This window comes from Toxotes jaculatrix, chromosome 15, assembly GCF_017976425.1.
Source record: "Toxotes jaculatrix isolate fToxJac2 chromosome 15, fToxJac2.pri, whole genome shotgun sequence".
In the NCBI taxonomy this organism is placed as follows: domain Eukaryota; kingdom Metazoa; phylum Chordata; class Actinopteri; family Toxotidae; genus Toxotes; species Toxotes jaculatrix.
The window spans coordinates 22,346,630-22,471,732 of NC_054408.1; the positions used below are offsets into that span (position 1 = coordinate 22,346,630).

At 40.9% G+C, this 125,103-nt stretch overlaps 5 protein-coding genes across 13 annotated transcripts; 1 reads left to right on the forward strand and 4 right to left on the reverse strand.

Moving 5' to 3' along the window:
* Positions 1-341: 341 nt before the first annotated feature.
* LOC121194661 (nck-associated protein 5-like) lies at positions 342-60,517 on the reverse strand. Of its 5 annotated transcripts, none has more exons than XM_041057631.1 (14): positions 59,748-60,517; positions 47,303-47,438; positions 38,804-38,894; positions 36,246-36,401; positions 32,084-32,152; positions 30,548-30,586; positions 29,159-29,278; positions 17,842-18,018; positions 14,772-17,695; positions 14,303-14,417; positions 12,991-13,060; positions 8,424-8,810; positions 5,377-5,472; positions 342-3,899 (listed from the first exon to the last, which is right to left on the reverse strand). In XM_041057631.1, coding segments are annotated over exons 2-14 (4,275 nt in total). In that variant the 5' UTR covers positions 47,332-47,438; positions 59,748-60,517; the 3' UTR covers positions 342-3,897. The 5 variants fall into 5 exon arrangements, 4 of the variants coding, with proteins under 4 accessions (XP_040913565.1, XP_040913564.1, XP_040913566.1 ...); XM_041057630.1 differs by having other exon boundaries at positions 12,991-13,066; XR_005895399.1 differs by lacking the exons at positions 342-3,899; positions 5,377-5,472 and adding exons at positions 10,224-10,263; positions 12,720-12,758 and having other exon boundaries at positions 8,692-8,810; positions 12,991-13,066.
* A 439-nt stretch (positions 60,518-60,956) lies between these two features.
* ftcdnl1 (formiminotransferase cyclodeaminase N-terminal like 1) lies at positions 60,957-69,282 on the reverse strand. 4 transcript variants are annotated; one of them, XM_041058109.1, is made up of 7 exons: positions 69,158-69,281; positions 68,279-68,430; positions 66,987-67,105; positions 65,963-66,058; positions 65,333-65,488; positions 64,424-64,612; positions 60,957-64,006 (listed from the first exon to the last, which is right to left on the reverse strand). In XM_041058109.1, the coding sequence occupies exons 3-7, from the start codon at positions 67,099-67,101 to the stop codon at positions 63,570-63,572; spliced, it is 993 nt and encodes a 330-aa protein (XP_040914043.1). In that variant the 5' UTR covers positions 67,102-67,105; positions 68,279-68,430; positions 69,158-69,281; the 3' UTR covers positions 60,957-63,569. The 4 variants fall into 4 exon arrangements, with proteins under 4 accessions (XP_040914043.1, XP_040914044.1, XP_040914042.1 ...); XM_041058110.1 differs by lacking the exon at positions 69,158-69,281 and adding an exon at positions 68,851-68,957; XM_041058108.1 differs by lacking the exon at positions 68,279-68,430 and having other exon boundaries at positions 69,158-69,282.
* Positions 68,808-74,212, forward strand: c15h2orf69 (chromosome 15 C2orf69 homolog). Its single transcript, XM_041058112.1, has 3 exons — positions 68,808-69,395; positions 71,001-71,239; positions 71,437-74,212. Exons 1-3 carry the CDS (start codon positions 69,096-69,098, stop codon positions 71,912-71,914), a joined length of 1,017 nt encoding a protein of 338 aa, XP_040914046.1. The 5' UTR covers positions 68,808-69,095; the 3' UTR covers positions 71,915-74,212.
* A 2,173-nt stretch (positions 74,213-76,385) lies between these two features.
* stk17b (serine/threonine kinase 17b (apoptosis-inducing)) lies at positions 76,386-85,073 on the reverse strand. 2 transcript variants are annotated; one of them, XM_041058106.1, is made up of 8 exons: positions 84,933-85,073; positions 84,498-84,680; positions 80,878-81,090; positions 79,818-79,956; positions 78,993-79,119; positions 78,628-78,676; positions 77,975-78,154; positions 76,386-77,847 (listed from the first exon to the last, which is right to left on the reverse strand). In XM_041058106.1, exons 2-8 carry the CDS (start codon positions 84,617-84,619, stop codon positions 77,610-77,612), a joined length of 1,068 nt encoding a protein of 355 aa, XP_040914040.1. In that variant the 5' UTR covers positions 84,620-84,680; positions 84,933-85,073; the 3' UTR covers positions 76,386-77,609. The 2 variants fall into 2 exon arrangements, with proteins under 2 accessions (XP_040914040.1, XP_040914041.1); XM_041058107.1 differs by having other exon boundaries at positions 84,895-85,041.
* A 3,579-nt stretch (positions 85,074-88,652) lies between these two features.
* hecw2a (HECT, C2 and WW domain containing E3 ubiquitin protein ligase 2a) lies at positions 88,653-112,084 on the reverse strand. Its single transcript, XM_041056991.1, has 29 exons — positions 111,706-112,084; positions 107,967-108,074; positions 107,643-107,737; positions 106,910-106,976; positions 106,150-106,319; positions 105,885-106,024; positions 105,560-105,660; positions 104,613-105,460; positions 103,088-103,388; positions 102,873-102,965; positions 101,960-102,110; positions 101,390-101,496; positions 101,037-101,161; positions 100,128-100,313; positions 99,784-99,918; positions 98,104-98,206; positions 97,913-98,009; positions 97,591-97,674; positions 97,357-97,439; positions 96,191-96,311; positions 95,210-95,323; positions 94,728-94,880; positions 94,117-94,215; positions 92,934-93,063; positions 92,674-92,820; positions 91,647-91,761; positions 90,659-90,744; positions 90,292-90,404; positions 88,653-89,479 (listed from the first exon to the last, which is right to left on the reverse strand). The coding sequence occupies exons 1-29, from the start codon at positions 112,082-112,084 to the stop codon at positions 89,368-89,370; spliced, it is 4,563 nt and encodes a 1,520-aa protein (XP_040912925.1). The 3' UTR covers positions 88,653-89,367.
* Between the last annotated feature and the right edge of the window lie 13,019 nt (positions 112,085-125,103).

Sequence of the window (125,103 nt, forward strand, 5' to 3'; positions counted from 1 at the left end):
CTTCTTCATTTGTGTTTGGTTTTTCATTTCACCTTTCATCTGACAGCAGTGTTGACTGCCCAGCTGGAGTTTGCCTCCAGTGTGAGAAGCCCTGGTCCAGTGCCGCTCGCATGTTGGTTGGTATTCTGCAAGTTGTTTACTTTATGAAAACAAATATCACTTGTTGTTGTCACAGAGCTGGAGAAGTTATTTGGACTCTCTGTTCATGTAGAGATGCCTCTATAGTGCTTCCATCTTTCATACTGGCAAGCACGTAGGTTGGGTTGGAGCCTGGAGTTGACACTCACACTGAGAGGAAACTGTCTCAGTCAGTCAAATACAACGAACCATGAGGCAGCATCCCTGATGTACTATAAGTATTGAAATAGTTTATTTTTTTCTTTCTTCTTTGACATAAAGCAAATAATATTAGTAATATACAATTCTCAATTCGCACTGCTAAGGTGACTGTCACACAAGAACATCACTGTTATTATTGGCTTCTGGGAAAAAAAACATCTAGAAGGAGAATTACTGTAATAGTGAGTAACAATATGTGCAATAAATGGTAAATTACACTCTTTAGTGCTGAGTACAAATACAGGTCATTAGAGTAAATGTTAGAAAAATACAATACTCTTGTGAGAGAGACTCTCCTCATTATGTGAGTCATTTTAAAAACACAGACACCATGCTCCATCTACCTGTATCATTACAGCCAATCTGTTCCCTGATCCATTAACACCTCGCTTCACCTGTGTACGCTACATATTTCATTTAATAAGACCTGTGTGTTGTTATTGGCATAAACACCACTGCAATTTTACAAATATTACCTCACATATACATGTAGCAAGTGAGCAAAGATTTAAAGAAGAGGTAAATACAGTAAGATGACTAAGATAACATGACTAATGGTATTGTGCAACATGACAGTGCTTTATAGTTCTACATCACATGTAAACTGTCTGTAGTGTTTTAAAAGAATATGGCTATAGTCAGCATGACAAGTCTGATATGTAGATTTAGTTGCATTCATTTTCTGTATATGTGATTAGCTCAGAGCAGTGTTTGGCAAATATGCATTTTGGCAAATATCTACACATGAAAGGTCGGGAGCTGACACAGGTGGTGGTGGTGGGGGGGGGGGGGGGGGGGGGGGGGGGGGGGGGTATCGCAAAGCAGCTAAGACGGGATGCATTCATGACACCAAAAACATTACTATAAAGGACACAGCTTACATAATAGAAAGAGAAACTGAGCAACTATGGTGCGATATCTTACAGTTAAATGTACAGACAAAAACACACAAGAGGACAGGTAAATATCCTTAAACCATTACAGTGAAATCTGCTGGAAGTGGTTGTACATGTTGATCCACAGCATCTATCAGAGACAATAAATGGTATTTTCCCTGAGCTAGCACAACAATGTCCACTATGTGACTACCAGTTGCTTTATAACTAAGGTTACATGCAAAACTCACTCCTTCCTTTGTCTTGATGTCATAACTGTGGAAAAAATGCAAAAAAAAGAAAAAACCTGAATGCAGTTCACATATGAAGAGTTTCATGGAGGAGATTCACTATTTTTAAAAAAAAATGCAACAACCATTTAAAATAACTGAAGGCGTGAAAGTTAGTCTCACTATAGATGATTCTGCTTACAAAGTAGTGACAGATTTAGTGCAATAGTTCCAATATTTAACAGTGCACATCAAGTTTCACACATCAGTGTTTTCCACCTCTTGCGAAGAAACTCTGATGGATATGATGACGGATATCAGATTCATATGATGCATTTTGTGATTAGAATAAGCCAGAGGGTGGTTGCATGCAAGTTTATATTAACACTGTGACAATTAAAAAAAAAGTTTCCAACAAGTTAGTGCACACTTTAAGGAGTCACATTACTTAGTCAGGTATAGAGCTCATGAATGGCAATCAGTAGTAAGTGCTGTACAGAAGGTATTTTCAGGATGGAAATTATCGTTTGTAATCTGGAGATTGAGGTTCCATCTGAATTCAATCTTCACATTAACATTTATTAAAATATTTGCAGACTGTAAATGAAGGAGCTACATAACCTTTGTTCTGCAGGATTTTAGTGGAGGTTTTGCATCTGCATCATTAATCTCCAGTAGTGACCACAGCTGGAACCATTATGGAGGCCTGGCAGCAAACTGGCTGTGCTTGTGAAAAGTTATTTAAATGTATAAACCTGCATTAATGAGTGTTTTTGATAATAAAAGGGAGTCAAATGAAACACTGGGAAATGCTGTAATGTGGAAATGGAAATCAAATAGATTTAACACCCAGCTCTGCAGGGCTAAAGAGCGTTTTAGCTTCTTCTGGCTCATTGTTTTGGTCGTACAATCATCACAGAAAGATTAGCCCATTGTACTCTAACTGCCTGCATCAAAGGACCAAGTTACAAAGTGGCTGGTTCATGTAGTCAAACATCTAGCAAGCCAAAGACCTAACACTGTTTCTCAAGAGTGTGGTGGTCTCTTAAGGTGGAGACCAAAAGAGAGAGAATACTGGAATCATTAAGTGGCCAGAAACAAATCAGGATGCTAATGATGCTCTGTATCGGCTAGATATGAAAGTAGGTAATTGTTTGATAATATATAAGCTTTTTATAAAGCTATAGTATGTTGGGTAAGTTTTTGCCATTGTATTTTGTAATTTTACTGAACCCTAATGGCCAAACTCAACAAATCTTTAACCCCTAGATTTAAAAAACAGATATGTATGAAAGAGTTTGTTGTAGTGTGTCTAGTACTGACAATTCTACCTACACTGCTTCCTCAGAGCAAAGTTTCAATGAACTTTCAATTAAGTTTTTTTTAAGTATCTCTGTTCGTCCATTTCTGCAGCATGGTGGAAGAATTAACTCACAAGTGCATCTGATAAAGACTAAGACTGATTACATTTTAAGGCTTATGATAACAAGATAGACACAGCTTCTAAAACCACAACATGGATCATGAAGGATGTTGTGATGTTGTGATGGGTTATATTAGGCTGCAGTTTAAAACTCTTTTGTAGTAACAAGATTTTTTTTTGGATTCCAATTGTGGAATTCATACTAACTTCAACAAAGTGTTATGTTGTTATGAGAAAAGTTTCCTGTAATGACCAACCACACTGTGACAATAAAAAAAAAGTTTCCAACAAGTTAGTGCACACTTTTCTGGAGTCACATTACTCAGTCAGGTATAGAGCTCATGAATGGCAATCAGTAGTAAGTGCTGTACAGAAGGTATTTTCAGGTGCAGATGATATGTGTGAGTTAATATGTCTCTGATTACATTCACTGGTAACATTTTACTGGAAGAAACATCATGTTGTTGTACCACAGCAGAAAGTTGTAGTGTTGTGTGGTTAGGATTACAAAACACAGGTTTATCACCAGAGACCAGGGTTTGTGTCCTGTGCTTCAAGTCAGCATGGACTTGTGTAACAAAGATGTATGTTTTACTTGGGATATTTTGGGCTGCTGCTTTATTGTAGCTTGAGGTCAGTTAGCTTAGCGAGTTAATGTCTAATGTCAATGCCTTAGATGTGTTTATAAGATGTTGATGATTACATGTCTGTGTAACTCTAGTGATGCTGCAGGGTTGTACATTTACAAACTGAATCAGTTATTCACAGCCGATGCCAATGAGCTGTAAACCTCCGAAATGGCTGCCAGAGGGTTCATCACAACACCTGAAAGGCTACTGAGTATCTCAACACCACACCGAGCACAGGTGGAAGCCCACAATGCCAAGCTTGCTTGTTGTGCAGTTCTGAGTGTTTCATCCTCTTACACAGACACAGTGTCCAAACTGTGGGATTTGGGATCCTCCATGTGAGTTAGAGAGATAAATCCAACTGATTCCTCGCTTCAGGTTGACTCATTCAGGTTCAGAAACTCTGAAATGGAAGAAGAGGAGTAGAGCAGAGTGAGCTGCCGCAGCATTGTGCCATGCAAATAATGTCCAAAAGGAAAAATGCCATTTAAAGTAACATACTCTTATAAATGATTACCATAATGCAAGATTTAGAAAGTGCTATTGAAGGTAATTTATAATCACACAGATTGTGGTGTCTCTGGTTAAGAGATGCTCAGTAAAGTAGAATGTGTGTGTTTATTTCCCCAGAAACTGTTAAATCTCATTACGGTACAATTCTTCAACATGTGGGCCAAGAACATGTGCATACACAACCAGTTTTATAGAAGGGAAAGTCACCATTTATGATGATTATAACAATACTGAAGTATTGTTGGAAGTACATTTAACATGTATGAGTTTCAGTCATAGTAAAATCATGGTTTAAATGCAAACTGAACTGACAGTTTATGAATTTGATCACACTGAGCAGGGATGACATTCACAGAAAGTTACATCACTTTCCTGCTTAAGTCAGTTAAAAGGACACTGGGTCTGATTCATAGTGTATAGATAGTCACTGTGAATACTGTACATATTTTATAAGGCTGTACACATTGTTAAACATTTATATTTATTAAAGTCTTGTATAGAGTATTAATATAATCACGAGGCAAGCAAAGACAGCATCTTAATGTGCACTCTTGTGCACATTAAGATGCTGTGGCTATTTTTTCAACCAACAGGCATATCTTATGATCTACCACACACACACACACGCCTCCGTTGTAAATGCCAGCGTTAATGTACTATAGTAAGATGCAAATGATGTTTGGGAAACTTGTGTTAGTCAAGTGTTTAGTCACCACCATTAAGCTTGCTTTCTGCTCAGTGGGGATGGAAATGAGTTTTTACACTTAAGTATATCATTTTAAGAGCAGTTCTGAGGCAAACTGTGTTTTTACTATGAGAAAATTGTTGTACTTTTCCCCACCTTTATACCACCACCGCTACAGTGACAGGTTTGAAAAGCATATTCAACAGGGCCACTGGAAGAAGAGTCTACATGTGTTTTAAAATCTGAATAAAAACTGAACTGCTGAAAAAGGATGAAATGTCATGTGAATCTGAGTACAGTATTCTTTCATATTTTCCGAGGTTGGAGCTCCAAGTTAATTATGCGGAAAATTCTTCATTTCTTTTAATGGTACAATAACACTGTGAATTAATTTAGTCTGGAATTACAGAAAATTTATGCCATTTAGTCAGTAAAAAGGGTCACTTTGACTCTCAGAGACGATAACATTAAAAATAATTCAGCTAGTTTTTTTTTTTAATTACTATCCTAGCAGGGGAATTCTGTGTTTAACACTGACTAATGAAGTCAGAGGATGAAAATGTGAATGTGGAAAAACACACTGTTGCTGATGATAAGTGGGCACAGATTATGACACGTTTTTTTTGCCAACAGCTTTCCCAGCTGTGTCCCTTCCATAAATCTGTTGTCCACTGTGTCTTACAGTTGGCAAGCTGAAGCCTCGTCTGCTCTTTCTGTTGGCTCGGGGTGGCTCTTGTTTTCGATTTGATATAGGTTAACTTCTTTGGTTCCATTCCACCTGGAAAAAGCACACAAAGAAACTCATTTCAGAGGTTTGTCAGCAGTTGGACTTAATTCTCTCTCCTGTCAAGAAAGAGAGTCCATCCCCAACATGATGAGTGAGGAGAACAGAGTGATACTGACGTCTTCAAAGAGAGCAAGATTATCGCTCTGAATTCAGAGTGGCAGGAGATGTGAGTGACACTAAAGAAGCAGAGACTGGCATCTTGAAAGATGACAAATCTATAATTCTAACAACCACCTCATCGAACTAAAACAGTGTGCAAATAAATCCAGGGTTTAGTTTTCCAGAAACAGAGTCAAACAGCCAAAAGTCCGCACTTTTTTTTTTCTTTTCTTTTCTTCTCTCTCTCTTTTTTTTAGAAGTCCCTCAGGAGACAAATATTTAAATATGCATTTCGCCAGCATTCAGTCTGATGCAAGATTAACAATCTGTGCTGTTTGTGGGTCTCAGTGTCTGTCAAACTCTTTTCCAAAGTAACCCAACAACTCGGTGAAACATGTCTGACCATTAACTAAACCCTCCCCTGACTCCTCCATATTGAAGCAGTAGGAAGGTATGTATCCAAAGCTAATGACCACTTCATTAGCTAAATAACTGCATTTTGTGGGGTTACATGTTGTGTTAGAAAATAAGCCCCATTCACAGTAACACATCTATCGTGTTGTATGTCTCCATTGTGTGAGAGTTGGCCCTGGACACCACTATTGTCAGCAGCTCTGCTCTGCTCTTTATTGTATTTGGGGAAAGTTCAGATTCCTGCAACCCCAACTGAAATCTTTACATGAGATAGTTACACTGGAAAGTCAGCCAGAAATGTTTTTTTCTGGTGAAGCTAACTTACTTAGCTAATCAAATCCGAAAGCAACAGTTCTCATTTCAGCCTGCTAAATTGATGGCTAGAAATGAGACACATGCTCCTGTCTCCATTTGTCACTGTCTGAAATCAAGGACACATTGTTTTCAAAAATGGCTGCAAATTGCAAATGCTAAATCTGCTGCTGTTATTACTGTAAAATGATTACAGTGAGGTCCAAAACTCTGAGACCATGTTCCATTCTCAGACATTTGGACCCCACTGTGCCATGTGAGGATGGAAAGCTTGTCACGTGTAAAGCAACAGGGGGGACAGGACTTAACAAAGGCTGAACACGTTGTATGTCAATTTCAATTAACGTCAATCAAGAGATTCAGCTGCTTTAACTGGGCACCAGCCTCCTTAGTGTATATGTTTCATCTCCCCATAATAGTCCTTCTGAAACTGGAGATGTAAATGAATATTATGTGACTGCTGGAGAACCCTGAAAACATGACTCATTAAAAGCCACCAAAAACACATCACACAAAGTGCATCTTTCCTCCTGACACTGAAAATGAGTCTTTTTCTTTGGCACCTGCCGTGTGATTAGCATATATATATATATATATATATATATATATAAAATTTCGCTCTCCTTCAGTTTTGCTCATGCTCTTGTGAAAATAAGCAGAGAACATAAGGAAAACATGAGTGGAGTTTCATGAAATGCATTTCCTCTTGAGAATGCAGCTTCTCCATCTCCATGAAGTGCTCCTTGGATAGATGGATGAATAATGAATTACTCAAGCAAGATTTTCATTGGATAGGCTTTAAAAAAAAAAAAACTGAGTGAGTGATAGATGGAAAGAATGAAGCCTGAAGCCTGTTCTTTACTGTAGCTTATCCAGCAATATCTGATTTCTGTCTGGACTTTTCTTTCAAAACATTAGAAAAAATCCATCTTCATAGTAAAACTTAAACGCCCTACCTCACATGTGTGTCAACCAGTGAATTGATTAAATTATATCATATTACTACTACAATTTGGAGCTCATCCAATCAGTGAAGTTCAATATGATGAAGGTTCCTTCCCAACCAGAGCTACACAAAATACAACTGTGGCCACAAAAAGTACTCACCCAAATATATCACATGTATCTTAGCACTGGACTTCAAAATGCCACATTTGATGAACCCTAAAGTTAAATTTAACTCCTGTAATAACCTCCAGTATGAACACATTTGTTTGCAAGTGCAACGTTTAAGTGACTTAAGAGAAGATGTCTCTTTCAGAAATGTTCTCACACTGACAGACCTGTCGTACGAGTCATGTACAGATATTCTACCTTTGTCCACAAGTTAAAAATTGTAAAGTCTTAATCTGACTACATTTTGGGGTTTAAACACGTTACCAAAATGAAAAATCCAGTATTACCATAGACTGTGCCACTCCACTCTGCTCTTCTTCTTCACTGGAATACAAGATAAAAAAAAAATGCTTCAACTTTTCTCTTAAGGTTCGCTACATCAGCAACCTACAGTTAAATGCGTTGCTCGCTCATTTCAATTTGCATGACTTTTCTTAGTATCTAACTTCTTGTCAGACCATGCCTTTTTTATACCTGCAGCACTACAGCTCTGCACTGACACTTTCTTAACACTAATACTTAATACTGTAATTCTTTTGAGTCCCCTATGACCACACTGACACTGGTACATCTGTCAACATTTTCCTTTGCTGACGTCCAACAACAGGAATTCAAATGCAGTGGTGTGGTTCTTGTTAAACTTGGATAACATTTCTGTGAATGAAACTTGGCCCCGAATGTAACGAAACAGATAGAATTCAGGGGTGCTGAATATGCAAATGATCTAACACACACATAGACATACAGATGGCATTCATTAAGTTGAAACACAGAGTTTACAGCAAGTTTGTACATTTAAGAGAGTTAGTTGGATGTGACTTGGACCACACATATGAGCAAACCTTGCAGAAAAAAGAAAGAAAGATTTACAAAGAGCTCTAAAGTCCTTGCATGAGGCCCAGTGAGTCTACAGCACTAAAAAGAGAAAACCCTGCTAACATCATCGTTAGTGCTGCCAAAGATCCTTCTTCTTAGTGAAGCTTTTTGTGGCTGTACTATACCTTGTGGTGGTCTGGGGAGTCTGCTCTGGGTATCACGCACATTGGCAGAGGTCACAATGGGTTCAGACTGGGGTTGAATGGGCTGGAGGAAGGCCACAGTAGGGAAAGGCACTGACTGGATATGGGTCATGGAGGAGTCGGACAGGGAGCTTGGCACCCCTGCATGGCTGCTGTCCTTAAAGCCGGAGGGTATTCGCCACCGGGGTAATGGGGAAGGAGACACGTCCTCGCTGGAGGAACTGGGGACACTGGGAGGATTGAGGGACTGTTCTGGGGTTGATGAGGATTTGGGGAGGAGGTGCAGGATGGAGGAGAAGAAGGAACAGGACTCAGGAGGTGGGATGGTCCCGATTCCACTGTCCAACGTTCGCATCTTGCAGCCGGAGCCTGCGGCACAAGGAGAACAGTTGAAGTGGCTCAGGGTAGAGGGAAAGAAAGGGAGCACAACAGGAATGAAACAACAGGGTAACCATGGTTGAAGTGGAGCTAAAGAAACCTGTATTTATTCTTTTATATTCCCTCTACTGTAACTCTGCACCAGAGAACCTGAAATAATAACTGAGGAATCAGTGAAAGAGCCATCACTATCAAATGAGGTCAGCTTCACCCATCAGTGATTATGGATTTTCTCTGCAGTACCATATGATTGTTTCCTCATGCCTCCTTGTTATTTCTTCCACATTATCCTTACTGTGTGTGTTTGAGCTGTAAGCAGCTGATCCTAGTGTTGTGTTTTGGTCATTTGAATGGAGACCCGCAACAGATGGTGAGTCTGTTTGTTCTTTTTCACTCACTCTTTAACTTGGCAATGGCTTCCTCTTAAAAGGTGAAAAATGGTGGTTCAGTACAATCTAATTACATTGAAGTGTGAAGCAGGGTGATGATTTTTTTTTTTTGCTAATTACACCATATACTGCCACAGAGAGTGACTCAGCCAGTGCAAATCAAGCCCACTTGAACCACTGCATTGCATTACAGATGCTGTTTAATGGGTGTGTGACTATTAGCATGCACTGATCATACTGTGAATATGAAATGCTTGTAATGGCATATGAAATGAGATTCAAATATGCTGCAAATGTGTGTATTTTATTTGCCATTTATAAATCCTGACTCTCAGACAGACCCAGTAATGTTAGTTCTTTCAAATTAAACATATAGAATTTGTAGAACTTGCTGAATTAAAAGTCTGATGTTACGCCTCCAGAATTATACATTAGACATAACTGCTACACTCATAAACCTAAGTTGAAGTGTTTTACATTTTATATATGCAGTGTTTGTATCATTGTTTGTATCAGCTGTTGTCATGCACACTTAACATGTAGCCTGTAGCATGAACCTGTTGGCAATTACACGCTGGAGCAAAGGCAACAGCTGCTCCCCCTTTATTAATTAAGGCATGCACACATGAGACCTTACACCCCTCTTCTGGGTTTTCTACAAGCTTATTTTTCTTCACTTTTTTCTCATTTTGCTTTTAAGCTAGAGTGCTCAAATTAATTGAGTTCTTCAAATTTGTCACATTACAAGTCATGTTGTGCTAAAAAGTATGAAAATGTGGATAGGGTAAGAGTAAAAGTAAAAGTGATGCTGTTTGTTGCCATGGAAAGAAAATCTCAGGCTTTCAGTTTTATGTATAGTTCAGCTATAAAGAGGATACTAACTACTCGCATCATCTTTTAAATTAGGTGCCAGTTTCCCTCTATCCAGTATATGGATTCAGCCTGGCAACTTTACTAACATCCATGATAATTATCTATTGCAGCTACCATGTATTATTATCTGTTAGTTAAGTACCACTTAAGATGAAAATGTCTCGGCCAACTTGGTTCTTGTCCTGTTGTAAACAAGAACAAATAATTTAATTGAGAAGACATAGAACAGAGACGTTATTGATTAGTTTGGTCTTCAGTTGGAAGTTAACAAGAACCACTGTGACACAATCTTCCCTGGAAAGGCAGAATCACAGAGGCTGAGAATTGATTGGTTCCAACAAGCTTTATACATGGACAGTGAGGTTGTTGTGCTCCTCACATCTTCTCTGTGTTGTACCAAGCTCAATCAATAACTCCTCAATGTCACAAGACACCACCACAGTAATGTTAATATTTTAAAACAAAGCATCACATGTGAATTAGAATAGTGTGTTGGATTGGTTCAAAGTCCTCCATCCTAAACAACCATATAGGTCGCTTGTCCCCTACCCTCAAACGACCAAGGGCATCAGTGGTAGGCGTACCTTCAGCTACTGGTACGACCCAAAGGAGCATACCAGTGGCAGGTGTGACGGACCTTCACGCTCATGGTAACAGTAATAAACATGTGGAATACTTACTACAGCTGCTAGAGGTCGCTCAACAATAAAAACCAAATACAGTCAATGAAGTATTTAGCTAACTGGCATGCAAATTGATGTTAGCAGTGCATTTTGCTTGGTAGTTCATTAAGTGAGCTACGGTCTGACACAAAATATGTGCCCATGCCTGAAGATGAGAAAGAGCCATTAACTTAGAAACTGATGCAGACAGAATACTATTGGTGCCTTATAAATAATCCCCAATGAAGACATAGCTGAAAAAAATAAATAAATTCAGAACAATAAATTTGGGGAGAACTGGACAAACTCAACTTCCAGACCCAATATATATGTATCAGAAACTCATTCCATTCGAATCTTCAGTTTCCCATTGTCTGTGGATGTATATTTTTCTTTTTTCATGTTTGAAAGGTCTTCACGTTCATATAATATTAAAGAAAGAAAGAAAAGACACCACAGGTTGTTGTTTAATGTCTGTGGCCCTTTTTGTATTGTGTCACTTTTAGCCACTGTCCCCATCAGGATGGTTCACACATTACATAGGATGGTGGTTTTGCTTTGTAGAAATATTGGAACAGACCTGTTTTTTTCTCAAAGGAGAACACAGGACAGACGTTTTTATCATTGGTGGCACTGTACTTATTTTTGTTTGTATCATTTGAAAACTGCGCTGTCAACATTACATGAGGCCAAGTTACAAGTTTATGTGTGAATGGCAAAACTCAGCTCACAGCAGAAGGCAAAGTAAATTCACTCAGTTGTGGCTTGGATGAGTGTGCTTAGCTGGTGCAGTGCTGAAATTTAATGAGGTGATTAACCCCTGAGGGCAGGCGTCCGTCCATATCAAACATAGCTGATATTTGCAGCACCTTGCGGATGGTGTCACTCTGGCCAGTGAAATTTCAGCAGGGTCTATCACCAGTCCTCTACCTGAGCGATGTGGGGAGTTTTATAAGCTGCTGGTTTTAATTTTGTATGTGACCATAGTGAGATAAGGACCAAATAAAGTTTTAATTTCTGTCTAGTGTGACCCTCTTACTCGCCCACTCACTGTCTCTCGCTTTTTAACTAGATTGCCTCTCCTCATTTCAACTAGCTAGTGAGCGGTAAAATGATTGTGGGTTGGAGCGAGAGACAGAGATCACATCTGTACCAAAGTGTCACTGAGCGGCAAGTTGCCCCGAGCTGAATGGAGCTTGAGTGCTTTGACATATTCAGGATACTGTCTGGTCCAAAGTTTGGAACCCAATCCAAAATGGACAGGTGCTAAAAAAGAGAGGCCTATTTTTTCGAATACATCTAGGGTTGCTGTAATTTAGTTTTTGAGATTCTTCAATATGCCCAACAGAGTGACTGAGGCTGACATTGCTGTCCCATAAAAATGCTTCAGAAATGTAAACAGTCAAACTGCAGCACTGTTTGTCCACTTGTGTGCCACCTGGCCCAAAGTGATTTAACATCAAGAAACTAGCGCTAAAATATCAGCCCCACGCAGCCCTCTACTCAGGAAAATTCCATCCTCACTCCACTTCAATACTGTGATCATACAACAACACAAATCCAGTCAATCTAGCGTTCCTTCAGTGTAGTATTCTATGCAAAAAACAGTTGAAGCAAATTCATTATGGGTCCACTACTTTGCCAAAGCCTGGTTTGGAGGGAACTTGGGCCCTCATATGGATGAATGGGTTCATCCAGATTGGATGAGCCTGTGCATGCAAATTTCCAGTGCATGGATCTGTGAGCATGAGCGATCACACCTACATAAAATATCCCCATCAATGAAATACAATCATCATGAAATGGTTCCCATTTGCCCTGATTCAAATTGCTGATCAAATCAATACATAAATGCAGAGGCAGAGCAAATAAAGTGAACAAAAAAATGGAGGGAAAAAAGCACACATCGACAAAATTAGGCATTTTGCATGTTTTTTTTGACTGCTCATAGCATATTGATCATATTTATAACTTACACATATTTGTCATATTTGGTCATCACTTCTGTCTGCAAACTGCAAAATGGTAGACAGATAAAACTCTGAGGCTAGGAAGATTACAAAAACACACCAAAAAAAGCAAACACACACACACACAAAAAGCTAACATAGCTACTAAGTTAGATAAGTTCTGCTTTTCAGGTACCAAGATGTTCAAAAGGGATCCATTATTTACTATTTGCTGTCTCTGCAGTCACTGTAATTCACTGCAATTATGGACAATCCAAAACAGAGAACAAAATCTGACCTATTACAGCATCCTGGTTGGGGCTCTTCACAGTAGATCCATTTTCACCGTCAGCTCTCCGGTTCATCATCTGCATCTTTGTGTTTTTGTACAAGGGACAAAAAAGGAGTTACACACATGCTCTTTCATACTCATACATGTACAGTGTCTGTGTTTGGTTCTTGCTTTTATTTATAGTCCCTTATCATTCAGTACGTAATACCTAACCTTCACAATGTCATAGTCATACTGTGAACATACTCTGCTTGTGTGCTTTTGCCTCTCCTCACATTTTCTTGTCATGGGCTCTCCACTGACATCATATCACCAACACCCTTTCTTTTGAGTGATGCACGTCACTGAGATATGGTCGACATGTTTTTGAGAGATTGGGAGGCTTTCACAGGTTTTGAACTTTAAACAATAATCAAATTGTCAAACTGCGGCAAAAATGGAGAGTATCTGACTGTTAATGAAATAGACACTCATTAGATTGCACATACTTTTGAAGGCTTGAAGTGATTACTTGTTGAATTACTGATATATTCTTTGGAGGAATAAATAGACTCTACTGAATGAGGTTGTGGACACTGATAAATGTAAAGGTCTTAAAATAGCTGTTTGTAATGAAGGACAAAATGATGAAACAGTGTGTAAGAGGGTTTGAGGGACAGTTGGAGAAATTACCTGAAAGTACATCTCACTTGTTAAAACTTAACAACGCTGGACTTAAGGCAGTCCAGCATTGCAGTGTGTTTTTCAGTGGGGTGGGGGCTCCAGCAAAAAGGATAATCCGGCAAAAAAGCTTAACCTGGCTCAACTTTAGGTGCATTGCAATGTGACATTTGCACATCACATATGTAAATGCAAACACACATTCCTGATGAATTACTTTGTAATGAGAACACTGTACACCGCGCAATGATCGTAACATGAGATTTGAAAAAAAAGATAGTGTTATAAACTGCTGTGGACTGTTTTGGTGTACAAGACGCCTTCAAATGTATAGCTCTGTTACTCAAACCAGATTTCTTGTATTCTATTTCATGTCTCACTGGTACCTGAAGCAGCATCTCCACCAATGTAGTCCCTTCCTACCACTTCCTGTTTTAATGCAGGACTGATTACACTTTAGACCCCTTACTTGTGTAGAGTGGGTTTCCAATCCATTTCTATTCAATGCAATTCTTATGATATTATACTGACAAACATTTTGTATAAAAACAGGGAGAATTTTTCTATGTAGACATTTTTGTGTAATTAGAACTAAAACCGTCTGCATACCAACAGAATAACCCAAGCCAATTTCGTATTGAATAATGATTTAATTTACCTTTGGGTCCCCAGTGATGTCAGTATGTCCTTGTATCTCATTCAGGGACATTCCTGGGCAGGGCATTGATATGCACGCCCGCACTGCATCATGAGACTCCCTTCTCCCTACAGAGCTGAAAGAAAACAGATCGTCAACAAACCACTACATACTGTGATCCTCTGATATTGTATTGACTCAACATGCCCAGGGTGATTCGGCTGATAAATTAGCTTTTATCTCTTGAAACCTGGCTGCAATCCTTTATATGAAATGTGTCTGAACTGGTCTCAGAGCTAAGGAGACTGATAGATATGTCTAAGACCACTTGATAAAAATGACCAAAAGTCATTTGAGGCAGTAAATTACTTCACTGATGTTAAGCTATGAAGAAATCTGCTGGAGCAAGCACTAAAGGTTTACTGTAATGTTGAGATAACAGTCAAAAGTCAAAAGATGACATTCTTTACTGATTTGCAAAATTTCTTACCAGTCTTTCCCATCACTTTTTCTCCTGTCTTTCTTTTTGTCAGACTTTGTCTGTTTTCCTCCCAGTAGCGATGTAATCTTTTGCTCCCTCTTGTCTTCTTTTACTTTTGGTGGATCAGTCTTTTTGCCACTTGGAGCAGGAAGCTTACTCTTACGAAAACCGAACCAGTTTGCCAGGGTTGAGCCAGATTTTTGCTTTACTTCATTGCTTCTCTCCTGTTCTTGAGACTTGTGTAAGTTTTCCTCTATGCCAAGCATCACCTTCTCTTCGATTGTGGTTATAGCACTTTGTCTCTCTGGTTCTTCAGACACTGGCTCACCAAAGGCGCTTGAAAACTGTTGCTCAATCTGAAGGCGCCTAGCCTGCTCCCGCTGGAGTTTAAGACTTTGAAGTCTTTCACTGGAGGACCCCAAATGTGAGGGAACTGTCAGGCCCTCCTCAATCAAGAAGTTGTTCAAAAGGGATCGATTCATTGGACAATGGTAGCTGCTGGAGCAACTCATACTTCCTGGAAGGACATCACCAAGAGAGTTCAAGGAGCTCCCTGAGTGTGTTTTGATCTGAGTACGCACTTTTCCAGATCTGTTGAAGCTTGGTCTGTCCATGTAGCGTGCACCAAAACTCTGGCTACGAGCCTTGGCCCCATTCATGCCCATTACTGGTTTGAGCAGAGGTCTGGTTGACACTGACACAGACCTTTTAAAGAGCCAACCTTCCTCATCAAATCCCCAATCTAGCATCACACCGCTGTCTGATCCAGCAGGATGAATGGAGGGCTCAGAATCCAGTGAGTTACAGCGTGTCTCTATCTTTCTTCGTGCTTTGTCATGAGCCCCGTATTCATGTGTCACCTGGGGATCGCACGTAAACGTCTGAAATGTCTGGACACTTTTTGTGGTAGAGTTTGTATCATCTTTGTTCTGTCTTCCAAAAATGAGGAAGGTACTGGTTTCAGGTACCTGTCCAGTGATTGCCTCATTAGATTTAGCATTTACAGGAAGAGCCATTTTTACAGCTCTTGAAGTGGAACTCTGAGAATTATTGGAAATCCCATGGTAGTAAACATTAGAATATGCCTGAGGCAAGACTTCTGAAAGTTTTGGCTCACTAACGCTCTGCTGGGATCTTTGTAAGATGCTCTGGCTTGGCAGAATAGAGGGAGCACCATTTTCATCATGGCATATGGCAGTTCTGTTCATAGATACATGGCTTGACTCTGAAGCTTGAGATTCTTGAACTGGGACAGGTGTTATCTTGGATGAGTGGGTATGATAGACCTTAGCAGGGACATCTTTCATTGGCTTACCCTCAGCACCCATTTGTGGGGCTACATGCTGATTATCTTTAGTTGTACTGTATTGTTGGGACTGTAAAGAAGAAGAAAGCTGATGTGTTTGTGGCTTGGTGGTGCTTGATGTTGTCTTCCCAGTAGCAGAACTTTGAGCCTGACCTACAGATTTATGACCTTCAGATAAAGAGTCACTACTGGGTCTTACAAGGAGAGAAGTAGTTCGACCTGGGGGTGCTGGGGGTGGGGGGGGCCTAAGTTCTGAATGGGAAACATCACAGTGCTGGTCTTGGCGCCGTTGTTTTCGTGGAGAGCAAGGCAAGTTGTCATATATGCTCTCTTCCACAGAGTCGCTGCTTGATTGAGGTCTTGTGATTTGCAAAGATGATTTTGTTGGGCTCTTGGAGCATTCATTGACCCCTGGAGGCTTAAATGACTTTGAATATTTCACCGGGGAAGCAAGGGGAGAGCACTGTTGCACACTTTCAAGAGACTTGGAACTTGCTGATATTGCAACATCCCCATCTTTCTCAATGTTAGATAATGCTCCTTTGCTTGTTTTACTGAGATTTGTCCTTTTGCCAGGAACACTGTGCCCAGTAGGGTTTGACTGTCCTTTGGACCTGTGACTCTTAATGAGCTTTTGGTGGAGAGGAGAGTGTGTATGTTTAGCTTGCTCTGGTCCTCCATCAGCACTCTTGCTCCGCAAAATAAAAGCCTTCCTTGCTGAGTCACATGGCTGAGGTTTTGGTTTCCTCTGTGGAGATTCTGAGATGGTACAGTTTTGGTTTTCACTGCCAGCTTGACTGGCCTGGTCTCTGCAATGAGGAACCTCCACTGAGGAGCTGCGCTGTCTGGCTTCATTCACACAGCTAAGAGCTCTTGTTGCAGTATGTGGAATAGACAAGCTCACATCACTTGTTCCTGCTTCCATTTGCTTGACTGTGAGTCTGCCCTGTTGTCTTTTGACATAATCAAGCCTGGATTTACGGTCAGTAGACCTTTCTTGGTTATTGTTTCTGTCACTGAACTTCATGTCTGATGCTTTGTGTTTTTCTTGTGAGTCTTTGTTCTTTTCCTCTCGATGCGTAAGGCTGTCTGTTGGGCTTACACCAGGTTTTACTGTGGGGCCTTCCAAAAATAAAAAGTTGTCTGTCACAGGTGAGGGGAAAAGACCAGAATTGCCTGCATGTTTTACTGGATTTTCGATAAAATTGCCATCATCATCCCTAGTGACATCCAGTTTCTCCAAGCACAGAAGCTCCTTTGTGGGGTGGTCACTAGATTCCCTACTTTGTAATTTTGGCGAATTGTCATCTGCATCATCAGAGTCTAGGGCAGCAATCCGTTCTTCAGCCTTGAAAGGTTTACTTGTGGGAGGTACTTGTTTGGCTTTAGCCCCTTGTAGGCCACATTTTACACCAAATGAATATATGCCCTCATTTGAGGTCATACAGTCTTTGCAGTGTGGTACAGATGCATGTGAGGACGCCTCTTTGGAGCTGCACATTTGGAGACACTTCAGGCCTTTCAGAATGTGGCCTTCCTTCCATCCCAGGTCTGTCTGCTCGATGGGTGCTGAATGATTGCTGGATACTGAACCTGTACTCATTCTTTTGTCCCGGCTTGTGGCACACTGTGCATTACAAGAGATATATATAATTACTGAAATAGTATATATAGATCTTTTACTTGTGTTTACCCAAAATGCCACAAAGATGCTAACAAGTACTTTACTTTGACAACCTACTTATATTTCAAATGATGCTGAATGAAACCAACCTGCTTGGAGAAGCCACGTCCTTCTGCCCAAGTATGGGAGCCACTGGAGTACTCACTACAAGCACTGGATAGTGACAGTTCACTGCCACTGCTACCGCTACTGCGTGGGCATGTTAGGCTCAGCAAGCTAGGCCATCTTCCTGCTGGAATACCTGCTTTTCCATTTCTTTGGACCTCCTGGAAAAAAATTAAGTGTATTTATGTAATCAGTGAACAGAAATTAAGCAAACACTACAAAGAGATGGCTGCAGCAGCAATAACTTCTGGTTATACAGTAATTATGAAAACAGTGCAGTAAATGACAAAAATCATAATTGACTTGACAATAAGAGACACATTTATAGGATCTAATCAGTATATAATCAGTGATATTGTAATCATGGTTCACATTCAATGTTTGCTCACCCATATAATTTCTGACATTATATTCAACACATTCTTTTTGCATTGTGAACGATATGCACAGCCTAACAGAATGGCCCACGGCTCTCCATCTCTGTCACAGATCTCAAAGAATCAATATACTGGATACATAGCTGTTTCTTTCTGTCCAAAGCTTAACTGAAAAATGGAATGACGTTTTCCACTCCACCAGTTAGACGGCTCCTGTCGGAAAACACTATGTGTTTTTATGTTTCTGTGGTCTTGCATGTATCATGATTATTTTGAGGGGGCTGGTGAATGAGACATTTTAAAGTGATGCCTTGGTTTCGACATGAAAGCAGACTACTGAGTATTGACGCGCCTGCTGTTTATTCATATTTCAAACGTTACTGTGCAATGACTAACTAGTTAGATGAAGAGGCTCTTGTGTTGGTGAGAGTCTACAAAATGAAACAAAAATCAACATTCACATGGTGTTCCTATGACTCAGATAATTCATAATAACATCTGTCACTGGCTCGAGTCCTTTGGTTGTATTTTCTAAAGTGTGCTGAAAAGAACTGTTTTCTGTCAATGAAACCATGTGCCCACACAGTGCAGAAAGAAAGGAAGGTACACTGTAAACCTGTTGATCGAATAGTTTGGAGTAATAACAGGAAAAAGTCTAGCTCATCGAATCTTGTAGAAATTCTATATCACAGAATATTCCTCCTGAAAATGCTTTCAGCTAATGCAAAATACTTGGATTAAAGGTTATCAAAAAAGTTACAAAGTGCTTCACAAGGCAGCAAAATAAAACAGACAAGAATAGGAGCAATTTGCTGTTTAAAACCACTTCAATGAAAATGTGGTAACTAATGAAAGGATTTTTTAAAGCCTTGAAGAACATTAACTGCATATTTTTTTTAAATCACCTTCACTTTATTTTGACTCCACTGTTTGATGTCTGAAGCAGCAGCTCCCTGTAATGCTGACCAAGCAGTCATCGGTCCATCTAAGGTTTATTGATTGATTGGTTAATTGATTGGTAGCTAAGTGTTTTCTTTCTTCAATATACCATTAAATGTATTTGAGGTTTTCAGTGGTTTACTTTAATCTACTGTAAGTTGAATGAAAAGGTGGGACATAAGTCTCAAGTGATAATGTGACACTGAATCAAACGAGTCAATAATGACCAACATTACTCTGGTGACTGTAATGTGGAGGCCAGCAGTGCTGTCAAACCAACTGAAAATCAACACAGGTCTACAGCTCTGCACAGCTTTTAGACACCTTTAGCTGTGTTTTGGTTTTCCAGTTAACATAGAGTACATTACAGAGTCTCTCAGCTCTCATCAGTCCTGATGAGTATGCAGTATCAGCCTAGCATGAAACAGCAAAGAGATTAAATAAACAGTGGCAGGTGGAAAACGAGCCAGCTGAAGACCCAGACACATTTCTCATATCCTGCGGCTGAATTAATGAGAATAAATGATGAACTATAAACTTGACTAAGTTTTCAAAAACATGTTTATTGCTGTGATGATTGTTTATCCCTTCTTCATTTTGAGTATTTGTTTTTATCATTATGCATTTGAGAAACTCCTTCAGCAGCAGAGTTCTACCCAACCTTCACAAATTATTGATTTAACCTCAAGTATATTTATATTGTCATACTTTATCAATGTATTTTAATGCTTATAAAATCGATTGCAGAGCCTTATCAACAAAACAGATCTGCAGATCTGACAACCAGTCTATTCAAATTATAGTATTATATACTTACTATACAATATTCCTAGCATATAACACCATTCAAATAAAAACGACAGAATGACAGAAATCACTGCATTGGGTAACAGGGAGAAAAAAATGAAAGTCACTGCTCAGCTTTGTCCTAGAGCTATAAAGACCGTAGTTAGAACGTTTGGTATTTTAACTGACTTGCCAGAAAGCCAAGGCAAAGTCTCACAGAAATGAAACTATCATCCTTGATTATTATTATTACACAAGATAAAGGATGGACAACTGAGTCATGTTTGACTATGATTCTTGTGTCACTTTGCTTTTTAATAAATTGAAAGGTATAAAAATGTACTGAAAAGTGCGGTGAAGTCCGCAGTTCAATGTTTTCTGTTACTAGGAGCAGCTGGCACAGTTCACCGGCATGCCGCCGATGCTGTTCGCATTGGTGCCATTTCCCATCAGTGGGACCCAAAGGTATCAAGTGTTGTGACCCCATTTAAAATAGCATTGATCGTGTGCAAGGCTGCCATGGCCAGCTTCCTCTCTCAGTCATTAGTGTCATCTGTTAGCAATAATTAATGTGAATAGGAAATAATTGCATAAGGGAGCTGGGGACTGAAGTGATTTGGTCCATTCATTGATATTCACCTATTATTTGATTATCTGTGCCAGCCTTTATTCACAAGCACTGTAGGAGAGGCCACATTTGACCATGATTGTGTGGATTAATCTTGAAACTAATTACAGTCAGCATGTCGAAGGGTATCTGAGATGTGACACAGTGATACAGTTCAACAAAACCCTCAGTCAGAGTGGTGCTGTGCTTTTAAGTCAAGGGCAAATTTGAGGGCTGTGGAAATGTATTTTACTTCCGTCCACATACTTCAGTGTTTTTCCACTTTTTAATTTATAAATTGCTTTTCTTAATATTTTATTACTGGTCCATAAAATTCAGACACGACTATTTTATGGATGAAAAAAGTTTGTCCCTTTGACATCACCAAAGGCACATCCAGATAATTCTCATGTGAAAAGGTTTTTAAAGGCCTATTAAAAGACGGAGGATAAACACCATCTGAAGGTTGGCAGAAATCATAATTTCTCTGGATACATATACAGCACTGTAACCTTTTACATCTGCATTCTGCAAGTCATATTTGTCTCAGTGATTCACACTGGACATAATCAAAATCAAATCAAATATCAAACCTGACAGTATCAGTTCTGACATCTCTTTCCGGTTTTTTCTCTTACCATTTTGTCATTCTGATACTGAGAAGGTTCTAATAAATACAGAGATCATAAGAACAATTTTCACTTGGAGATTTAAAAATTCAGTACCAGGCCTTTTTGATTTATTTATCTATTTATTTATTTATTTATTTTTCTTAAATTAACATCTATGTCAGACTTTGTTGGGACAATTTATTCTGCCTCCATCTTAATGAAATGCGCTATGTCATCATCTTCATATTATTATTACTATCATTATTATTTGGCCCAAAGGACATGGCTTCTCCATTTTGAGTAGTAGTGGTGTAATCCCAGCTGCACTAGTGATTTATCCACTACACTATGAATTTTAAGGGGACTACTAATTTTAATAGATAGCATCACACTGAAAGCCTGAGTTCCACACAGTTCTCACTCTTCTGGTTATTATCTACTTAAAGTCTGGAGAAAGTGTGAAATAATGGCATGTCAAGGATACTGAAGTGGTAATTTGTTATTAAGCCATTTTCAGACTCACTGCCACTGAACCAGACTGCTGATCAGCAAACCATTCAGCCACGAGGACAATGGACCTTTGAGTTCACTTTAAATTTCACAATCTCATCCAAAATTGTCCATGCAGTCCCAGGAGGAGCCCAAAGCAAGGTTACCCGCACTCAACTGCTCCTCAGACCACAGTTTTCTCCACTCTAGTCTTCAGAAACTGTCCATCTTCACTGCTCTCATCGCGTTCACTAACACATGCACCAACTACCACTTCATCCACCTCCTTGTCTTCAGGCCCTTGTCATTTATATTTCTCACTCATCTACACTTTGCTGTCTTTTTTATGTCATCATGTCCTGCGCCCTCTTTCCTTGCTGCTCCTCAGCGTTTTGCCGTGTGGTCTGGGTTAGAACTAAATGCACTGCTGTTCACTTTGGTGTCAGTACACAGAGAGAGGAGGAAAAGAGGGGTGAAATGGTAGAAAACAAGTAGACTGTGCTACCTAGTAGCTTTGCATGGTGACATGGTGAGGTGTGCTGCTAAAGGACTGTGTGTTGCTGACATTATTAATACTTCTCTAAGGAAGATTTGTGAATAAATATCTGACAGTAAGTGTGGGATCACAAATCTTGAGCCTGGCAACTGTCGTTAAAGAAAGCTGATTTAGCTCTTAAAGATTTCCAAACATCTGTGCATGCCAATCCTATGTAAAAAAGGCCAATGAGGAAAATTGCTGTTTGTGTTGTAAATTGTACCTGTGTTGTAAATCTCTCCTCATTTTCAGACACTTCAAAAAGGGCAAATAAATTTGACTTCACATAGCAGCAATATCAAATGCCATTTAAAGCTTTTCAAAGGGGCAAATGCATTTGACTTTATTATATATTTGTCTTTATCTTTCACTGCAGCCCTCCCATGAAGTTTATCTGAGGAAAGAGACACCTGCCGCTGTTTAAAAACCTCACGGTCCCGGGTCTCTAGAGTGTCGCTCTGCCACTGAATTACAATAATATTGTGACAGACGACCCTGCCACAGAGCCACTAGACTTTCAACAGTGAGGGCACTCTTGCATAGAGACACAGTCCAAACAAACACCCAGCAGAACCACAGTCTAATCATAGGAATAAAGTAACACATTGTGAGAACTCGCCTGTACATCATGTAGGTCCCTGTAGCCTACATCCCATGATGGGACATGTGCTGAGCATATCAAATTAGCTGAGCCCACTACCCTCAATTATGTCCCGCATATGTCTTTCTGTCCTCACACAGCACATTATACAGTAAATGATGACAGACACAGATTTTCTACTCAAAACTTGTAATAATTATTTGAGACAACGTGCCCTTGATTTCAGACAGAGGTAGATCAAAACAGCCTTCTCCTGTTTGCACAGACTGTATTTATTAAATATAAATTTGTTTGCAGGCTGAAATGACAACTGTTGTTTGCAGATTTTATTAGCAGTTGCCAGCTCGCTAATTACGCTAATTACTTAGTTTCACAAGTTGTCCAAAAAACACCATATCTGGTTGACTTTTTAAAGTCTACAGCTGGCTCATTTTAAAATGAAAGTCTTTGAAATATACACACTTGATGCCGACCTAAATAACAGTGTGCTAAAAGATTGAGGCCAAAGCTACATGTCTGAAGTCAGCATCCTCACTGGTTAACAATGGGAAAAATGGAAATAAAGCATTGTTCTTGTACCACAATGTGGAACTCTTTAACATATTTTTTAGACTTGAGCAATGTTAACACTAACATTATATACATCATTAGCTGTTTTGGTTTAACCAGCTAGCTGGCTGACTGGGTTAAGATGCTTTGATTAATAATATTACATGGAGTCTACAGAAACACGTGGATCATTAAGCAGAGCAGCTGGCTGTGAATGTGAAAATGTTTTCCTTATTTATGCACCTTCTATCTGTGCTCACTGGGTTCTATTTCTTTATTTTTTATTTTGCACATTCCCTCAGTAAAACACACAGACTGGAAACACCTAGAAAAAACTGAAAGAGTTGTTCTCACTCCCTCTTACTATCTCTTGTGTATTGTGAGCAGTCTTGCTGTGACCTCACTCAGAGTCAGTCATCCTGAATGGGAACAGGTGTGCTGCCACAGTGATTAAGGAACCTAACATGCATAACTCACAGTGAAAAACAAATTTTGCATTTCAATAATTCATACATCATTACCTCTGTGTTATCTGGCAAATTGATACACAACCAGTGTTATGTCTCCAATAAAAAAAACCCCTCAATCACTGATCATTACCCTCTCCCCATCACTGACTGTCCCTGTCCTGAAGAGCTCTCTGGAGCTGTAACAGGGTGTAGAGCCTAATGGATTTTGGCCTCTTTGCTTCCACTTTGTGGAAGTACAAAGGCCACGATCTCTCGTTGCGTTAATCACACTGTTCATCTGGTCTCGAGACAGGTGAGCAGACCAGGGTCTTTAGAGAAAAGGGTCTTTATGTGCAGCAGATTCAGCTGCACATAAAGACCCTTTTCTCTAAAGGCCCTGGTTTGGTAAAGCTAAAAAGCTATTACAAATAGTGTAATTTCAGTCCATGCTAATGCTGATTTTTTTTTTATTAAAGTGTAAAAATGAAAATGTTTTATACATATAATTAGCAATACTTTGGGTATAGCTTCTCATCCTGAGTGCGGCATTCATTCAAAATGTCTCTCGAATGGTTCTCAGTTCAACTTAAGAGAGAATCAAAAGCAGTTTGTTCTGCTGGAGACAGAACAAAAGAAAGAGAGTTTTGGACTTAAAATCAGTCAGGTGGACAGAAACACACGTCCAAGTGAATGCTTCACTAGTACTTTAACCATCAGAATTGTTAAAGGTGATAAAAGTGATGCAAACGTTGTAATGACCACAGCCAAAAAAAAATCCATGTTCACTGTTCTAATTAATTCTACAATTTCTGTACCAGTGTTGTCATGTACATGAATCATTGTCTCACCTACAAATTCCCTAATTTTCTTCAGTGAATTCATCCATCTGTCATAACCACAAATAAAATGTTGTGTAGCTGCACAGCAGAAAATCATATGTGTAACTTTCCTCAATAAGTCAATGATCAAAACAACCCACACTTTGAAATCACTTATTTAAATGCAAAGCTTGTTCTCAAAACTTTTGTTTGTGACTTTGCTGGAGACAAATATAACAACTGTGGTTAATATTCAAGCTTTAGGGATGAGATAATTATCTTACAGTACTAATGTAGCCTCCTGGATAACTGGGAACGCTGCATTAGAGAATCAAAGGCTCAGTATTTGGCACATAAATTTTTTTTCTTTTTTTCCCCTCATGCTGCCAGCACTGTTGTGTTATTAACATTTTGAACTTTTTTATGCTGCGAAAATCCATCTTGCCTGGTGAAACAGTTAAATTAACTGGTAAGATTTGGAGTTCAACATGCACACCAACAAATGGAAAACAATAAAGTCTACTTTCTAGCCTGAGAATGAACTAATAGCTATATTACTCAGTATCTAATCAGAAGAGAGAGTGTTTAATCGATGGAGAAACAGACTGCAGGTCAAACAGTTGCAAAAATTACGAAAAAGTGATCACAAATATGAAAATGTCTGAGATATTAGTCACATTAGGACAGTCTCAAATTCAAGAAATTTATTTAAAGACCAATTAATGGTCGTTCTTGCAACCCTTGAAATAATTTATTCTCATATGCTGCATGAATGTTCTGTCACCAATGATATAAATTTTTCAAGAAACAACCAGAGAAACAAGAGAACAAGTTAAATCAGTAGGAAACTGACAGTGAGACCTAGTTTAATCATGCTCTAAGGGAAAATATCAGCGTGTACAATGCTTCTTTCCAGCAGCAGCAGTAATGCACCGCTGCTCTGCAGTGATACATGCAGTTCTCCTACGAAGACAGAATCCCTCTTTTAGCAGAGTCTGCAAGTTTGACCTTTCCAGAAAAGGTTAAAGATGAAGGACAGCATTTCTTGCTCTGCTAGCCTCACAGCATACTTAATGACCTGGTATGGGAATTCCTAGACTTTCCACAATGATTTCCATGGAGCTGGAGAAAGGAATTTCTGCAGTATTTGTACAGTTTGTTAAGTCTTTTTCATGTTAATTACCAATTCTGTCTTTGATATAAAAAAAAAATGAAGGTAGGTAGGTTTGTCAGAGGAGCAGAATCATACTGAGAACCCTGACAATCCAAAAAGAAACAAAGAAGCTCCTTCTTTGTCGCCTGCATAATGATCATGTAGAAGACGGATGAGAGAGACAGAGGGGCCATTTCATTGGGATTTGAGTGGTTTAGAAAAATTTTGGTTGAAATTCTACCGCCCCTCCAATCAAGACTAGTAATGGATCTAATGAAGTTTCTGTGGTGGCCAAGAAGAAAAAAGGGAGTCAATACAAATCTAAATTTAATTTCACCAGCTGAACTACATTTACACCATTACTAAAATATGTCTTAGCTGTCAATCTGACTTTGCTTCATTATGAACAGTAAAATGTACCCTATGATACATTTAGTGACTTGTGTATACATTAGTATAGTATTCATCAAGGGATGGCTTGCTTCCTCTGATACAACATTACAGCCAGCAACCCTGAATTGATTCTAAATAATAATGAAGAACACAGCTGGTCTGTAAGCTGCCAGATGAAAGCTGCAGCTGAGAAGTTGATCTGGTTATGCTACGATAATAATGGCATTTCTAAGCTGGAGCATGGCGACAGCAGTTACATGGCAGCATTAATGAGGTTTGGAGACTGCATCTTTGTTTCCTACAGAGAGTGCAAACATGCACACGGACACAGACACACAGACACACACACACACACACACACACACACACACACACACACACACACACACACACACACACACACGCACACACACACCTTACTGCATGTCTAGTGGTTGCATAGGAGTCATGGGCGAAAGTTTGCACCTCTATGTCTTCACCAATACTTTCCATCCAAATGAAGAGAACATTTTAATGTAAAGTTGTTTTTTACAGCTATATATATCTGACAATGCTTGGATCAGTTTCTTTGTATACTGAATAGATCGTATTTTCAGATTGCTGGGGTTTTTGGTGAAACAATAAGAAAAGTAAAACACCAAATGTAACACACATTCAACACAAAGAAAATAATCATAATTTCCTTGGTAACTGGCTTGAACAAGCTCATGTAATTGCTGATGTAATGCCAGCAGGAGACCCTCATTGTTAAATAACCCAACATTTCTGTCAATTACAGCTAACACCTTTTTGAATGTAGAACTAAAATAAAGGGCTGACAAGCTGGGCTCAGCCATCCATTGCAGGCGATTTCCTTTCTTTTCAACTCAGAATGCAAAAAGAATCATCTGTCCATCAAAAGCATCATCCATCCTTAATTATTCATTGTAGAGTTGGCCAGCCGACTCTTGGTTCATAATTTTAATATATGGTTTCTCTGTTTCATAACAAATACTTTGCATTTTGGGATATGAAGTCTTGCAGCATGCAGCATGAGAGCGGTGCTGTCTCATTACTGTTGGACACTGATCAAAGCAGCCAAATCAGGCCCGACAGCAAGGTTACATAAACAAACGTCAAAATACTAAAAAAAGAATTAGCCAATCTGTCAATCAAAGGAGGAAGGGTAAAAGAAAATAAAAATTTACAGGGTGCTGTCTATTTATATTCCATTGCTGTTGAAATAAAGGCGGGAGGAAAAAATGCATACAATAATTGCAGTTTGCTAGTTGACCACACCCCCTTTGAAAGGTGAAACATGAACATTTTAAAAGGTACATGGGCATGAGTGAAATGGTAACCACGAATCTGACAACACTGTGTTACACCAGCATTTCACAAATAAAGTTTTTTTGGAGTCATCATGACTTTGTTGAATACTAATCGCTCTGACTTTTGCTGTCCGAAACAGACTCTTTGCCCCAAGTTTCATCAGTATTTAATGAACTTCTTGACACTGCCTAGCCTTGTCTCAGTGACATATCTGACAACTAAAACCCCTTTCCAAGGCTTTTGCTGTCATAAGGAATGACTGCCCTCGAAATTTTGTTTCAGGCAATTGACAATCAGAAATCAAATGTTGGCAGGTCTCATTTCCATAGAGCCACAGTGCTGAAGTGCGTTGTTATCACTGCTCATCACTGCTGGACAGACTGCAGACTGAAAGTAAAGTAAGTTTTAAAGTACTGGAGGTGCAAATCTAAAACTCACCTTAAAGAGTAGCCGTAACACTAAATCCAACTTTCTGTGTGAGTAAACTACATATACAGTCAATTCATATGTTATCTATTGATCTTGGTCCCAATTTATAATCTTCATGGCAACAGAAGTTTCCTTTTTTTTTTTCAGAGAAAACCCAGTAATTCTGTCTTGTAGATCCCCAAATATTCCGGGACACTCTGCCCCCAAGATGGAAGGCAGTGCCACATTCAGTCTGAGTGACTTACTTGGGATTTTATGCTTAAAACTGCTGTTGGAAATGAATAGTACTGACTGAGCCTCCTCGTATAGAGAGGTGGCCTTGTGGGTAACTTCAATGTGCGAGGTAGTCTAGTGAGGTTGTGAGACTCTCCCACTGTGTACAATAAGTACCAGCATGTAGCTGCAGCCACAGTAAAGTGTTCAGGGGTTGTTAGGTTACTGCAGTCAGCCATAAAGTGTCCAGATAAATTCGGGTTTCAGTGTAATTGTTATTGAAGGACATTATGGTCACTGCACAGAATATAAATAAAGTCCTTGTTCATACACAGTTATTACAAACTACAGTTCAGAGCTGTAGATCTGGAAAGTTAACACAAAGCTTATAAGAACAGAGAGTCCAAGCCAGAAAAAAAAAAAAAAAAACCCTAACCTAAACCAAAAAGAACCCTACGCAGAGCTGGGAGGAACTGCAGAGATGAGTTTTAATTATAGGCCCTACACATAGTCAGTTAATCCATTTTTATACAAAAATATTGAATAGAGCAGCTATATTATAAAGCTCTACAGTGCAGTAAGTGATGAAACTCAGCAAATGTACAATCAGTTGACATGATGGCTAACAATACTAGAGGAAGGCCGTGGTATGAAGCAGTTATCCCTAATGTTCTACAGCTGAGAGTGTTTAATTAAAGAAACATGTTCAGCTCACTTTCTGATTTCTACACCGTCACTTTGCAGCTATAGCTGGATTAGAGGTCACTTGAGTGCACTCGAGCAAGTCAGTGTAACACTTAAAATAGGATTTAGAAGTGGAAATGGGCCTTATATTCTTCCATTCTCAAATACTGTAGTTAAACTATACAGCTTAACAATTTAAATTGAATTGTATTCTGCGCAGATTTCTCCCTCTTTGTGGTCCTTTTGAAAGTTAGTAACCTTTAGAAGTAGAGCACTGCTCATGTAAAATTCAAACAGCCTTGAAGCAAGCTATGTCTGTCAGTGTCTGTTTGTATCCATTGCGCCATGTGCTCCTACCTGGGAGACAGGAATCGTGGACATTTTGACACGTTGTTGAAACAGTACACTCAGTATGCGGTTTTGCTGCTCCAAGTCAAACACACGGGTCCGCAGCTTCACACATTCCTCTTTCAAGTCCTAGAAACACCCCAAAGAGGAGAAAAATGCACAAATAATGGTTACTATGAGGATTTTACAACTACACTTGTATCAGGTGCTAATTTAACAGCTACAGGACACAATGTTGTATTCATGGTTCATGCAACATACACATGACAGCAAATAGAAAAAAAATAAACATCCAAGCAACAGCAACAAAAAGTTATTATATGCATTTTGTTGGTGAATCTTCTCTCAGGGCCCTAGCTCTTTCTTTCCATCAGTGTCGCTCTAATAGCTGCTTTGTGAATCCAAAGGGATCTGCTATAAACACAGTTCTTGTCAGGGTCTGAAGCTCTTGCTGCAGTTAATGGACTTCGTCTGTCTGCATCTCCCCTTGCTGTTCTATTTGATGATTCTGGCCATATCTGGCACCATTCTCTGTATTGGCCTGCTGGAGGCCACTTGATTCGATACTGCTGAACTACTTTTCTTGAAGCCAGAGAGCTCAGCGCTTGGAGGTTTGTGCGCTGTGGGGTGTCTCTGGGCTGGGCTCCTCTTGCACCTCACCAGGGGTGGATCTTGTGCACTGCACTGTTCTCCCCTGCACCAAGCATTTCATGGATTTTAAAGCCACTCTTACAGCTGAAATGCACCTTTCAGCTGTTGTTGTCGAAAGTCTGTTTGCCAAGGTCAACATCGTTAGGTCCATCCCACTGGGGAGCTCATCGTCTCCCCTTCTCAGGCTTCCTTGGGGGTACTGTATGTGTCTGTGGGTTCTTCCTCACGGGAGATGCAGGCTGGGGCTGCCACCTCTTCCTGTCCCGATTCAAGTCACACTTTTTTTCTGATCAGTGTTCATATTATTGTCTGAGTGCATCTTCATGCATCCATAGATTCATGATCATGCCAGCAAGCATGTGTTCCTACTTTGTTACTTTTGGTGTTACTTATTTCCACAATGTCCTCCACAATATTTCCAGTTTCCACACTTAAATTCTCATCAGTCTTTTTTGACTTTGTCAAGTTAAGTCAAATTTGAGAGACCACGTTGGTGTAGCCCTTTTAAAGCAGGAACACCCCCCCCACCACACACACACACACACACATCATCACACCACTAAAAATAACCCCAAAAGATTTTACATTTTCTTTCACTTTCAAAGATCATTACGCAAGACATATGCTGCTAATCCCGCTGTTTGTTAGGGACATGCAGCGTCATTATGAAAGTCAGAATTTCTATGACTAATTTCTTCTGGCTGTCTAAATTAACAGTGCTTCAGTACTGCAGAGACAAAGACAAACCTTCTGTGTGAGGAGGGCCTGGACCACCTGGTTAGCCACCTTGAAGAGAGACGGGGAAAAAGAAAGAAAAAATCTGTTTAAAAATGTATCATGAGTCTGGTCATTATTTTGAAACGCATTTTGGAATTTCTGTGAAGCTTTGAAATGCAGACAGACTTTAAATGAAAATGACCCAGTACAAGCACCATCAGAGAGAATCTAGAGGCATGTAAGATGCTGTGAGGACAAATTGACAGCATGTTGCATCACAAACTCAGATTTAGTGAAATCACATAGCAGTTGCCTGTAGTTAGTATATCGAACTTTGTCCTCAGAACATAAACAAATCAAAATATTGTCAAAAACAATCTGAACTTCCATGGTCCCTATTTGCCTGCCTTGGTGTAATTAGGATAAGATCGGCCCTTTTTTATTCTGTATACATCTTTACAGAGGGCAGAAAAAGTTCAGTTTAGTTTTAGTTTCGTGGCTATAAAACAGCTCGCTCTGAAAAGCGTCCTCCACTGTTTATTTTGATTTCTGAAGCAGAAGCATACATTATACCTTGACTCTGGAATAATGGCTATATTTCCACTTGTGTGCCGCAAAATGATTTCCCTGCACCTCTTTCATAGATCTATCAAAACAACTCGCCTCAGCTCATTCAGACCATGACAGCGAGCCTTCTGAATGCTTCCCCCCAAAAAAGATTCATGTGTATAATAAGACTGAAAAGCAGCAGAAGAGAAATTAATCCCTCAGCAGAAACACTGAAATTTGCCAGAATATGCCAAATTCTCATGGGCAGCAATCTCCATGGTAACAAGCCCATTAAGTGAAGGCTGCTAAAAAAAATAAAAAAGGAAAAAGAAAAAGTGGAGCGGTTTTGCCGGCTGGAGAGAGATAGAGGAAAGACAGGGAAAGAGATGGAGAGACAATCTAAGTGTTGTCAGGGAGACAAGAAGAGGGAAGGAGTGCAGGTAGACAGCCCTCATGCACGAGTCTGTCCTCCTGAGTGGAAAGGCTCGATCCTCCAGGACTCGTTCTCAAATCGCCCAGGGCTCTGTTGCCTGTCCGCTTCAATTAGCGATATATCCTTCTCTTGGCTGTCCTCCATGGACCTCACTAAGTCTATAGATAATAGTCAGAGTGTGTAAGAGACTCTCAGAAGCTGATGGTCATCTTGGACTGTCAGAGGCCTGACCACCAGATAACTTTGTTTGATAATGGAATAAAGATAATGGAATAGTTGAACATTTGGGGAAATTTGCTTGTTTGCTTTATTTCCAACAGCGAGATGAGAAGATCAGTCCCATTCTCATAACTTTGTGTTAAGTATGGAGCTGGAGTCACAGCTTGGTTAGCCTAGCTTAGCACAATAAATGGAAGTTGGGGGAAACACCTAACTGCATCCTGCCCCTCACCTCGTTACTGGTCACAGATGTCTAAATTCTATTGTGATGATTTGATTTGATTTTTTTATTTCTGTTGAATCATTGCTTGAATGAATGGTTCATCTGGACTGTGGACACAGCACAGTGTTGTGAGGAGACTCACCTCATCCAGACAGCGTTCATACTGCTTCCTCTGATTGTCGTTTTCCATCGACAGAGCAGAATTCTCCGCCTGCACAAACAAAAACCAGACAGATAAACTGCATCAATTTTAGTAATTACTTTTGAAAGAGCTGCTGCCCAGGTATAATTTAGAAAAACTTGCAAGGTTTCACGTCTCAGCTAAGAGTCAAATTTCAGGCATCCTGCAGACCCTCACTGTGTCTGTTAAGGCTCCCTTGAGGCACCCCAGGTATAATTCACTTACTGACAGCGGTTTTGCCCAACAGGGAACAGAAAGCATTCTGGGAACTCAGGAGGTGACTTTCCACTGAAATGATTAATCCAGTAAATCTTAAAAGCTGAGCCACCTGAGCTGGCTTGTTTTCACTGATGTGCTGTGGGCAACTCCTCTGAACAACAAGTTCACAGAAAAGCTCAGAAATGGCTGATCATCACAGGAGAGAGCACGGTTCAAAGAAGAAGTCACCTCACAAAGTATCATCTTAACTGTAACCCAAGGTGAAAGCCAACAATAATACTAATATTAGGCCATTTAACCTAGTTCATTGACTGGCTGATGATGATACTGATTAATATGAGAGACTTAGCACAGTAAGCTTTCTAAGCTTAAAATCTTAGTAAAAATTAAAGAGCAATTTTTTAAATCTGCATATTGTATTATATCTGCCAAAATGATCCTGAATGTAAAAATAAATCACTTCCTAAGATGTAAATGTTTGGCAGAGCGCTTGCCACCATGCTCCCTCATCCTTGTTTTTTAACAGTTAACATGGTTGATCTGCAGAGAGCATCGCATCAATCAGTGTTTTAGGCTTAACTGTCAAATTCCACTGAAAATTACTTCTTGGTTGAAGAGTTGAGGGGAGTCAGTGCCATGAAAAACCACAGCAAGCTCAGTGTATTTTTATTATTTATCTTCTCGCTCTTATTTGTGGATCGTAGAGCAAATTTTTCATTTTTCATGGTAGATTACAGGGAAGGTACCCAAGTGTGCCATAATGACTTGAAAGTAGTTTCCAACTAAATGGAAAACCCTGTAATGTTTCATCAGTTCAGCGTTAAAGTTTAATTGCATATGTGGATAAAATAAAGGCAGCCACCATGAAGAGGCAACGGCATGAAAACCACAAAATACACTCAGAATTATCCATTAGGGTCAACAAAGTAGACAAGAAAATTGGTGTAATTTAAGGAGGCACTTTATTCTAAAAGATAATCACTAATGACAGAATGGTTGTGCGGGCTTTCTTAAGTACAGGACACAGGTAGTGTCACAAAAAATTAAATATCACTAGAATATCACAGAAATGATGTCCAGCCATTTCCAGTAACCCAGCAAGCATCCATGCCGGTTATTACTGGAACTTACACACAATTCTTGTGCCGTTATCAGGATGCAGGATGTCACATTAAAGCATCTGTAGTCGTCACATAGATTACATATGCTATAAATATTAAATTATATTAAATTACATTAAATTATATTATAATATTAAATATTAAATATTAAATATTAAATATTAAATATCAAAACCCTACAGTGTATTTGCTTTTTAGTCAGTTTAATCTGAATCCTTTGCTTGGTTTTCTCTCTCATTTTTTAAAGGCTATTAGCAGAGTCCTTATGCATCTTAGCTTGGCATGCTACTACTTTTTCTATACTGAAAAAGACTGAGTCACTCCTGTAATTATTCTTTGTCTTGCCTCAGTGTCAGAGATAATCATACTCCAAGCTTTGGAACTTCAGTTTCCATGATGTTTTGCGGATGTAAACAGTATAAGGAAGTATAATTTTGCCATGGAATCAGTAAGTAGTTTCACTGTGGGCTACGACTGAAGCCTTGTTTTCTTAACCTATATTCATTTACATTTTGGCAAATTGGTACAGTAAAAAGTATGCTGAATTAGCTATCAGCAGCTCCTGTTTATGGTGTACCCATGGCTGTAGAGAAAACCATCACTGGATTACTGTGATAGTGAAGAAAGCTTTAAAACATGGTGCTTCTCGGGCCAATTCTGCAGTTACAATAAGGTGATTATGAGTGGTGAGATGGTTTCTAAGCAAATTTATGGATGTCTATTTGCGATGGACATCAGAGATAACTATATCCTCGAAAAGTCGGTAATTCAGTGATGGTCTATTGTCCATTTAGTTTTCCAGGAAGTAGTCACCATTGATTTTAAGCCACTGAGCTACACTTTAACTGTAACGTATTTCCTGGACATTCATAGTTGAATAATATACAACAATGTAGAAAGATTAAACCAGCTAAAACTATTATGTGTTGATATTATTTTTTTTTTTGTTTTATCAACCAACTGAAAGCACAGCGTAGTGTACATAAACACAGCAGGACATAACACAGTGAATTTCTACCTGTAATTAGTTTATTGCAGGCGTGCAGTGTTTAACTCAGAGACTCTCCAGGTTTCTCAGTCTCACAGACACCTTTTGTTTCAGCTATTGAAGGTGTTAATTAAATGATTCCCCCTCAGCATCTCCACAGATCAGCACTAAGGTGTGACACCCGGTAACTGTCCCTCCTCACATCTACTGTAACACCAGTACCAGCAATGATTGCAATTTATTTCTGGTTTTAACAAGTTCACCCCCTGGTGATCCAAGAATGAGTGTACTTATGTTTACATCTTATGAAAGGGCACCATGATTATCGCAAGCAGTCATGTAAAACCAGAATGAGTTAAAAGTATGATGCTCAAAATCTACAAGTCAACAAATTCCTGTCCCTTGGTACTGAAGTGAAGTATAAATGTCATCACTGATCATATTTTTAAAAATTAAAATTAAAAGATGACAGTAATATAAAATAGTTCCACATTAATACATTTGAAAATCACATCATACCCAATAAAACGATGCAGACTGAGAGCATGAATTCTTTTTTAGGTGGATTTTTCCTTTAGGCTATGTGTTACAGTAGCTATAGCAGTGTGATCAATAATGGCTGTCGGAGACCTCTCAACAGATGCTAAGTCCTATTACCTTTTCAGCAGGGAAGGTGTGACAGACAGTACTGTACATTCACTGGAAAAGTGACTACAAATGTTAACTACCCTGTCAGCATTTTAATTAACACCTCCTGGATACGAATAACTCCTTTGTCTTCTGCTGTTTCCCTGCCCTGAGGATCACTCTTCAACATGATGGACTCTCATTTTCTGTAGTATTCCAACATGGATAGAGGCATGATGAAACACTGATTGTACTTGTCTGTCATCTACATGTCCCACTGGTATTTTCAAATGAAGCCACATAAACTCAGACGCCATGACTGACACATGATAGTGGTTAATTACCATTTGAGAGCTATTGAATTTAAATGAGCAAATACTGTTAATTTCATGTGCTGATATGAAGGAGCTACACAGTCACAGCAACCGACATGTTTCATGTTCCAGTGCACTTGAGGAATTCATATTTATCTTCTATCTTCTTCTATCTTGTTAGATTTCCCTAACAATTAAACAGTTGACCCCTCAGCAAGGAATTTAGCATATTAACACCACAAAACCCAATCTGACATCACATGAACAGCAATTCAAAGCTATAGTACAGGGGTTTGCAGTAGATTTCTGCAACATGTGTAAAGGTTTTGATGAAGTCCAGTAAGAAAAAAAAAACACAACTACAATTTATGTAAAGGGCCAGATTTGGTCCACAGGCCTCAATATGCTGACCTCTGTGCCAAGAAAAATGTGATAATTAGTTTATTGATCTGTGCAGCCTGTCAGAATAAAACGTCAGGAAGGAACTAACACCATTTAATTTCTTCAGCAACCCTACCTACCCTGTAATCCTTTTTAAATATGAAAGAAACAAAAACTTATAGTGATCAGACTGATCATCATGTAGCCAGTACATCAGTGTTTAGTCTTTGGAAAAACAGCCTCATGCGTTGTCCTTGAGCTGCCCACGTATCCAAGGCTCTACAGACATCACGTGAAATACATTTAATTTAATTAAACATGTGGGCACTCAATAAATCGATCAATCTGACAATTCAAGGGTGAAGGGAAAGGACAGTTCTCCTTCACCCCTGGGGGGCAGGAAGAGTAGTGGGGAGTTGTGGAACAGTTGGGGGAAGGGTAAGAAGTGGACCATGCAATGCAATTCACTGTACCTCCAGGGCTCTGAGTCGCTCTAGCAGGGGATTGCTGTCCTTTGAATTTTCCTCAGATCCAGCACCGGCCTCCGGCGAGGTAGGCATTTCTGCTGCTGTGGCTGTAGGACCCTCTAGACTGTCCTGCTGCTTCCACATTTCCTCTAGGAGTTTGTCCTGGAACGCAGAGAGGGTGGATCAAAGATGCGTGCCTCAGAGTCACAAAGAAATTAAGAGTAAATTCTCCATATCAAAGTTAGCAATACATTTGGATAAACAACACAATGAATACTGCATAAATAAAACTTCCACTGTGCTTCACTTCAAAGTTTTATTACCATGTACTTTTATTAACACACTGGATCAAACAACCATCTGTGATGTGTAACTGGTACTGTCAAGCTCACTGAGCATCAACACCTCACTTTACAATGTTTGCAGCTTTTACTCTGTTGCACTGGTTCACCTATCTGCACGGTTGACTAATTAAAACTGTAGGTTGAAAACCACCAGGAAAAGATTCGCCTTACACGGATCAGGACTATATTAAAGAACAAACAAGTGGAATTAATAAGAGAATGAAAACCTTTCTGTTAAAAAAGAGAAACTGTGAGCAGCTGAGTGTCTCTGTTGTTGTAATGATGGAATTAGTGCTAAGGAAATGTACATTATACAAAATTTACCATGTGAGCCGTCAGCTCTTATTTGAATATCTAACTTTATAGGAGAATTTATGGTTTGTGGTTTGTCAGTGCCCTCTAAAATGACCAATATGTCAATTAAATCCAAAATTCTGTACTTTTGATCTGCCTCTTTATAAATAAGCTTTGGTAAAGTTTAAGCAACTAAAACTAGACAGGCTGTTCATCAACATCATCATACTTGTGTCTAGAGATTTAGCTTTTTGGATTTTGACTGTGGCTTTTTCCACATGAGTTCATCAGCAACAAAACTTCTGCTGCAGAAAGCCACACCATCACCACAACTGTCAACTGATACTACCACAATTTTTTTAATAACCTTCAAAGTGGCAGCATAGGGTGGCAGTTAATACTTCGGTGATAACAAAATTTATTTGGTTTTAAATAAGTCAGTTACACTGACTGACATGAAATTCAGTTACACTGCAAAAATATTTGCTGAAATGCAAAGTAGACACATAAGTATATAGACTCTATATTGCACCTTTATTTTTCTTGAATTAAGTAGATATCCAGTATGACATGTATTGTTTAGATGCAGAATGTTCAGTGGAATATGGGTGTGGGTGAGACCCTTTCAGATTTATCCCTAAGTTAAGTGGATAATTACAGTCACCTGTATGGAGGTACTCTAAAGGCTTTGTCTGATTATCTAGACTGTCAATTCTGCTTTCATACTGTGAAACATAATTCATTTCTGTTCTTTATTTTGGTTATGAGTCCCTGTCTTTTTTCAAATTCACACTCCATGTGCTGATATTACGTCTCTCTATATGACTCATTTGCTCTCATACGTTTTGTACCGTTTTCTTTTCTCTGATTTATCACTGGAGCATCTTGTTTGCATGAGACTAGATGATGAGATGTTTGCCTGATTTTGATTGGCCCTTACTGTCACATGTTAAATATTTAGCACTTTAATGATAAGTGTAAAATAGCAGAACCTAAATATCAGGAAGCCTTGATTCAAAAAGAGGCAGACGGGTGGCAACCTGAAAAGGAGAGTTTTATGAATTATGTTTGCCTTTGCTATATGGTTCAGTAGTTCTTATGTTTTCACATTCAACCACACCAACACAACTCGTTCGTGTGAAGTGTGTGCAACTTGTGCCTACACGCAATACTTTTCATACAGATGCATTGTGGGGACTCACCTCCATCTGGGGACACAAAGCAGATCCTCACAAAGTAAACTATTAAATTATAGGAATAACATTTTGGGGAGAAAGTTACATGATGAAATATCATGCTGGAATTTAGTAATGTGAATTTGAATATGATATTTTATCATGAATATACTGTAAATAGCTTTTTTTATTGCTTTACACTTAAGTGGGGAAAACTCATCGTTTAATGAATTAAAGCAGTGCTCCCTATAACGAGTACGTTTCTGTTTCATTCCCTACCCTACACACTTTCATGGCTAAATATTTATTAAGACACATTGCCGCAACAGTTTTTGAAACCACGCAACACCCCAGCAGGCAGTTTTTAAATTCTCCAGAGTCCCTTTCTCATGATTCTTTTAGATACACACTCCAACCTGCACAAGAAAAACCTCATCCTTCCACTTCAATCATAATCTTGAAAGAGCATGTTGTAAATGTGATTCAAAACATGAAGCCATCATTTAAAAAAGACTTTAAAATGAATTTCATAGTGAGATTAAGTTTCATGAATCTGAACATAAGTCATTCCATAACTTTTTTTTTTTGCCAATTCAGAACAATTTGCGCAAAATGTGCAGACAAGATTTCATTGATTCAAATCAAAATGGTGAAAGCAAAGACAACATAAGTATCACAACAGTGTTATAAAACAAAAATGATTCCAAAGTACTTTAACATATTTAGTGGTGACTTGAGGTCCATCTTGTACCTTATATGCTTTCATAAGGTCCAGTGGGTCCACTTTGGGGCCCTCCAGTGAGTCCTGGTTTTGTAGTAGTGTTCGCACCGTCTCCTCCATGCTGTGTTCAAGGAGAAAACAGACAAACTGGTCAGTGTATAGCCCACTTAACTGGGGGGGCAAGTGATTGTAAGTGCTAGGGATCAAAGAATTCACAGAACACGTATATATTAAGTTTATATTTATCCTCCAAACAGAAAAATCAAATCAAAGGCTCCACCATAAACTGTAACAGAAAAGTCTGACTTAGATGAACAACACTGAGAGTCTACAGCCATGTTAACATGATATTATTTAGCAGGAAAAATGTTAACCATGTTCACCATATTGGTTTAGCATATTAACTAATTTAACTTTAAGCTGAATATCTTCATTGCAGCCATGGATTAGAGAAAATGGATAATGGGCTCTACAGGGGGAGCATTCCAATGAATGGTTTCACTGACACTATGCATGACTGCCACAGCCCCCACCCCCCTCGGATATTTGTTTGATATGAGCTGACCCTGAGCTTAGGGGAAGGTCATTAGTTCCCATCCTAGTCAGAAGAATGACAAACTTAGCAGGACACATTGGTTACCGTGAATGTCTGCACAAACGTTCTATTAAAAAAAATGTCAGCCTCATGGTGGTCAGTCAGGGGTTCACAAAAGTCATTAGTCATCCATTGTCTTTGGACCATGAATGTCTGTACTCAATTTCATGGCAATCCATCAAATAGTTGTTGAGATATTTCAGTTTGTACCAAAGTGGTGGACCGACCCACGCTGCTGTCTTCTGAGCCATGCCGCTTGTGAGCTTATTTGAGCTTATTATATTTGAAAATATTGGTCTGTATTGTTCTTGTTAGTTTATGCATGTATACTAAAATATATGTCAGTCACTTCGGGAGTGACAGCTGATGCCATCACATCTACACCTTTGTTTATATTTGGATCACTGACTGAGGCTTTAGTTTATGTCACTATTTATGAATGCATAGTGAAGTTGACAATGTCATCAGTACAACTTAATTTTTCCAGCCCAGTGGACACGGTAATGAAGTCTGCTAATTGGATGCAGAGATATAGGACTGAGGGAATGTGAAGCTGATAAACCCGTTGCTAGAGGTTCTTGTGTTAAAGGGACATTTCACTTTTATAGAACATCTTCAAATTTCATCTTTTGCAACGAATGAGAATATGAACATGATCACTGGATCAGCTCCACCTCAGATGACCTGACCGACAGAGTTCAGACTTTTCCACATCCATACCCAACGAAGCAACGCTGATTGGTAAGAGAAAGCAATTTAAGGGCAGTAATGATTTGAGAAATGCTGTTAACACACATCTCATCTACTGAATGGACAAACAAATCTGGTGTCTAGTAAAGTGTTATTTGATTAAAACAAATCAGAAAAAAAATTAACTATACAATATTTTGAGTGACAGAGGGACACACTAAGTCCCTTGTTTATTTATCTTTGTTTTGGTGTCCACTAACCCCTGATGGAAATATCTGGCTTTAGCTGCTAAATGTATCCCTGTGTTTACCAGCTAGTAGCTAACTTTGTCTGTCTGGTGTTGAACAGTAAGGAAAGCAGACTTCAGACTTCAGCCTCTCCTCTGTGATAAAGCTTATAAGTCAGGGCTGGCTCAGGTGAGCCCTGAACCATCCTTATGCTGCTATAGGCCGATGCTCTTTGGGGAACTCCCATGATGCACTGAGCTCTTCTCTCTTCTTCTTTCTCTCTCCTCAAACATTTGTATCACACTGCTGCATGTCATTAACTTAGTGTCTCTCTCTCCTGTAGTTTATGCTTTCCCTCTCTGTCCTCTCTCTCCTAGTCCTCACCCTGCAGGTGTCTCTGACTCTATCTGACACTACTACTCAACACTCGCCATTATCATTCACCTACATATCACTGTCATCATTATCATTATAACATCCAGTCTGACAATGCTTGAATACAACAGTATATGCAGCTGTTCCTGCTCTCTATCTTCTTTCTTCCATTGTGCCCCATCTTTCTCCTCTCTCCCCCATTTCTCTCCTCTCAGCCCAAACGCCTGAGACACATGGCCCTGAGTCTGGTTCTGTTTCAGGTTTCTTCCTGTTAAAATTGAGTTTTTTCTCTCCACAGTTACCAAATGCTGCTCATGGTGGGAACTGTTGGCTTTCTCTCTGCAAAATTGCAAGGGCTTCACATTACCCTGTAAAGTGTATTGAGATAATATAGGTTAGGATTTGGAGGTATATAAATAGAACTGAATTGAATAGTAGCTTTTTTGCTTAAAACCAGTGCCTGCTGCATTAAACGACACCAGTGAGAGCAGTGAGACTTAGGTGAGGCAGTAAAGTTGAAAGCAGGAAAAGCAAAACAATGAGCTCAAAGATGCTAAAATGTCCCATAGAACTGATGGAAACTCCAGAGTCATGTGATTATTCACTGTGGGATCAATATAAGTGGCCCCTTTCACATTACACATAATCATTTGATCCATGGTTAATCTAAAAAACCTAGTAGTACTGCTTTAACATTTGATTTCAAGTATTATCTGATGCAAATTAAATGGGCAAATTTTCAAAAATCGTGTCTAAAACTCAAGTAGGCAATAAATGTTTGGATAAAATAAATAAATGTAAGACATACTGTAAACACAGTGCTATATACAGTATGTTCACAACCATCAGAGCTCTGTTTTCAACTTAGTTTTATGTTTTTACTGCTCAAAGCTGTTGTGTGCAAATTTACACTGTCCTTAGACATATAATATTTTCACATAAGGCTTCAAAACACCCATAATACTACTGCCAACATTTCCTAAAATAGCTCCCATGCATCAGTGTGGTCTTGGCTTGTGATTTTGTAATTGTTTTCCCTCAGATTGCGTATGCTTGATAGACACTGACCAGTACGCAGTGACATTTTGCACTGTCACTTCCAGAGCAGCTTTCTCCCTCGTTTGATGCGTGTGGCACAGCCATTAGCAGTAGCTGCTGACTGTGAGCACACCACTGGCATTCCTGCCCCAAGTCACCGCCACTGACCTGAAACAAACCCGGCCAAAAGGAAAACAGCGGGTGAGGTGGTTTTTGGGCGGTGGACTCAAATATTTGTTGAGTTTAAAGTCCAGAAAAAGGCAAACTGAATAATTTGATGTGAATATGTGCAGTCTGGAAGGATAGATGGGAAATGCAAATGTCGCTGTGTGTTGCTCAAAGGTTCAAGCAAGCCATCAAACCTGTCAGAGTTGGGGGTTCAAATCCCATTGGGACCACCCACGCTGAAAGTGCCTGCACTTGCAGCGCTGTGACTGAGGCACTTTGGGTCTGAATGTGTGCACCGAATGGAAAATGCTATGAAACTTTAAATTTATGACAGACCACATGTGGAAGACCAATTGCAGAAACTACAGTGCCATGGAGTTAGTTCCTGGAGTTTGAGCAAGCTTATTTGATGAGGCACGATAAGTCTGGGAAAAAAAAAAGAATAATCAGCTTCATGTTAATGGTTGCTCCCCTAAGTTTGTCCTGTTAGGGTTACTAGCTTGACCCTTTCCTTTGTATAACACAGGATGAACACAACACTGGGTGTGTGAGAGCTGGCATTGCTTTCCACTCCTGGAGACAGATGTTGGTGGGTTAAGGAATGAAGTTTAATGCTGAAGTTGCAACACTTCTATTAAACTGTTAATGCCAACGTTTACTATGTGGGAATGGCGAATCTTCAAAGAGCTCCTTTTAAGCTCTGTTTGTTAGTCAGCAGGTGTTCCTATCATTTCTATATACAGAATATTAATATTTCTTCTCTTGGAAATTCCCATTGTGCACTGACTGTGACATGTACCTTAGTCACACGCTGCTGCATCACTGACTTCTGAACCCAGTTGTTTTTTTTGACTTTCACCAAACTGACTGAAACTGAACTGAATTAAACATTTGGTGCCACCTTCTTTCACCACCAACAGTCACAGAAATTGCAGTGTAAAGGTCAGAGCCACAACACTCCCTCCATTAATAAAATGCACAAACCTCCCTATGGGTCCTGTATAAATAAATATTTTACAAAATGTGATATGTAACATCATACAATTATCTCTTTGCATTTTTCTGTTGTGCTTCACAGCAGCTGAGCCTCAGCATCACTAAGAGCAACTATAACAATGCAACACGGATCACACCTCATCATGCTTGCTCCTCATGTAGTCACACAAATCCACCTAATTGCTATCAAAATTCATGTTATTTTCAGCAATATTTAATTCATTGCCTCGACTTCTTTTCCCATTCGGTCATCACTCACCCCATGCTGCTTTCCTACCGATGCTGCTCATTTGAAACGAGGCTAACCACACAGGTCCTCGGCTTCTTCGGTTCAGAGTTAGTCATCGTTTTTGTGCTTGTGATTGGGCACTGAAGGGAAAGTGGGTCTCCTGGTCTCATGTGGACCATGAGGGAAATAATGCACAGCTGAGTACTCTCAGAGAAGGGAAAACAAGCTCCCACCCTGTCTGACTCTACCCTAACAAGGCCTCATACTCTCCATGCCTTCCCAGTCTCATGACTGCAGTCTGGCAGGAGAGATGTCTGCAGTCTGATTGTCTCCCTGTGTTAAACCACATTTCAGAATTGCTGCTGAATGAACACTGAATTTTTTGCCTCCTCTCATCTAGTAGGAAACAGTATTTGGCAAAATGTTGCATTGCGGTGCAAATTTATTGATTTTTGACCACAAACTATTGTGAGGGGTTGGGTGGATATATAGGATCTGCATTTGCTTTTTAATAAAAATCAGCTGATGTCTGCCCAGAAAGTGAAGATGTGGATCTGGTTTCACTCAGCCGCTTCAGTAGAAGCTGTTTGTAATGAAACCTGCTACTAATTCATTTCATTATTCTTGATTTTAGGGAGGTTTTAGTGATGACTAAAACAAGGTTTGAGATTTTATTTATTTCATTTAACCAGGATGACCAGGATGAGTAAACTAGCTGAAATCTGTAAAGATCAGTAATAAAGTAAAGCAGCTAAGCCAAACTCCCCACTACTAGAAAATTGGCCTTTATGTGTAAAATTGATTGAGAAATTCAGTTAACACATTTTGATTTACGACAAGCACATATTGCATAAATTTAAAATATAACTTACAGCATATTTACCCCACAATTCTTGCCTGTTTAGTAGAATCATATACAAATATACGAGTCATTTTGAGATGTGTTGCTTGGATGTCTGATACAATGGCAGTATTCTATCAGCAGTGGCAGTATTCACAAATGAAGATTATCTTCTATAGATTATCTTATTTTATAATCCTTTAAAAATGATTTGACAGAGTAACATTTTCCATAAATGCTGATTATCTTCACAAACTGTTATTTGGATGTAACGCTGCATGCATTGCTGTCATGTCTGCCACAGAGGGGTGAAAAAGTCAGAAATCTAAATTTTACGTACAGTGTAATGCCTTTAAATTATTTATTGAATTTAAGTTGTCAGAGCAACTATACTGACTGCTTGAATTTGGATTTTAGTGAGCAAACTTCGGTAAATACTAGATTCAATACAAAAATAAAAGCTTGCGCATGTGGATTTTTGAAAAAGGAGGACTTTTGAAATCAAATACCTCACCTTTCATGCAAAAATACAGTATATTGTACAATACGACACACTTTACGCATCACACACGTGCACCCAAGCATGTGTTTACAGTGTATAACACTGCTTCAGTGACCGTGCATAGATATTTGTCTTAAATGGAAGTGACCCATTCCTTTTTACCTGAGGGGTTTCTGCTGCTCTGTGACATTTCGCCACAGGCCTCACTTTTCAAACTAAGGCCGATAGCTCATCATGCACAACAACGTATGAATGAATGGCCTAGTTTCTCTTTTAAATAGTGACATGACCCTTTTCCTCACCTCAGTGAAAACTGAACCACAACAAAGCACAAGCATCTGGAGGGGGGGGGAAGTATCTCGATGCTTTTGTGCTCTCATGGGTTTTCATCCATGATTTAGGTGTACTTGAATAATAAATCGAAACAGAAAAGCACCATCATTCAGTCAGTCAAAAGATCACTTGGTTACTACTTGGTTTGCAGTGTTTGTGTTGAAGCTCTCTGCTCTTACTGGATCCCAGAGCAGCTGCTTAAAATGTAAACCAAATGAGTTCTGATGACAGTCCCTGTATAATCCATCTGTATATGATTTCAGATTCAGATTCAGAGAACTTTATTGTCATTCCTTCTACATTCAGGTACGTATTAGGACCGAGATTTCGTTGCACCCTCCATATTGAAACAAAATCCCTCATCTGAAAGTTTAAAACACTCTTAGTATGTGTCAAATAATCAGGTATAACTGTAGCAATAAAACCTTTAGATGTATACATGAATATGCTCCTGTTTTCTGTTCTTTATCTTTTTTTTCTCATGCTTTCACGTGTGATCACTGTTCTCCTCTGCCTCCATCCTTATATCTGTCTTCTGCAACTTTTTATTCCTATTCAGAGTCAATGTAACTATAGAAACTTTGTACTTTGTGTAATATTGCAGAAATGGGAAGTTGCTTAATTCATAATAGATGCTTAAATGAAACCTGTTAAAAACTAAATGATCTTTTTTTTTTCCTCATTATGATTCAACAAACATTTTGGGAGAGACTTAAATAAAAGAACAATTTTTACAGTTATAAAAACTAATGTGATGTAAAATTAAAAAAGAAAAAAGACAAAAATGATAAATAGCATCTCAAGTGATGCACTAGCAAATTACTCTAAGACCATTGACATGCATTTAAAAAGCAGTAATTACCCAATGTAGAATCACATTGAAACTACCCAGATCTTTTCATGTGTGAACTACCTAAAAACTTGGAGGTCAACTTCAAGTTTTTAGTGATGAAGTTGTTCTATAAATAAATTATGAAACAGAAAGGATCCTCCAGAAGTTCTGCAGCACCAATTAAAGGTCCTTAGAGGCCAATGTTTAAAGGCATATCACCAGCAAATTAGTATTTCGGCAGAACACTGAAATTCAGGCTTTGCTTTAAAAGGCTGCTTTATGAGATACTCTCTGCATGTAACAAGATTAAATGGACCTAAAAAAATTGAATATGAAAATAAGATGAAAAAAAACAACATGCAATTTTCCAATTTTAGGGAAATGTAGTCACATTTTTTTATAATTATAAGGTGTGCTCTACAGCTGACTGACACATTACCCTATCCTAACTAGCAAGAAGAAAAAAAAAAGTTAATATCTAATTTCCCTAAATACTGGGCAGCAGTTCAAATATCTTCTCCAGGGCAGGGGTGAATTCACTTACAGTCACATATCACTGGAGCCTAATCTCACACCTCGCTGAGCATATGCAGATGGGATCAAACTTGGATCATGAGGAGCAGCCTAACAGTTGACTGGACATAATGCTTTGCTTTTTATTTTCCTTCATCACACGTTGGGAGGGGAGATCAATAAGTTGGGACACAGCCGTAGTTTCTCACTGCAGAAGGTTGACACTTCAGGTTTTCGTGTCCAGTAAAAAGGAGTATTCTTTCCTTTCAAAGCCAACCTCTACATATAGTTGGCTCTCAAGTTAATGAAGCTGTTGGATGTCACCACAGAAGCCCAGCAGTTCATCACATATGGTGTTTGGCCTTTGATGGATGTATGCTATGCATTATGTTCTTCTAGCATATACTATCCAGTTACAGTGATGGGGAGAAACTTTCCATAACTGTCACAGAGGTCTACTGGAGAAATGGCTACGCACCAAAAACAGCAAAGTGTAAACCACCAAGAAAAGATTATCTGACTATAGATTAAGCAGAAATGAGGAAATGTAAATTGATAAATTAGTTTCCAAATTAGGTGACACAGAAACTTTTCTTGTCTTTAGTCGAAACACTCAAAGATGTATACTTTTCTTAACTGGCTAATAACCCTGTTGCACTAGGTGCACTTTCTTTATATAAACATCCGATTGTGTGTAACGTGAGAGAGGTCACTCGTAGTGACAAACTCACAGACTGTCACCAGACATTTCATCCCCTCGCCTTTACAGAGCAGCGGCTTTTACCATTAAAATGTTAAACCCACAAGGATGCGCTAGCTATGCAGCAAACAGCAGGCAGAAACTAGCGACTTAATATGAGCCAACGTATTTGCATCTAACCAGTTTAGCACTGAGCTTTTATAATATTTGAAGGGTCATATATCAATGCAGCTTTTTTAATTCAATTGATTCTTCAGCCTTGTCAAAACCTGGTGCTGACCTTACCCATTTTCCTCAGACCCAGCTGAATTTTTCAGATTCTGGGAATCACCTTCTGGGCCATGAAAGGCTTCACGCAGTTTCTTTCACATATGCATCATACTCCCCAAGATTTGTAAATGGACTTTGATGTTTAAGATAGGTGGAGTTCCCCTGTAAATTCTCAAATATAAAAATGTGCTTCTTCAGCCTGGTGTGGTTAAGGTGCTACCTGGAGAAGTGCTGCTGCAGTGTCACCATCTGCCGCCCACCCTGCTGAGACTTCACCCTCTCCCTTCTCTCCGCGCCCAGATGTTGTTTGTTCTCCAGCTGGGGATTATTATTATGGATCAGTCTCTGTGGCGTAGCTGTAGGGGAGAGGAGTAAACACAGTTGGTTTGTTGTTAATCTTGCATATCATAATCCCACTGAAGATTTCAAACATACAGTACATCTGTTCAAACCCCCCCCCCCACCTATAAAAGCACACTTTGTCAGTAAGTTTTACTTGTTTGGAAAAGAGCAGGACCAGTGTGCGGCCTCTCCTCACCTCTCCTCTCTCCACCTCACACACTGTAGTTCTGAATTAGCGTCGACGTCCGTGTTTTCCCCTGACAGGTTGTGAGTTGACATTTAAACAGGGCCTTGGGGTAAACTGTCATTTTGGAACCAAATACCTGTATATCTAAAAAGAGTCAAGGATGCCCTCATACAGTGGGTGTTTACCTGTCTGGATACTGCTGAACCGAAAAAAGCTGCCTTACAGATTCAAAAGAGATTTAACATGTCTGTGACCAGTTCATGTTGTTTTGCTGACAGTAAACATGAGATACAAACACAATAGATTATATGTGATTGCTGAAACTCTGTACAGTGCACTGATAAACCTGACAATAATACGGTAACATCTCTCTATAAATGACTCTGTGCTTGTTCAGTCCTTGCTTTGCAATGGGAATGGGAATTTTCATGGAAGAAAAGCTAATTTCCTCTTTAGTGTCAGTCTACGGAGAGATATAAAGTGGCCAGCGGAAGTGTCAATCAGACTGAGAATGGACCCCTTTTTTTTTTTTTCTTTTTTTCATGGCCTGCTATGGTACAAGCCTCTAGCCACTGGTTTGGCTCCCGGTGACTCACTTTAGCCATCACACTCAATTATTTCTACTCCACCATGCAGTGCTGCAGTGCAGGAACAAACGCTGCTGAATTACAGGAAGGCCTGTTACTAATTCCAGATATTGTAATTGCGGTGACGTGATTGTGCTTTAGTCTTACAGTCATTCTTACATTTCCTGCTATGACGTGCAAAAATATCTGCTATGAAAAGGGTCTTTTGTCCCAGGAAGCGATGACAGTGAGCCAACATGAGCCGTACCAGAACCCTGAGCATGAAGCAGCTAAATGGAATTTGGCCATTACTAATTTGATTATTATTATTATTATTTAGATTTGTCAGCTTCCAGTACTTGGAACAAATAAAACTTAATGCAACTAAGTTTAACGTTCTTAAATACACCTGTGCTTTTCCTACTGTGGTTGCTGAAAAAAAAGTTGTCTAACTGCTGCTGTTAACAGAATCACAGTTACTGCTGTACTCTGCAGTTTGCAGACAACAGACTACTAAAGCCAGAACTCTTTCCAGAAAGAAAGGGAGGGGGACATTCAACAGGAATTTGGCTTTAAAAATGAAATGAAACCCCAAGGGCTCTATCTCTATTTTAACAATCAAAGCACATGGTCTAAAGCACATGGAGCCAGTACATTTACGGAGACTCAAAATCCACTTTTGCTAGTTTAACAGCGGGAAAAAGGTCGCAGTGCCAGGTGCGTGGTTCAGAAGGGTTGTACGCAGTCAATTAATCACGGGTGCTTTTTTGTGCATGCAACAAACCAATTAGAGTGCCATCCCCCATTCTCTTTTAAAGCCAGACTCGTTGAACAATCCTTGGAAGATTTTTTTGCATGTTTGTTTGCTGCTGTGCGTCACACAGAGTGTATGCAGGTTGTGCACCCGCTCATGTAGGCACATGTCAGGAAAATACTGCACAGCTGACTTCAGACCATGTTTTTGTTTGTCAGTTATTTTCCGTTGTCTCAAGATATCAATGCTCCAAAAATGCACCTGATCACACCTCATTTTAAGACCAATACACACATGGGTGCTCATATTGGCGCAAGTAGCAGAGTCCCCACATCTCTTCAAGTGAAATATTTAAAGTGCCGTGAAAACAAGCGCATAATACAGAAGTCAAAACAAAACACTACAGGACTTGGTAGTGGATATTTCTTGCAACTAAACTTGGTTGAAATGTCTTTCTCACTGTTTCTGGGTTAAAACAGATCAAGTGTGAATCACACAGAGACTCACACCTGCTCACACTCCCAGTACACATCAACAACAACAACTCACATGTTAATGAAGTATTCTGACGTGTGCTAGTCAGTTTTCAGTCAAGAAACACAGGAGCCAAGACACCCACACAAGACAACATTTCCATGTGCTTCGTATTTGAAAGCAAAGACTTTAGGGACATTATGAAAGGTCATTCAATTAACAGCCATTTCTTTTAGTAATCAGTTCAGATCTGGGAACTGGTTCAAAGATATAAATAAATAAATAAATGTCAGTCTTGGCAAAGTAACTGCTGTTGCAAAATGATAATTACGAGCAAGAGAATGGTAATTTACTGCAAGTGCCAAATCACCCTGAGTTAATTATTTATCCGTTTTTAAATTACATTATTTTCCTTTAGAAAGTATGGCAAACCTACTCTTCCTTATGGTTTGTCTGTCCTTCAACCTAGAAGTGGTGATACATGGTGGATAATAGCAGGCCAACTCTAAGCTGTTAAAAAGGAGTTGAGTTGCTTCGTTCATTAGATGCAAAGTCACGGACAAAAGCATTAAAGCAATCAAAGAGAAACAGCAGTCCAAAATAAGCTGATATGGTTGGACTGGTTCTTAAAAATCTAGGCCTTTAGGGTAGTTGTGTTTTTTTTTTTTTTTTACCTTAAAAAATATCTAAATTTGAGGGACCTGACAAGGATGTGGAAACTGAATCAGCACTGCCATCTGCTGGTGTTCTTCGATCACTACCGGAGTCTGGCACTTAGCTGCAGAATCACTGCACAGTTTAAACATATCAGAGAATCAAAGTTCATTTTTTGCTTTGGAAGTCAGCTGTGGTGTGTGTCAAGAGTTAACTTTCAATTTCTACTTTTACCCCTACATTGGTAAAGAAATTCATAAAGAGCTCAGAAGGACATGAAATTTGGGCTGGGTAAATTTATGTAACAGGGGTTATTTCCCCACATAAATCTGAGAAATTTATCATCTGCAATTCTATTTTTACAGCACACATATTCATATGATTGTTATTACATACAAGAATGTACAAAAACACATTTATTTGAGAATGATTTCAGACGGTTCTCCTGCTTTAAAGACTAAAAATAAACCAACAACCAATTTTGAAAAACTGCTCTTTTATATTATTAGAAGTGAATGCATCAGAGCACTGCTTAACACAACATTATCACAGTGTCCATTAGAACAGGCCTAAGCTATGATGGAGTGGGCAAAAGAGGAGAAAAGACATTGTCTGTTCATTACTAATGTTTACAGCCAGTCCACTTGTGAGATGTGCTGATTTATCACCATACATCCATGGCTGTTGTGACTTTTATTATTAGTGCACAGAGCCTTTCTATGGAGGAAAACTCAGGGAAGTAGCCATGTATCTCTGTATCTCTTTGCTCTGTTGTTCTGTTGTACATGAAGACTTCAACTCTTCTTTTTCCAGAAACACCACATTTGTTTCTTGAGTGTATTTTAAGATTTATCCTTTGAGCATATTCCTGTCCTTTTTTTGGTGGTATAGTTTGAATATAATTTTTCCAGAACAGTAACCTGAAGAGACCTTGTGTTTTAACATGCCACAGCAGGAAAAGCACAGCTGACATTAATAGTTCTGATGATGGCTGCAGTCCAGTTAAAGTGTCTCAGTTCCAGTGTCCTCCTACATTCTGGCTCCCTGGGACACTTTGAACTGAACAGAGCCATCTCTGATGCTGTTGTCAGCACTCGTGATTTTCCTACTATGACAAGTCAAAATGTCTGCTGCGAAAAAAGTTGTTCCACCAGATTATTAACCAAGTTACCTGATTTTTTTTTCACTTTATCCTGACACTAAGAGCCATCTTGGTGGCCTTCCACAGTTTCCACATGAAATAATATATAAATAATATAAAGATACTGAAACATGTTCTCTATATGTGGCTACTCTCATAGAAACACACTGTGATTTCATAACCTGTTGAAACTGCTTGAACTGATTTTTCAATATATAATTCTAGTTTACATATTATAAATGCCTTATGGCTGAATTTGCTCAGCTTCTTTCCTTACAGCCTTCGTCTGTTCTTTACATGGGTCGTACTGAGAAACATGACTGTGTTTCTCAGTACTTGGCCAGTAGATGGAGCTCTCCAGTCATTTTCTTCTCTAGTCTTGCATCATCTAAATTTATCACCTGCTTCCTCGTGTCCTTGTTTGTTTCTTTGGACATTTTTTTCTTCTCCATATTACTGCGTCTCTATCGAGCCACACAGGAGAGCTAGAGAGGGAGAGAAACGGGGGGGAATGTACCTGACTCAGCCTGCTGGTGCCGGCTGAGTCACACGGTACCTTTAAATGAGTTATATGATATCATGTTTACAAATAATACATAATTTTTAAAGGAAAACACCTCACTCTACATACATGTAAAAGAAAAATGATCCAAATGATCTTTTTTCACAAGTAACTGCACAGAATGTTGTAATAAATCCATGGAAATGCTCACTTTGTGCTGTATGTCATTTTGGAAAGCATCTCATTTGTGTCTCAAGAGCGGAGATCTCATTTGGAGCTAAACCTCCTTGAATATACCCACAGTGATGTTTCTATAGATCAGCCTTTTCTATGTTTCCCTGGGGATGAATGGAAATGTCAAGTGCACATTTATACTGCACGTAGAACACAACAGGATACTGTAAAAGCACATCATTATGAGCCTATTACACTGAAGCGTTTCTCTATTCTTACACTCCATCCACACAGTGACGCGCAGTTCTTTGGACAAGATCTGTCCAGTGTGCAAATGTAACAATCACAGCTCAGCTCTGTTTTCACTAAACTGCTAGGTTTCATTCATTCATGCGTCTCAAAAGGAGTCAAATGAAGACTCACAAGAGACATGTACAAATAAAGGATTTAGGCAGTGACACAAAGTGTATCCAGAAAACAGAGCTACAGTCCAATAAGAGCTAATGCAGATCACACTTTGACGCATGTACTCAGTTTATAGTAATATGCATCGGTGTATGTTTATTCCAAAGAGGAATAAAATTAAGTAAACAGCTGACTAACAAAGTGACAAGACTATTATCACAGAGAGAGCTCAGCCTACTGAAACCTAAGATAACGCAAGAAGATAGACGAAGGAAAAGGAAATAAAGAAAATGTCTTCAATACTGTGATAATACATACTGAACACACACATATTCAGAACATCAGACCTCCCTCTTTAGCTGCTAAATGCTCCACCATGCTCAACAGCTAGTCCCTAACTGTGTCTGTCTGCTGTTTCACTGCTGTTTCCCTGAAAACAGCTGCCTGCTGCGGCTGAAAACAGCCCTGTGTGAGCTGTGAGAGTGAACCGAAACAATGAGGTGGTGAGTCGGACACATAAACAATCAGCTGAAACTCACTATGAAGCTCTGTAAATCAGAGGGCGGCTGCAGGTTCATCACTACCAGAGATCCTTTTCACATTGTCAGAACATATATCGGTACTGCAAAAATATCGACTAATAATATCGACTAAACTTAAAATAAATGTTTTCTCATTTTGCAGCATCACTGACATTTAGCTGATTTCAGCTAATCATGTGCTTGTCAGTATTTAGTGTCTCTGGAAACTTGGAAATTTGGTTGAGACATGAGAGAGAAATCAATCATCTCACTCAGAGAAACAGCAAATAACCAGGTTTCACCAAAATAACAAGCTGTTTCTTTAAATGCTCCTGTGTGTTTATCTAAATGTGTTATTTGTGTTGTCAAAGTGGTGAGGATTTTGTCTTAACTGGCTCATGCTTTTCTCCTGTAAGCAGTCATGAACTGAGCTCTCAGGCACCATACAAAATCTTTGAAGAAAGATAAATTCTGAGTAACGAGAGAAATGTTTCAGTCTATTACAGGTTAACAATTACCTGCCTAAACCTGTGTTCAGCAATACCACCTGCTGAGGGAGTGAAAAACCCATCTGTCTAAATAAGTGGAATCCATTTTCATGGTGGTAGCAGATTAAGCAAGATAGTCCAGACACCCCTCTGCCCCAGCAATGCTCTCCAGTCCCTCCTGGGGGACCCCCCAGGGGCAGATTATGAGAAAATGGGCCACCTGGGCACAGACAGGTAAAAGGCCCCCTGCCCCTCCTATCCAGGAACCACAAACTCAAAGTTTGTCCTAATTTTGGTGCTTTATAATTTTTCATCTTTTGTATCTCTATTGTCCATCTCACAGTAATTTTTTTTGTCCCTTTGTGGTCATTTCGTGTCTCTGTGGTTGTTTTGCATTTCTCTTGGGTCACTTTGCTTTTCTTTATGATAATTTTTCATCTCTTTGTAGTCAAGATGCATCTTTTAGCTAAGCTCTGTGGCTTTCAAACAAGAAATATTACTGTCACTTCATACAGAGGCTCAGGGGCCTGAGAGGTCAGAGGGCCCTCCCTAGCCTGTTCCCGGTAGGCTCATTCGGTAACCCATCCATGGGGACCTTGAGGCATTCCTGGGCCAGATTCTGGGTCCACCCCGAGACCTCCTACCAAGCTGGAAGCGCCCAGGAAACCTCTGATTGAAGGCACCCAGGAGGCATCGTGATCAGACGCACCCCTTCCCGCCATCAACTGGCTCCTTTCAACACGTATTCTCAGCAAGAACTAAAGCCTGAAACCTCTTTCATATAAATACTCAAATCTATACTACATAATGCAGTTATAAGTGTAATCTGATTATGATGTAACAAAGTGATCATTGCACTCTCATTAGATGATATTACTCAGTCCACATAAGAGTCCCTATCACAGTCCTTACATATCCTAATGGATTATGGGAGCTCTAACGTTTCTCTACATCAGTTTCAACTGCAATGCAGAAGAAAAACAAAGCCAGTGTGTGTTTACTCTGGGACCTTTCAGTGAGGAAAGCTCTCCAGTGTAAATAGTGTAATTACATGTCTTCCTTTGGGGTGGGAGGGAGGATAAATTGGTATAATCAAGGCCGCAGTTCAGCCGCTAGCATTGATGTTGGAATGAATTAGGACAGGACCTTGCTGAGATTTTGCCCCCTGGGTATTTAATGAATACATACTTCTCCCTCAAATCACATCCTGCTGATATAGTGGCGAGCCATTCCTGTGACTGTGCCATACAACTCACACTGGGAAATGAGTGGTGCAGGAAATGTAGATTTAAAGGGAATTTTAGGTTCACATTCAGTCATCAAGCTGAGGCTCGTAACCCTGACAAGCCTGGACAACTCTGAGCATTAAATAGCTTTTGTTAACTATAGTTTTTATCCCTCACTTTCACAGATTCCCATCAGAGCAGACTGAGGACCATGAGATTGTTGTGAAAATATGAAACATGTTTTCTTTCTGTCTGTACTAAATTTTCACTGAACAACCAAAAGTGTCACAAGACAAAAAAAATCAAGGGATAACCAAAGTCAGTAGGATGTGGCTGAGTGATGGATGGTCGAAATCACGGTGCTTTTTAACAAATAATACCTTACACCCCTACAGTGCTTGTAACTGATGGAGAAATACTGAAATGTCCTGAAAAAAAAAAATCCTTCACCCTGTTACTCACGAATTCATCTAAATCAGGCCAGTATCTGAGAGGCTTTTAATTGATCTGGTAAACATGGAAATATTATGCACCCCTTTCTGCTTCCTTTCCATAAATAGTCCTTGGTTGAGGTATTTTTAGCACAAAGCTATTTTTTATGCATCCTTGATGTTGCAAAGGTTCTAACTCGCTGTAATGCTGTTACCATTCTGTCGTTCCCACTCTCTAATATGATTCTGCGGCAAATCTTTATGGAACAGTCAGGCTAAATCTTTGATGAGGAGCTATTTATTACAGATTTGGTTTTTAATTTTAACTTTTATTTGTTCAGGGAATGACTCAGCTAAGCACACGAGCTCGTTCTCGGCTCTTCTGTGTTGAACATTTTAATTAGACCAAAGCTCATATGTGCTAGAGGAGAGTACTTATACTGATTGATTGTGCTGTTTGTCAGAGTCTTTAAAACTGTATTTTGACTATCGCCTGACCAACAGCAAAATTGTGTGTGATAATAATAAAAAAAACCAAACAATGACAAAAACTCAAAGTTATCATTCAAGTCCACATCTCTATAGAAATCTTTATCCTCTTTTAGCTCATTGTTTTGGTGTTACAGCTTACAGATACAGTGAGTGGTTCAGTCTGAGTCAGTCACATCCAAATAGCAGCCATTTGCATCTAGAAGAAGAGCTAAAAGAAGAGGGTGGATATCGGACTTTTTGGTTTATCATCTAACCACAAATAAACTCCAAATAAATAGAATAAATAGATTTGTCTGTTTGTTCGACGTGTAAACGGGCAACTGTTTCTTAACAACAACAATGCAAATGTCAGAAATTCTTACATTAATGATTTCATAATTCAGCCATCATTCATTTGTTTGGTTGTAAACTTTGTTTACACTTATGCTTTTCCTACTGTAACGTGAAAACGGCTTCTGTGAAAGAAGACTGTTGACTGATACAGGCGTTTTGGCAACAGCAACAAATATAGCTGTTTGCAGCTGTATTTGTTGACATCTGCTGTCACATTTAGTTAGGTGTAACTGGGAAAAGCAATCAACACTCTCAGTAGTAGTATGCGACAGCATCACAACTCTTGGTAAAAATGCCATTTTGGAATTTCATCACATGCAAACAAAAACATATTATGATTATCAGCTGCATTAATAATTTTTTGCCTCTCTGAAGCAGAAAAACTTTAAAACATTAATTTACATAATAAGCAAACAGAGTAAAAAATTTGGATTTATTTGGAGTCGCGTTTGGAGCTCTCGTTTGGTCTTGGTGTTTATCTTGATAGATACACAGCTTTATTCATTAGCTAATTGCTAATTTCGTCTGCCATTTGGTGTTGAGCAGGTATCACAGAAAGTATTAACCTGAGCTTTTTTGTTGAAACGGCTGCTGAGGGGTTAAGACGAGTGGCTTAGAACATACCATAAATTTGCATTCAAAGCAATGGGATAAAAGACGCTATAAAATCTCCATAACACTGATTCTATGTTAATTTCAAACATACCAATTACTGCAGCTTTAAAGACTTCTCTACAGTGGCTTATGAAGGAGAGCATTCCTCACGTTTTACCCACATTTTCCTGACCAGTGTGGAGACCCCAGCCATAGCCCTCCCTGTCAAAACCTTTCTTTAACCTTTAGGCTACTGCTGACCCCTTTAATGCGGCTGCACGATGCCCTCATCTAGTCTCCCAATCGTATGCATTAGACTATCTGCTTCAATGCACTAAACATGAAATAGATGCAGATACAGACAATGGTTTATCCCCTTGCCCTGAGCTACTGTAAACCCACTCCTGTTTAAAGAGGCCTGTTCTTTACCTCAAGGTCAGGTCAGGTCCATGTTGCTTCAATAACATTTGTCAAATGTCTTCTACCTTTGAGTAAGTCAATTAACTCCAAAGTATTAAAGCATGCAGAGGAGATAAGTGGGGTTGGATCCAGTTATATAGCAGTATCACACTCAACACAAAGGTAAAACTATGAGAATTAACAAACCCTTACTTTTCAAACTGATCCTCGTATCAGAGGAGCAGTTACATTTGTGCGATGGGTCAGAGTCTGTGTGGTAACTTTTTGCCATGAGGGACAGGGCCTAGTTGTTCACTTGTCTTTTTTTCACTTTAGTCCACAGCTGTCACATTTGCTTCAGCTCTCTGTTTAGCCACATCTCCTGTAAGGAGGCCACTTGATGGTCTTTAGGTCAGCTCAGGAGATGCTATGTAACATCACGCTAAAGTGCAGCCATGTTTGCAATGACATGACTAAGGAAGGCAAATTTACTCTCACTGAACACTTTACACTTGCGCACCTATTTATTCATGTAACTATCAGCCAATCATGTGGCAGCAGTGTAACACATAAAGTCATGCAGACACAGGTCAGGAGCTTTGGGTAATGATCACATCAAACATCAGGATGGGGGAAATATGTGATTTTGACCATGACATGATTGTTGGTGCCAGATGGGCTGGTTTGAGTTATTTGAAACTGCTGATCATCTGGGATTTTCAGTCACAACAGTCTCTAGGGTTTAACTCTGAATGGAGCTAAAAAAAAAAAACATCCAGTGAGCAGCAGCAGCTCTGTGGACATACAAATGTCTTGTTGATGAGAGAGGTCAGAGGAGGTCAGCCAAGAACAGAAATGTGAGGCTGCAGTGGACACAGACTCAACAAAACTGGACAGTTGATGACTGAAAAGATGTAGCCTGGTCTGATGAATCTGGATTTCTGCTGAGGCTGCAGATGGTTGGGTCACAATTTGGTGTCAACAGCCTGCCTTGTGTCAACAGTCCAGGCTGGTGAATGTTTTCTTGCCATACTTTGGGCCTTAATACCAATCAATCATAGTCTAAATGTCACAGTCTGAGTATTGTTGCTGACCATGTTCATCCCTTCATGGCCACAGTTCACCATCTTCTAATGGCTACTTCCAGCAGGATAATGCTCCATGTCACAAAGCTAAAGTCGTCTCAAACTGGTTTCATGAACATGAGCGTGAGTTCAGTGAGTTCAGTCTCCAGATCTGAATCCAGTAGAGACCACCTTTGGGAATCTCAGGGGAGCAGAATCTCAGAAGAAGGTTTCCAACATCTTGTGGGATCAATGAATCCACAAAGAACGGAGGTTGTTTTGGGAGCAGGGGGAGGAACTACTCAGCTGTGTTCCTAATAAAGTGCTTGGTGAGCGTATAACCACGCAACAGAAAAATCTGACCCAGATTGGGGTCTGTGTTGCTGCCAGCATTTTGTAGGCTGCAATGAGACATAAGATCTGAACAAACATTTGTGGCATTGGTGGAGCCATCATTAAGATGGCTAACATGATGTGGTATTTGGTCCAGAGGACACGTTGGACATTTGGACAACAGTATGCCATTTCATCAGACGTGAGTTTCTAGTATCTAAGGTGTTAAATGCTGTGGGTGAAGCAGTAAAACTATGAAAATATAAAATTATGTTATAGTATATTGAATAAACTGACTGAACAACATATTTGTAAATACAGAAGCTGCCATTATGCTTTTACAGAAATGCTTGTCAAACAATCGATCAGCTTCAGAAAGCCTCCCACACCAAAACAAAAAAAAAAATACACACACCTCTCCGACACCGGATTAAGGGGGCTGTTGGCTGTCAATCCAACATTCACACTCACTTAAAGCAGCCAGCTGTGTGGAGGTGAAGGAGGAGATGGGGTCTGAACTTCTCGCTCTCATTCTTGACACAGCTAATTCTGTCACTTACCATGTGAACAACTGAGTGCAGCTCTCTGAATGACTTTCAGGAGAGAGGAGTCTTTTTGACTGTACTTGAATAATTCATTTAAAATTATTTAAACAATTTCTCATCTCCCCCTCCTCTGTGACTGTCGACAGTAACTGTACTGAAGTTAAAAATGTTTTTGTCAAACTACTAAATCAGAATCCAAATGAAAACAAAGGTGAAATATGAATGTAATACTCGCAAGTGACAGAACTGAAGTCAGAGCTCTACAATCCCCATCATACAACATGAAATGAGACAGTTTTGATCTTTGCTAACCTACTGACCTCTGGTCAAAGTGTCTGATCTCTAGTCAAATGACACCCACTAATTTGTTTTGTGCTAGACAACACTGCTGAGCTGTGATGTATCTTATCAACTTTTCAAGGGCTCTGAATGAAATCAAACTAATCTGAACTGAGCTGACCTGCACTGACCAGACTGTGGAGGCACTGACTTTGTGGACTTTGTTTTTATTAGACTGGTTCATCTGGGATCCAGTTGAATAAAATCTACTCCTCCTAATATGAAGGAACAAACAGCTTCCCCCCTTTGTCCATTGTTCCCTTTGTCTTTGTCTTTAGAAGACTAAAAACAAATGCTTTCAGAAACCAAAAGGACTTTAATAAATTATTTATCCAGGGTTTCTCTGTCTGTGCCATCCTAGCCTACTTTCTTTGGTACTTTGGGGGAAACGCAGCTACTTGTTGCTCACCATGATATCTCCCAGGCCATACATTATACATGAAGCTATTCTGCATTTTGCATGCATACAATATGGCATTCAGTTCATCGTCACAGCCACACTATGGTACTCTGTGAAGCCTTTAAAAGGAAAAGCCTAAATATTTTGTTTTTGTGTCTAAGAGCAGGAAATTGGGTCTACATGGTTGAAGTGATTTGTAATGTATTCATACAACACACAAGCACATGCGCACACACACACACATACACTACTCAAAATCCATCAGCTTGACATTTTAGCGTGCAGGTCAGTGCATCCTTACCCTGCCAGTTGCTGTGTGTATCCAAGGAGACAGATGTCAGCAGAGGCAGCGGGCTGAGCGGTCTCTGCTGAGGTGTAGAACATGTCTCGTCCACATCACATTCACAGACCAACCGAGGAGCAGTCCACAGCGAAGAGCCACGACTCCACAATCTGGGTCAGCGCTGCTGGAGCCATCCTTATGGGGAAGAATATAACCACGGAGGGGATTGCAGACGTCACAGGCCCACATGGATCCTAGCATCCAGCCACAGTCGCATCCTCTGTCTGCAGCTCAGATGGGAGCAAATCCATGAGGTTCTCGCATCCACATACGACGAGAGCTCTCTCCGCTACGAGAATATAACCTCGTCTGCGCGAAGCATCACAGCCTCAGTGAAAGACAGTGTCTCTATTTCTCCTCCTCCTCTCTCTGCCTGCCTAATTCACCGCTCTATCGCTCTATTTCTGTCTTTCTCTGACGCTCACCCATATTTCCACTTCAGTGCTCTCTCTCTCTCTCTAATTCTCAGCTGTGTCTCGGTGCTCTGCTCTGCCTGTGCCCAGAGGATGTTGAACATGTGTTCAGGGTGGGGGTTGGGGACTGCTGACTTCATAGGTGGCACGCTTACTTCCCACACTGATAGGTTAGGGAGGATGGCACGGTGCGCTCACATAGCAGCATCTAACTGGCAGTTGCTTGAGATAAAATGTGCATGGCCTCTTTTTCTTGTGAATGTAAATTTTTGATTCAAACATCTGAGCGGTGATAGATGAGATTAATGACTGTGATTAACCACCACACAGTGCTCGGTTGGTGCAAATCTGTGGAGTAGTACAGTAAGGAAGGGAAGGAGGAGGTGGTTTCTATATGTGATATGATAAAATCACTGCCATCTCACTAAATAGCCCCACAGGACTGACAGAGGGGAAAAAACAAGCCCCGCAGGCTCAGAAATGCTATGTAGTGTTTCTGCTCCCTCTTAACACTACTGCCTCTTTAGTAAGACAAGAGACGCATTTCTCTACATTATACGACAAGAGAAGAGGGAAAAGAAAAGATGTGGGAGGCAGAGAGTGTGTAGGGAAAAAAATGGACAGAGAGAGAGAGAGGGGGAGAGAGAGAAAGGGAGGGAGGGAGGGGTAGAACAGAGAAAGCAGCAAGAAAGACAGAAAGAAAGGGTGGGTGAGAGAGAGAACAGGGAGCTTTGGAATATTTATAGAAGGCTGGAGACTGATGTAAAGAAATAAGCTTCTCTATTTCTGTGCTGTGACACACGGTCGCATCTCGGATGATACGCTGTCAGGCTAAGTCATATCAAAGGGATCCTATGGTGCTTCTGCTGCAAGGATGCACATGAACTGCAGCAGCAGCAGCAGCAGCACGGAGGGACATATATGTCTTTATTTCAAGCAGATTACATACACAAAAAAATAGACCAGGGTTAGTCTGCAGTGGGAAAGTGCCTCTTAAATGGATGTTAATTCAGTGATGTGCTGCAGAGGGATCCCAAAGTGCACTTAATCAAGGAAATGATGGCCTTGTGACAATCATAAGAGCTATTAGACTGAGTCACATAACCAATGAAGTTATTTGGGAGAGGAAGCAGATGAAAATGAGGAGGGGATTTTTGGAAAATATTAACTTCACTGGATTTATTTATAGTCTTTTTTTGGGAAGGTGGGGGGAGGGGGGTGTCTGCTGTCAAAATGAAAATCTTTTCACTGTTAGATGAGAGAAAATTAGTTGAGTTTTTTATGCTAGAATGCGATCTTGCTTGCAAATATAAAAACGTGCATGTATACAAAGTGTGTGTGTGGAGAGCAGGATACCTCTGGGCTTATGCTGTGACCTAGATTGGGCCTTGATGCTCCCAAGCCTGGCAGGCTGAGTGTATGTGTATATGTGTGTGTGCGTGTGTGTGCGCCATCCATAGAGTAAATGTGTGTGCATGTGTGTCTAGATACAGAAGAGAGAGGAAGACAGCAGAGAGGACAGAGAAAGGGTGTGTGTGTGTGTGTGTGTGTGACAAAGGGAGTCATGTATGTACGCATGAAATGAAGCTGCACTGAAGCTTGCTGCGTTGCTTGTGTGACTAAGAGCCTCAGCTGGATGGCACACAAAGAGGTGAATGTTCACTCAGTAATAGAGCTTACCCAAAGAAGTGCACACACACTGACGAAAATTACACTGCTTCTGCCTCAAAGGGAAAACTTACGTAACTTCAAATGCAGAAAAATGAAAAATTACACAACATAATGAAAGGACAGTATACTAAAGCATAACAATCTCACTGGAAGATTTTGTGATTCATACTAGGCGTATGTGTGTAAAGCTTAACAGATTAGCACTCACCCTGTATGCAGATTTAGCAGTGGAATCACTAATTTCCTTTAAATATGGCATAAAATTAAACATTATCTCATGATGCACTTTAAGGCTTTTAGAGCTCTGACCCTGCCTTTATGCTACATCAGTATAGTCCAAGTCATTATTACTTAATGACTCAAATCTGAACCTCCTTACTCCATGGATGTGCTGCTATTTAATGCATTATACTGGCCTTATGTAAGAAAGGAGTGGAATCATCTCGCCCCAGTTAATTCCTGACCTGTCCTCTGGCCAAATTTGCCTCCATGTTATTAAATGGTTAATCCAGTGCATCATGTCCTTATACTCTGTATAGAATTGACAAGAAAATATTAGTTTCATCTATTTTGGAGGTAAACAGCCATAAAAAATATAAATGGCCAAACTGGGTGGTACAAGTTGGCAAGTTTCACTGTGACATGTTAATGGAAACGCTGCCAAAGTGCTGGATGTTTCTACAAGATTCTGTCCGTGGCTTGAGATAAAAATAGCTGTTTCACACACATATGGTCGCTCTCCCACATAGTCATGCATGGTAAGGCTGATGATGGAAAACGATGGGAAAAGACTCATCAGCAGAGACTCATCAGTAAACACAAGTGTCCAATTTGCCCAAAACAGGAAATGACACAAACATGTTAAAAGAGTTCAAAATCCCCTCCGGAGGACAGAGTGCTGGGATTTATGGTTTTGGTCTTGGTTGGATAGAGATGAAATTCAGAAATAAAAACCAAAATCTCTTTCACCACAAGTGTCAGATTAGAAAAGTACTGAGAAAACAGGTGTGTTATAGAGGATGTAAAAAGGCACTACATAAAAAATACTAATGCAATCAAATCAATTTTGTTGCTAATCTTTGACATATCCAAGACTCCAATCACCACCAACGCCCCATCTCCCTACCATTTATTATATGGAAAATAATTCATTCTGTGTGTTTTTTTTTTCTAATTAATAATGAAACATTTCAAATAATTAATCTGGCCTTTAAAGGGTTAAAATCCTGAAAATGACTGACTGGTAGTTTTGAACCAGTCTGAAGTTGTTTAAGAGATTTATGAAAAAAAGCAGAAAAAAAACCTTGATGCATGATGATTTAACAGTGATTAATAGTGATGATTTAATTTCTTTGTGCATGTACATTTTTGTACATCGTGCACATCAAGTCTGCTGAAGGCAGAGTTTTCAACCAGTTCACAGTTGGTTATTTAGCCAATGTTAGATAACTACAGCTAATACAATCAGCTAGCAACAGCTGAGAAACTGCTGCTTTCTTCTGTGAAAAATCCAAGTCCTGTTAATTCAAAAATAACAATGGACTTCGAGTGGTAAACTGCATGTGCAGCACTCGGTGACAAAGAGACAGGTGACAGATGCAGCAGTTTTAACTGCGTGGTGCTGGGTTTAACAAATGGTCAGCCGCCTTGACAATCAATCAAAGACTGTTTCACTGGTTTAGGCGACAACTGGTTTTCACATATGGATCCTTCGCTGCTCTTTCCAGAACTCAGCAATCCCCTGAGACAGTGCTAGCTCTGCTAAACCCCTGCACTCATAGGGAGTGAACCCCACCAACGCGGTACCCTTTGTGCCAACCCCCTGCCTCCCTGCCAGCTCCGCCACCCTCGCTGTGATAAGGGAAGCTGGAACATGACAGTATGGCTGTCCGTCGATGCTAAACAATGGCCAGGGTTCACCTGTGGTCATGTGACTAGGTGGGCTCCCCTTCACGCTTTCCACATTACAGGCAATTTCCACAGAGCCCTCATGCGGCAAAGCCAGCACCTGCACCCCTGGTAGGCCCCCAGGGGTTGACTCTCTAATGGCTGTTGCGATGCTGCGTCCCATGGCGATGTCCTGGGTGTCGATAGTGACGTTGCAGTTCATGACATATGGACTAGCTCCAACACCTGCAGGACAATAGCGAATATAGAGCTACAGAACACTTACAAACTCAGTTTCTGGTCAGCTGTGTGGATCCCCAGGTCTTGATTTTCTTTGTGAGAAAATGTAATTTACATTTTTGTTGTAAACACTGTCCCTGTCTCGTCTAAGTCCTGTACTGCATTTTCCAGAATTACTGTGGCAGGAGAGGCGAAAGGATTAAAACAATTTATATATCTTTCAACTTACATACATATATCATGTGAGTATTGTATTGTAGGAACATAAAGACAAACAGCAGTTATAAACAGAGAGATAAAGTCACCAGCTTTGTATAATCCTGGCAAAGAGACATTCTAACATTCCTCTCAGGCTCAAACATTTACCTACATCAGCATGTCTGGGATATAAGTTTTAGCTTTTTTCTGCTAGCTCCAGCTCACCTGTGAGGCCGAATCCTTTCTGTGGCTGTGGGCCCAGGTCGGGTCTGATCGCCTGCAAGTCTGGCACCTTTTTGAACCAGCCCATCTCCTTCCTCCTCTCTGCCAGCCCCCGCTGAAGGGGGGAGTCTGCCCAGCCAAACAGGAAGGCACTGGTTCCCTGGACCCTCTCTGTAAGTCCCTGAGCCACAGCTGAGCCCAGGCAAGTCCACAGACATGTTAGTTAACCAGCAAATGGAGCACATGTCATCACATGAACATTCAGAAACCCAGGAGCCAAAAGAGCGAGACAGACTAAACACACCTGAGGGGAAGTAATTCAGACAGAGGGAAAAAATATGGACCCACGGACCACTTATTACATGCACGCATACATAAATACAGGGATTCTTAGTGAGTTTGCCAGTTATTATTCTGCAATCCCACCACACAGATTAGCATGCTGAGTGCTCACTTCAGGCGTGCAGGCCACATGCTGAGTTTCTGCTCATTATCAGCAAGACACATGGCTGCTAAGTCAGCTGGTAAACTGTGAAACTACAGGATGCAAAAGATGTCATATCATCAGCCACTAGTCTGTTACAGTATATCAGTATATATACATTTACATCAGGGAGATAGGGCGGATAGGTTTTTTCAATTACTGTGGTATCATATACTAGGAATGGAAACCACATATATACAGGGTTTAATGTAGACTGCAGCTGTGTACTATAAAGGAAAAATGTATTTGTGCAACTGAGTAGAGTGAAAACATCCTCATTTCCTGAGCAGGTGCTGGACAGAATACAAAACAAGTACTGACTGTGCCCTGAAAACTAATGAACACACACAATATGTGATCAACTCAACCAACAGGGGTCATACTGTATTTCTAAGTGCACTAACACACACCCACAAATGGCACCTCACCCCGAGCCTCTTTAGCACAGTCCTCCGCTCGCACCTCCTCCCCCAGGGGGTAGATGGGTATGAGGTCAACAGCACCCATACATGGGTGGACCCCCATGTGAGTGCACATGTCAATCAGTCCACAGGCTTTCTCACATGCAGACAGAACCGCCTCCCCTGGAATACATCAAAAATTACAGCAAACAACAGTGTGGGTCAAACGTACTGTGAAAGCAAAGTCCTGATGTGATGTGTGGGAAATAAAACATTTTATGTGAAGCAGTCACTTTTAAAGATACAGCTCTGTGTATTAGATCGGGCTGATTTATTTGTCTTCTTTTACAGCTTTGTCTGCATCGTCAGAAGGTTGTGTTTCAGATAAGCTTTCAACAAGATAAACTTTTTACTATGATCTTTGCCAGAAAAAGGTTCATCCTGAATTTTTTTTGTGTTTAAATCCCAGACAAAGCTTATTAAAGGATTTTTTTCCTCTCAGAGGATTGGAGAGCAGGAGGCAGAGACTGAATCCCTACTGTAGCTTCAGTGCTATAACAAGTAGCTGACTCTATCTGTCCCTCAGAGAAGGAAACTGTATGTAAAAATGTTATATTCCAACAAGGCTTTAGAAAAAAACAAAAATGAAATACTTACTGATAGAGTCAATGCTGGCCACAATGGTGATGACAGAGCGGTTGTAGTCATAATCATTAAAGATGTTCAGCACTGTGGTCCCCTCTCTTCTAACACCTACAAAACATAAATTTAATTTTAGAGGCAATGTGGTCGCAAAACCCCCGGAAACAACATCTGATGCCATCATGGAGAAAAGGTAGAGAACATGCTGAGGACAAATCAAGTACTGTAATGTAACTTGAAAATAATTAGTTCACTTAATCCCTGTCAGCAAGGAATATGTGATCAAACTGCAGATTTTGTGGCATTCATAGTTTGCAGTCTCACTCAGAACCTAAAAAGAATAGAAACCTACTTGTCATGACTAGTCCCTAAGGGGGCTGTTCCCTGAACTCTTTTGGTTATGTTTTGAACTCTCTTTTGGACTCTCAGACTCTTGTTAAGTTTTGGTCACTGTTCCTGTTTTATTTTGAAATCATGGCCCTTGTGTATCTTGTCTTGTTCTACTTCCTGTCTTTGTCGCGTTTCCCTCATTTTGTGATTGTCTGCCCCGCCCTAATTGGTTTCACCTGTTGCCCATTGCCTTGTGTATTTAAGTCTCGTTATTTCCCTGTGTCCTTGTCAGTTCGTCTGTGTCCATGTCCGTGCTGATACCCAAGTCTGTACCTGAGTGTGTGTCTCCCCCATGTTCGTTCCTGTGCCTTGCGTTTTTCCCCACCTCATGGACTTACCTTGGTTTCCTCTGTTTGCACGTAAGAACGTTTTGTATTTTCATTTGGTTTTATTTCTGAGTATTTTTCTCCTGTGTGGATGATTTTTGGTTATTTGAGTTTTGTTTCCTGGCCCTGGACACTTCCAGTGATTTATGGTTTATTAAAAAACTTTTAGTTCACTCCTTTTGCTTGTCTTTGGGGTTTTGCTTTTGGGTCCTGGCCTGATTTCTAGTCTCAGCATAACACTACTTGAAATGTAAATAATTCCTAGATTGGAAATTTTAGCCATTACTCATTTGTCTCTTGATACACGATAACATTACACTTGCCTTCAGTGTTGTATAAGGCTGCCTTGGCCACAGTCTCCACCAGGTCTTTCCTGCGAGCCTCGGAAACGTTGAGGAGACAAGCCACCAGTCGCCTGCCCAAGGAACTGGAGGCCATGTTACTGCAAGCACAATAACAATGAATAACTTAGCCTGCTGTTTGAAGCACAAGACTTACATATGAAGTGCAAAAAACCAGACTTTTGACTGTCACTTTGAGGACACCTCTCTAATAGTGCTATTGTAGTTTTAGCATTTACTATTATTAGTTGCTGCTGTTCAGCAAAAGATGCATAATCTCACTTAAAGCGTAAGTAAGTCATAGTCACTAAAAGTCAATATTTTTTCTTGGTGCTTGTCCACCTGCACCTTTAAGTTTATCCCTATATGCATCTGAGTTAGCAATTTTGTCACCTTGGCTATTTGGCAATAGCTGGAGTAGTTCTTTACTGAATTCATGGCTGCCATAAACTATGAACTGCTAAATGTAAATTCAAATTCAATGCTGCTTTAATGGCATGAAGGTTTTGAAAACAATGTATCTAACAATTTATCCAAGTACACAATAAAGAACGTGAAACATCAAGATCAATACAGGGCAGAAAGATTTCTTTTGTCCCCTCTGATGATTGATTGATTATTATTATTATTTTTTTATTTTTTTATTTTTATTTTTTTAATTTAACTGTGAAATGTGGAATTACAGAACTGAACTGGTTAAAGTAACTGTTCCTTATTTCGTGTCAAGTGTTCATTGGGAATGAATAATTGCCTTTAATGATGATGCCATCTACAGACAGTTTGTGGAGCTGCCCTTTACCACAGGACAATTAACAGAATGGAATAATCAAACAACAAAAAAACTAAGCACACAAACAAAAACACAACATTAACTGTACACTAAGTCTGCAGAATTTACAATGATAAGTGCAGTTCTAGAAAATATCCACAGATCATGGCAGGACCTCTAATCAATATAAACTGGTGTAATCTGTGAAATATGTCTTATTGAGTCTGGGTTACCTTTCCACAGATGGCAATCTTCTTAAGTCTAGACTGAATCTGAAAGTTATATAATTTAAGTGTTTAATAGTTAATAAAGTCGTCCATTGTGTCCTATGGGAATTCTTAAACTGACTGGTGTTGCTCCATTATCAGTGCGGTCTGACTGCTCTGTCTCAGAACATGCTCAAAGTCCAGCCTGGTGTAAACCAACTCACTCACATGTATCTGAGGCATGCAAGTCGATCACATGTCACGGAACCTAAGCTATTAGTCCATGAAGTTTGACATACTTGCGTTATAATGACTTCTCTTTCACACCTGACGTGCAGAGCAGTGTCTGGTGTTGTACCACGGGGAAAATGCTCAGTGACTGATCTGATTTCTCTGCGTAAAAAACCCAGAGAGCACTAACGCTGTCAAGCACGTCCAGGTCCACGAAAACCTGCAGAAGTAGGTTTTAGCATGTTTAGCTAAAGATTAGAGAATTCGGTGCAAGATGGTTCCCTCCTCTTTCTAACCAGAGACCGTATGAAAGTTTCTAACCATAGACCGTATGAAAGTTTCTAACCTACCGGAAACGCTAGGTTAGAAATTATGTTTTATATCAGTTTTTCACACTGCGTGTTTAGAATTTTCTCTGTTATATAAATATTGTTTAGTTTCCCCATATTTTTGTTGCCCTCCCCCGTCTGACAAGTCGAAAACGGAAGTAGTTGGGAGGGTATCATCTCTGGAGCCAGTGAAAAAAACAGATAAGCGTATCTCTGGTTGGTGGGTGTATTTTTGTTAAACAGCGCCTCTTCGTGGACAAAAGACGCACCCGAAACTGTCAGAATTAAATGCAGTATATGACAAAAGTTACCGTTCAAAACTACCACAATGCGAGACAGACAACGGTTAGCAGGCGGCGTGCAATGCTAAGTATTCCGGCTACAGCTTCATAATAAGGCTCCCGGGCCTTGTTTTGACCTTAACGGCAGATAATGTGATGCTGTGTTGCTAGCAAAGACTGCTATCGTTATATGCCTAGCTAGCTGACAGCTGCAGCAGCATGGAGTGACTGTGCTGGGAAAGAAAACGCCAAATCATTTTCTTATTTTAGAGTCAATGCTATCCGCCCGAGCGGTTGCGGTGGGTTTCACTCTGATAACGGTGGGCAAAGCAATGACCTCTGTAGCAGCGACGACATCCCCTGAGTCTCGGGGGCTGCATGCAGCAGCCAGCCGGGATGCACGCTCCGGGAGTCCGCGGCAGAGGCTGCAGAGGCTGTCTGCGGTGCCCGGTTACGTCCCGAGCCGAGTTAACGACCTGCTGCTCCTGCGGCCTGACACAGAGAACCCGAGTACGCCACAACCGAAGGAGAAGAGCAGTAACAGGCATGTCGTGTTTTTCCACGGGGATATTCAGGTGAGTGACACGGAGGGTGGGAACTACAGGTGATCTGGAAGGGGTCTCTCGATGTCCGGGGGGACACAGAAATTTGATCAGTGGCCTAACTGAACGATTTTAGTCACTTAAAGTAATTATAGATAATATCTCTATTGTCTTATACCCACAGTAAACCTGAGACAGGCAAGTGAAACCAGAGGTGAAAACGGTATCAGTGATTATTTCTGCACAGATCTGCTGTTTAAAACAAAAAGCACAACGTGCTGATACGTTCAGTTCATTATGGTCTCCTCATCTCACAGCAGCCTTCAGACAGCCAGGGTTTTAAACGTTGAGGTTGTGGAAATGAACAGATCACACCCACTAACGCCTGGACCAAACTTTACAAAGACACAAGCTGCAGCCAAAGAAGAACTTACAGAGCGTGTATGAAATAGATTTCCTGTTTTGTTGAGTCGGTGCTTGTGGGTTTAATTTAATTTAAGGGGCTGTACAATTTTTGTTAATGTTTATTTCATGTTCAGCCAGCTCACTCACATGACCATTAACTGTCACATGACCTTTATAGGTTACTTATTATGTGTTTTGCTGATGTAAAAAGTTGTTAAAGCTTTTACAAAGCATGGCTGAGTGAAGATTTCCACATGGAGGTTTGACCCTGTCACACTTGGCTCCTCTCAGCTACATTGATATCAAGTTAAGTTTATTTATATAGACCTTCATCAGAGAACCGGCCTGCGTAAAGAGCTCAGTGATAAACTCACATTTATGAAAAATCAGGAAGTGGTTATAAACTGAATCTGTTCACTGCATTATGAGTGTGTTCAGCTTCACAACATTTATTAGACAACTGAGATGAAGGTGTAAGCTCATCAAGTCTGACACGTATAAACACACACTGATGTTCATATGAACATTTAGCTTTTTAGCCAGGAACATTTCTAATCTGTGCATATTCCTAAAAAGGGAACTTCAAAAATAACAACACATTATGTCAGTAATTTGATAAAGACAGTATTTGATACTGCAGTACTGACACCAAGAGAACATTGAGCCGTGTGTTGCTGTATCTGTTAACCTCTCAGACTGTAGACTGAGCATTGTATGCTAAAACATACAGTAGTATGTTCAAAGTAAGACAGTATTTTTCCTTCTCTTCCTTTCTTTGAATACATTTAAATATGCAATGTAGTAAATTACTTTTTTAGTAAGTGGGAGAGGCTTTCTAATCAAGGGTAGAAAATAGTGCAGTTAAAGAAGATTAAACATCACACATTTCTTTTCTAATTGCTTCCCTCTGTTACTGCACCCAGTCCATCTGTTCATCGTCCTGATCTGCCGTTCACTATGCAGCAAGTGTTAATAATCCCACAGTGTGCTGGTGTTTCCCTGGAGATGTTTGTATGTGCATGGTGCTGTCGCTGTCATGTCAGCCTGCACTTCATCCTATCAAGCTGTGGAAGATCTGTACTGAAAAGCTCATTTTAGACAAACTGGGGCATTAGGGACCTGTATATTCTTGGAAACAAACAAATGCAGTGTGTTAATGGCCATAAATCTCATTTTATCAGTTATTCCAGTATGTGTGTCTGTGTAAAACCATCTGTGTGTGTGTTTGTGTAGAACTTCCAGGAGGAGATGGCCCTGCAGCCTGAGGGAGCCCAGTGGCTCTCCTGGAGCCTGGAGCAGGTAGCCTTCACCCTGGGCCGACGTTTCCCTGACCGATATGTTTGGGTGGTCCGGGCCTCGCGCATGTATCTCCACAAGTTCAGCTGCTACCACAACTTTGTGGAGAGCAACATGTTCGGGGCACCGGAGCACTCGCCGTACTCACCTGACTTGGGAGCGTTTCGCCATCTCAGGTTCTCGTCCTTCTTTTCTGCTTAGATCAGTTCAGTGGAATCTGCAAGAACATTTGAACTTTGCACATCATCAGTTTAGTCATTTGTTTTGCAGTTTCTCCAGTCGAGACACTTTATGATACAAGAAGACATTTCAGACGTAGTGAGACAGATACCTTGTCCTTGCACTGAGTCTGAACAGTATTTCTGTTTCTCAGGACCCTGCTGAGCCACGGCATGGAGCGAGCCAACCTCCCAAACCCCCTCCAGCCACAAGGAGGCACTGATAGCATCCCCTCAGGATTTTCGCTGACACTGGTGGGCTTCAGCAAAGGCTGCGTGGTGCTGAACCAGATGGTGTACGAGCTGGGCGGCGCCCGCGCCGACCCGCAGATGTCTCCTTTCGTTAAATGCATCTCGGCCATGTACTGGCTGGACGGCGGACACCCGGGCGGCAGCGAGACCTGGGTGACGGACAAGCAGGTGCTGAAGGAGCTTGCGGCCAGCGGAGTGTCAGTTCACGCCCACGTCACCCCTTATGAGGTGTGTGACCCGATGCGGGCCTGGGTGGGCCGTGAGCACGGACACTTCATCAAAACCCTGGAGGAGTTTGGGGCCTGTCCGAGTAAGAAGCTGCACTTCGAGGATGAGCCCCCCTCCATCGAGAACCACTTCAGGGTCATCCAGGAGTTTTGAGTTTGGTTCAGAGTGGCTGTGAGCACTTCACACACACACGTTTGTACATCTATCTTTGCGAGGACACACTTTGACATAATGCATTCCCATTATTGCCCTTTGCCCCTAACCCTAACATCAACCATCTGAACTGAATGCCTAACCCTTAAACCAAGTCTTAACCCTGGAACCATTTTAAGGTGTGTCAGAAAGTGAGGACAGAAAATGTCCTCAACCTGTAAGGTCTATTCTTTTTTTTTGGTCCTCATAAAGATAGATGTACAAGCACACACATGCATCAAAAACCTGATCTGATTGTTCGAACATCACTGAGCGCTTTAGATTATATTAGAATACTGATTGTGTGTCTTACTCGCTGGTCTTACCTCAATCTTTTGGTGATTTAAGGGCTCAGACTTTAGAGTGTGGGACAGATGCCGGTGTGTTTTACTTTGTGTTTCCTTCCTATGACAAAATGCACTTAATCTGAGGAGGGAATCCTTCCTCCTTCTCCCCTGTGGCCCCGAGCAGGAGCATGCAGGTATGAAAAAGCAGATGTTGGATAGTTTTAACATCCAGTGTCTTTGTCCTTTCTTATTTTACTCTTTAGTCTAAATGTCAGCTTTTGCATTTGATTTTGGCTCAGAGCTGCTGCAGAGCTGTCGTTTTCCAAACATGAATGATTCATGTTGTTCCAGTTTGATTTTGCTTATGAGGGAATTTCTATGATTTAAGGTTTGTAAGAGTTAGTGACTTAGTTTTTCTTACGTCTGCCATGATTTTAGATTTAACTGAATGTGTGTTTGGTTAAAGCAGAGCAGCTTAGCACATTCTCTTTATACCTGCACTTGTGTTGAGCTACTTTCAGACAGGTGAACGTCTTCACGTGACGTCACCGGCTGGTCTCTCCGTGGTGATTCTTGATTGTATTTTAACTGCGGTCAGTTAACGAAGCCAAGTACTCGGTCAGAAAGTTAAAGAATGGTTCTGTCATTCTCTCAGTACTTTCTCAGACCTTTTGTATGTAAATGGCCAACAGCTGCACTCCAAGAGAAAAAAGGAAAAACCAAAACTTAGAGGCTCCATTTATTTATGTTCTGGAACTTTTGATCATATCACATGATCTTCATCGGCCAGTGGACTTCAGCTACTGCGAATGTCATTGTCTGGTGAGGATCATGAGAATCTTGAGGTGAGATTTAGTTAACAGCTGTTGTCAAATTTAAGAACAAACTTTCTCAAACTCCAAACATGTTTTGTTGACATATCAGCTGATTTCATCATAACAAACGTTCCTCATTATCACATGTCACTTTTTCTAAATATTAACTGATAAATGTTAATTTGCTGTCTTTCTGATTGGATCTTTTCTTCACACCTCTTGCATTTTTATTTTTACAATATACCAAATTAGACAAACTAAAAATGTTTACAATGTAAAGTTTTGTTAAAATGAAAGTTGGCAAGTAGAATTAACAAGACGGTATATTCTTCATGTTCTTGTCAGAATACTTTATCCTCACAGTCGCAGATATATGTTATATATACTGAACTGTTTTTATCTGACTGCAGCAACTGTGCATCGCAATATGTAAAAGAAAAAAACAAAACAAAAAAACAACAACACTTACTTGCTAGTTTTGTCTCAGTTGTCCAGTAAAATGAAGTGGCTCGCTCAGATCACACAGCTGATGACCTGTTGGTGTTGGCAGCCTGTGTATTAATCTCTGTATGTTGTATTCCAGTCTGTGTAAGCTTACATAGCATCTTTGCACTATGCTGATGGCTGCAGCTCGTTTTGCTGAATGTAACTTCAGAGCATTCCATTATGTTTACTACTCGCTGTGCGTTACTGTTTAAAAAACCCTGTGAGTGTTTAACTGGGGCAGATATTAACCTCTTTTGTTTTTAAGTTATGTAGCCAGTGCACAGCCAACATAACATACAGTGCTTTAAACCATCCGCTCACTAACTGGTACACATTGACACCATGCCACTTTGTCCTGTCAACGGTTAACCAGTGATGGACAGTGCCGTTTGTTGGAGCTCTCTCGAACCAGCAGGTGGCAGCAGTGTGGAGACGGAAGAGAACAAGGAACAAAAGACATCAGATGCTCCTTCAGATATTTTCTACAACCTTTAATGAGCTTTTTCAGTTTGCTTTGTGACGCCTATATATTAGTCTGCAGTTGATCAGAATACAATACGGATTATGTCTGTTTTTTTTTTCTTTTCTTTAGTCATTTCGGATGCAATCAGGATGCTCATACATTAAAAAAATATAAAAGGCAAAATAAACATACATCTCTTAAACATTTATTTGCTTGTGCTTGTGGCTGGTTTGACTTTAATCTACAGAGACCTTCAGCCTCGCTGCAGGCCAAGAAAAGAAACGAGTGTTAGGTGACATCAGCGGTCTCCGCCTCAAGTACAACGACCTGACTGCCAGCTTAAGCACCTCCCGCTCGGACAATGAGCGCTCACACACACACACACACACATACACTCACACACACACACACACACAGAGGCCACCGAGTGACTAGCTGCTGAAAATAACACAGTACAATGGCTGTACAAAATAACAAAATCAACACCACAGCCTAAGTCAGGTTCAAGTGACACAGAAACAATGACAGCAAACATGAGCCACTTTGTCCAACCCATTCAAGCATTTCGTCATCCTGCAAAGTGAGATCCCTGACACATCGCTGCACTGCAAAACAAGTCCATCCTCTCTGCAGATCTACTGCTGGTCCTGTCTCACGTCTTGTTTTTACAGATTCTCCTCCAACAGGAAAGATGGCTTCATTTGTTTCTGTACAACTGGGTTTAAAAATGTAGAAGAAACTTCCTTTATCAAGGCACCTAATTCCAGCCTGAATCAAGATTTATTTTAAGACAACGCTGTCACCTGTTTGGAGAGGTACTGCTGCAGAGATGAAGAAAGACTGGAGCTTATTTACTTATACAGTAGCAAAAGAGACACTGTGGCATCTCTGGTTTCTATGACGATCTCTTGACAGTATCACACGGACATACCCGTCAGCTGGTACAACAAAGCCGAAGTGGAATCTGCTAACGAAATCTGAATGATGAGATCTCGTCATGAGATGACAATCTTTTACAGTGTGGTGTTCCAGTTTTAAAGGATGACAGCATACAGATGAGAGCATGGCCGTGGCTGGAGACGCCCATCTCCCACACAAAGGCCGTTGTGGCAGCCGGTGACGACAACAAACAAACACAATGTGGTCTTATACGGTTTGGCACCTCGCAACAGAAAGAGGAATGTTTCACTGGAGTTCAGAGCAATCTGAGTTTCCAGCTCTGCACTTTGAGAGAGGTGAGGAATATTCAAGTCTTACTTGAACCAAATACGGTAAATCCTGTGAGTCATTAGCATTACATTACATGACATGAACTCGTTTGACAGACGCTTTTATCCAAAGCCACTGAGCACCTCAGATTACACACTATACAGTGGTCCTGTTACGCCTCTTGGGAACAAACATCCGTCTCTTTCTAAAAACCTGACAGTGAAATCATCATTCCCACTTCATCATCACCCAGAAACACCTTTCATATCTACATTTCTGAACAGTCAACATCAGAAGGCAAAGGAACAGTTCTACATTCTGGGAAATAACCTAACTTCCCTTCTGTTCAGCTGCTCCTTCAAAGGCTTCTCTCACGGCCGACACATATCAAAGCATTTAATCATCTTCCTCCTGACTAAAACCACCTGACTCATCTGACCATGTTCACGCTTTCCTTTACTTCCCTGTACCACCTAAAAATTCATCCTCGCGTTCATCTTCCCCAAGTCGCTGCAGTCAAACGTTTATTATTCACGACAGCATCATCTTGTTTTAAATAACACCTTAATCACTGGAAATCACCTGTCTCCCACCATCATCGTCATCGTCCTTGCACATTATTTACATAAAAATATAAAGTATAAGTCCAGCACATAAATAATAATAGGCCTATAAAAATAACATTAAGAATACAACACAAAGTGAGCAGAGAGTGAGCAGCATGCCCTGAGATGAAAACAACAGGAACAGATCACTTCAGGAACCCTGACCCCAGAGGACTAGAGTAGCTTTTCATGCTGAGGCTAGGAAAGCAGACTGAATGGCTTTGGTGAGGGGCCGAAAGACACAATAACCACCTCTCAAGGACACACACACACAAATAAACATACAAACTTTCATAAATAGCTCCTGTTTTGCTTATCAGTTCCAAACGTGTGCTTAGGAAGTAAGTGCTAAAGTCCTGTTTCTCTCCTGTGTGGCTCACAAAGAGGAACTTCGAGCTGGGTGAGGAAATCATTTGAGTAAGTGCGGGTGTGACACATGAGCGACTGCATGAGTCATATGTTTTTTTTTGTGTTGGCTTTTTTTTTTGAGCCCTTTCAGCTTTAAGTTTCTATCTTACTATGGAGGTAAAGACAAGAATTCCATGAATATCACAATTTGTCGCTCACTTTAAACCTTCCTGTCAAAACAGTTTCTTCCAGAAAGTTTTTTTTTTTTTTTAAAAGCCCAAATACAAGATAAACAGTAAATGTGGAGCTGAAGGCCTTTCAGTCCGGTGGAGGGGGACGACTCTATGGTTCAAGTTATTAAAATGAGTTTTATCTAAAAACCTGAGCTAGATTTAAACCCTCAATCTATAGCAGACACAGAGAAAACGACAGTTTGACACGTGGGACAAGACAAAACACAGAAGGAATGTGACGTGCTTGTGTGTGATCCCGTCCTGCTGCTGCTCAGACATGAGATACAGCAACGCTGCAGACAGTAAGAGGCAAAGCTGAGAAAGGGACAGCAACGTGTTGCATCAACGCACCCAGACACACAGCACAGCAGCCGGGTTGCATTAGCGTGGTTTCCCATCTTGCTGCTGTTCAGCTGCGCCCCCCACCCAGTTCTCTTCTACATGCAAATGAGGATATTATCGCACTTCCTCACTGCGCATCTCGCTATCACACATTTCTGCTGCAGGACGAATGCAAGTAATAAGCTGCTTTCACACATGCACTGCAACCCTGAACTCTTCGAGATGTTTAACCGGAGGAGCTGTACGCGTGAACACTAACGTCAGCATCAGCTGAACCGGACATCAAATGGACTTAGTGCAGAGTCTGCGTAATGTCCAGCTGAGCCGGTGTGTGAACAGAGCAGGTGGACTCCTGGGCAAACAGTAAACTGGGGCTGGCGACAAGAACACTTCACTTCCCACCTTAAGGCAGAGTGCTGTTAACTTCTTGAAGGTTTCTTGAGCAGAGATTTAAAATATACGAGAGAAGTATTGCATAGAAAGAAATACTCCGCACTAGCCTTCATCAGGACGGGGACAACAAAACACTCAACAAAAAGCAGATTCACGCTGCCCCTGGAAATACCCAAGATCTGAACAGTGAGAGGAATTAAATACTTCAGGTTAAACACAACGCATTAATTGAGACGTACATTTTTCACACTTTCTTTTTTTAAACAGCAGTGGATCAGTGATAGATTTGGTTATCTGGTTATCTTTGGTTTGAGTGGTCGATCTTGGAATTTTTGCAAATTAGTGGAACATAAACACGACCTAACTACTCTTGAGTGGCGGGCAGCAGACAGCTGGTTTTGTGGAGGTTTAAAAGAATTTAAAAACTCAGAGAACACCACTGCCTACAATTCCTCCCCTTTTTCCTCTCACGTTTTCAAAAGTCACCTTCTCCAGGGGCGAATGTTTCCTCGTCGAAGCGAAACTTTTTTGCAAGGGAGTGCGGGGACTCCAGGAAGTTCTCCTTGTCTTCGGGGTCCTCGGGTGGGGCCGCCCACTTGGTGCCGCAGCTCCTTTCGCGGACGGTGCGGGGGGTAGTGGGGTCGGGGCTCAGACAGAGCTGCTGCTGCCACAGCCATGGGTGGCTCATACACTCAGCAGCGCTGGGCCGGTCCCTGCGGTCAGAGGACAACGCTTAGAAAACAACACCTCATTTTGATTTCATTCACAATACATCCCATGTGTGTTTCCCCTGTGGGGAAGTCTGAGGTGAGCTCACACACTGTTACTGCTTTTACTCACTCTGGTGCTTTGACCAGCAGCTTTCGGATGAAGTCCACTGCCAGCTCAGAGACCCTGGAGAAGGCCTCCCTGCTGTAGTCCACGTTGGCCTGGGACACGTTCAGATACGTCTCCTGCTTGTCGTCCCCGGCAAACGGAGACTCACCCGTCACCAGCATGTAGGTTATAACACCAACACTCCTGAGGGACACAAACATGCAGGTAGGACACAGTCAAAACAAACACTGGAGCCAGCGTGATTACCAGAGGACATACAGGACGGCTGGGTATGTCAATGATTCTGTTTCAAACAAACAAATACACACACAATAAAACAGCAAAAGTGAGATCAAAACACAGCATTAAAATATTAACACAAACTGTAAACAGCTGTTACAGAGTGACTTTGTGTTGTTTTACACTGCAGAGGATCTCCTTCATTTTAATGTACAGATTATTTAGTTTGGACAAATGAGTTAAAAACAACCAGTGTGAGCTTCTGACAGTGTGTGTGTGCTGCTGACCCTACAGGATAAGGTCGTGTAGCAACATCACTGTGTCCATCATGGGAAACGATGTAGCCAACACTACAGTTTCGTTTCAGTTCCCACAGTGAATCTCAGCTGCTGAACACAAGTCCAAAGTCACTCCCAGCTCTGAGAGAACAGACTCACCATAGGTCAGTCGCTGTTGTGATTGGTTCATAATTCAGGATCTCTGGAGCTGAACAAAAGAAAAAGTCAGTCGTTGCTCAAAACTGCAAGAACGTCTTTTTGTAATTTCCTGTATCATTTCAGGCTCATTCATCATTTCTCTGTTTCACCACTGCTGAGGTTAAGCATTTCTACTTATGTCTTTATTACTTTTATTCAGTTTCATAATCATAATAAACAACCAAATTAAACTCATGATCAGTTTAACACAACGCAGGTTTGGCTCTGAAGGCTTTTTCCTGACTCCAGTGGGCTTATGTCGGTGATGCCTCCTCCTGGCTGCTGTTTTTGAGCAACCAAAGCCTGTTTTATGAACATCACCTTACCCACATATTCAGGTGTGCCAAGGATCTCTCGGAGCTCTCCGACCGCACCCAGCCTACGTGCCAGGCCAAAGTCCACGATCTTTATGTCTCCTGGGGGAGACAGGCTGGTCAGGAGAATATTCTGTGGCTGAGAGAAAAACAAAGAGGAAACACAGTGAACATCGTGTGAAAGCAGAAGTGGTGGTAAGATAAGAGGTACTTTTAACTTAGGAACAAAACATGTTACAAAAATCAAAACTTTCTCTCACAACTTCTCTTTAAACATAGCTCTAAGGGAGAGGTGCTCACCATTCTGTGGGTGTTTCTAACAGGATTATGTATCTGTGTACTGAAGATACACTGATCATATGATGCTGAACAAACATTATCCTTACATTTTTGCATCATTCTGTAAAACAGAGCTACATGTTTGTTTGGTTTTTAGAACATTCAAACCATTTTTTTGTGTGTTTTTCACAATGTTCAGGATCTATGCTGAAAGAACGACTCTTGCAAAATCCCCAGTTCTAGTAAGAGTTATCCACCTGGGGATCCACCTGCACTGCAGCCAGCAACAGGCCCTTTATTTCACAGTGGTGTAAAAATCCCTCACTTTACATTGTGCTACTGATCTTTCTGACTTTGCCCTGGATCTGTTACCACCTGTAATCCTAGTTCAAGGCTTAACTGTGTCATGGAAGTAGGAAATTGGGGTTTTGAGCACACCGCTCTAAAAAGGGAATATATGGCCAAGCACTTCAATCAATGATCATATAAAAATAGATTCCCTCGGCTACAGCTCAGCTACATTCATGCATGTGACTGTGTGTGTGTGTGTGTGTACACCTTGAGGTCTAAGTGCACCAGGTTGCTCTGGTGGAGGTAGTGGATTCCCTCCAGTGTTTGCCTCATCAGGCGGGTGATCTGTGCCTCTGGCAGCAGCTCCTCAGACACACAGTGGTCAAATATCTCTCCACCTGCCGCACTGGACAGACAGAAAACACAAGAACTCTGTAAATACACAGACACACACACAGGCATCATTCATGAAATGGTCATCTACAAAAATGTCCAGATATCTTGAAACACCGGGAAATTTTGTGACATCTGATGCCGTCTGGATGAGGTGGACTTTAGAAAACAGAATTTTGGTTCAAGTATTTGGTTCACCTATAGGCAGACGGTCACTGGTTTCACCCCCTTATGTCCTGACAAAGGGTTGTTGAACGAGAAAACAACTCCAATCCTGCTTACTCACTGTTAAGCACTGCAGATAAGAGTGTCAGCCACTGAGCGAGACAAGCCCTGAAACTGTGTCAAGAGTAAAGAGTTCATCTGATTTTAGTTCCATTTCAAGTTTCTAATTTGGTATCTCTCTAGAGCCTCTTTGAGTTCTCCAGGCTGACTTAGAGCAAAGAAGAGTTGTTCACACTGTCTCTGCTCTCAGAGAGGGATTAAAGAGTCTCAAACAACAGGTATTAAAGGCGTAGTTAGAAAAATCATAGAAATTCCCTGTAAGACAGCCACTGTGTTTATTTCCAATCTGGGTTTCACATCTAGTTTCTGTTTTGATGATACAAAGCAGCAAGATGAATGACATGCCAGACCAGTTCACGGGAAAACATCATGTTGCCTTAGTCATGTATGTTCAGACTTTCAGCTCGAGCTGTACAATAACATCATGAAACATGACAGGCCTTTAATTCTTTCAACAAATCCCAATAGACTTGTTAGGAGGAACGAGCTGTTTGGCATTATATAAAAAGCAGGTAATGTGACAGCTCCTTAAGACTGGACAAACAGGACTTTGCCCTTAAAAAGGCAGTTACAGGACCGTGCTGCTTGTTTGTGTTAGAACAGTTTAAACAGTGTTAACAGTGTCAGACAGGTTTTGTTGTGAACTCACTATTCCAGCACTAAGACGATGTCGTGATCTGTCTCGTAAGCAGCGTGCAGGTTGACCACCCGGGCGTTGTTACGGGCCATCTCCAGGACGGCCATCTCGTGAATGACTTCAGCCCGGCAGTCCCGACCTCTCCTCCTTTTCCGTAGGAACTTAGCAGCAAACACTTTCCCTGAGGCCTTCTCCACACAGCGCTTGACCACTGCAAACTTACCCCTGGGCGAGAGAGAGTGGACAAATGATTACGGTGGACCTTTTAGAAAACTGACCAATTGTAAATCACACACAAAGATCAGTTTTTGTTGTTGGATTTTCTGTAACAACACAGACAAAGCACAAAAATAAATCTTATATCAATATGTATAAGAAGATATATTAAAGCATGGAATATCTTGGGTCACACACACACACACACACACACACCCCAATAAAACTATCCAGGCTTAATAACGTCATTGCAGCATTGAGGCAACTGTGCTATACAAATACTGGAATCTGATAAGAGGCATGTGTGGGTTATCTAATGCCTGTAAACAGCCTGCTGTTAAAACTGAAACCATGTTGGAATCATTGAGGTAACTGTTCAGGATATTCAAGACTGAGAGGGGACATGTCGCTGTTGGCTGCTCGATTTAAGTGTCCTAATTCACCATGGTTGATGAACCTGAAAAGCAACAATCCAGCTATACAGAGTTTTCAAAAGCATTCAGAGCTAATATTTGTGTTCATGACACACAACATAGTGTGTGTCCTTGGCTGTAGCTGACAAAGAGGGTTGGCAGGTTAGCAAAGAAAATAATTCAACACAAATCATTAATATTCTCCAGAGAACTAGATCTGCATTCCCCTGACTACAAACGTAAAAACCTTTGGCATTCAGCTGATATTTCATGCAATTTATGGAAACACTTCTGCACAAGGTCTTACAATGACTGCAACAAAAGAAAAGAAAAAAAAAAAAACCTAATCCAAAAATAACAGCTTTACAAGCACAAAGAGCAATGCCTGTGAAGGTTACGGAGCCAGAAGGCCTCGTCTTAAAGAACACAACAATGGCACTAAGCTGTCCTACTGGTGCAGCACCACCTATCACTGTTACCAATCATGTTTTCGTGCTGGCATTTGATACACAAAATATGTTTGTGCACATTTTCAAAGCTGACAGCACAGCGTGATACTTGGGAATCCTGCGGAGACCTGTGCTGTGTTAAATGTTAATGTCTTCCTGTATTCTCTGGCAGGTTACAGCCTAAACACGTGAGCCTTCCTTTGTTTGGGTTTTAGTCTCCTCATCACACTAAATAAGCTCTTTAGACACTTTAGCATATGGTGACACGTGATGGGCCTTATTGTTTACTTTTCATTTTATACTTATTAAAGGCGTACACCAGCAATCAAGTGTTACTTTCCAAAGTTAGAAAGCTGGGATACTTATGAGAGACAGACAAAAGAATAGAGGTAGAAATCAAAGCAGTGGAGGCTGAAATATTCTCACATTTAGTCCCTAATAAGAGCCAAACTCCAAAACTGCTGAATCCTATAATTCCCATAATGCAGCTCAGAAGTGTTTTGCTAAATCCTCCCGACCTGGTAAAGGCCCAACTCTTTCAAACTTCACACCTACTGTTGATAAATTTTGCTTTCTGTTAAAAACATATGGTCTCCAAGCATCATCAGGGTTATTTCCTCTGGACACCAGAGCACCATACAGCTGTTTTCACAGGCTGGATTACACTCCTCATCGTCATGTATAAAACTGGTTATCTGCTCTTCTCATCTCACATTAATCAACTTTTGGGCAGAAAAAATAAATGGTTAAGGTGACAGATCACTGTGTACCATCAGCTTATACAGTTATTACGGCAGTTTACTTAACAAACAAACAGGAACATTAGCATTTACTTAATGTTCACACTCCTCTAAGCTCAGCTCTGGTTTGTCAGCAAAAGTTTCTTTAGTTTGCCAGATGCTACGTTAACCAACTTGTCACTAACTGCATCTGCTTTTTTTTTGGTTTGTTTTTTTGTTTTTGAACACAAAGTGTAAAGAGAATAAATGTACAGGCTGTAAATCCAAAACAACGAGCTAAAACAAACTGCAAACTGAGTTTTTATTTGTCTGTCTTCAGTAGCAGGTCTCACCTCCTCTAACATTACACAGGCATTTTATTCAGTGTTAACACAGAGAACACTAACTGATGCATGTTTAACCAATCCCATCAAAAACAACTGATGTGTTGATTGATAGCAAATACAGCTGAGAGCTGCAGCCTGGCAATGAAAACACTGAGACCAAAATTTTCCAGTTAAAGACTACCTATCTATTTAAGACTATGATGTACCATATTTACGAATTGCTAAAAATTATTTGAAAGGTCAGAAGTAGAACTAGAACATTATTTTAACATTACTGAACTTTCTTAAAAATATTCAGCCTCAGAGCTTCCTGTTTTGACAACACATACAACACACAAACAAGTGAACAGAAGTGGCTTGTGTCATTTCTTCTTTCTAAAGTCTGGTTTACACATGTGCTTGTTTCCTTCCTCAGGACTGCACAGTACATGGTGTATGACACATTACTTCAAACACACCTCAAATGTCTTTGGATGTGATCATCAACCATCAGCGGTTGCCATGGTTTACACACAGGGCCAAACACATGACAAAGGTCTACTGTAGCGCGATCAAGTCAGGTCCCTGGCACGGCGAGGCTCTCGTGTTTACAGTGGTTAAAGCTTACAGTCCAGAACTTACAGTCCACACATTTTCCTCAAACTCAGTGAGACAGTGAAATGCTGTGGTTGTTAAACTAAAATGTTTATGTCACAATGTGTGGTTGCTTTTGTGATATTGCACAAAACTCTATTGTTCTGTGTTATAAGCTGCTAAAACAATACAACAGTGAATTAAGAAATTATAAATTCCAGAGTCTCACACAGGGCTGAAAGTCACACTTATTTTCATGATCGATGATCATGAAAACTTCCCAGAGCAGAGTCCAAATTGCTGTTTCTACAAACAAATTTTACATTTATACTTAAATAAAAGAAAATCAAATCCTCACATTTGTGAAACTGGAAATATGGAATGTCTGGCTTTTGTTGAATGCCATATATTAGTATAATACAGTGTATATCTCCATGAGGTTGAATGCCATAACAAACTGAAAATGGAAATGTAAGTCCCAGGCGCTCCTTGATGTACTGGTGCATTGATAAGCATAAGGTTTTCCAAAGAACTGCCAGTTCAGTTAGTTGATAGTGGTTGTGAGCAACCAGAGTATCCTTTTAATACAATAGTGTCTATACTGCACTACTGGTACTAAGAGTAGTTCCTATTCAATCCAAATTAATATCAAATTAAACATTTACAGTGGTTCTAGTATAAGTGCACTGTTGTTGTTGTTCTGTTTCGGAACTTCAGAGCAAAGGAAAACTGGAGTCAAATTCCTTGTTTGTGTGCACAAACTTGGCTAATAAAACTGATTCTGATTCTGAAAACGGATTCTGGTGATAAACGTACATCAATGAACAACTTTTAAACTTCCTACAGACAGTTTTCTGACCAGAGGAGACCCCCTGATCCTCTCTCATGCACAGCAGCCATACATGCTTGCCTCACCTTCCGAGCTCTCCGGTGATTTCATACACATTTTCCATCGGCTCCGTGCTGATCGGGGTCTGGATTTCGCCGAGCAGTCCCGCGGAGAGTCCGCTGCGACTGTCCAGCCGCCTCCGAGACATTTTCCTCTCCCTTCGGTATCACTCCTGCTGCCAGCTACCAGCCTGGATGCCGTGCTAAACGCTAGGTAAATGAGAGATGAACGATAAAACTAAGCTAAGTAACTAGCTAACACTGCCAGCTTCGCGTCAGTTACATGTTAATGTTAGCTGAGCCGGTGACCGTGCTATTGTTTAGGTTAGTTTACCGACTCTGCTTAGCTCAACTGCCGCTAAGTTAGCTCGACGGTCAACGTCGCGGATTCAAAAATGAGTTAGACCGATTTTCCTCAGCTGACCTGAAGAGGAGCGGCGAGTCTGTCAAACCTGTACCTACGTTTGATTCCCGTTTGTGAATTATCCGAGCTGCCGCTGCGTGCCACTGTTAAACAGTTTAGCAGCGAAGTTTATCCACAGTTTTCGGTCATTTTTACATCCCTCTGTTTGACACTTTCTTGACACGTCACGGCTTGGCGCATGCGCACTATTGTCATGTTTGAATAAAGCGTGGCCTTATTTGAAATCGCGGATCTTAGTTGGTGCGTGACCTTTAAGCATTAACTCTATGAAGACAGCAGTGTGTAAGAAAAGGAAAATCAAAAATACTGATGGCAGCTCAGAAATATATTCGAGAAGTGTCAAAACAAAAGATTTAAGTAACGTTAACGAGATGTTAAATCCAAATATTGACTTTCAGATTCAAGTGTAACTGTGAGATGATAATTGAAATCTTTTATTTTCCAATTCATAAACACGAGAAACTAAGTCAGGTCATTATTTTCATAATCTTTTAAATATCACTGTTGACATAGTTTATCATCATTTTGACTTTTAAAAAAAAATTACGAGTTAATAAGTCAAATGTATGTTAATTATCAAATATGGCAAAATTTGTATCTAAGCCAAACTTATGAGATAATGCATCAAATTTGTGAGCTATAAAGTCTAAATTATGTGAGCTAAGATGAAATTTCAATGCAGTCTCCCATAATTCCTACATTCACTGTCTCAGAAATTTAATACTGTTCTCATATTATAATGTAACATGTAATTATGGCTTAATATGTCATTATTTTCATTTTTTAAAATTCATTTATTTTGTCCTTTTTTCTTTCCCTGGCTAAAGACAACTTCCACATAAATTATTCTGCTGTGCACATGTAAATTTGTTAACATCTGGCAAAACTAACAGCAAAGCATCTAACCCATGAAGACTGTAACTTCTCATAGCACCATGGTATTACAACTGTAATATGTGTAGGGACTGCTGTGTAATTTGATATTTTTAAAAATATATTTATTTAGTTAGTTTCACTTAAAATGTTTTTTGTTAAAACATTTTCCTTTTTGCGACATACTTGGCTGGAAGAGGTTAGAACATAGGGTTAATGAGACAATTGTTTAATCAAGAGGACATAGTGGTTAATTGATGATAAAGTGTTTCCTACTTTCCTAATAAAATTAGTTTTTAAAAGCAGAACATATAGTGTACTATGGAGATAATACATTTTGATATTGACACATGCAATTAGTACAAAATTCACTTAAATGATAAATGAGGGTCATGTGTCATTAATCAAAATTTGCCATTTGTTCTCTTTTATTACAATCATTGGGGTGAAATGGAGACACACATACAGGAGCTTTGCATAGAGTGGAAATCTGAAAAGTGGAGCTGGGTCCTGTCAGAAATGTACTAGGAAAGAAAAGAGGTGCAACTATTTTCATTTGGATGTGAAGCAAGTGATCAGTCTTATCAGTCTCCTACATAAGAAAAGCCTCATTATGGAACATGTCGAACTGACCAAGTGATGTATATCCTAATGTGAAGCGTTGCCCATGCCAGAAATCTGCTCCTCTATACAAACATGAGGTGATGCTCTGTAAGGATTTGGCAGAGGCCAGAAGTGGGATGTGTTTGTTAGACTGAAATAGAAAGCAGGCCTAATGGTTGACTTTGCAAGCCCCAAACCTTTGGTACATTCGGTGCAAAATATATATTTATACACACAACAGGACAGACATACATATACAGTTATATACAAAGAGACAAACAGGACCGCACACATGGTACACATACATGTGCTCTCACGTTTCACAAAATCAAAACAGCCCTATTGATTCATCACTGATTCATGAGCAATGAAACATAACCATCAACCTATTACTAAGATAGGCAGACGCACACATGTGAAAATAACATTTTTGAAACATGCTGCCAAGATAGTCGCCATTACACTGTCATAGAGAAAACAAACTATTGCATTCATATATCGTCCATTCCCAGAGCTAAAACTAAGTGACTGAAGCACCTATTTCCCACACCTTGTTCCCATGAGCGTCACACTCAGGGTATGACAGTGCCAGGTAAGCATAAGGCCGCATGCCTCAAGTAAGCGCCACAAACAAAGTGACACAATCTAACCAGCTCCTTCACCCATTTTTCTGAATGGATAGCAATATCCTCATGCAAAAAAAAAGCTAGTTAGGACAGTGTGTTGCACTATTTCAGCATGCAATATCGAGCTATAACACAACGCCATCTAGGGGTTTCTGCCCTGGCACGGCTCACAGAGCTGACCAAGAAGATCCCGCATGCAGTATTGGGCTGGGAGACGGGGCTAGGATATGAAAGTCTGCCTCCACATCTCTCATCATGTGTGGAGCTTGTTACCACTAGTCCAGCCCCTGTAGTCTAGCTCCAACAGGACTCTGTACAGTAGGTGTAATCTTGCATGCACCCCATAGAAAATGAGTATGTGTGTGTGTGTGTGTTTGTGTGTGTGTGTGCATGTAGGACAGTGTGTGAAAGGGTCCTTAGGGTTATGGTTGTGCACTTAAAAGTTAGAGAAATGTTTTATCACATGCTTTCAAGACAAACTATTGTCTGTCATGGACTTGTACGCCATTTTCTAAAGTACAGTATCCATACAGGCCTAAAGGTTAGTACTTGTTCTTGACAACATCATCATCCCACCTGGTCAAGTCCTTCAGTCAGGACAAATCCCTGCTTCTTTGCTTTGAACGTGGCATAGTAACGATAATACACCTTACTGCCCCCTGGTGTTGATATCTGTTAAGGGCATTTAAAACGCAGCTCGTATAGTTTCATCATCTCTGATCTGTGAGACGCATGGATCTGGTCAAATTTTTACAAGGAAATAAAATAACTTCCCTTATGAAATTCTACTTTATGGTCAGGAAAACCCAACAGGCACTAAAAATAATCCCACCACTGCGCCCTGACCAGGAGCCTGGGTGACACCAGGTTTGTGTCTTTCAGCTAACAAGGCCTAATCCAGAGCCACCATCGAGTGAAGCGCCTCCTCATCCCTCAAGCAACAGTGTCACATTTGATTTCTCTTCCCTCCGCTTCCAACTTTGTGTTTCCTCTTCAGCCTGCGTGAGGTTTTCCTCAGAGGCTGAACAGAGTTGCTTGAGGTTCATACATTCAGTCACTGATGTGGTACATTCATCACTTTCATTGGGTGGGAGGCGATTACATCAGTGAGAAGGACCTTGTGAGTCATACTTATGAGCAGGTGTCATCTGTCTTTGTGAGAAAGTGCATCTATTGCTTGTGATAAATGTGTGGAAGAGTTTGAAAGACAGGAACCCTGCGTTTCTATCTGACTGGAGTGTGTCAGTGAATGTGTCTGTGTACTGGAGAGAGAGAGAGAGAGAGAGAGAGACAGCATCTGTTACAGTGTAAGAAAGCACACCCGAAGGTGCAAGGCTAATGCTGTAATACTGTATGCATGTGACACCGGGTGTCCTAGTTGAGTGTACGCAGAAATATTTCTCAGATACCTTTCACCTTTCATGCTCCTGTAAGAGCTCGGATGTCGCAGTATTGAAGGTAACAGTCCTGACCAGAACCTGCCGTCGTTATTACAATGGGTCAATGACACTGTCCATAAATATGTTACTGATGATTTCTGACTCACTGTCCAGATAATTTAAGAATCAGAACTTTGGAAACGAGTGTACTGTCTGTCTTAGAACAACTGATTTGTGTTTGTTTGTTTGTGTGTATATACTGTATATATTTGTGCACACCAGTGTATCTCCTGCTCTCAGACTGGCAGCGAGGACCAGTCAATATCCAGTTAAAAGTCTAAAATGTCATGTGTCTGCATGCTGATAAAAAATCTTGGGGGAAACACTGGTTTGCACTGTCGATAAAAACAAAACATCCTATGTTTGTGTGTGTTTTGTGCAAAGGTGATTAGTGTATGTGTGTGTGTGAGTGTGTGTGTTATAGTTTATAACACTGCAGCCCCAGTGCAGGAAGGGCACAGTTTAGAGGTCCAGGGAGGGAGAAGGGGTTCTTTGTGGTCTTTGAGCGGCTGTCTCTGAGGTGCAGGCTGGAGGAGGAGGAAGAGAAGGTGAGATGCTAGAAATCCAGTAACCAAGGCCATTAACTGAAGAGATAAAGCACACATGTGGCTCAATGAACAACGGTTACCACAAAAACAAGAAACTGTACTGTACAGCTTTTCAAACTGTTTTCCAATTCTCCGCCTTTCTTCCTGAAGGTGTTCACTTTATCGATCTCTGTCAGAAATGTGAGAGAAAGGCAGAGAATTGGAATGAATCCTGTGTGATGAGTGACAAAAAGCCAGTTGAAAAAAACAGCAGAGTTATCCACGGGTGGGTAGTTGCCATGTGAGGACAGTAGTTTTATTTTCCATGTCCCTCCAAAACCAGGAAGGTGGATTTACAGATGCTTCTCTGTCTCGAGTTAAACCTGGGTGTGAGCTGTTTTGAGGTTATTCCAAACCGAACGTGCTTGTTTCCTCTACAGCAGTGACCAGCTTCTCATAGAGCATGGAGAAGGAGAGGTACGGTGGGAGGTCCAGACGATTAAAGCAAGTGTGAGCCCTGTAGAGACAAGTAAACACACACCAAGAGATTATTAGATATGAGATGGATGGCAAGATGACTCATCTGTGCAAGATCTGTCTTCATACATATATATATCCTCCCCGAAAATTTTGTTGAAGTATTGAGCTGGCCTATAATCTATTTCACACATCTGACCTCATACAAATAAGGAATCATCTGATCTAATTTCTGTTCTTTATGTGTTACTTGGAATGTGGGGGTGGGGTGGAAACATGGTTCTCCCACAGAGCTGCCACTTTGGTCTGATTTATCAATTCAGTGGGTACTTTTCTTATTTCACCATAACTTCATCAGCAGCAGCATTACAAATTAATTTAACCTTTAATAGTTTAATGAAATAATAATTATTACAAGTGCCAACAATACGCATATTAAAAGTGGAAATAACTAACATAATTTACTTTTAACCTTAATAAAATGTCAAAATGAGTTTTCCATTCATTTGCCTCTTTTAAGTACAGATCTGCTGAACAATGCTAATTGTTGCACCCACTGAATTGACAAATCAGACCAAAGTGGCAGCTCTGTGGGAGAACCATGTTTCCACCCCACCCCCAGATTCCAAGTAACAAATAAAGAACAGAAATTAGATCAGACGATGCCTTATTCATATGAGGCCAGCTGTGTGAATTATATTATAGGCTAACAAGCTTTGCATGACCAGTTTACAGATGGCTGGTAGAGAAATGTTTAGTCCCTTATATTCTTAAATAATTAAATGTTTTCTAATATTAACATATTCATCCAGTTACTTGGTTGGTAGTTAACCCATCAGACAGTAATCTTACCTGGGTAAGGAAGTGATTTTTCCCCACTTCTCCACACAGAATCTGCGGGGTCCATTACTGCCCCGTAGAGAGGCGAAACCCTCGTAGGGAATACTGGAGGTGCCTGTCACAAACTAGAAACAGGAAGACCACAGAAGTCACAAGAAGCATAAAAACAGCACCTAAAACACTGTCATTCTTCATAACTTTAAATGGATATAAATGAGTCTTTTTAAGTCTGTTTATTAATCTGAAATCTGTTTATTAATTGCCATGTGAAGGTTTCACAGTCTGTGACGTGCAGTGAACACAACTCTGCAGCACCTGCAGGGCACCCGGCCTCCACACGGGGGCAGCCTGTGTGCATGCGGTCACCCACGTGCCCTACCTGCAGCAGCCTCAGCCTCTGCTCATTGTTGAATCTCTCCACAGCTGCCCAGAACCAGCGAATCACTGTGTGGTTGTCATGGTAACCTGTGGGGGGGGGGGGGGGGGGGGGCAGAGGGGGTAGAGGATGATGGTGCATGAGTCAGATGAATAACAAATAAGATCTCCGTCCCCTGTTCCTCTCCTCTCTTTCACCTCCCACCCCACTATTTCTCCACTGTGATGTTTGAATGGGCTCTGCTGTTTAATGTTTAATGGCCGGAGCGGTTTTGTCCGTCTCAGTCGATTCCTCTATTAAAAGAGCCTCATACTGAGTCACGGCCGATTGTCAGTTTGAGCTCTCTTGAGTCCCTGCTGCTGGCAGCTTTTCAACTTGTATTGGCCAGACCCTTAAAAAGCCCTTTAATGTGATCCCTTATAAATGCTTTGGGCACCGACGCTTGCATCTGTGCACTGTACACAATATGTACTACAATAATTAAATAGCAGTAACTCACTACGTTTCAAGTGCTCATTATACAGCACATTGCAGAAAAGCCTAATACAATGATTAAATAGGAAATGGAATAAGTTATGCCAAATGTTCACTTGCACTGATCACACTGACAGTGGATCAGTCTAATAGCTGCATCCAGCACAGCACATTGGCCGTTTCACTCATGGAAGTCAGTATGAAGTCGGTTGTCTACATAAACTCTACTAAAACTACTGGGTTTGAATCCTCAGACTGGTTGAGAAAGAATTATAGAGAAATATTTTAACCCTCCTCAGCCATTACTTATTACCAATGTTCTCTAGAGCAAGGCACCCAGTCCCTCACTGCTGAAAACAGAGGTTTCGTGGCTGCACACCTGCAGCTTCAAGGTGTGAATGAATGTGTAAGCAGAGGAGCCTCTGTATGCAGCTGCCTTTGCTGGTTTTCCCACGTTGCTGTCAGCGTTCCACGGACACTTTCATCTACATCTCTGCCTCCCTCCAGCTTTACATACCTCCTCTGTACTCTGTGTTGTTCCTCCAGTCTGCCAGGTCGATCTCTGCAGTGCCTGCAATTACCAGCTCCAGCTCCCTGGCATCAAACACAGACACCAGTCGCACATCCACCACCTAACAAACACACACACACGCAAATTGATGAACACATGGAAAAACCTATGGCACAGCCTATTCATTTAACACAGTCCTCCTACATATGTCAGAATATTTGAAGCATTTCAGAGCTTTGAGACAACACAGTTAGAGTACATGCACATTGTGCAGATACACAGTGAGACAGATGGTAGAAGGATAAACACTGTTGGGGAAAAAGTTTCCCTCCCGTACTAAGTAAATTTGGGACTTGAATTGTTAAGCAAACCGGGGCCTATAAACTAACACAGGCACACATGTAGCTCACAAACACCCAGTAATCTGTCACCCTGCCAGACAAGGGATTTTAGCAGGGGTGGGGTTTGTACTACTTATTTAAACACAATAAAAAAAAAAGCACCAGTCCAGATTACAGATCGCTCTTGGTTCACTTTGTCATGCAGGGCTTTCAGTGCATGTAGGACTATGGGCTATGTCTGCCTGGTGATAGATAAGCTAGCTAAGACGAGTTCACACTGAAAACAGACCTCTGGTAAGGAGCGAATATGTCACATGGTTGTTCTCTGAAATACAATTCTGCTTCGTCATTTGCTCTTTTGGCTTGATCCCAAGTATTTTCATTCTTTCTTGCTGAAATTGATAGTGACACTGGCCACTTGCTCAAAGCATCATCATCTACCACAGTAAATGCCAGATGTCAGTAGGAGTGTGTGTGTCTGTGTGTGTGTGGATGGATGCTCCTGTGTTTGTTCTGGTCAAAAAGTAGGAATTCTCAGCACCTGATGCGATGACGCAACAGCAGTGTCACTGATATTGATCACCCGTCCTGTCACACAGTAGGTTATAGCTCTTGTGCTCTGTGAAGCCATAAAATCCTACTTGCTTCACATTTAAAAAAGGCTCATGGCCTAAATCATAAACGTGCTGTACCTCATAAAAGCCTCGGACCAGGCTCTCCGTCTGCTGGGCCACTCCCCTCTCTATACGCCACTTGACCATTCGCTCGATGTACTCCTTCTTGTTCCTCTCTGACACAGGGATACCAGCCCCACCCGGCTTCAGCTCTCTCTCTGTAATCTGAAGAATCGCAGGCAGACAGTGACACTTGATTTTCAAAAGTACATTTATTTTCACAACAAAACTAATTTAACAAATCCAAAATGAATTATTTTAATCAACCACTCATCTACCTGTCCAAAAACCTCCTCATTGACAGTGAAAGTGAGGTCCAGCATGTCTTCGATGTCATTGTCCTTCATCCACTGAAGGCTCTGGTGGAACTCCTCATCCAGGAACTCCAGGTCACTCAGGTCACACGGGCTGCATGAGCACAGGCCGAGGTTACGCGGAGTTTACACAGGGGTCAGTAAGATATTGACATGTCCTAATCATGAACCATGGCTGATGTAACAACTGAGGTTGAAGGTCAATTAACCTGGTGTGTAACAGCATGTAGCTTAAATAGCTTTCTCCAGATGTAGCTCTAGTGCAAGCAAAATATAACCCACACGATTTATTACATATGAGGATAAATCCCTTGAGATGTACCATGTCGGTTTTCAGTGGGCTGACATACTTACTAAGATATGCTTATAAGAAATAAAAGCAGAAGGCAAAGCACACTTTGAGCAAACCATTTCTAAATTAATTTCAGGTTATATGAAGACAACTGCGCACTCTGAGCATGAGTGTCTTTACTTTGACCTAAAACATTCTCAACATGTCCTCCAAATGCTCCTATAAACCTGTGAAGTTTACACCATTTTTGCTTGGTTTTCACTCTTTAGACTGGCCTTTATGTCCACAGGTTTTCAACACACAGCACATGTGTGTGATGTGTAAGACTGCTAATATATTTTGATCTTTTACCAGCACTGTTCCCATCATGCTCTAGGTAACAAAAACACAGTATAATGTTACTATGGAGACAGTGAATTAGGTATTTATAGTTGTTTTTTTTTAAGCTCATATTATTCCTTACATTTTACATTATATTATAAGGTGTTTACAAATTGTGTTTTTTGAGAACTGCATTTCTATTTGTTTGATAAAGGCTTATCTGCAAAGTAATGGTGGAGCAAAGCAAGGATCCATTTGGCTGATGAGGTTAAGAACCCTTCTTATTACATAAACATCTGTCATTTAACCCTAACCCTTAGTGCAGGCATTTGGCAGGATTTGAAATTGTTTGGACAAAGCTATTAATAAGGGCACTGCTCCTGCTGATAGGAAGCTCAGCCAGCTGCTAGCTGAGGGGATCTCATAATATCTGCTCTTACAGTTAGTGAGAGGGATCTAATTGGATGTGGTGGTACCCTGCATTGGCTGTTATATTGGCTGGGTAGACAGAGGGAAACAGGCTGAGGGACATACATGCGAAGAAGCCCCTTGTAGAAGGGTCGGGTAAAGAAGGCATCCAGCAGGTACTGATGGACGAGGGCCAGCCCCAGGATACGGCCACTGAAGCGAAACCTTGATACAACACAGAAAACACAGGTGAATACAGGGACCAACATCAGAACTGGACTGAATTTACTGTTTTTAAATGTAGTCGGCTTATGTGCACTTGCTTCCTCCACGCCGTGCCTCATGTCGTATTTGACAGACTTAAACACCCACATCTGTTGTCTTCTTCATCCAGCCAATGACATTATGATTTTCCAGCCTAGCTGTCTGACCATCTATTCATCAGTCCGCTCATCCATATATCCAACCATTCATCAATCCGCCCGTCCATCCAATCACTGTCACTAAGGCAGAATTGACTGGTGAGCCACAGACTGCTGATCCAAATTTCCGCACAGCAACCCGCAAATTACTTCTATTTTGGGATCAGCACACAACAGCAGCCAGAGCTGACAAAATGAGCACTTTACAGTCAGCTCAGCAGCAAGTGCAGCTTCAACAAGCATACGATGGATAGACAGGCAGACAGACGGATACTGTAGATAGAGTAATCACACATAAATATATGGAAATCTCACCACTCGTGGTGGTTGTCTACAAAGGCGGACATGGGGCTGATCTGGACAGTGTATGTGTCATTGGCTGAATATTCAAACAGGCCGTAGTACGGGTTGAACAGTTCTCTGGACACCAAGAAGAAAAACTCTCTGGAGGGCCCACTGTAGTCCAGACTGCAAGACAAACATCATAATCCACATGCAGTACATACACATCAGTAGGAAAAGTGAATCAGTGAATGCTCTTCAGCAGCTACTGTGCAGTTTAGCAAAGCACTCAAAGGAACAAGGTATATTGAACATATTGGATTTTGGTGTAGAACAAAACGGTCTAAGTTGCTGCAGCTGCTCCTTTACCAGAAAACTGTTATCAAATGTGTGTGTAATTACAAATTCTGAATGCTCAAGATAAGAATGAATGCTCAGCAAAACTCACCTGGATCAATTACAGATAGCAAATACACATGAGGAAATGAACTGGGATTGAGATGTGTCTTTCTCACCCGTCCTCGCCTACGAAGCTGACATAGAGTTTACTCCTCTGTAGGTCTTTACGGGAGTAACACATGATCTGGTTAAAGGCGTCCTCCAGGAGGTGATCTCTGCGTATGATCAGCCTGGGAGCACACACACACACACACACACACACACACACACACACACACACACACACACACACACACACACACAGTATTAGACCTGATGTTAACAATGTTTGTGTTGACACTTTGTATAAACTCATACAAAGTTAGCTGTTAACTTTATAGAGTTAATTCTTTTGAACTTGAAGAGAATGAAGAGAATACTTTTTGAGGGGGTTAAAGTTAAGGGTGTGTTGAGCAGTCCTGCTAATTGTGTGTTAATTGTGTGTTAAGTTTAAAAAGTCAGTCAGTTACTTTTTTTTTTTTTTTTTTTTACAGCTGGGTACTCTAGTTGTGCATTACCCAAACAGGAATAAACAGTGCATGTGTTGGGGGCTGTTTTCATCTGTGTATGAATCTACATTTGCTGCTTCAGTGAGTGTTTCTGGTAACAGGGCAGTGTGTGAGGGGTTGACTCAAAATAAACTACAGTGTTGTGTTCATGGTAATAATGGAACTTGTCACCCAGTGCAGCAGTGTGGTTCACAGTTGTGTTTTGAATAGTTTTTGTACAACAACGGAGCTCTATAGCACAGAGAAATAATACCAGATATATCAGGCCGTGATGCACAATACTTGTTCGTTAGACAATTCATGGTTGGTTTGGGTCTTTTCATGGGATTTGTAGACAACAATAAAAATATGAAATATTTATAGACTCATCATTGAACACTGTAAAGGCCAAAACTTCTTTCCTTGTTTTCCTGCTTCCACTGACTTAAAACAGTAAGTGAAGAAAGCTGGCCATTAATGAGCTGGCCATAGGAAATTTTGTTCATCAAATCAGTGTTAAATAAGGCAATCCCGACATGAATCTCTTTACGTTCCAGCATTTAAACATACTTGACTTTCCCTGGTCCTTGGCCATAACCCTTGGTCTCGAGCTTTCGATAGAAGTTTCTCAGTTTAGCCTCAAAATCTCGCTTATAGGGAGCAGGAGCACGGGCGTTGGCTCGCTGAGTGCCTGAGACGTAAATGAGAGAGAGAGAGTAAGAAGACACACCGGCAGAGAGACACAGGAAGAAAGAGAAAGGGGGGGAGAAAATTAAAAGGGGGGCAGAGATGGGTGAAGATGGACAAACAGGTCCAGGGAGATTGAGATAAAATGAAATTTGAATGATCCCAAGCGGACGTTGGTTAAAGCCTGAATGGGTGAGCAGTCTGAGAATCTGAAGTACTGCATGCAGGTTAATCCTGGATTGTCATTTATTATTATTTTTTTTTTTTTTCATCAGACTGTTGTAGCATTATTCATTCAAAAATACAGAGAACTGTTATTCCAGCTCACAGCTTTATCTCCACTACTGTATCTAAATGACGGTAATTTGGCTGAATAGTTTAAGGTCAGAAGAAGGCTCAGTATAAAGTGTATACAGAAGGTCAGACAGAAGTAGATAAACAGTGACAGATGAGCAGGAGAAAAGGAGTCCATATCACTGTGGGCCTATTTGTATTTGAAATAAAGATAAGGAGACTAGATGAGGACAAGTCAACTACAATTTGCCTGATGACTCATCTGAAGGGGCCTCATACTCCATCAGAAGTGCTTGTTGGATGGCCGAACAGCTTCGGTAACGCCTTCCCAAGGTCGGCTCCAACAAGCAGAAGCAGGGATTGGCCAGGCACCCAAGAAAGTACGCAGGGTCTGAACTTCTCTCTCAAGCTCTCTTTGATCGTTCTTTGTTTTTTTTTGTGGCACTTTTCAGGTAAATACCTGAATGCAACATTGTAAACACCATCCAGGAAAAACCGTCTGAAAATATGCACTGTTTCTTTGTGTGTCCATTCGGAAAACAACTATAAACATTTGATTTCCAGCATGGTCAGGCAACACTTCGTATGAAGTAGTTCTTTTCCATCATAACTCGTCTTTTATTTAGCCTGAAAATGTAAACCAAACCTCATGGTGAAAGGTGTGGAATCTCATAACGGGCAGGAATTTAATAAAGGTGAGGAAAGGTGCAGCATGCCAATAAAGCTGCTGCAGACAAAGTGAGACAGAGACTTACCAGGGGAGCTCTGAGGAGAGGACAGGGAGTAACCTGGGTGGAGTAATGGTGGCACATATGACATCACCTCCTCCTCAAATAAGCTGGAGACAACAGTACAGCATTAGCACAGGTGGAAAAAAAAATGGGAATTACAACTTTTATTGGAAGTGGTGGAGCCAACTGGCAATAATTTTCACAAGTGACCGATAAGTCCCCCACACCCACGCAGAGACACACCTGCACAGGACTCACCTCAGCAGCATGACGAGGTCGGCGTCACTAGAGAGACGAGCCAGCCCATTGACTCCCTCACTGCGAATAAACTGCACCTTCTCCCTGCAAACATACACATCCACGCACACACACGTCAGGGGGGGGAGCTGGCACAATCCATTAGGATTAAAGGTTAACTGTGTGTTCGGGATGACTGATGATGATGATGATGATGATAATGGAGGTGGTGGAGGTGAGCAAGGCCGGAGAGGAGGAGAGAGGCGGAGAGTAAAAATGGAAGCAATGAAAGAGAGAAAACAATAAGAGGAAGAGAGAGAAAGAGAGACTTAAAGAGACGTACTTGAGTGAGTGGTTCCTGGCAAGTTCGGGCTGTCTTTCCTGTAGAATCTCAAAGATGTTGGGTTGCCGTAGAAACGCCACTATTTTGTCATTGTAGGCTAAAGGAGTAAGGCGAGAGAATTAGGAGTGTGTATTTTGTGTCTTGAGTGTGTTCACACTTTGCATCGATGCATATATATACAAGTGACTCACCCACAGGCACCACATCGTGGTACTGACTCCGACTGGAGCCGCTGAAGGTGCTGGAGGGGCGGGGCATGACGGGCGGGTTGGCTTGGCGAGAGTCGTCCACTACCTGTGACAAAAGGAAGCACTACAGTTCAGGTCGCATCCTAGTTCTGACACCGATCCACCAGCCAGTCATCACCAAAAACCTCAGCTCGCCCATTTCAACACCTGATGGTTTAGTTAGTTCTCGCCCTTTAATGACACATCTGTTATTCTTGATGTTGCAATGTGAGAGAACTCATATGACTATATTATGGCTGTAATATAACAGGCCTATTTATAGACAGTTAAACCTGGGAGAAAAATAAAGAGGCATTGCTGAGGCATCTTATTGTCTTGAGATATGGCGAATACAGACCTCATGCGCAGTAAAAAAAGTAATCTTGGGCATATTTTCATTTACTGTAATATTCTTTTGTTGCTGGCAGTGATGTGTTTTCGTTGTCTGATGCTGTCTCACCATTTCGCTGTCTGTCTGTCCTTCTCTCCCTCACGATTTGACCTGGCTAGTCTCTCGCGCTCCATGTGGCAGATTTGAAATCTGTCTTTCTCCGCTGCAGCCAGTATAAATTTCCATTTTCCCTCCCATATTCTGTCCCTTCAAACAGGAACGCCTTAAAATACATATTGCTCACATTTGTTCTGACATAGAACTGATGCTGCTGATGCCAGTATGGCATGAAAATCAACAGAGATTTGAATTTGCTAGTTTATAGGCATACCAAACCAGCTCAGCATTTAAGGCTTAAGATGGCGGTGGAAAAGCATATTAAGAAGCATCTTCAGATAATTCATAGACGGTGTAGGACTGTGTCAGGAAAACCAAACCCAACAGACAAACTATAGATAAAATGGGACACTGAGAAATGATTATGTAAATTTGGCAGTTTCTTGCATTAAAAAGATTATTTTTGAGCAATCACAGATATCAGATTTTCCCACAAGCACCTATCCAAAATCCATTACCTTAGACAGATACATGAACCCAATAATGTTGCAGGTTTTATGGATGAAGAAGGCAACAATGCTTCACTATGCTCTCTTGTGTTTGTGGTAATCAAACTATATCATTACTAATTAGTATCACTGCTAATGCACAGAGGGAAGCTTATCAGTCCAACATGGTGCTTTGGAAGAGATGGTTGTAAAGGAGCCAGGAGCAATTATCAGCCACAGGTGTGGTACACTTCTCTTCTTTATCAAATGAATAAAAAAAATCAGTTATTTGACATATATATAGACATGTACAGCATCACAAGATTTTCAGTCACTCAGGTGATAAAGTAAGACATCTAGAAGGACTAAGTCACGGTCTTTAAATGTCGTGATGTTTGACTGCACTAAAGGCTTGAGCAGATTTTAAAAAGATACTTCAAGTAGTAAGAATGGGGAAAAGAAGCAAAATTGAGTTAACTTTCTATTGCTGCACCCTTGACGTGCATTTCCCCCGAGCACTGATGTTCTGCTTGATGGCTCCACCACAGGACCCGAGCAGAATTAACTTCCTGCTTGTGCCCACAATGCAGAAACTCACTTAGCATAGCATTTTTCTCCTTCAACCTGGCCTCTATGAACACTGCAGTGTTGTGTGAGCCTTAAGTTGACTCCAGGTGATGAGTGGTGCAGTGGCGGGTAGTCTCTCACCTCCCCAGCACTGTGGCTGCGCTGGCGGCTCAGGTGCTGGCGGTGGGCCAGCAGCCCGGTCGAGCGAGAGCTCTGGAGGGGTAGCCGTGGGTCAATGAAGGTCGTGGAGCGACAGTTGTGATCCACAAAGAAGGGCTGGTGATTGAGATGCAAATACACACAGTCATACACAGATAAACTGTGCTAAGTAAACACATGAACATGCGGTGCACTGACAATAAAAAAGCAGCACTGAAAACTACTGGACAGCAGAGCAGAGATTATCACTGGATGCACGTGGCCTTCAGGGTTGAGGTAATCCCAGGTCAGGAGTCAAAGGTTAGGGGTCACAAACACACTCATACCTTCCCGGTATGGTCGTGCTTCATCTCCCACCCTCGGGGAAGCTCCAGCTGCTTGTTGGAGAACATGTTGAGGAAGGTGACGAGGTCGCGGTTGTGCTGGTAGCGCTCGAAGTAATGAGCGTCCCGGCGCACCTTACTGATCATGTGCTTCAGGCAGGTGTTGCTCGTAAACATGCGGTAGGCACTCTGGGCAGACAGAGAGAGAGAGAGCAGCGGAGTGAGGTCATCACAAAGAGACAGAAGACAGACGTGGCGTTTACATGTCTGCCTGTCGACATATTTTGTCTCTGCGATAGCATCACAAATGTTCAAAATGTAGTCACAAAACTTTACAGGTGTGTAACTAAGGTCAAAATGAAGGCTGAGGTCAAAGGTGGGTGTGATGCCAGCAAGGACACTGGAAGTGGGGGACTGGAAGTAGGGAAGCCCATGGCCTACATTTCTTTTAAGTTGTGGATCACTGTATCCCAGTTTCCATCATTCCCGCCCACTCTGAGACATCAGGTAAAAACTACAGACCATCCTGTCATTTGTCAGCTTTCAAAAAACTGCATGTGTCTAAGCCTGCAAAGAATTAACTAAAGCAACTATCCTTTTTTCAAAAAAAGCCCAAAGTATGAAGTTTATAGTGAAAAGAAAGATGCAAAGTTTGCTTATAAATAATGATAATAAATAATGATGGAATTCACTGATCTGCTACCTCTAATAAATAACAGTACTGGGTCATACACTCTGTGCAGCATTGCTGTATTACAGCACTGGACTGCAGTACTACATAGTGAACTCAGTGGCTCATTCAGGCGGCAGGCAACTATGTCTATGTCTTTTGTTTACAAGCAGACAGATAAATCAATGTAAAAGAAGTACAGGGTCAAAAGTGACAGAGGAGGCCAAGCATGTTACACTGACAGGGTTTGAATGCAGCACGGTGAAGAAGTCGGGGCTGCACAGGAACTTGGCGCTGGGTGACTGAAGCAGCAGGGAGAGGCGTGAGCGACCACTGGCGTGAGCGGCTGTGCTTTCTCGCCGGTATTCTGCAACAGAATCAACACACACTGGTCAAAACAAAGAGACACTAACCTAAGCAGCATATTTCATGACAACATAAGACATCTGTTTTTGATACAGTATGCTAAGACTGAGGCACAAGCAAAGATGGGCAAGTGCAGACAGGAAAAAAAAACAGATACACAGCTCTTGTGAATAAAACCTCAGTTTTTTCTGTTTCTGTATTTGTTTTTAATCGGTTTGCTGAAACTGACCAGAAATGGAGTGGGGCATCAGTTCGCTTTCTGGTTCAGGGAGCAGGTCAACCGAGCTTTCCTCTGTCCGCTCGCTGTTGGTTATGGTCCTCCTGATGCTCTGGTATCTGTGATTGGGAGTATAGTGAAAGTATAGTGTTTCACAAGTTCAGCAAAAAATGATTTCTAAAACTAATTTATATAAAAATCAAAGATTAAAACTGAGGAATTTTCAGTGGACAGAGGATAATACAGAAGCACTTCTCTATTTAAAGTCTTTGTATACCTTTGTTTATTCAAAGGTACATTAGTTCAGAAAAGTCTCAAGATGAAGAGAAACAAAGAGAAACCCACAGGCAATGTCCATTTAAAAGAGGACAGATAAAAAATAGGTCTCTGAGTGGACGTTTTTGGAAGCACGCAAGTTTTGTTTTTTGTTCCCTAGCCTGTTAAAAGCCTCTACAGATAAACTAAACCCTTGGTTTAGTGAGATACTGAATACAGTATATACCTATACTTCTAAATAGAAGTATTTACTATTGAGAAAAACTATGCTGGGGATTGCAGTACATTTCTCTTTACAAAGCCTACCTGCGGTTGAGTTGTTCCATCTGCTGAATGGAGTTGGAGCGGGTCAGGCCCTGCGGGGCAGGAGGTCCGGTGGGACGCTGCCATGTGGTGGTCCTGTTCACGTGGTCTACGAAAAAGATCCTCCCATGGCTGTCGATACGAGCCTCCCAGTCTGAGAAGCAATTAATAGTTGATACAAAGTACATGTTTAATGCCTCAGGGAAACGCAGCTGTTAACGTAAAAACACGCCAATGGCCAATAACATACAATGGCATTAACAACAGTCTCAGAGCCTTTGTTCTGTATCATGACATGGATATATTTCATATTTAGGTCAGACAACCCAGAACTATTTATTATATATATATATATTACTATTTATTTTACAGTAGTTTTTTCTAATTCTGTAGAAAATGCATTCACAAAATTAGCTTTAGCCAAATGGCTATAGACATGGTAACAACTTTGCGATGCTGAGCTAAATGCTAACATAAGCAAACATCCTCACACTGATGACTAACAAATTTTGATTTTGACCTGTGCACTAGAGGAAGAGTCACAGAGTCAAAGTTATTACAGTTCATGCTGTGGGAAACATAAATATCTTCAACCAATGGGCTAATTGTCTTAATATTTAACTCAAAACCAAAACCATTAACATCGCTAGATAAAAAAATCAAGAGATCACCAAAGTCATTTATTCTCTGGAGATCATAAACACCAACTATCAAGATAACTACGAGTCATTTGAGGTTAATTTGTAGTCCAAGCTTTGTAGTTCTAGTTAGAGTGACTCAGTAGATAATGGACAGGGACACACATGGATACACATACAGAGACACATAAACACAAAGACACACTGCTAAACACAAATGGTGGCATACACAGATAAAGTAGATGAACAATATGGCGCATGCAGACACACACACTCACTGGGGGGTAGAGGCTCGTCCACACGTTGGTATCGGTGGATGTCGTGACGAACAGAGGGAAGCGAACGTACAGGATGGCCGTTGACATGAGTACCTGAACACAGAAAACATCCAAGAGACAAGGAATTTTGTTTTAATATACTGAAAATATGTTTTGAATAGCACTGTTGTTCAGTTAACTCAGGTGCCTTTACGACTATCTTTGCGTGAAAGTACCTTCCTCTCCATCTGTTTCTGTGGTAACTTGCTCTGAATCCACAGACCCCGCCTCCTCACGTGGCTTTGTCTCCTCCCCTTCCTGTTCTCCAACCACGCCCCCTGCAGCCTGAAGGCTGAGCCTCCTTACACTGATCTCCTCAACCTCCTCTTGCTCGCTGGCTGGCGGAGCTTCTCCCTCAGCCTCAGTGACATCAGCTTGCCCACCGCCTTCATCGTCTACAGCTTGAGTGGTTGGTGGGGTGCTGGAAACTACATCTCCCCCTGGATCTATGGCCGTCTCCGCTCCCTCCTCTGCTTCCTACAAAATATCCCACAAAACAGAAAAAATAATCAGTGAAAAGAATGGACAAAAGGCCCATAGTTTTAGAGGTGGTGGTGACACAAGTTAAGATCACTAGGCGATTCACACCCACTACAAAATATCTTTGAATTAACAGGAAATGGGTCAATCCAAATTGAAACTCACAGCATAAGCGTGAGCAGCACTGGCTCCATCACCAAGGAAATAAAAGAAAGCTGAGAGAAGTTTGGTTTCATGCAAATATGCAGTGGTGTGTAGGAGTGACAACTCAGAGGATAACTGGATGTTCTGCTTCCAGTTCACCCAAGTTCACTGCCAGAACAAGACAAATCAGACAATACGCAAAATTATCTCCAACTAACTGAATAAGAAATATGTATATTAAGCCCTACGCTGACAGTGGAATGATGGCGTTCAGTGTGTCCCCCAGGTTTACAGCTTTGGGAGGGCAGACAGACACCAACACAAACACTTAAAGGAATCATGGTGTTCATGTGTTTCTTTTAATGACAACAGGAGAGCTACTCCAGCTGCTACGTGTGCATGTGTGTGCACACGAGTCTGGGTGTGTGTGCACGTTGGGGCAGAACTCCGCTGTGCGCAATACAGAGAGCAGAGGTGCCGCTGGGGGAGCGGGGTGCCCCCCTAATATAATGGTAGGGGAAACACTGGCGTTACAGTACAGTACTCTGGTGCAGTGTCATACAAATACAGCTGGGCACTAGGACCCAGCGGAGACTGCTACTCAGTCCAATGCATGCACTGTGGGGAAACTAATAACACTTGGCCACAGCACGTAAAGAAGATGAAATACTGCTATGACGACATTTGACAATAGCAAAATATTACTAGAAGACATGATTGGAGTGTGGTCACATCCATGAATATCTGAGCAAACTATGATAAATACTAAACCTGATTATAAAGCTGATAATCTGATAATAATTAGAGGGAGTTTTGCAGGTGAACACCTTGTCTTATTTTAGCTTTCTGTTTTAGCGTTCTTACTACTTACAGGAACTGGGACTTCATCATAATGTTTAAGATACAAATGAATGGCAGTCTTTTGCAATGATCAGTAAAATGCCTAGTCCTGAAACATTCACTGTACAATGTGCACAGTGCACATCAGTAACTAATGCACATTCATCATGTTTTAAGCATATTAAATGTGAACAAAAAGTTGGACCATGAGCTGTGATGTAAGGATAATGAACTCACCACAGCTGTGGTCAGTGTGATTGGACAGCTCTCTGACGATGAGAAGGCCGTCTGTGGGGCTGTTGCCATGGAGCAGGTGTCAATCTCCGATAAGGGTTCCTCACCAGGCGCCCTTCCCTCTTCAAGCAACGCTCCACCCTCAAGCAAAGCATTATGGGATACAGCCTCTGTGAAAGGAGCCTCCTCCACTTCAGAGAAGACGTCTGGCTCCAAAACATCCTCCAAGTCCAGACCTGCTTCCACCTCTACCTCAGGGGGCACGTCTTCTGTCACAGCACCTGCACCCTCGGGCTCCTCATCTAGCACTGAGGGCTCGAGCTGCTCAGGCTCCTGCTGGAGTTCAGGAAACGGGTAGTCTTCATCTGGGCCGCCGTCATTCGGAGGTTCTCCATTCATCAGCAGTGGCGACAGTGGCACTGGACTGATGTCATTGGCACCTGACCTCTCCTCGTCCTCGTCTGAATCTATGTGCAACATGGCGCTGAGCCTTGTGTGTGTGGGGAAGCTAGAGCGCAGTTTGGGTGAGGCTGCACCCAGAGGTCTTTCACCAGGACCCTTGGGGGCCTCAATAGCATCCAGGCCCTCACTGAGTGACCTCTGGAGCATTTCATGGCCTGATGAGCTTTCAGGCTCCGCAAATCTAGCCTCAGCTCCAAGAAGAGACAGGTCCTTTTCGGGGCAGGCCATGGCCCCACCTTCCCACATGCCTTGGGAACCCTGGGAGCCGGTAGGGGAGGGGCCCGCAGAGACCACCCCTGGAAGGTGATGTGGCAGGTCTTCATCATCAGATGGAGTCCCTGGAGCTCCATTCAAGGATGAAATGCCAATGATAGAATCAGGAGAAGCACCTGCAGAAGGCAGGACAGGTCATGTTAATCAAAACAAATACATTTAAAGAAAAGATATTTCGTCTACAATATACAAATACAATTTAAAGGCGGACTTACCGTCAGGCCCGGTTGAGGTGAGCTCCACTTTGAACTGCAACTGGCCACTCACGTGTTCAGTGGGCAGGCGCCGACACAGAGGGAAACTCACAGGCTGGACACTGGAACAAACAAAAAAGAAAACATCAGTGAGGGATCTGTGAGCGCGCAACATTTTTATCTACTTCCTTATTTTTAATTTAAGTAAGGAAGTAGATCCTAAAAATGTCCTTCTGACATGGCTGAAGCTGGACTGTTTTATATAAAGTAATGTATGTGTACAGTGTATTTTGCGTTCTGTGTGTGTGTGTGTGTGTGAACTCACGTTTGCCTGTTTGTCACCTACCCGGGTATTTTTTCAATGAGCCTCTGAACAGGGATAGTGAGCTGACCCAGGAAGCGTTTGATGATTGGTCGGCTTTTTGCGAACTTGTCCTTTACCTCAATATACAGGATGTCTGTCATGAGTGCTACAAATGTGTATTTCTGAAGAAGCAAAAACATACATGGTAAGTACATTCATTCATTCATCAACTGTGTATTGATAGTATATTGTTTGAAAAGCAGTGCGTGTCTGTGTCCTCTGACTGATTTTGGATGTGTAAAAGCACCTCTCCATGCCAGATGGGGTTGGTGGTATTAGCAATGATGGCTGATCGTCGTTCCTGTCCGTGATGACTGAAGATGGGGAAGACGCTCCTCTTCCCTGGGTGGATGGACATCTTCAGGTATGGGTCCGGATTAAAAAACATGCCCTTCTTCAGACCAGTGGCACGCAAATCTGCAAGAAAACATTCCAGACAGCAGTCTTATAGCCAGAGGGCCAAATATCTAGCTAAGGGAAATGAAGGACTGGTTCCCTCTTCTCTGCCTTCTGGTGCAAAACTTGACCTGCAGGTATATAATGGCCAAGACAGGAAAGTGGTTTAGATGAGCAAGTTGTAAAAGGACATTCTGATCTTTTAAACTCATTAAACTAATCCTGATATTGCCTGACTTCAACAGAAAACTGAAAACATTCTTTGTCTTTGTCTGTCAGGAAAACACCTCTTTAAATTCCAAGACCATTTTCGTGTTTCCTGAACAGCTCTGAAAGTTTACTCTAGCTTTTCCCAGAGGAACGGTTAGACAAAGATGAAGATAAGATTTTATCACCCGGATAAAATCCACAAGTCTGGTCTGTGTTTTTGAGGGCTTTGGTAAATTTACTTCAAGTTAGTGAATCCACTTCCAGATTTGCTCTGATTTGTTACTGAGTATGATCACAAGAACTATCTGAAAAGCAGCGAGACACTAAAATAGGCACTTTAAAATATTAATCAAAATGTCTTCCAACATGAAAAAAAAAAAAACAAAAACTTTTCAACTCACCCGTCAAAGTAAAGCTGATCAGTTTCCGAGGATGTTCAATGCCCACCTGCTCTGCCAGCCCTTCCACCTGAGAGAGAAGGGATCATGTCACGCTCTGAACGCCACAGGAGAAAAACACATTGGACAAGTTTGTATTCCAGGGGCCACACACCTGTGTTTGTCCTAATGATTTCACATAACTCTGAATGTGAATACAGAAGACAACTTGGGAGGTGGTAGGAATTAAATTTACTATAAGCAGGCAGAACTGAAGCAGTGAGGAGGCACTGGTCATTGTTGATGCAGCAGGGACAAGTACATTGCTTATATGGACAGCCTAGGGTTAGGGATTGATTCTGTCATTCATGTACTAGTCATCAATCAGCTGGACAGTATGAAACATAGTTTACAAACAATGGCTTACATGCCTGTCATAGCTTTTATTTTCATTTCAGTTCAAAAATTCACTGTCAGAAACGTGAATTCTGCTTAGTGTGTTAATACAGCCCTGCTCTGTGGTCCCAAATTTGAGTTATGCACTGAACACAACTCACAAATGTAAGATCCTTTCAAAAACCTTTCAAGCAGAATTTTTTTGTCAGCAGGTGACTCTCACATCTAACATGTCAACAAAGGCCAGAGCTGAGCTAAAGCTTGAGACTCTGTGTGCCTAAATCTCAGACCGATTCTGCAATATTTCCCTCTCTGTCTCTGTCTCTCTCTCTCTCACACACACAGACACACACACACAGACCAGGATGGCTGGATTCTTCACGGTGATGCAGGGGGTTGTGGCTCGCAGGGCTCCACTCACTCCATGGTAGTACTTGAAACAGATCTTGGTCTCAGCTGTGAAAGAAGGAGTAAAGAGTTTTGTGGAATATGGACACTGTAAACATTCTCTGCCTATTGTAAGAAGGGTTGCACAGCTCACATGAAACTTTAAATCTGTCTTACCTTCCAGAAAAAACATTTTACATATTTTACAGTATATTTTCAAATAACTAAGAGACAGAAAACAAGTTTTTTTTTTTTCTCATAGACTGAATTGTATCATGAAGTACAACTGGTAACTTACGCTCCATGAAGTAGGGCCCAGCCTCCAGCCTCCAAACAATCTGACCTTTCTGAGTGCCATTCACCCCTCTGTTCTTACAGTCCCACACGTTGGACGGACTGGTTTCATCTGGAAAAAAGAGTAGGAACATTAATTAGATATGAGTGTGTGCTAATTCTGGGGTTAGACAAATCACGCACTTGCTGTGTTGACAGTCCCCCTTCAAACCAAAGACTGTTAAATCAAACAACAGATGACAGTGCTTAAGCTCTGGACTCATCGCTATGAAAAACTGCAATCAAGCTGCATCTGTTCCGCCTTTCAGTAAGTTTAGTCTGCAGACTTTCTTTAATCAGTGAAATCCATTCCCAAAATAACCTCCCTACAACCTCTAACCAGAAGGACAAACACCAAACTTCCTCTGAGTTAAAAACAGGGAGGGGGAATTCCGCTGTACGTAGCACTTTCGCACACAGATTAATGAAGCACCAAACTCAGCTGACTGGTGGAAAGTTTCGAGGGAGGACAGCATACTGTATATATATACGTGTGTGTGTGTGTGTGTACGTGTGCACGTGAGCATGCCCGTGTGTGTTTGTGTTTGAAGGGGAGTGGAGGAGGGGAGGGCAGGGTGCTTATCATTGAGTGTCTGCTTAGTCGAGGAAAGCAGTAGACCCTCTGGGGTATAAGACCCTGGAGCAGATAATGAAGTCCTGCCAGTCTTATGATCAATATGAAGTGACCTGACACCTCGACTGGCACCAGCAGTTTACACTATCTCTTTCTCCCACATAGCATTCCATCTACAAGGGAAACTAATCCAGACGGGTTAAGTCCTGGAGGTCATCAGAAATGAAACTAATCATTTGGTAAACAAGTTAAAACGATCTCCAGCTACATTCTGCTATAAAATAACTGCATGGTGCCCAGAATCTACTGCTGTATGCTGTACTGGGGGTTTTGTCTGACCTCTTGGACGTCAAAGACACCCATTGTTTTCAGAAATCCATTATCCATTACTAACACAATAGATCATGCTGAACAGCTCACAGGCTGCAATTTTCCCTGAATATCACTGTATTATACCAGTAATTATCTGGTGCAAAGAGGCAACTTTCACTTTCTGCCTCACCGCGTAATGAAAAGGCAAACATATGGACTGGCAGTGATCTGGTCACATTTAATTTTGTCAGACTGGAATAACAACATTGATTCTACACTTAAAAGATTATGTTAGAAAAAGCAGTTAATGCTAATTTTTAAAATAATGTATTATTTTCATGAGGGCAGCAGTATGCCTCCTGTTTCCCCACGTTTTGCGTGTGAGCCACAGTCTATGGTGTGAGCTTTAGATATTTAGAAGTTCACGTTTTTATCATCATTATCAAAACAATGGTCAAAACAGAAACTAAAGTAACACCGTAGTATCAGTTACACTCCAAAAACACGGGAGCCTACATTTCCCATAATGCCACCCACTGCAGCATTCTGTCTGACACTCCTTATGTTGTAAACTCCTCCAGTTCATCAGTCAGGGCTTCTCTTACAAGTTTTCTGTCTACAAGCCAAAACTGAGCTATGATGACCTCATCAGAGATATTGTCTCAGAAACAGTATACAGGTACCCAAATAATCTTTATGTATAAAAGCAGTGGAGTGCCCTTTTAATATTTCAGATTTTGGTTCCCTTTAATGTACATCATTGCCCATTATTAAATGTCATGAGCAAGTCGAGGGACCCTTGCTAGTTCAGACTAACAAGTTAATTGTTTATCTCTGCAAAGACCACAAAGGTGACAGCAAAGTAGTCTACAGTAAATACTGTTTTAATTTTGTTTGAAACGACCAAGCTAATGGAAGAACAGCTAGCCCAAAGGTGATGTTGGGACGTCAGCTCTTTACTAAGTAAGCAAAATGGCAAAGAATTCATAGATTCCTAAAACCAAATGTGCCGGTGGAACACATTTGCTCCTGTATTACTTTTCACCATGATGGACAGATCTGCCAGACAGCTTGAGACTGATAGCCTTCTTCAGCACACAGGTCAATGTATTTCCCCCCTGTCAAATTCCTGTCTCTAAGCAGGATTAGCATACATTATTGGAGACCACCACGCCTGCCACCAAGACATGCATGGTTTGTGATGGTGTGTGTGTGTTATCGTATACCGAGGCAGAGCTGTTACGTGTTGACTCAGCTTCCAGTCCTGTGTAAAGTCTCAGCAGCTCCCGTTTCAGTATTGACTTGGAGATGGAAGCTCCTGCACAAGACTCTACCTGGCTAAGCTCAGCTTCCAATAATAAAACACCCGGAGGACAGATAGGGTCAAGACAGCTCAGGTCCTGAGTGCCTGATAATTTCTGAATGAATCTGATCATATATGTTGCTTGAAATCAAATTTGCAGACATGAGATTTAGACCTGAGATAGATGAAAGTCACAAAAATGAGGACTTCACTTCTCTGAATGTTGACTTAAGATCCCAACACATTGACAAAAGTTACAATCATGAGAGAACATGGTGAAATCCTTGTTCCTGACTCCAAAATGATGGTCCGAGATCACACTGTGAGACACGTCTGCCCACGGCTGATTAAGAGCTCTGTCATGTAGCATGAAGCAGACATTAGGAAAAGCACAGGTCCATTTAGCTTCACTTTCGGGGTCCTGGTACTGTGCATGCTGGCTCACTGTCACGGCTTATCTTATTGGATCACTTCAACAGAACTAAGCCATCATTAACATTATTAGCTTGACTTGTGCTTTTCCTGTTATGACAAGTCAAAATGTCTGCTGTGAAAAAAGATTTGACACAGGATATACTGGCCAATGAGACACTGTGCCAATTTTGAATAAAATTTAAAATTGAACTAAAAAGCAGATCATTTCTGAGCATAAAATTTAATTCTCAGAACATATGTGATTTTTACACTAGATATATGCACAATACTATAAAACCATATTATCTATAATTTAGGTATTATAATACAGAAATACATGCTAAGGTCAGGTTTTATGCTTAACTCTAAGCCAATGAATAATTCCTAAAATGCTGTGGATTATTACATGTAACTGTGCCGCGATGTCAACGGACATCCAACAGACACAAACATCTTCATGTAACTGAAAGACATAAAAGCTAATAAGTGGACCCTTGTGTGATTTCCAGTTCTGGAATTGTTTTATAGAAGCTTCTGTTTGTTTGGCCTCATTTCAATTCACAGAGCAGCGTGATTAAATGACGGAAGTTAATAATGTGTTTCTGCTTGCATATTCACCACGCACCAATTCAGCAGAGATTTACTGCACAATCTGATGTGTCCAATTTACAAACAGCCTCATGATGTGACTAAGAACTCATCTCCCAGTGTGACATGGAATGAACCTGCAAAATTTTGCAAGTGAAACTTGACTCCCTAAAGACTTTGAGAGTCCAAGGCAAAAACATTCAAGTCTCAAGTTCTGACTTGTTAATGTCCCAGGACATTAAAATTTGTTGTAAATGTAAACGCATTCATTACATACTTATTATTAGGACTATTCATAGATTTCAGTTACACAATAAACACTACCACTATCAAATGTATCATTTCAATGGTATTCAAGAATTTCATATGGGCTTGCATTTGTTACTGAAGGCCTGTGACTTGACTTGAACCTATCCTCAAGGACTTGAGACTTGAAATGGACTTGACCTGCCCCAGAATAAGTAAAAGCAGCTCTACCTCTAAGAACTACATATGTAAAAATAATCATCTAACCAATGTGGTAAAGCCCGATCCAGTCGGTAGCATCCACTTCCTCCTTGATATCCCAGGATATGACGAGGTTCTGACCACGGTTCAGTGTGTACTCCAGAGTGGACGCCGTTAGCGAGGAACGGCTCTGGGAGCTCACCAGGTCTGTGTCGCTGTTAGCCCGTGGAAGCCCTATAGGACTGCTGACAACAGAGGCAGTATCAACAGCTGCCCCGCCCCTCTCTGCCAGGGTCCTCAGGTTCTCCGGGCTGAGGGTGTGCCGCAGGTGGGGGCTGCGCCTTCGTGGAGCTGACAGGTGTTCACGGCCCCCCACGGCCAGGTTTGGTGGATTATGGGAACGGGTCCTGGGTGGTAGGACTGCTGTGGCGAGGGAAGGGCGCATGTTGTGTGTCTGGTGAAGCAACAGCAACGAAGTGAAAACAGTTGATGAGAAGTCCTAAGAAGAGGCAGAGATGAGTAGGAGCTTCTTATTGTTTGTGCTGGTCGTTGATGTGATGCTGATTTATCCTTGGTGACTCAACTTAAATCCTGGTGTCTGAAGAGTGAGAGCTGGTTTGCTTCCTTCTACACAGAGGCCCCCACTATTGGTACTTTTGGTCCTCACAACCCAACATAACTGTCAAAGTTGAAGATATCCAACAACGCTCTTATTCCATGTTATCCAATGGCAAATGGAACCTGAAGATGGGGAAAGAGGGAGCGACAGAGAGAAATCAGTGAGCTACAGAATCACTCCAGCACAACAAGAGCAATGATTGCACACCCTGAGTTGCAATCAACAAATGACTGAACAAGCATTAGTCACAAAGGGGGTTGTTTGCTGTCAAAGAATCTGTCGCCAAAACAAATAACCCTGCACAACCATTTCTCTCTGCCCTTTCTTCTCTGACCGCCCTTCTCATGAAAGAAGAAACGTATGTGAGGAGGGTTTCAACTGTGCAATTTATTTTATTGTTAGAACTCATTTAAGCTATTTTTTATTAGTTTATTGCTTACTAGTATCCAAATGCCAAGGAGCAAAAGCAATCTTTCAATGATTAATGAAACATTTAATGAATGCCTATAAGTTCTTTGTGCTGCTACAAACAGACGTACCCCTGTGGAGAAAAGCAAACTGAAAATATCTAATTTGAAATCCATTATCTCAATACAACCGGTGGCAAAGAAATGTTTAAATCATCCTAATAACCCTCACACACACACACACTTCCCTGTAACTGGGTTTCTGTGGTTTCTGTCAGGTTAGGCTGCCTCAGTAAAAACAGAGAAGGGAGACAGGCAGCTGTATCTGCCTCCCAGGAAGCTCTTCAATCAAAAACTGCCAGTTTGGGAACTGTCTGAGGAGAGCTGTCAGAGTCCCAACCAGAGCCATCTTGTTTTTAAAGGAAGGAAGGAAGGCATGTGACTTCAGAATCTAGCCAAAGGCAGCTGGTTTTAGACAGGCTGAGAAGCTGTTTCTTTTTTTTTTTTTTTTTTTCAAAGGAGAAAGGTTTGGTAATATTCTGCTAATATGTGCCTGGTGCAGTCACCGGAAAACTGTGGGCTGTAGTCAGAGCTAAGCCCTGATATCTTTGGCATTTTAAGTGCGTATTCGTCTCTAAAGCTGAGCTGTTCAGTGATGCTTTGAAACCACTGCCTCCTCTGCAGGCCTTAGTGTGTGGCATGCACCGTTTGTGTCACTGCATTTAATGAAAAAGTTTGGACTGTAAAGTTACTGGCATTCAAATAAGCAAAACTAAAAACCCACAACCTAGACGTCACTCAAGTTCAAGTGACATAACTGTCACTGACAGTTCATGCTCCGTCTTATAGTTTGATATTACAGGAACAGTTTGACATTTTGGAAATACGCTTATTCGCTTTCTTGCCGAGGGTCAGATGACAAGATCAATACCACTCTCATATCTGTATGGGAAATTTGAAGCTAACACCATCACCCGTTAGCTTAGCTTAGCATAAAGATAGGAAAGATGGAAAACAGCTAGCTTGGCTCTGACCAAAGGCAGAAAAAAATTTGCTTTCCAGCATCTCTAAAGGTTATACAACACTGTACACTGTGTCCCTTTTTTTAATCTGTACAAAAACCAAAAATGTAAAAAGGACTCTGGATGGATATGCTGAAGTAGCTATTGGCAGTTCCAGTTTGCAATGTATTAGAAATAAAGAAAACTGCATATGGTTATCAGTGGATTACTTAAACGTAAAATATGATGACTCTCAGGGGCAAAACATCTCATTTCAAGGCTTAGACTTTTGTTTGCAGTTTTTTTTTTCATTGTCACATACCAGTAATAACAATAGTGCTTCAGATGGTGTACATCCCATTCAGTACAATACAAACCTATAGTGTCAGAATAATCATTTGACCTAACACCCTCCCCTGCTGAACAGCATATCACACATCTACATCCAGTGTTACACATGTGCCAGGCACGTACAAAATGATGCAGACACTTCACGAAAAAGGACTAACATAATCACTATGAAAAATTGTCTAATATACTGTATATATGGCTCTAAAGTATTTGAATCAATTCACTTTGCATTTTGAACTGACTGAACAGAGATGATGAACTGGCCTCGGTGCTGATGTATATGGATTGGCCATGTATCTGGATAACTCAGGGCTCATATTGAAATAAGATCTGCTGCATTTGACATGAGGAAAGCCTGGACGTCCCTGACTCGACAAGATTACCAGAGCGCAGCTTCATCACACACTCACACTCTCACACACACACACACACACCACATACAGGGATTTATGATAGAATAAAACCTTCATCACAGATGCAGGAATACGTAAATCCTGCTCACGTGTGCACATGGCCTCATAGATAGTCATATAGCACCAGCAGGGAGGGGCTGTTTCCATAAACAAGCGAAAGCTTACTCAGTTGAAGAAGAAAGAAAAATAAGTGTATATGTAACTGCTGAGTTGTTATATAAGTGTTCCTGTGGTCCAAGTAAACCCCCCCCCCCCCTCCAACCACTATGTTTGCCAGGCATTGTCTAACCCTAATGTGGAGTGGGAGATGACATAGCTGCACCACTCAAAACAGAGGGGATGAGAAATCTGTCTACCAACTACAAACAACACAGACCAAAACATGACCCCAGGAGGGGGGCTGAACAATCTGGACTCATTCCAGTGCTTTTTCCTCCAAAAGATTCCTGTTTTCCCATTATAATCCCAATGCTGCTGCTCTGCACAGCTTTGACCTGATGTGGGATTAATGATTGATTCTCAGGAAATGGACAAAGATAAACAAGGTGTTATGTGAGTGCCCAAAAATGAAAAAAGATTTCTAATTCTAACCATTCTCTGGGATGATGCTAAATTTGACACCTGTCTTGCAAAGACTGTCATTTGAGTACTGTTCTGTTATCAGGCAAAAAAAACTTTGTACTTTGCACCACTGTGCAGTGAATACTAAAAAGAAAAACATCTGCAGCAGACGATTTGATGGAACATGGCAGAACATGCTGGATTGTGCTGGATTGTTGTTTTCCTATATCTTGTCAAAAAGCATTTCTTCAGACGACATTCCTAGAAGTAGATGCCCGAGAGGATTTCAAAGTATCTGAGCTTTACAATAATGCCATTCTTTGTGACAGGGCTGTTTTTGTGAATCCAGAGGCTGAGAAACTCTGTCTCGTCTAGTGTCCCATGTGACTGTCATGACTGACAGACATGTAGCAATATGACTGTTCACCTCCCCTTACACACAGGTCGTTAAGACTAGAAAAGAGCTATATAAGTGCAGACCGTTTACCATTACACATCTTTTGCCAAGAAGAAAACGTATAGAATCCTCACAATCACAGGCACCTGCACAGCTCTAATGTGTGCTCACACAAACACACGTGTTGATCCTATTTTGGCCATACTGTACTGTACATACTGCAATGAAGTGACAAATAGTTTTCATAAACCACTGAATGTGCATGTCTGTTTGTGTTTCAGTGTGTGTTTTACTGCTCAAACATTTACTCAGTCTCAAGTTGATCAACAGGAAACCAACCATTTTGATAATTCATCTTTCTAACAAGTGTTATTTGTGTCTGATAGATGCCTGATAGATCTTACTCCCCCCTCCCATAGAGTTCTATTGTCATTAATACTGTCATAATTAAAAACACATCCATAAACCACAATGAAATAAAAATAAAAGAGAGATTAATCAAACAATGAAAATACTCTAGTTTCAGCCCGTGTTTTTGCCAAATGGATATGTGTTGTGAGCTATAGATGCTGTGATGTCAGTAAAGGGATTCCTTCTTAACACACTCTCTTTCTCTTTCTGTGTGTGTGTGTGTGTGTGTGTGTTGGTGTCAGCAGAGGGACCCCTCTGTGCCCCTGTGGAGGTGACTGCAGCACTTTACAGCCTGACAGAACGGGCACCTTGGGGAGCTGGCACACACGCACACACGCACACACACACACACACACACTGTGGCACACTGAGGTCTTATTGCGCCTCACTGACACATAAAGTTGAGAGAAAAACACACAACCAGCACAAGAAGAAGCTTGAAACACTAAAACAACTGAACTACCACTTGACAAAGCCAGAAACAAACACCCGTATTTGTGCTTAGAATAACTACTTTTCTGGCTCAGAAGAAGGAAAAAGGTTTTCTTCCTAAAGACACAGAAAACTTCCTCGTCACTGAACTCCAAATGAACCTAAAGATGGATGAAGACTAAGCGGTCCACCTGACTACAACTCACTGCGGTGCGGCCTCATTGGAGGATGCAGCCTTGTGAGTCATTCTGTGAGAACACAGGCTACAGCGTTGGTGCCAGAGTGTTCCCACTTCTCAGGAAAAGTGCAGCTCTGTCCCGCACAGGGTATTTCTTTAAACACATCGCCCTGAGAGGACATGTCTGGGATGAGTCACTTCTCAGGAGGTATCCCTCCATGACAGGCCTCAGTGAGCTGAAACTGGCATTTAAGCCAGAAGACTGATTGATATGGCCCTCTCCAAGTTCAAAACACTGGCCTTTCCGTAAATGGGAATGTGGGTTGTACCTCGATTTATGAATGGCATAAAAACTCTATACAGACATGTACTATGCAGAGGTATACTGATGGATCTGCCAGAAGGACCTGAGCTGCTGAACAGACTGTTCTTTTGCTTTCCTTCAACCCATATTTAAGAATCTATCTAGAGGAGTGACTGTGGGGTCAGTCATTAGAAATTCAGCTTGTGCAGCCAGTACACACTGTTCAAACCCACATAATATATCACAAGTGGAAACCCCAAACTTTCCAAAAATACCAAATATGTCACACTGAATTTTGAGGAAATGTGAATCAAATGATACAAAAGGAATATTTACAATACTTCTATTTGATGGAAAGCCATAAAAAAACATGAAAATTCACACTTCTAAGAAGAGCAAGTAGACACTAATACACATACACAACAATATACTATATTTTTAGACCGTGGAACAAAATCCTTTTAACAACCTTAAAGCCAATTCAGGCTAAACAAAAGCAGGATACTGGATGTTGAGGGGTTAACGATGGATTACTGATGACCTATCCATAAGGCAGTGAGCCACTTAGTGACGTCACTGCAGGGTGATGTACGTCTCTCATTTTAACTCCTGACTCATTAGCTAATTCAATTTCTTACAAAAGCTTTACAGCCTATACAATCCTGAACAACATTTTTGTGTTATGATAATCAAACCCATCACTACACTGCACCATTACATTCCACACAGTGAGAGGAGAGTGACTCATACTCTAACACAACTCTTTGTAAAAAAAAAAATACAACTTCTGATTGGGTTGGACGTCGTTATCCATGTTTCGGTGCTATACCTTCTATATCAATAGTAAAAACAAAGATGTTTTTTCCACAGTCTTGTCTTAGTAAACTAGACCACAACAAAAACAGTTTTCAATACTTGGTGCAACAGATGCATTATAGCTGGTAATGAATAACCTATAGGTTCAGTACCTTGCCCATGTTGCATATGGGCACTGTAACTTTAACCTTTTAAGATCTCATTCATAAAAACAGCAGGATCCCTGATACTTGGAATAAGTCAGAGTGATGCAGGTGCTGGACAGATCAAAACATTTTGGTACAGTATTCAGTGCAAACCTTAATGATACACTGACATTAACAACAGGCCTTTTTTCACAGCAGACACTTTGACACATCACAGTAGGAAAAGCACAGAACTGAAATGACTAAATTCGATTTAGATACTTCAGTTACAGGGTCCTGGCATTGTTCATGCTGGCTCACTGTCACACTGTCTTGGCTTCCTGGGACAACATAATAGAACAGAGCCATTGTTAATGGTAGCACCTTTTCCGGCTATGACAAGACAAAATGTCTGCTTAGAAAAAGGCCTACGTAAAGGCCCTGCATTAGACCTCTACTAAGATAAACAGTTGGGTGAATCTTTGCTGAAAATTATGTGAGGATGCCGAAGAACCATAACAAGGCAAAATGTCCTGCTCCAACAGGTATAACAAACCTAAGAAGGAAGTCAAGGAGATGCCAGTCAAAAGCAGTTTGTGCACACTGACACATCCTTGAGAAGAGGATGGGTGTGGGTGTGTGGGTGGACTGGTCTGTAGGGGCTGCAACAAATAGTAACATCTTTAAAAGGACAGTCCCACTTCATTTTCCCAAATGAGTTCTAAGGAGGTATGAACAAACTATTGTGACACAGTCACTCCTCAGCAGTCTGTCACATCAAACACAGACGTCTTCTTCTAAAGTCAACCTCAGAGCAAATGGAGGACAGCTGGCCTTCACCCCAGGAGAGCTTATGATGGATTCTCATAGTGACCCTTCACACTACTTTAATCGCACACTTTGATCACTTGAGTACGGTGTGTGGTAAGATATGTTGGTGACACAGGGCAAAGGATAGTTCCTGTTGTAATTTATAGGTGTGAAGCTGCTTTGAAACATGGCAGATATGTAGTTGTGTGTAACGGAAAGTCTGTTCAGGTGTACGTCCAGTTGTTTTCATCATATTTAGAGTGCAGACTGTATTTTTTATTTATGTGGTCAAAGAGGATTTGTACATCCTCTCATCCACTTCCCTTAACTTTGGGATGTAGTGAGCAATTATGGGAGTTCATTTTGGATTCCCCTTACTTTTCTCTCACCCTCTATACCTTCCTCCCACAACTCAAGCGCTCATCGGTTATGATTACAGGTTCTGTGCACAACCTGGACAGCATCAAAACAAAACATTCACAGGCTGCCCTCCTTGTCATATTCTGTTAAATGAGGACATTTGTTTTTATGGTGATCTGCAGGGGAAAAATAAAGAAAAAATGTATTGCCGCTTGTTCCAGTTCATCTCAGACAACAGATTTGCTTCATGGATCCTATTTTAGAGAAACCTGTGCATGTTTGCAGTTTTGCAGATTTAAAACCAAACCTACCTTGAAAGCAGATCTCAGTGGGGGCAAAAAAAAGTATAAGAAATTTATGCACTGGAAGATCTTAAGGGGGAATTTAGCAAAGGTGCTGCAGGCCCATACGACTGGACTGCAGCACCCAATCTCAGTGATGACAACAAAATTATTTTATTATAGATTAAGGCGAAGTGATTAGCGCTCATTAGACTGTAAACACAGGTCACTTTCCGGACTGCTGGGCAGCTCAGCTCCTCAGAGCAAAAAAAAAACGTGAAGGTAACCCCCGCTTGTGGGCAAAATCACGTCAGCAAAAATCACGTTACATAACAGTTTGTCTCCAAGTTTAATCATTTCAAATCAATCTGTGCGCGGACGCTTGGCGCACATGACTGAGCAGGCCATATAGGGACCGCACTGGCGGAATGTGCAGGTGTCATCGCTCGCTATTGGATTACTGTGGGAATTCCCTACGTCATTTTCTTTTTTGTGCATCTCTTTCACAAGACGCATACCTGAATCAAAACATCGACTAACTGTCCCCATCAGGGGGGGAAAAAAATCCTGTGACCCATACAGAACACGATACACAGAAGACGGCGCTGTGGGTGTTTAATGACAGATTCCGCGGTTTTGAGCATCATCATCACCAACATCATCATCATCATCATTATCCCCATGAACACCTTACACGGTCCCTCCATTCCTGACGGCGCATTGGGTGGCAGAGCTTACCTTTGGCGCAGAGGTGCGGGATGGAGGAAAACTGTGTACTGCTGATGGCAGCGCTGCCACCAACACCTGGCCAGTAGTTTCTGCGCGGGGATATCACGGTTTCGGTCGTTATCCCTTTATCCCTACAGTCCAAACGAGGCGAGACGGGCGGGGTGCCGCGCTAGGGCCCACCCCCCCTCTCCTCCCCTCCCCTCCCTCTCAGATCCCAAGCCAGGGCAGCTTTGGACTCGGAGTCACGTATCGAGACGGTATCCCTCTGAAAAAGCTGCGGCGCTGCAGACACACCACGGCCCTCCTCGGCAGCAGCGTCCAGAGGTGTGCGCATGAACTCCGACAGCACCTCCCTGCACTCTGTCCGCACAGAAGGCGGCTGCTGCTGCTGCTGTGGGCTTCAGGCGTGCAGCTCATACATGCATCGCATCCTTATCCCCCCCCTCCTCTGCATCGCAATGCGCTGCAGTCAGTGCCGACGTCCTCCCACCAGTCCCGGCAGATGCACAAAATCTGACTGGGCAGAGTATGCAACTGCTGTCAGTGCCAAAGAAAAAAAAAAAAGCGTAGCTTACCGGAGGATGGCGTAATGTTTGGTAATTTGCAGTGGAGTGACTCTCCTTGCTGGGGGGCGCTGAAGGATTTATTCAGAGGATTGTAGATCCTGAGACGTGGTTTTCTGTTGATAACATATATACACACTGCATATTAATGTGGGAAAATGCCAGAGTGGGCGGTGACTCAAGACACGTCTTGTTGAGAGAGAGAGAGAGAGAGAGAGAGAGAGAGAGAGAGAGAGAGAGAGAGAGAGAGAGAAACTGCACTGAATGTAATCAACCTGTAGAATAATTGCACTGCACAGACACATCCAACGAGTGCATTTACATAAGGACTGGACCTCAGAGTAATTTTGAGGTGGATCTACTTGTAATTTAGTTCCGTTTTCTTTTCATTTTACAGGACTTTATACTTCTCATCTGCTCAGTTTCACTGGCAAATAGTGTTCTTCGTACTAAATTCATCTGATAGCTATAGTTACTGCTTTGCAGATTAACATTTTAAATGTAAAACAACATTTATATGTAAAAACATCATCTAACAATTTATGTTAGATGATATTTAACTCCTCAACAGAACACAAAGTAGTTTAAATGCTCCATCTGCATCAATTATAATATGATAATATTTCTTTTACTAATGTAAAATATTAAATGCAGTACTTTTGCCTGCAATTAAGCATTTTTCCGTTGTAGCATTGCTACTTTTACGCAGAGGAATCTGATTCCTATTCAGCTCTTTCCACCTTGTGTGAAACGAGGTACGGTATAAACACAACACAGCAGCCACGAGGGAAGAGCACCAATACATAAATTCAGTTGTATGATAACTTCCCACAATGCTGTGGCAGCTGTAGACTCAGTCAGGTGTTGGCAGGGACACAGAGCCCCCCGGTGGCCTGTCAGCAGAGGTGCAGCAGCACTCAATCATTCATTCAAGCAGCCAACAGTGATAAAGATTAAAACTGCAGTGAAGTGCTGCTTGAAAGTGAACTATCTGGTCGTTACCCATGTTCAATTAAAGAACATACGAGCTAACAATAACTAGTTATAATAATTCTTATCTTCTTACAGCCCCATAAGAATGAACTTCCAGCAGAGATAACTGCAGGTTAAGTATCACAAGAAACAGCTGGTTAGGGTTAGGAAGGTTATAATCAGGTTAAGGTTTGAGGTACAGGGAAACAAATGTTGGCAGAGAGACACACTTCACTTCCCCTAGAATCTAACCCCTGCACCGCCTTAAATGAGCATTTAGCTCCCTCGCTTTGACCATCAAGGGGCAGAAAGCCAACAAAAGATATTAACGGCAATAAGCTAGTGTGGCTTATTAAACTGGTATTGCTAATAATGTGTTAGCAAACAACTAACCAACATTAGGTAGACACAAATATCATTACCTTTGATGATTTTTTTCTTAAGGTGGCTTCTTGAACATACATCCTATTTACTAACTTTTTAGCCCTGGTTACCTCTGCCAATGAGGTCATGTTTTTACCCATATGTTTGTTTGTTGGTTGGTTGGTTGGTTAGTTCATTTGTCAGCATAATTACGCAAAAAGTAGTGAACCAATTTGCACCAAGCTTGGTGCAGGAAAGGTGTAAAAACCGTAAAAACTGCCAATCCAGGAATTTCTTATCACTTCCCTTAACATAGCGAGATGGGGTATTTTTCAACATTTTTGTCAATATCTCAGAAATAATGTCTGGATCTTGATAAAACAAACCAACAAACAAAAAACCAATACACAAGACATATTTATGGAGCTGAGATGAGTTTGCACAATTTGGCGCATAATAATAATTATATTATCTGATTATCTAATAATTATCCAAAAAGGACTGGAGAATGCAAAACATGCAAAGAAAGGAGTTTAAATTCTGCTGTTCAGTATTAATTCTCATAAAACGATATATAATGCAGACATTATATTGATACAATACAAAAACTTGCTTAATAGCTTAAAACAGCATTTTCTGCCATTTTAGCAAGGAAAATTACTTTGACTGTTAATTCTGATCAAAACAGCTGTCATTAACTTTTCTTTTGATCATAGCTACTTTTAGCAACTATTAGTTAAAGTTAGCTACATCAGCTAAGAATACAGGAATACTAATGCTGCCAGCAAAAGTTGTACTTTCTTCTGTTGAACCTGTTAACATTTGTTTTTATAATGTTAGAATAAATGAGTGGGAGAGTGAGCCACAGTACATTTGTTATTTATTTGTTATGAGAAGAAATGTCAATTTCTCCTTATGTCAGTTAACATGGCTACAGTTAGCATTAGCGACTGTTAGCATTGTTGCTAAAGGTGCCTAAAGTCACAGAGACGCAAATTTGTAAATTCCACATACTTGTTATCACGACAATTTCAAGTCATTTTAAAGCACTCATCCTAAATGTACCGTTAAGAGTGGTGGAGACACTGGTACATCTACTCACCTCTGAAGACTCAAAGCTGCCTCAACCGTTAGTCCAACCTGATAAAGCCAAAGTTCAGGGACAGAGGCGTTCAGGGACACTCGGCAATTCCTAAATACAGAAGGCCTGAAAATTAACATTAAAAATTATTTTTTACATTTTTTTTATATTCTAAATTACAAAGCAATAGCAATTTATGATGTCTCAGACCAGTTAGGAATCCACCAACTGCATTTAAATGCTGAATAACCTACGGCTCAAACTGATCACATGTACTATCTTTACTCAAAGGAATATGTAACGAACAATAATAGCTACATATGTTTTGGGGGGTGTTTGTTTTTGGTTTTTTTTTTTTGTTATATAGATTGCTGTGCAAACAATCCCACCAATTCTTAAGTAAATATAGACTGTACATACACCAAACACCAAAAGCTGACTGTTTTTTAGTGAAGTTTCCATTGGTTTAAAAGACTGCATGACTACTCAGGGTATTTATTGATTATATAAACTCAGGAAAAGGATTGGTCATGGTATTTTAAATTGGCCAAATTTTAGGTTATTTGAGAAAAGTTGACAATATTTCAGGCTATATTTTACATTAAAGCCCCTTCACATGTGTTACAGTACATAGGTGTTTTCCCTCGAGAATATTAATTTCATACACATTATATGATAATAAAAAAAAACAATAGCAAATAACTGCTTTTTTGTTTTATTGCAACAACAATGGTGCCAAAAATTGCACAAGTTTGCTCATTTACAATGACATCAGATAAAAATGTGAGAAATACAAAAACATCAAAGCGATCAATTTTGACACAATGCTTAAACCTGAGGATTAAATACTCTTCCACACTAGAGCCTCATCAGAAAATAGAAAAAAAAAGAATTACCCCTTAGATGTGATAGGGCCTATGTTTGTATTTCTTATACCTAATTACTTAGAGCAATATATGCAAATGTCAGAGGACTAACCGCACAACAAAGACCAGCTAGCCAGAGGTTACATGTTTTAAAGTCACTCTAGGCAGAAGCAAAAGAAAGGAAACTGACCGGGTTACCAGACTTTAAAGCACTTACAGACAGCAGTAACATTTAGTGTGACGTTTACTTTCACCAGATAAACACTGAAATATGTGATAATGAGCAAAAACCAATCAACCAACCAATGAGCAGATTCTGACAGCTGTCTCTGTCTTACCTTAACGTGAGAAACAAATAAACATCAGGACATGTAAATGACTTGCTAATTCAACACTGGAATAAACTTCTCAAATAGGGAGCACATTATGCTGTGCATAATTTGTGTTTCTTCAAACGCTTGATTCTAAAAAGGAATTTGGCTTGACTGAGCAACTGTTTTTCAGTGAGGTGAACTAAAAATCTGTTTTCATGGTGGATTCTTCTAAAACACAGTAAACGTTTTTGGCAGCTGTACAGACAGATATACCAAAAACACAGGTATCACCCACTATCAGTACAGAACAGAACAGCTGCACTATAACAAGAGAAGGGGGACCACAGATGTTTTTCTGTTTTTAAAATATCAGTATTTAAGGTAGAGTGATGATGATATGAAGAATCTGATTCCCTGCATCATTTCAGTCCAACCTAATTCTGGACATATTCAAGGAACCTTTATGACAAAGAATAACGTTCTATTTGCTGATTTTCCATCTTATTTCAAAATGCAAGATATTCCCTTTTAGATAAGAGACAAAAACACACAACCCTCATTTTAAAGGTCTAATATTCCAAAACATAACTTTGTGTGAGAAAAAGATTTTTCGGTTTGGAAGGAAAAGCTCTCCCCAAGTGTACGTCAGAACATCTGGAACGACAATATCACAGTGAACACCGATATATAAATCACAATTCTATTTATATAAAACCTAATTTTCATCTCTACTAATTTGTTCTACAAAGTGCCACCAATTCACAACGAGGCAGACAATGTGCATCTCAAAGCACTAAAACTGCACCTAACAGACAAGTGCACAGAAAAGCTGATCATTTACACCACTAGTATTATATAAATTCAAACACATGTAGAGACATTCAGTGCAGGTACATTCACATTGGGAATAAGTGTGGCGTCTTTGCAGATGTATGATTGTAAATTTGCCTGAGGGGCAAGCTTTACTGGTCCCTAATGAACTTACCTTTTGTATCTAGCAATTATAAAGACACATACTACTGTGTTGAGTATTTTGGTGAGTCAACACATTCACACAGACACAGTGAAGTCATTTACATTCACTATAGGCCTTTATCGTTTTGCCGGCAC

What these genes read in the sequence shown, in the direction of transcription:
- LOC121194661 (XM_041057630.1), bottom strand. Translation starts at nt 47,331, where the DNA reads ATGGTGACACTGCAGCAGCACTTCTCCAG. An exon ending in CCACGATTCCTGTCTCCCAG is followed by an intron (nt 18,019 to 29,158) that starts GTAGGAGCACAT and finishes ATTTTTTTCCAG; the next exon opens with GAGGTCCAAAGAAATGGAAA. An exon ending in ACTCCCCAGACCACCACAAG is followed by an intron (nt 5,473 to 8,423) that starts GTATAGTACAGC and finishes TGCTTTTTCCAG; the next exon opens with GTGGAATGGAACCAAAGAAG.
- stk17b (XM_041058106.1), bottom strand. Translation starts at nt 84,619, where the DNA reads ATGTCTCGGAGGCGGCTGGACAGTCGCAGCGGACTCTCCGCGGGACTG. An exon ending in ATCACCGGAGAGCTCGGAAG is followed by an intron (nt 81,091 to 84,497) that starts GTGAGGCAAGCA and finishes TCTCTCGCCCAG; the next exon opens with GGGTAAGTTTGCAGTGGTCA. An exon ending in CTGCTGGTCAAAGCACCAGA is followed by an intron (nt 77,848 to 77,974) that starts GTGAGTAAAAGC and finishes CTCTGACCGCAG; the next exon opens with GGACCGGCCCAGCGCTGCTG.
- hecw2a (XM_041056991.1), bottom strand. Translation starts at nt 112,084, where the DNA reads ATGCGCCCTTCCCTCGCCACAGCAGTCCTACCACCCAGGACCCGTTCC. An exon ending in CCACGATGTGGTGCCTGTGG is followed by an intron (nt 98,010 to 98,103) that starts GTGAGTCACTTG and finishes TTACTCCTTTAG; the next exon opens with CCTACAATGACAAAATAGTG. An exon ending in CAACACAGAGTACAGAGGAG is followed by an intron (nt 90,745 to 91,646) that starts GTATGTAAAGCT and finishes CCCCCCCCACAG; the next exon opens with GTTACCATGACAACCACACA.
- ftcdnl1 (XM_041058108.1), bottom strand. Translation starts at nt 69,177, where the DNA reads ATGTCGTCGCTGCTACAGAG. An exon ending in GGCCAGCATTGACTCTATCA is followed by an intron (nt 65,489 to 65,962) that starts GTAAGTATTTCA and finishes GATGTATTCCAG; the next exon opens with GGGAGGCGGTTCTGTCTGCA. An exon ending in CTGTGCTAAAGAGGCTCGGG is followed by an intron (nt 64,613 to 65,332) that starts GTGAGGTGCCAT and finishes GCCTGGGCTCAG; the next exon opens with CTGTGGCTCAGGGACTTACA.
- c15h2orf69 (XM_041058112.1), top strand. Translation starts at nt 69,096, where the DNA reads ATGCTATCCGCCCGAGCGGTTGCGGTGGGTTTCACTCTGATAACGGTG. An exon ending in TTTTCCACGGGGATATTCAG is followed by an intron (nt 69,396 to 71,000) that starts GTGAGTGACACG and finishes GTGTTTGTGTAG; the next exon opens with AACTTCCAGGAGGAGATGGC. An exon ending in GGAGCGTTTCGCCATCTCAG is followed by an intron (nt 71,240 to 71,436) that starts GTTCTCGTCCTT and finishes TCTGTTTCTCAG; the next exon opens with GACCCTGCTGAGCCACGGCA.